Source organism: Gossypium hirsutum, chromosome D04 (assembly GCF_007990345.1).
Source record: "Gossypium hirsutum isolate 1008001.06 chromosome D04, Gossypium_hirsutum_v2.1, whole genome shotgun sequence".
Taxonomy (NCBI): Eukaryota; Viridiplantae; Streptophyta; class Magnoliopsida; order Malvales; family Malvaceae; genus Gossypium; species Gossypium hirsutum.
The window spans coordinates 672,376-816,554 of NC_053440.1; the positions used below are offsets into that span (position 1 = coordinate 672,376).

The 144,179-nt window shown below is 32.6% G+C and overlaps 9 protein-coding genes, 2 long non-coding RNA genes and 3 pseudogenes across 16 annotated transcripts; 10 read left to right on the forward strand and 4 right to left on the reverse strand.

The window, feature by feature from the left end:
* Positions 1-4,355, forward strand: part of LOC107937617 (probable protein phosphatase 2C 76) — a 5,544-nt pseudogene extending 1,189 nt beyond the window's left edge.
* LOC107937626 (uncharacterized) lies at positions 2,167-10,021 on the forward strand. Of its 2 annotated transcripts, none has more exons than XM_041091564.1 (3): positions 2,167-2,311; positions 3,033-4,828; positions 7,461-10,021. In XM_041091564.1, exon 3 carries the CDS (start codon positions 7,595-7,597, stop codon positions 9,722-9,724), a length of 2,130 nt encoding a protein of 709 aa, XP_040947498.1. In that variant the 5' UTR covers positions 2,167-2,311; positions 3,033-4,828; positions 7,461-7,594; the 3' UTR covers positions 9,725-10,021. The 2 variants fall into 2 exon arrangements, with proteins under 2 accessions (XP_040947498.1, XP_016726035.1); XM_016870546.2 differs by lacking the exon at positions 2,167-2,311 and adding an exon at positions 4,933-5,158 and having other exon boundaries at positions 4,643-4,828.
* Positions 10,022-13,638: 3,617 nt separating this feature from the next.
* Positions 13,639-14,685, reverse strand: LOC121216202 (uncharacterized). The gene is made up of 2 exons (XR_005912302.1): positions 14,396-14,685; positions 13,639-14,322 (listed from the first exon to the last, which is right to left on the reverse strand). It is a non-coding gene; the product is annotated as an uncharacterized lncRNA (long non-coding RNA).
* An 8,237-nt stretch (positions 14,686-22,922) lies between these two features.
* On the forward strand, positions 22,923-25,743 carry LOC107937632 (abscisic acid receptor PYL8). Of its 2 annotated transcripts, XM_016870555.2 has the most exons (4): positions 22,923-23,117; positions 23,293-23,481; positions 24,631-24,846; positions 25,197-25,743. In XM_016870555.2, the coding sequence occupies exons 2-4, from the start codon at positions 23,341-23,343 to the stop codon at positions 25,410-25,412; spliced, it is 573 nt and encodes a 190-aa protein (XP_016726044.1). In that variant the 5' UTR covers positions 22,923-23,117; positions 23,293-23,340; the 3' UTR covers positions 25,413-25,743. The 2 variants fall into 2 exon arrangements, with proteins under 2 accessions (XP_016726044.1, XP_016726043.1); XM_016870554.2 differs by having other exon boundaries at positions 23,030-23,481.
* A 5,392-nt stretch (positions 25,744-31,135) lies between these two features.
* LOC107937625 (ATP-dependent zinc metalloprotease FTSH 11, chloroplastic/mitochondrial) lies at positions 31,136-42,889 on the forward strand. Its single transcript, XM_016870544.2, has 17 exons — positions 31,136-34,471; positions 34,562-34,715; positions 34,953-35,045; positions 35,235-35,320; positions 35,429-35,552; positions 35,885-36,004; positions 36,455-36,505; positions 36,675-36,736; positions 36,853-36,910; positions 37,011-37,136; positions 37,212-37,292; positions 40,660-40,789; positions 40,882-41,030; positions 41,389-41,670; positions 41,889-41,978; positions 42,055-42,108; positions 42,399-42,889. Exons 1-17 carry the CDS (start codon positions 33,870-33,872, stop codon positions 42,546-42,548), a joined length of 2,412 nt encoding a protein of 803 aa, XP_016726033.2. The 5' UTR covers positions 31,136-33,869; the 3' UTR covers positions 42,549-42,889.
* Positions 42,664-45,387, forward strand: LOC121203239 (uncharacterized; annotated as a pseudogene).
* LOC107937610 (uncharacterized AAA domain-containing protein C24B10.10c-like) lies at positions 45,327-48,795 on the forward strand (annotated as a pseudogene).
* An 8,392-nt stretch (positions 48,796-57,187) lies between these two features.
* LOC107937606 (tetraspanin-6) lies at positions 57,188-58,582 on the forward strand. Its single transcript, XM_016870523.2, has 3 exons — positions 57,188-57,849; positions 58,036-58,352; positions 58,433-58,582. The coding sequence occupies exons 1-3, from the start codon at positions 57,358-57,360 to the stop codon at positions 58,470-58,472; spliced, it is 849 nt and encodes a 282-aa protein (XP_016726012.1). The 5' UTR covers positions 57,188-57,357; the 3' UTR covers positions 58,473-58,582.
* Positions 58,583-68,126: 9,544 nt separating this feature from the next.
* Positions 68,127-72,265, forward strand: LOC107937608 (MLO-like protein 12). The gene is made up of 15 exons (XM_016870525.2): positions 68,127-68,348; positions 68,486-68,543; positions 68,633-68,880; positions 68,957-69,073; positions 69,140-69,200; positions 69,423-69,511; positions 69,612-69,686; positions 69,779-69,873; positions 70,741-70,790; positions 70,918-70,958; positions 71,035-71,208; positions 71,292-71,327; positions 71,414-71,481; positions 71,573-71,633; positions 71,715-72,265. Exons 1-15 carry the CDS (start codon positions 68,223-68,225, stop codon positions 72,114-72,116), a joined length of 1,701 nt encoding a protein of 566 aa, XP_016726014.1. The 5' UTR covers positions 68,127-68,222; the 3' UTR covers positions 72,117-72,265.
* A 2,732-nt stretch (positions 72,266-74,997) lies between these two features.
* On the forward strand, positions 74,998-79,585 carry LOC107937604 (probable ubiquitin-conjugating enzyme E2 C). The gene is made up of 6 exons (XM_016870521.2): positions 74,998-75,645; positions 76,164-76,191; positions 77,386-77,616; positions 78,309-78,372; positions 78,459-78,518; positions 79,270-79,585. The coding sequence occupies exons 1-6, from the start codon at positions 75,509-75,511 to the stop codon at positions 79,323-79,325; spliced, it is 576 nt and encodes a 191-aa protein (XP_016726010.1). The 5' UTR covers positions 74,998-75,508; the 3' UTR covers positions 79,326-79,585.
* A 2,878-nt stretch (positions 79,586-82,463) lies between these two features.
* LOC107937603 (rhomboid-like protein 19) lies at positions 82,464-86,435 on the reverse strand. Of its 2 annotated transcripts, XM_016870520.2 has the most exons (9): positions 86,222-86,421; positions 86,005-86,129; positions 85,404-85,464; positions 85,142-85,308; positions 84,639-84,744; positions 84,330-84,532; positions 84,101-84,238; positions 83,131-83,274; positions 82,464-82,780 (listed from the first exon to the last, which is right to left on the reverse strand). In XM_016870520.2, the coding sequence occupies exons 1-8, from the start codon at positions 86,231-86,233 to the stop codon at positions 83,172-83,174; spliced, it is 915 nt and encodes a 304-aa protein (XP_016726009.1). In that variant the 5' UTR covers positions 86,234-86,421; the 3' UTR covers positions 82,464-82,780; positions 83,131-83,171. The 2 variants fall into 2 exon arrangements, with proteins under 2 accessions (XP_016726009.1, XP_016726008.1); XM_016870519.2 differs by lacking the exon at positions 82,464-82,780 and having other exon boundaries at positions 82,989-83,274; positions 86,222-86,435.
* A 4,718-nt stretch (positions 86,436-91,153) lies between these two features.
* Positions 91,154-93,240, reverse strand: LOC121216204 (myotonin-protein kinase-like). The gene is made up of 2 exons (XM_041091566.1): positions 92,648-93,240; positions 91,154-91,279 (listed from the first exon to the last, which is right to left on the reverse strand). The coding sequence occupies exon 1, from the start codon at positions 93,028-93,030 to the stop codon at positions 92,656-92,658; it is 375 nt and encodes a 124-aa protein (XP_040947500.1). The 5' UTR covers positions 93,031-93,240; the 3' UTR covers positions 91,154-91,279; positions 92,648-92,655.
* A 189-nt stretch (positions 93,241-93,429) lies between these two features.
* On the reverse strand, positions 93,430-100,931 carry LOC121216205 (uncharacterized). Of its 3 annotated transcripts, none has more exons than XM_041091568.1 (4): positions 100,674-100,931; positions 94,391-94,534; positions 94,061-94,305; positions 93,430-93,979 (listed from the first exon to the last, which is right to left on the reverse strand). In XM_041091568.1, the coding sequence occupies exons 2-4, from the start codon at positions 94,527-94,529 to the stop codon at positions 93,752-93,754; spliced, it is 612 nt and encodes a 203-aa protein (XP_040947502.1). In that variant the 5' UTR covers positions 94,530-94,534; positions 100,674-100,931; the 3' UTR covers positions 93,430-93,751. The 3 variants fall into 3 exon arrangements, with proteins under 3 accessions (XP_040947502.1, XP_040947503.1, XP_040947501.1); XM_041091569.1 differs by lacking the exon at positions 100,674-100,931 and adding an exon at positions 94,652-95,309 and having other exon boundaries at positions 93,737-93,979; XM_041091567.1 differs by lacking the exon at positions 100,674-100,931 and adding an exon at positions 94,655-94,905 and having other exon boundaries at positions 93,737-93,979.
* A 28,884-nt stretch (positions 100,932-129,815) lies between these two features.
* On the forward strand, positions 129,816-130,513 carry LOC121216207 (uncharacterized). Its single transcript, XR_005912303.1, has 2 exons — positions 129,816-130,388; positions 130,466-130,513. It is a non-coding gene; the product is annotated as an uncharacterized lncRNA (long non-coding RNA).
* The last annotated feature ends 13,666 nt before the right edge of the window (positions 130,514-144,179 follow it).

Genomic DNA, 144,179 nt, shown 5'->3' on the forward strand with positions numbered 1-144,179 from the left:
CCAAACATTTATCATTTTGGTTTCATTGGGTAGGTGAAACATTTCAACAGAATGATGTAGATTTTAGGATTTGGAACGACTTACTTATCGAGATGATGGTTCAGCTGCTATTACAGCAGTGGTGGTTGGTAACCATCTATATGTTGCCCATGCTGGGGACTCAAGGGTATAGCGTCCAAGGCTGGAAATAGTAACATCTTACTTTCAACTGCATTATTACATGGTTAAGCATATTTTCTCTTTAAATACTATTATTTCAATCTAATCCACATGCTTCTGCCAAATTGCTAAAAGTAGGAAGAAGGCTATCTTTTTTATGGAGTAGAAATTTTCACATAAAATTTTTATATATAATTTAAACAAAATTAAAAGTGAAAACATGAGGGAAAGTTAGACCTATTCATAGGTCGAGCTATCCGCTCAAGCTTGAAGGTTTATCTAAAATTTTGGAAGGTTTGGATAAAAATATTAGGCCCATTTATAATATGGGTCGGGCTTGAACTCAAACATTTAAAGCCCAAGTCCAGCTCAACCCGACCCAATTTTAAGTTTATAATACTTGATATTATATAATTTAGAACACATTAAAGAAAAAAGCCTATACTAAATATATAATACTACTCTAATGTAAAAATTAAAATAATGTGAAAATTACTATATAAACATTTTCAATAAATAAAAAATGTATAAAATTATTAAATATTAAAATAAAATAAATATTTTTTTAAAAATAAAATTAAAAAATAATATTGACGTGCCTAAAATGGGCTTGAGTTAATCTTTTGCAAATATGAATAAATTTGGACAAAATTTTAAGACTATATTTTGAGTTAAGCCGAGCTTGAATATATATAAAATATATTAATATCATGACTTCAAAAGTACAAAATGTGAACTACCTATATACTTTATAAATATTTAAAATTAACAAATTTATTCTCTTTAAAATTTAATTTTATTTTTTCTTTAAACTAAATTTAATAAATATTTAAAAATAGATGTTACATGATATTAATCTACATTGAAATTAATAAAATTTAAATATGTTTTTATAAATTTATTTAAATATGAATGAACTAAATATATAAAAATAAAATTTTATATATTTATAAAATAGGTGTTTTCTTAATTCAGCTCACCATCAATGTATTTAAATAATTAATTTTATATATTTATAAAATTTTAATTTTAATTTTCAATTAAATTATGGATTATATATATTTACTATTATTTAATAAAGTAATTAATAAATTAGGATTCATATTTTAAATAATTCACATATAAATGGAAATAAAAAATTTAAACTAGAGAAATATTATATACTTATTTTTATCGATATTACACTAATTTTTTGTTACTTATATCTTAAAATTCAAATTTAAAATTTTATATTGATATAATATAATGTAGATTATTTTAATTATAATTTCATAAAAATTAAATTATTATATTATGATATGATAATACGTCATAATGCTTATAGGTTTTTTTTTATAATTAAAGTATTCTTCGTGTCCGTTTTGCAGTTCATAGAGATTAATTCTTTCGAGATTCGTAGTTACTCTTCAAAACAATGTTGTCACCAATATTCTGTTAAGAAAATCATATATTTTTGTGTTTTGTAAAACCTTGTTGAAGAATTTACTTACATTAAATTAACTTTATTAAAATAAAATAAACTTGTTAATAACACACTTGTTGAGAATAATATATATATGTGGAGATTTGAGATTATAACGTTGTTGTCCGGGGTTAGCCCTTTAAAAATTTTGAATTCTCTGAATCGTGTGTTGGCCTAATGGTTAAGGTATTCACCGCCCTAGGTGTGACCCGGGTTTAAGTCACGCAAGTCGCGTTGCTGTTAGGGCTTTATCCTTCTCTTGTAATTCACCAAAAGAAAACTTGAATTCTCTTATGTAATATGTTTTATCATTGCGCTCAACACTTGTTGGAGAGTTATATTTTATTAAAATAAGTGACATGATAATGAAAGTTGAGATTTCATGGCAACGAAGATTCCTAAAATTGAAAATACCTTGTTTTTTCTTGTAAAGCAATCCTTCTTTCTGAAGAACATAATACAGATAGACTTGATGAACAGAAGAGAATAGAAGATGTTGGATGGTTTATTAATGATAGTACGAGAACAGGTAAGTAAAATTGTAGCTTACCTGTCACACTAAAGATATATTACTTGATATATACTACTCCATCATTTTTTTGTGGATCAGTTTGTAGCATGATAAGTATAACTCGCGCTTTCGGTAATCGCATAGTGAAGAAATATGTTATTGCAAAACCAGAGATCCAGGTGATCCTCAAGCTCCAAGCATTTCATAGTATTAATTGCTACATCTCATTAATGAATTAGTTCTCGCAAGATATAGTGATAGATGAAGAGTTGGAGTTGCTTGTGCTTGTTTGTAAAGGATATTAGGATTATGTATCTAATGAGGTAAAGCTTGTTTCACATAATGTCCATCCACATATTAGGTTACGTTCTAAGTTAGATTCTTCCTCTTCTGCTACATGCATGATTACTTGTGTGGAGTGTGCCTCATATTATTTTCCCAGTTAAACTTTGATTACTCTAGGAATATTTTTAGTATGATTATAACTTTAATCTAAGTCTATTTAAAGAGGTCATTGTATCTATGTTTGGTTATGCTAATCAACAAGGGTTTTTTTTAGGGTGGCAAGATGTAGTCGCATATGAGTTTTGGTGAAAGTTTCGTGGTAATTATAGAGAGTATTTTATACCCTTTTTGTAAGTGTCTTATGAGATTTAAGGTTTTGCTTACTGGTTTGCTCTTTGCTCAGGATTTTGGGTAATGTACGTTTAGTAGATTTAGGTTATTTTCTCCATATTGTACTAATGTGTTTATTCATTTAATGAAAAGTCAAAGCTTGCTTTGCCCATGGTTTTCCTCTTTGAGGGTTTTCCGTGTAAAATATTTGTATTCGTTCTTCTCCACTTTTACTACTTCGTTGTTTATACAGATCGATCCTCAACAACTTGTTTATGTTTTTAGGAGGCAGTTGCACTTGCTTGGGCAGAAGAAGCTGAGACAAAGGCTAAAAGGTTAACGTATATTGCTTTCACCGGAATGGAACAAAAGATAACCTTCGGTTGGAATTTTCAATGCATTGTGATTAAATTCCACCATCCGGAATCAGCATAATTAGAAATCACTTTATACTATTACATCCAATTTCTGCCTGCCTTTATCTACTACTTAATGGCCAATGATTGCATACATCAAGGGCACATATTATTATTTTGTAAATAAAGGAGCATACATTAGACTAAGAAATTGCACAACACATACATGAACAAAACTAAATGTAAAACTAGAAAGTTCATAAAAAATGGAAAAGTGTTTCAAAATATATCTAGATTGGTAAGGTGTTTTGGGTTGCTGCCTGAACGAGCAAGTGCATCAGCGTAGCAGTTCCCTTCATGAAATACATGTCTCATTTGCTACAAGGGAAGGTCACCAATATAGTCTTGCAATCGATGACCAAAGTAACCAAAGATGAATCTGAGGAAAAAGTAGTAGAAATAATAGAAATAACAGAAGTTATATCGGCCATCCAATTATCTAAGGTAATCAAACAATTTCTTCGTAATTTTTATAGATTTATGTTTCAAAATATAGGCATTGTCGATGTTAGTTAGAGATTCTTCTAAGTATTAGAGCAACTTCAATGTCGTGACTTGCTGGGCAGTCTACTAACTCATTGGCTGGTTTGATTCAAGTCGTTTCCTGCACACTACATCAACTTATTAAACTTCATTAGGCTTAAATTGGCCTAATTGGTCAAGAAACATCATAAAAAGACTCATTTTATTCAATCAAAGATGACTAATATATAATTAATAAAACGACTAAACTGACATAAAAATGATTGCTTACAAGCTCCTTAAATACATAAAAGAACCTAATTTGCCATATTAAATTATAACAGATCAAGAACCTATTGTCCCCTCAACTTTCACAACCACGTTTAGAGTGGCCAATGGAGGGCAAGCCAGAGCCTCATTTGGTCTTGTTATCTTAGTGTTTGTTCCGGGTGGTCAGTTTGGGACCACATCACAGACCCCCTTCGTGGGTAATATATTTTCTAGGGGTAGTTCAACCCAAATGAGTTGTCAAATACTTGCAGCCATCGTCTCTTCAGATTAACGTTTGTCTTTACTCAAAAAACTTTGAAATGGTGTTTATTGTATTAATGAAATCAACTGGTTGCTTGTAGGTCCTTCAAGCATAACAACTCCTATTGCTCTCGGCTTGTCTGTCGAAGGCGACATCTTAGTGCGCACCACTCAAGACATTGTGCTTATTACCAATTGAGGTAAGAAGGTTTTGCAACTTTACATGATGAGAGTAATAAAATAAAATATTAGGTTTTTCACAATTTTTTTTTAATAATTTTTAAAAATAATCAATTGCTGCCGTAATATACATATGAATCGTCACATTAACATCAACTAGCTACATCAAGGAAGTTAAAAAACTTTGAAGTCCAAAGATATCATTATGCCATTTAAGAACAAGAGTTAAAAACTAACCCTGGTTAAGTCATTATATAGCAAAATTCATTATAAAAAGGTTGAATCCGGGTTGGCAGAACTAATAAGTAGTGCCATATAAAACCAATCCCTTAACTTTCCCAATATTTATTTTATCTCATTTCCATTTCTTTTGGTGTCCTAAAAAGAAAGAAAATTCCTTTAGGTCCTCAAGGGGCTTTGACTGTACCCTTCCGATTCTTGCTTGCTTCAGGCTCAAAATTGCTTCGCCTCAAAGATATTTTCCTTAGAAAGGTATATTTTTCTACAATTTTTTGTTTCCATAATTACAAAAGAACATTTTTTAAAATAATTTTTGTAGACTGTTCGTTGGAACTTATAAAATCTAGGGTTTTCAGTTTCTACCAGGTCGAATTCGAAAGGATAAATTTTGACTGTTAGGCAGCTTGTCGAAATCTCGTTTAACTGTAGATCCATGGAGTCATGGAAAACTCAATTTTAGTCTTCATTGTCCTTCCGTGTAGTTGGAATTTCAGCAGTGTTTCTGTTTTTGGTTATTCACTATGACTTAAAGTTCATCTCGTTGTTTTGTTTATAAGTAATGAAATGCTGATGACAGCGTGTGTAAGCGTTCCTTTTCTTTTTTCCCTTTTAAATTAATTCATGGAGCTGTTACTCGTAAGTTTGACTATTTAGCGTTATTTGGGTAGTATTGGTAGTTTTCAAACTTGAGAAATTTGCATTTTAGGTTTTAGGCTGTTTAAAAGAAAAAAATACTGATGGAATTATGCGGCAGCCTTGTTTCATGGTGATTATGTGTTTGATGCTCTTAAGATTGAGAGATTGTGTTTGCCCTCGGTATCCTCTAGATGAAATAGTATTGTTAATTTAGACTCTGAGTAAGTGAGGTGCAAAGGTCAAGAATCTGTAATATGATGGTATTGTAATTGTTCTTCGTAACTAGTCGGTGAAGTTGCAATCTGTCTCAAAGATATTGAAGTGTTAGTTCTCATATATGTTGTGCACACTACAATTATGATGGAAAATTATTAATGCCGCTTGCTTCTTGATTTTTGTGCCCATTTATTTCTAGTCAGAACTAGGCGAGGGACACTAGAGGAGGGGAAAAACATACAATTATTTTATATTATATATTTTTGTATCAAATGGTAACTGATGTTATCAAGTTCATGAGATGGATGGTTCACTGAGTATTTCGTTTTTTCCAATATTTTGTAAGCCTTGTTTGCTCTATTGTTTCGTAGTTATTGATAAAAACGATGCATGATGCAAACATTTGGTCAGGTATGCAAAATAAAATTTCTCTCATAGATGGTATGTGTTGTCTGGATAGCAAAATCTAAGCTTGTCTGGTTGATGTATATGGGTGGGGTCACCATAAAACTTGGTATGTGGTATGTGCCTACATGGTCAATGTCTTTTGGGTGGCTTAAAACTGCTTGTCCATGGATGGTTAAGCGTTTACTGATGGTTCGTTTTTCCAATATTCTGTAAGCTTTCTTATGGAGCTCAGTATTGTTGCGTAATTATCAATGAAAACAATGTGTGATGCAAACCTTTGGTCTGGTTTGCAAAGTGCAAAGCTCTCTCATAGATGGTAAGAGTTGTCTGGATAGCAAAACCTAAGCTTGTCTGGTTGATGCATATAGGTTGTCACGCTAAAATTTGTAAAACTTGGTATGTGCCTACCATGGTCAATGTCATTTGGGTGGCTTAAAACTGCTTGTCCATGTTTCAACTGATGTCTGGTGCTGGGTGAAGTCTTTGATCAATATTTCTGGTTCTTTTCTTGTTGCATAACCGGTTTCTTAGATGCCGCCCCCCCCCCCAAAAAAAAAAAGAACAAAACTTTTATACGTTCCACATACCTGGAATTACATATTGGTCAGTGTTCATGTGTTAAACAAGTAGATGGTAGTTGCATCTTTTCTTATGTATAAAAATAACTATGGAGCTTTGGCTTTGTTGACAGTTAATCATATTCATATGACATCCATCTACCCCTCCTTATTTATGGTACCTAATTTTGTCAAGTTGGTTGAGTTCCTGTTTGTGAGTGTAAGATGAATTGTTCACTAATGTTATCCTTGCCTTGTAGGACTTTCTGTATAAAAAGACACTCTTGTGGTTGAGTTTGATTCACTTAAAACTTCTTTGTGCTCTAGGGATGGAGAGGGAACACATACTAAATGCACCATGACGTAATTTCTTGGAAGGATATCTTATATTACTAATTATTATAGGTCAAGTTGTGTCGGATTGAAACCACTTGAGATGAAAATGGAATGTGCTTGTGCTTTTTGTATAAAAGGACATTCTTGTGGTTGTGTTTAATTCACTTTAAGCTTACTTGTGCTCAAGGGATGGAGAGATAACACATACTAAATGTACCTTGACATGATTTCTTGGAAGGATATCTTATATTACTAATTATTATAGGTCAAATTGCGTTGGATTGAAACCACTTGAAATGAAAATGGAATGTGCTTGCACTTTTTAAGGAATACCAGATATGGTATTACTTTTATAATTTTAGAAAGTAATATGAAAAATTTGTATTGCAGTTATTTTCTACATACACATTGCTGCATTAGATATTCATTTGGAGTGATATTAGAATTTTGTAAGAATTTGCAATCATGCTTCTGTTGAAATAATGGTGAAAACTGTTTCTTGTTTAGATAAGATTGTGTGTCAGATAAAGAAATATATAATCTCTGTTTAGTAATATGGACTTCTCTATAAAGAAACCAAAACTCGAAGTTTCAAAAAAAAAGATGTCTTGTTCGTTTTTAGCAAAGCATATGCTAATAGAATATTATCCAATTAATGCATTTATTTCTCAGTTAGTTTTCTAAATCAGATGTGTATTTTTATTAAGAGAGTTTTTCTTCCTTTGGATCAGGCTTCAGAAGCTTGGATTTGTTACCTCTGTCTTAAGGCATGAAAGAGCCTTAAGATACAGGTCGTGGGTTTTGAAGCTTTTTCATATTCATAATATCTAGGTGAGGAAGAAACACATTAAAGTACATCAGAATTATGGAGTGTAACAAAGATGAGGCACTCAGGGCAAAGGAAATTGCCGAAAGGAAGGTTACGGAGAAGGATTACAATGGAGCTAAAAAGTTCGCTTTGAAGGCTCAAAATTTGTATCCTGGGCTTGATGGTGTTGCTCAGATGTTGACAACACTAGATGTGTATATTTCTGCAGAGAATAAAGTAAGTGGAGAGGCAGATTGGTATGGTGTGCTAGGGTTGAACCCATCTGCAGATGATGAGCTTGTGAGAAAACAATACAGAAAGCTGGCTCTTATACTTCACCCAGATAAAAACAAGTCGGTAGGTGCAGATGGTGCTTTTAAGCTTGTTTCTGAGGCCTGGGGCTTATTATCAGATAGGTCTAAGAGGTTGGCATATAACCAGAAGATAAATTTTAGGGGAACTCAACAGAAATTTCCTGTACAGAGTGGGCTTTCATCAGTGCCACCTAGGGCAAATGGCTCTCACAGTTCTAGTTCTAACCTTGCGTCAAATGTTAGGACTCGGAACAGTCATAGCCAAGTTGGTCAAACCTCATTTGCTTCTAATAAAAAGCCTGCTACCTTTTGGACTGTTTGCAATAGATGCAAGACACAGTATGAATACCTCAGGATTTACCTGAATCAAACACTTCTATGCCCTAATTGTCATGAGGCCTTTTTGGCTTTAGAAAAGGCACCTCCCCCAAATGTTTACAGGTCATCAAATTGGTCCGCACAACAGCAGTCTTCAGGGAATCATGCTGCAAATAATAATCTATTTAACCATGGAACAAATTCTTCCAGTTCTCAGAATTCAGTACATGATGGAAGTTTCTGGAAGAGTCAAGAGAGAGTGAAAAGGGAGCATGAAGAAGCTCTTAAAGCGGAGAAACTCCTGAAGAAGAGAAAAGATGATATTCACGGTAATGGTTATGTAGGTAACATGGCAAGTCAAACAGCCATGGGAAATGTACCTGGCTCGGGTAACACATTTGAATCTAGGAGTGTTTTCGAAAAAGGAAGTATCTATGGGTACTCTGGAAATTATAACAAGCCCATCACTGAGAGAGAATTGTCATTGTTTGAAATTCGAAACATGCTGATTCACAAGGCACAGAATGTTATTCGTAATAAGCTTAAGGAGTGGAGATCAGCAACTGAAGTCAGAACTGCTGACAAAGTTAAAGTGAAGGTCAGAGGGAAAGAAAATAGGAAACAGAGGAGCATGGCAAATGGAGATGGACATGATACCAATAACGAATATCATGGCAAGCAGTCTCTTCCTGCCTCTTCTCCTGACGTATCAGATGCGGGGACTGCATCATTAACAATAAATGTTCCAGATCCTGATTTCCACAATTTTGACTTGGGTCGAAGTGAAAATTCTTTTGAAGAAGACCAGGTCTGGGCTGCGTATGACAATGATGATGGAATGCCCCGATTCTATGCTCGAATTCACAAGGTGATCTCGTTAAAGCCTTTTAAGATGAAAATTAGTTGGCTAAATTCAAGAAGCAACAGTGAATTTGGTTTTCTAGACTGGATAGGCTCTGGTTTCACCAAAACTTGTGGGGAGTTCAGAAGTGGCAGACATGAAATAAGTGAAACATTGAATTATTTCTCCCACAAGGTTCAGTGGACAAAAGGTACGCGTGGAGTAATTAGAATATTTCCTAGGAAGGGGGATGTCTGGGCTCTTTACAGGAACTGGTCTCCGGATTGGAATGAACATACCCCGAATGAAGTGATACACAAATATGACATGGTGGAAGTGCTTGATGATTATAACGGGGAACAAGGAGTCTCTGTGGTCCCTCTAGTCAAGGTTACTGGTTTTACTACAGTTTTTCATAAGCATATGGACCCCAAGGAAGTCAGGAGGATTCCTAGAGGGGAGATGTTTCGCTTTTCACATCAGGTTCCTAATTACTTGCTTACAGGCCGAGAAGCTCATAATGCTCCAATGGGATGCCGTGAGTTAGACCCAGCAGCCACCCCCTTAGAGCTACTTGAGGTAATTAATGAAGCCAATGAGACATCTGTGGAGGATAATTCTCTGAAATCTGATAAAGAGTCCTTAAAGAGTGCAAGAGAACTTGCGGCAGATGGACAGGGGGAGATGGTTGATGAAAATGCCCGGGAAGGGTAGTTTGTAGAGAAATAGCGAACAAGCCAAGGATGATTAACTAATGGTGCTTGCCCAGAGGACCATGGGATGTTGATGTGCAGATGATGCTGAAAAAGCTTAAAAGTATCGGAATATGAAGATGCTGACTGCACCAACCTGGTGAGTTTTTGATATTTTTGTAAGCTTGTGGAACTGTAGAAATTGCTTCTTTTTGTTGTGCCATAGTTGGATCCAAGTGAGGTCCATGCTTTTGTTTTTACTTACTATGGTAAAAGCTTAATATAGAACACTCGAAATTAATAGGATTTGCTTCTTGAACTGTGCTTATTGTTTACATTAACATTATGTTTGGAAAGGAAAAGAAAGTAAAAAGAGAGCAAAGCTATGAAAAATAAATTATTAGTTACATATTATTTCTCAAATAATTTTAATAATTTTTCTCTAAAAGTGAAGAGGAAAGGAAAGCATTAATTATAATTAAATTTTACTACTATAATTTTTTATAGAAACTATTTATAAAAAAGTGGGTAAAAAAGATATTTTATTGTTTAAAATTTTGTTTTTTTTATCAAAGGATAATTTTTTTTCACTTCCTTTTCTCTCTCTTCTTTTACTCCAATCCGGGACAATTTTTTTCGCTTCGTAAGTGGTTTTCATATACATGTTCTTGTATCATGGGCTGCGGATTAAAGTTTATGACCAATGTGCATAGAATCACTCAACGAGGTCAACTGGTTGAGGTCAACTGGTTAAATTTGACTCATTTAACTGGATTGATTCGATTCATGGAACAAAAAGAGGTAGTCTATTTAGTTGAAGCATTAATGGTTCACTGAAAGCATTTTAATAATTTAGAATTAGCATGATGAATATTGTAATCTTAAAAAGATAAGAATGTATAGTATTTAAATCTTTTAGGACTCTTATTTTGTAAATAGATATTAATTTTAATTGTTGATGTAATTTAAACTGTATCATTGTTGGATTTAGGAGAGTTCAACTATAAATATAGGTTTTTTTCCTCATTTGTAATCACTTAGTTGTATTCCATTCAAAGTAATTAAATACTTTTTAGAGTATTTATTCAAACACTTGGTGTTTTTGCTTTTTTGTGTTATTCTTTGTTTGTTCATTGTTTTTTTTTTGTTTGAAAGTTAGCTTCTGCCAAGTTTTGGTGCTTTGGAGAATTTTTTTGTGAATTCTCACTTTTTTGAGCGTTTAGCTGATTTAGACGAATTTGATATAAAATTATCACCTAAGGTCGCATAGTTTGCCAAACTAAAATTCTAACTTCGTAACACTTGCGTGTGGTAATCTTTTATGTTGATACTTGATAAGTTTAAAAGGTACGAAAATAAACACATAAATATATCTAACATATCCTTTAAAAATATATATCAAAATATATAACAAATTAGTAATGTATCAAAAGTTATACATGTACAAAGTATAATATAAATGCATATTTTATTAGATGTAGTCACCGGTTACCACTTTCGACCATCATCAGGCCCTATTAATTAAGAAAGCTGCTTTGGTTACTTTGCCTGCTTAAGACGGGGCAATTTGTTTATTTATTTATGTTTCCATGCTTATTTTATTATTAATATTTAGAGTTCGTGGTTTCTTTCTAATATTCTTAAAAGTTTTAATTCATGTATTTTTTTAAAGTGAAAAAGTGTTTTATCATTATATCCAATACTTAGTGTAAAACGAGTATAAAATTTTTAACTTAAATTAGTATTTTGTTGAACCATTATTTTGTCAAATTTTATTAACTTGTTATGACATCGTTCAATGAGACTAGTTATTCTAGTTAGTGTACTTTATGAATGATAATATAAAATTTTTAAATAATAATATTTGAAAAAATATAGTAAATTTTAAGTAAATAATTGTTTCTTTGAAGTGTGAAATTGAAATTATGTACTTGGAATCATAGCTTGCATATCATTTATTTTACTTTCAAGTTCATGCTTGTCTTTGGAGAGTCACTTATTTTCATCTTTTAATTTTGAAACAATTTTCCTATATTTTGAAATCATTAATTCAAACTTCAAGCCTAATTCATCATCGGCATTTTGCAACTCATCAAAAGAATAAGAATTTGAAATAGATGAGTTAGACGTTACCTTAAAACCATTGATGGTCTTAAGACATAGGTTGGCTACTTCTTGATCTTCTTTATCAAATGAATCTTCATCACTCTAAGCAGCAACATAGGCCTTGTGTTTTTATTTGCTAGACCTCTTCTTCTTCCATTGAGGATAACCAAACTTGATGTGTTCTGGTTTCTTGCACTCATAGCAAATAATGTGATCTTTTTCCTTGGTAAATTCAAGTTTCAATTCCTCCATCTTTTGGAATCTTCTTCCTTTATTGGAGTTCATGAACATCTTGAATATCTTTTTGCCTTCATGAACATCTTCACATGATTCACTATCTTTATTTGTGGTGGATTTTAGAGTAACACCAACCTTCTTCTTCATAGTTTCATCTTATGTGTAAGCGAAAAACCAATGAACTCATCCAATGTCAATGTTTCTAAATTTTTTGCTTCTTCAATTGCGGTCACCTTAGCTTCCCATGATTTAGATAAGATTCGAAGCATATTCCTTACCACATCTTCATTTGGATAAGTCTTCCTATAAGACTTCAATCCATTTATGATGATTGTAAATCAATCAGACATCTTCTTAATCTCCTCTTCGGACTTCATCTTGAAAGTTTCGTAGTTGAGTGTAAGGATTCTAACTTTCGACTTCTTCACTTGGCTAGTGCCTTCATGGGTGACTTCAAGCTTGTCCCATATCTCCTTAGCGTTTGAACAAGACAAAATTCTACTATACTTATTTGAACCAAGTGCACAAAATAGAATGTGCATGCCTTAACATTGAGTTGAATGTTTCTCTTATCTTCCTCATCACATTTCTTATTGCTTTTTGGAACTAAAATCTCTCTTTCTTGTTTGGATGGAATTGAAGGATCATCCATAATAATGTCTCATATAACAAGATTATTTGCTTGGATGAACAACATCATCATTGTCTTCCAATAGGAATGGTTAGTGCCATTAAAATAAGGAGGTTTAGAAACAGATTAAGACTCACCAAAGAAAATTGACCCGAAAGTAGATTTCATTGATGTAGAATGAGTTAATTATCATTTCAACTTTTCTGAGGATCTTCTCTTAATTGTTAAATCATCTTTAGAGACTAACTCTGATACCAATTGTTAGCTCGAAAGATCAACTCGAAATCACCAATAGAGGGTGAATTGGTTTCTTAAAGATTTTGTGGTTGCTGAGAAAAAAAATAAAGTCAATGAACACTTCGATTTATAGTGGTTTGGCCCCAATTGCCTACTCAATTACCTTAGCTTTCCACAACTAAGAATTTTCTCAAATTCACTAATTTGATAACTTTAAGGACAAGATTTAACCTTACAATCTCCCTTAAGATTTCTACCCAAAATCTTAATATTTCAACTCCTTTAAGGTTTCTACTCAAACCTTAATACTCAACCCTCTCAAAGAGTAAGTACAAATAGCAAACTAAGAAGTAATCCTTATAAGATCAGAATGTTTGCCAATTAAGCACAAATAAACAAGAATACACTTGAGCTAAAGAATAAGAATGAAGGCTCACAAGTGTGTATAAAAATAGTATGAAAGAATTAAGCACTGAGGTTGTATTGATTGAACTTTTGACTTGATGATTTTTCTTTTTTGTAAGACCTTTGGAAGATGGTATTTATACTCTCAAATTCATTTCCAATCGTTGTGGTTGTTGGAAACATAAATAGAGCTGTTGGGATGAAAATGCCAGATCACTAAATTCACCTACAACAAAAGGTATCGATATTTTTTCTACGAGTATCGATACTATTAGCATTTAATGTTTAATTTAGTGACCATTAAAGTTAGTTTACAAAGATACTGTAATAGGCCCAATTTGCCCGGCCCGTTAATAAAATAAACCAAGCCAAAGTTTAAAAGTCCATAGTCCAAATACATGGGCCCAACGTGGCCCAAATCATTTTTACCTAATTACATACCAGAAATTAAACCCAAAACCTACTAAAGTCCAAACCAGCTAACCCTAGCCCAATATTGGAGGCCCAACAACTTAGCCTAGCTGAGAAATAAACCTTAGACAGTAAACTCCAGCGCCGCAGCAGAGCCAGGCCTCCTCTCGCGCGTGCGCCACCACACCTTCAAACTGCTCCTCGCACGAGTCACTGTACGGCCTCCGTACACCTGCAACGACCTGCAGCAAACGAAACCAAGCAGCAAGCAGAGGCGTAATAGTACAACAAAATTGACAGAGAATGAAAAATTGTAACAAGAAAGAAAAACAGAAAATGAGGGATTTTTGTATTTCTTTTTGGGCTATATAAGGCCAACCACAAAATTTGTATAAGGGGCACGAACATTGTAAAAAAAAAAAAAGAGAATCAGAAAGCAATAAAAAAATCAAAAGTTCAAAGAGGTGATTTTTTTCGTTTTTTTATTATTTTTTTGATTCTTTGTTTTCTTCTTTGGCACCAAACGGAAATAAAAGAGGAGGAGAAGGGAGGTTTTTACCTTCGCTGGTGCGCCACCAAAATCCTCGTCCATTCTGTTTAAATCAGAGCCGGATGGGGATTTTAGGGTTTGAAATATAAAATAAAGGAGAAAAGGGGGAGACTTACCTGGTGATCGCGCCTTCGCTAACTCCGCCGTAATCGGAGTCTGGCGAAAGGTGAGAGGTCTCCTCTTTGAACCTTGCGGCTATGGCATCCAAAGTGGCTGAAAACTGTTTAGTTTAGGGTTTTTTTGCTTTATATTGAATCAGAAACGACGCCGTTTGAGGTCTTGCTTAGTGGCCCCAAAATGGTGTCGTATTGGCCCTTAAACCCGATGACCCGATCCAACCGCGGCTAGATCTGCGTGTTTTGGCAGGGGAGGGATAATTGCACTCCTGGTCCTCTCTCTTTTGTTCTGGGTTCAAATCAGTTCTTTTCTTTTTTAAATTTCACCCTTTAATTTACTTTTTATTTTATTTTTGACCAGCGCAAAAGCGCCGCGTTTTGAGGGTTGGGAATATTTCCCTTTTGATCCCCCTTAGTTATTCGCGCGTTCAATGTGGTTTGCACCTCTTGTATTTATTTTCGAATTTGCTCTTAAATTTTAGTCTTGATTGCAAATTAGTCCTTCTGATTGTTTTGTTACTGTTATTATTATCATTATAATTAAATTTCATTATTATTATTATTATTATTACTATTGTTACTATTATTACTATTACCGCTTTGTGTTATTAATATTATTATATTTGATTATATTTCTACTTACTTTTTCTATATAAAATTATTACCTTATTATTTATCATTGTTTCAAACTATTTTTTTTATATCTCATATCTTCATTTAGCTTTACAATGAATATTGTTTCATTTTCTTCATACCAATCAATATAGTATATATCTTTAGCAACTTTTATTTTATAATATTCTTTTAAAATCCACTTTTTATATATTCTACATGTAAATATCACGTACTAATATTCTTATACAACGTTATTTTTATACATATTCAATGTTTATATTAAATTATTTCATTATACATACATACCTATATAATATTCTATAGACTACAAGTTTTATATTTTTCTTATTTTTCTATATATATATACATTATTTCTTTCAAATTCTTTATTTTTTTATTTCTACTTATCTCAACATTTTACACCTACTATATCATATATATAATGTTATTTATTTTGGTTATTTCAATTTCTAGTATATTATTTATTTTAAATTTTTGTACGTATACTTTATTGATTTACAATTCCCATTTCTTTCATGTCATTTGTTTTTAGCTATTTCAAAACTCGTACATTTGGTTCGTATTTGCATTAATTGGCTCGTTTTTTTTATTAGTTTTTTGAATGTAGATAGTGATATTAGCATGATGTACAATAGAGATTATTGTTGTTATGTTTGTTTGCTTGTATTTATTGATTATTCATTATTCCTTAGTGTATGCTTTAATTTACGATTTATCATTGCGCATTGTACATTATTATACAATCGTTTTTTTATTCATTCAAAAGATTTAAATATCAAAATTATTTTATACATGTCTTTCAAAATAACGCAACACTTGGAATTTGGAATATCCTCGAAAAGATTGTGTCCTAACTTACTGGATTCCAATCTTTCTCGAGATTTAAGAAACCGAATATCCCTTTTAATTAAAACATAAATAAAAAGCTCATTCTCGAGAATTCAATATGTGGTGTCCTAACGCATTGGATATGACATATTGTTCTCTCGAGACGAGGATCTTTTCTAATAAATGAAAATAAAGGCAATATTCGATATTTAGGAATTTTGTGAAACCGAGTCCTAACTTACTGGGTTTTGATTTTCTCATTTGACCCAAATAGTCGGATATCCTTCTCAAATGCATAGATTTTAAAAGTCAAAAGATAAATTTAATTTCAAGGATTTAAAATATTGCACTCTAACTTACTGAGTGTGACGATTTATTCCTTTGAAATAAATAAATCTCATCGTCCAATTCATTTTACTCAAAAGGATCGTATTTTAAAATCTTTTCAAAGTTTCGACATTAAGACATTAATTAATCAATTCGGTAACAATTTTGGACGTCACGAGGGTGCTAACCCTTCCTCGTGCGTAATCGACTCCCGAACCTGTTTTCTCAAAATTCGCAGACCTAAAATTATGTTTAAGGTGATCCGATCACACCTCAATAAAAGATCGGTGGCGACTCCATTTTTAAAAGTCGATCCCGTTTTTTCAAATTTAAAAATTGTTTCGACAGATACCAAAGACAATTTATCGATATATGGTAAAACGTATCGATACTTTTTCTAATTGACTGAAAACATAACGTCAAATTGGTATCGATTTTAGAATGGGTATCGATATTTTGAAAACTATCGATACTTACTTTTTGGCCTGAAGTAATACTGACTTGTTTAAAAACAATTTTAACATGATTGAAAATGTTTTAACTCAATTGAAACAGTTTTAACTTGATTTTATCATTTTTCCAATTTTGTTCAACTTTAATTTTTATTCAAAAACACTTTAATTTGTTATATCAAAACATATTATCAAATAAAACTTGGTTTAACAAAGAGAATGACTCCCAAAAGATAGAGACATAGATGTGACTTGTATTATTCACTTGTGATGTTCACAATGTGACATACCTTGATCTTTAGTGGATGATGGACTATGTATGTGTGACTCGTATACTTTGATGTAAGTAAAAGCCCGAGTTTAAATAGATAAGGAATTGAAAGTTGGTGCAATTGTTGTACAACTTCTACAGTATGTAGCATTATTCACAATAGTAGAATTCATATCCCAACTAATGGATAAATGATATCCTCTCATCGATATTACATGATAGATGAAAAGTAAACATGGTCACGGATTTTTTGTCATTGTGATAAATGACTTAATTATTATTTGATAGTAATTGACTTTTTATGAAGGAAGATGTAATCATTACCATGAGATAAAATAGAATAACATTGGAAGAACAAATTTATCAATGATATCTCATTAGGGTAACACGCTGATGAGAAGTTCTATGGACGAGCACTGATTAAGTAGCTTTCTTAATGGTATGTAACAGGGGAGAGCTCAATCACGATTCTATTGTGGAATGACTTCATGATTATATAAGTTTATAATTAATAGGTGAAAAGTTGGAACTCAATTATAAATTATTTGAACCCTAATTACATATCTCTAATCAGTCCCTCTGCTAGCTCATTGAAACCATAAATAAATTGAATGTAGAACCAAGTGAACATAATTAAAATGATGAAGTTAGAGAAATGGGCCACATTCACAGATGAGTGTGTTTTCTCATTGAGTATAAAAATGACTTGAGAATTAATTTAAGTTTTAGAATTATTATTTAATTTATTAAATAATTGAAGTTCAAAAATGGAATTAAAGTAATCAGTCATTATGAATTTATTGAATATGAAGATTAAATGTATTTCCTCATTGATTTTTTACGGTAAAGTTGTAATGACTTTAACAGAATTAGAATTGGGTTAGATTAAATTATAAATTGTTGAATTAAAAGTTCAAAAAGCATATAAAATTGGACAAAATACAAGAGAGACCCAAATCCCCTAATCATAATAAGGGGACAACATCCCTAGTATTATTTACTAGAGTGTGCCGTTCTCCCACTCTACATAGAGTAAAATATTATTTTCTGTTAAATAAATATTATTTGTGTTTACTAATTCAACTAGGATTCTCCTATCCTACATGTAAATAGATAACACTAGTAGAGATATTTATAAGAGTTTTAACAGAAGTTTCAAATATTGCTATTTTGTCAAAAAGTAGTGATAATTTATTTTCTAAGAATAAATTCTATTTTCTTGAATTATAATTTAATCGTTTCTATTGAGAGAGAATTACTTTCCTACCGAAAGTAATAAATTGTTACTGGTTCTGTGTTTGGTTTATGATTATTTGAGCCCGCATTTGAAGCAATTTGTGGTACAAGAATAGCAGAGAAGGTCGTTCGGTTGAAAGCCAAGAACGTCTAGGATCCGTCTCGCTCAAAGCATAGGTACTTTTTAGGAAAAGTTTATTACCATAAATATCGCAAACCGACTTGGTTTTTAAAATTTTAATTTTCAACTATGACCGAAAATTATTATTTTTTAAATCAAAATTTTCCAACAATGTAAACATCAAAACAAAATTTCTAAAATTATAATATAGATCGCCTCATGACATATAGGCCCCTGTCTCGAGACATCATGATGAAAATTTATAAGAGTTTTGAATTGAGTTCTAAGCTCGTATCTAACCTCATTTAAGCATTAAATGATTATCTTGTGATTGAAATATGTTTATATGATCTAAATATATGGAATGTTATGTATGTTTAATATAAGTTGCACCGGCAACGAATATAACATTTCATATTCAAATCTAACGATCAAGTCAGGTGTGGAGTGTCATAAACCCATCACGACTCAACTAGTTGTTTCTCCCCATCAAGACAGATGTTTAATGGTACCTACACAAAGGCATATAGATCTTCATGGTTGACTGAAAGAAGAAAATAAATCTTTTCATACTAAAAAACCTTACTAAGATTAGGGGTGAGTTCATTTTGATTCAATTGAGTTTTCTAGATTTTTCAAAATATTTTGGTTCAGTTCTTTTTATAAATATTCCTAAAAAAAGTATTTTTCATGTAAATAAAGAAAATCAATAACTCTTATACAATATCTTTTTGAAAAATATTTTATACAAAAATTTGAAGTTATTTTCACTATTTTAATATTGAAATTATTATAAATGACATAAAATTAGAATTCAGTTTGGTTCGATTTGCTTCGGTTCGGATAATCACGATTGCTTAATTTATATTTCAAAAAGTGTCAAAACACCTCGATTCAGATTGGTTTCTGATTTTTTTTACTCAACCTTGACCAAGATCTCTTCAAAACCTGTTATCATTCTTTAAAGCCTTTTGAACGACCTTGTACAACTCTCAATACCATCATGTGAACCATCAATAATTTTTATAACCTCGTTGTGTATCAACAAATACTTATAATTTAAGAACTCAATTAAAACATTATTTATAGTTCAAAAACTCAATTAAAAAATTTTAAAATTTAAAAACTAAGTTAAAATTTTTTAGAGATAAAACATCATTTAATCCTTAAATTTGGCAATTTTTCACAACTCAATCACTGAACTTTTTTTTGGGTCCCAATTTTGATCATTGTCATAAATACACTAAAAATATGCCACGTCATCTTTAAAAATTTAGAATTTTTTATAAAATTTATAAAAAAAGATGTGAAAAAATTATAAAGTGTCGAGATCAAAATTAAAAAAACTTACTAAATTTAGGTATTAATATGAAAAAAAATTACCAAAGAGTAAATGTTGCATTATTTTTTTATGGTAGTCGGCAACCATAAATCTTTCAAAAACAAATAAAAAAATATACCAAAAAATGTGAGACCAATAAATATAACAAAAAGTTCAAAACTGACATCTCCTAATACAACTTCGTGCTACCCAACCATAATGAGGTTGGCCTCCTAGTAGATGGACTCATAAAGGAGCCTGCATTTTCCTCCCTACCAAGCAAGGGGTATTTAAAATATTTTTTTAATAATTTTAGGGTAAACTATAAAAATAGTCACTTTTGTTTGTCTCAGATTATATTTTAGTCATTTATGTTTGAAATTTTACGTTTTAGTCACTTACGTTTTCTTTTTGTTACGAAGTGGTCACTCTACCATTAAGCTCTATTACCTCCCTAAAAGCGGTCCTACATGGTAGTCCAAATGAGTTTTAAATTCCAACTTAGATGTCCTACGTGGTTGTCCAAATTAAATTTAATTAATTAAAAAATTATTTTCATCCCAGCAACTGGACATCCAAATTGACATTTAAAACCCATTTGGACTGCGCCGTATGATTGCTATTAGGGAGGTAACAGAGCTTAACGGTAGAGTGACCACTTCGTAACAGAACGATAACGTAAGTACTAAAACGTAACATTTCAAACATAAGTGACTAAAATGTAATCTCAGACAAACAAAAGTGACTATTTTTATTGTTTACCCATAATTTCATTATAAGTTCCGATCATTTTTTTTTCTGATGCAATGCTTGGAACTATCTATAGTCCATTCCCAACCTATAAATAGAAAGATGATGTGCTTCAGCGTACTTAAATCTACGTCATCCTGCATTGATAACAATGTTTATGCCAATTAAGCTAAAACGCAATCTACTTTTTAAAGTAGTTATATGTCGGTATAAATTTATTGCAAAGTTGTAAATAAAACTATCTACCTTTATATTTAATTTAATTTTTTATGAATATAATAACTTAATTAATTTAAAAATGTACCTTTAGAATGTTGTTTTAATAAAATCTCTTTAATTCCATCAAAGTACTTGAAATCTAAAATAAATGAAGTTTTTAATGATCTCATTAATCCATGATCGGTACAAAATGGGTTAATTGTTTTTTAGCACCATAAAATCGATTTGTAACTCAATTAATTCAACTCCTATCTTCGAATTGGTATCTCGATGGCTCTAATTTTATTATAAAAATATCAATTTTGATTAATGAAAGAATTTTTTAGAGCCCATCAAATTAAGCAAGCAAGTAATGAAATTTAAAAATAGAATTAATTTTTAGTACCTCAACTTTAGAAATATGAATTTCGAGCACAATTGATATTGCCAAATATTATAAAAAAATTAAAAACAGAAAGGAAAAAATAAAAATAAAATAAAGAGAAATAAATAATGTACAAGATAAAAATGAAATAAAAAAAGTTAAAATTTTTTTTTAAAGTTTATATGACACGACAGTTTATTATTGGTAGAATTTTTTTAAGGGATATAATTTTTTGTAGAATAAGTTCAACTTGAAAAAAAATTATTTAGACAAATCTTCGGAGGAAAAAAAAAAGGCAAGATGGGATGAGTTAAGCCTTAAAAAATTAGCAATAATTAAAAATAAGGGAAACTATATCGCATGCTACTTTAAAATAGCATCGTTATTATTTTGGTCATTTCAAAAAAAAAAAATAGTCACTCTAATAATTAAGATAATTGCTCAATTTGGTCATTATCGTTAAAAATTCCATTAATCTACTAATGGATTGCTGATGTTCCATTTTTGTTTACTTTTGACTTGTTGAGTATAACTCTTATTTCAGTCAAATTTGAGAAATAATTTTTCAGTTAAACTCTATTTATTTGTTTCAATCAAATTCTGATTAATTTAGATTATTTTATTATTATTTGACCTATGAATTTAGCCTATAAATACACCCATTAGAGATTAGAACTCATAACACATTTAGAGAATTTTGTGTTTACCTTTTGAGGGTTCTTTGTTTTCAAGTTTCAGGGTTTAGTTTTCATCTCTATCTTTTGTATTCTTCGTTCTTTTGCCATTATAGTAAAATTATCTTTTCATGTGATTTTTTATCCTATTTAGATGGATTTTTTCACGTTAAATTTGTGTATTCAATTTTTCAATTTATTTCGCTATTTTTACGTGTTCATTGCTTAATTGGGTTGATTCCCAACATGACTAAAGTTAGGGACCTTTTTGTAATTAGTCCAATTTTTTTTTTTGTGTATTTGCAACGTAAGACTAAAGCTTGTAAATTTTCTTTTGTTTGTTGTTTTCTAGGAAAAGTAGCAAATGAAAACGAGGATAATTTTGATTTATTTGTTTGACTTATAGTTTTACAATGAGTATTATGTTCATAGTGTTTATTTGTACATAATGATTTGTGGTTGGATTTGGCTATATGCTCCTCAAATATCCTTAACAATTTCTTCAAGATCTGATCTTACCATGATACGTTTTTCCTCTCCTTTTCTTTACGAAAATTTTATTTTTCCTTTAATTCTGAAATTTTCTTTATGTGTTTTGGGTGTTCAACTTTACTGATAAAAACAATGATTCTCCTAGTTTATTTTTTAATTCTGATATAAATAATTCTTATATTTTACATTAATAACGAATGAATGATCTTGAGGGTACTCAAGACAAAATTTTAAGATTTTCTTTAAAGGGATTTTTGAGTGTTTTCTTTTGCATGTTTTCTTTAAAAAATGTTAAAAGAGAAAACAAATTAGTGATAAGGTTATACAAGTAAGAAACTAGAAGAAGTATTTTGAAGAAGTCAAACAATCAAGCTAAAACTATCATCATTTTCTTGTATGACTTTTCCAAAAATACAAACAAGAAGATGGAAAATAGAAAACTATTAATCTTTAGTCTTATATAGCAAATAAATCCAAAAAATATTTTGAACTAATTATAGAAAAATGTGTAATTTTAGTCAAAAATAAAATAAAATAAAGTCAACAACCCATTAACGGATTAACTGAATTTTTAATGATAGGCACCAATTCAAATAATTAGTTATAATGGATTAACTGAATTGTTGTTATGTAGGAAGATAAGAATTTGAGTACGTTAAAACGCATTATCTTTTATTTAAGCGAATAGTTCTAGAAATTATATAAAAAATAAATATAAATAAAAATATTAAAAAATAATAATCTTAATAAAAACAACAAACTAACAATTAAAATTCCAACCGCCACTTTAGATTTCCCTCATTTAACACAACTAACGCGGGCAGTTTGGTCAAGCAGGAAAAGACAAAAGAAGAAGCAGACAAAATCCGTGGCAATTCTCGTAATAACATACCTAATCCAATGTCAAGTTATAAGAGGTGATCCAGTAATAAATCGAAACGCGTTGTCTTTTTTATTAATAATTTTATGATTTCAGGTGATGAGGTAGAAGCTAGGGATTAGGGAGGGGGCTTAGAGGTGGAAGAACTCAGGTACCTTCTCTTTCTTTTTATGCTGCTGATTCATACGCTGCTGCTTCTTTTCTCTCTCTTGAGATAAACCAGATTTAATAGGCTTTAGAAGATTCGTCGGTGACTCTTCCCGGTCGGTCACCGAATCGTGATCGCTGGAGACGAGTTTGAGTGTTTCTTTATCTTTGTTTGTTAGCGTAAGAGGAAAGTGTGCGTGTTTGGATTGATAAGAGGAAAAGAGAAAATGAATGGGAATAGCAATGGATTTGGGAGTGCCGGTGCGGTGGCGGCGACTGAGTTTGTAAGGAGACATCATCGACATGAGACTGGAGAGAATCAGTGTAGTTCTGCCGTCGTCAAGCGGATCAAAGCTCCTGTTCCTCTCGTAACTCTCTTTCCCGTTGATTACGTTTTTTTTTTGTGGTTTTTCCTTTCAACTCATCTTTCTCAAGAAAATTCTCTTCTGACTTCTCACTCATAGGCATCGCTATTTCGTTCTCTTTTCTTTCCGACTGTCTTTGCGATTTTGATTTATTACGAAGATATGTTCTTCTTGTATGGCCTTCTTGATTAGTGATTTCTTTTTAATCTTTATTTTTGCATGTTTTCCGAGTGATATGTATACGTATTTCAATGTTCGATTTTTGTTCTCTTGAAGAAGTTAATCTTGATCTGTGATGATTTTCTGTTAGTTCTTTGAATCTTGATTGGTTTGACTGAATTTATTTATTCATGGAAACAGAAGAAAGAAGATTGAATCTAATTTTCTACATTTGCTGTACTGGTTTACATAAGCTTCCTTAACTCTTACTCACTGCATTGATGTTGAGATGAAGAATCTCTTGTATGGGTTGATTTGTTGAGTTAAATAAGATTATTTTTAAATACGACAATCAAAGGTTTATCTCTCGCGATCGAAACAGATATCATGTTGCTTAGTTTAAATGCTAAGGAGCTACTCAAATATTAGATTAAGTCGTTTTTTTCTTTGATATTTTGAGTATCAATAAATCCTAAATTTGAGATTTATATTATTAGTTCCTTTTATTTGTTAACAAAATCAGTCTCTTCACTATTCTCTGAAACTGTTTGAACAAATTTGTTGTGTTTCTTTGATTGGGTTGTTTAAAGGTATTTGTAGGATAAATACGTTTCCACTGTATAGTTGCTTTGTTTAGGAACCATGAGGTTAAGATTTAATTGAATGAAATTCAATTTATATTCCAGATTGTTGCATTTCTTACCAATGGGAATGCCGCAAGGCATATGCTGGAACCTTTTCTTTTATCTTTATCTTTTCACCCATTTCTTTCTCCATTTTGCACATATCAAATGAATGGTTAGTAATTTAGAGTTGTTCTGTACTGGAGGAAGAATATGACAGAAGGGGGGAAGATAGATAGCTTATAGTAGTTATATTCAGATCATGTAGAAACAATGGGTTCCTCACTAGCTTGATTCTTATATTTTTGTGAATTTGTAATCTTCTACCTGATTGAATCTGAATTTTGTATTGCTTTTTTTCCTTTTATAGGTTTGGTCTCTGGTGAGGCGATTTGACCAACCTCAAAAGTATAAACCCTTTGTCAGCCGGTGTGTTGCACAAGGAAACCTTGAAATTGGGAGTCTTAGAGAAGTTGATGTCAAGTCAGGGCTACCAGCTACTACAAGCACTGAAAGACTCGAACTCCTTGATGATGATGAGCATATCCTCAGCATCCGGATTATTGGTGGGGATCATAGACTTAAGGTAGGGATTTCTTTTCTTTTTCCTGATTTAACCTTTTTATCCTGTTTTTATTTTTATTTTTTACGATTCATCCTCCATGATGATTGTAAGATTCATCAAGGTTCATAAAAATATGCATGTTCAAATATTCAACAAGGAAGCTTTTTATTGTGAAAATCTGGTAAAAGAACAATGTGAACGTCTGATCAACGGGTTAGTTGCAGCAAAAACTGGTGGTGAATTATCTTTTGAAGAGCTTTAGTTCATTAGTGGCTAGTCAAGGTTGAAGTTTCAATTTTAAGCTTACCATGGTGAAATGAAGATTTGGGGTGTGTCTTATTCTTTGAACGTTTTCTTCTTTTTAAATCCAGAACTACTCGTCAATCATCTCACTCCATCCAGAGATCATAGATGGCAGACCTGGGACTCTAGTCATTGAATCCTTTGTGGTGGATGTGCCCGAGGGAAACACAAAGGATGAGACATGCTACTTTGTTGAAGCTTTGATCAAGTGCAATCTCAAATCTCTTGCAGATGTTTCAGAAGGGCTAGCAGTGCAGGACCGGACAGAACCCATTGATCTTTGAAAGTCAGGGAGCTGACAGTTGTAAGGTGGTGGCCATAGTTGCCATGGATGAAGCTTCGGGGCTTTCGTATCTTCGGAGGCTTGAGAGATGGACTGGCAATTGTTGGTCTTCCATCTTCTAGATGCATTCACACTGCATTCCATCCATTTGTTATTGTTCTCTCCTTTGATTTTAACATTATGTGCTGGATTCCCTGTCTCTACTTGATCAAAAACCACAAATATTATAAAAGTTTCTTCAGTCGAACAAAAAGGGGAGTGGTTGCTGTTCAGCAGAACCAAAATTTTGTTAATTTGGGTATATAATGGATCGTCTTTATTGGAGTTCAAAAGAGTTGGCTTTGGGGGTTTTGTCATGAGGGTTATAGCTTTTAGTTGCAGATTTGGTCGAAGTTTAGTGGAAAATGCTATCGATACAGGCTAGTTTATTTGCTTCCTGCAGGCATTCCCGTTGAAAGCAGAAAAAGGTTAAGTCATAAATGGCGTAAGATCACTCTCTTTAATGCTGTCCCTGCATCTCGGCTTTAGGGTGAAGAGAGGCGATCAACTAGACATACGGAGCTCGTAAGTCATTTGGATTCGGTTTTACAAGAATTGAATTGGCTGCGTCCATTTTTATTTTTGATAGGGCCAAGGAATGAAAGCCCCAAGGTACAATCGAAAAGGTGACTATGATATAAATTATTGTATCTCACCACAACAACCAAACACATAGACTTAGTAGCAATACTGACCAAAATAAGCGCCCGTTTTGCTAGCAGGTTTGCATCTTTATTATTGTTGACTTTGGAAACATCCTCCAGTCGCATTCATCTTTCTTGAATGGCGTTGTTGCTGTTGCACTGTACAATTAAATTGCAAGTCGATCTCGGGAGAATGCTTGAAAAAGAACACAACACAAATCCATTTCCATCGCATTGAACTTTATGGATCCTTTGGGAGGGGCAGATTCTCTTTACGTGCCCAAGGAGCCTTTTTGAACCAAAATAGGCTTAGGTTTTCATAAATGTATCAACCGTTCCATCACCAAGCGAGCCTTAAATGTTGCCCCTGATCCACCACCTTACGGTTAAAAATACATTCATTTCTTTGTGACCAGACTCTCATAAAATATCATTCACCACACCTCAAACTAAGCATTGACAACAACATTGGGTAAGTTAACCTACCATGCGAAACGCCATTACTGCCACACGGGCACAATCACATCACAAGCAAAAAGTAAATGAAAAAATAGACTCATCTGATTTATTGCAAAACGGACAGGAAGTGTTGTTGTCAATATTGATGCCTCACTTGACTAGCTTCATCTTAATAGGGATGCGCTCTTCGAGGAGTTGCCAAGTAAAAACAATGAATTTGGGAGGTGGAAGACCACGCCACACCTTCCGTATACTCTGTGCATAGTTAATGCAGGAACATATATTGAGTTTGCTAACTACTATGGCCCAAGCTGAAGGGTTGAATCTAGAGCTTTGAAAGCCTAATGACCGCAAGATGAGAAGACTTTTGAAGAAGAAACAAAAGATGGCCAAAATTCAAAGTTGTTAAAAGCCCAAGATTCATTCATCAAATTCAAATTAAAGTTTGTACAGACTCACAAGTCGGACAAGTGCGAAAGATTTGGAAGTCTAGTTTTCATCAAAACAAATAATGTGACTTCAAGAATTTTCTACAAAGAGTTATATTGAAAACTATTTAAGAGGATTGAATCTGAACAAGTTAATTGTTCAATGCTTTGTGTTAATTTGTCATGTAATTTGTGAACCTATGCTTGGGGGATGTCTCAAGTGGCCTATATAAGATTAACGGTGTAAATGAAAAGGTGATATGAGAATTTGAGTAAAAATTTGTTCTTTTTTGTAAATTTCCTTTATTTTCTTGTTCTTGGTGGATCAACAACAATTAAACAACCTTATATAGTTTCTATTAGTATGAGGTATTTAAAAGTGGTGATATTTTGTATCTTTTAATTTTTAAATCACGGTGGTGAGTGAGACCTTGTCACTTTAAGTTAAGGTTTCTAGAACGTGACCGTTTGTAAAATAAATCTTCCCTAATCAAATCATGCTAATTGAGTCTATTATTAGATTCTTTAGTATCCAGATTTGATTCCCTATAAATTGATACCAAAGCCTCGTTTAAAGACGTAGTGGAACCTAATAATGAAAGATTGACTCATGATCTTGATATGGATGAACTATTGTATGAGGAGGTTGAGACCAATTCCGTTGAAATGGTTAAGATGAATTCAATGATTCTACTTCAACTACCAACAGCTGAAGGGGAAGACAATATCGATGAAGCAACTTGAAGAGTTCCTATTACACTACAAAATCTGACTCGACAATTCATTCGAATCTGGAGTATCACATTGATCATCGTAGCAATCTGTTCAATCTTTCTTCCAATTATTACACATAAAAACATAAATTTTAAACAACTATATGACATTATAAATGTACTTGTAAAAATAAAATCATTTCAAAAAATTCAATTGAATAATCAATTAGTTTCAAAATAGAACCAAAGTAACTGAATCAACCAATTAACATATCCTAAGTACATGTCAAACTATATTGTTTCAAGGGTCCTTACAAATTTAAGGAAATATGCAAAGACTTTTAGATTACGCTGCAACTGATCACAAACTCTTTGGTCCAATTATGACTTGCACACGGAATTAAAAACCTAAACGCTAAGCTTTTCACATCTCAGTGCTGATCTCCTTATTCTAACTTTACCAAATATTAAAGTTAATTAAAAGCATTAAAAATCTCATTTAATGTAATGACCCATTTCTCGCTGGTGTTGAAAAAGTTAATTTTGGGTCATATTTCTTAAACCGAGTCATTCTAGAAAGTTTAACCAAAAGGGGTTCTGAGAGTGAGTACGGTGATGGTTAGAGATTATTAGGGGGTAATTAGTCTCTAATTAGAATTTAGGTGAGATTAATTTAACAGAATTATTAATTGAGGTTTAAGGACTAAATTGTATAGTTAGTAAAATTAAAGGGGTCAAATTGGAATTATTAGAAAATATGATTTTAAGCTAAATAAGTCCTTATGTGGTAATTTTTCCAAGGATGTTATAAAAACTTCCACCTTTTATTAATATTGCAAATTCTATAATCAATAAATCCCAGACATGTTTTGGAATTTTAAATTATCCTAATAATTTTTTTAATTCTTAAACAATGATTGTTTCATGTCTTAATCCTATTTTTGAAGGATTAAGCTAAATGATGCAGTTCTAAATACTGAAAAACATTCAGCGGGCACTTTTAAAAAAGCAATGAACTTGGAAATGGTGAAATTCATAATTGGAGCTGTGAGACGTCTTCTGCTGTTAAAGGACAGGGCTTCAGGTTCAAAAGCGGCCAAATTCGTAGCGGGAAGAGACTGAATCGAAATTAAAGATCGTGGGGAACGTTTTAAAGTTTCTGAAAATTCAAAGGTTCCTCTAACGGATTCGATGAATATAATAGCTGAACTAATTAGAGCTCGATTGAGCACGAAAGTCCGACCAGTGATTGGGAGCACAAAATGAGAGCTTATGGATAAAACCATGAGCCTAAGCAGTAAGGCATGGTTTTATCTCTCATACTTTCCTTATAAATTTAAAATTTTTTCTTGAAATTGTCAAGGTTGTGCGAGTGTTAAATTCTCATGGATTCTTCGAGAATATAACAAGGAACATAATCCATATATTATAATTCTACTTGAGACAAGGGTCAGTGGTGATAAGGCAGATAGAATTATTGCGAAACTAGGATTTTAACATTCCCATCGAATGGAGGCAATTTGTTTTTCTGGTGGTATTTGGGTTGGTTGAAAGGATTCAGTCCAAGTAGAAACAATGTGTAATCATCCTCAATTTATCTTGGCACAAGTCTTCGAGGGTACTAGTTGATAGTCCTTTCTCATTGCTTTCGTTTATTGGAGTCCTGATAGACGAAAAAGGAAGAGCCTCTGGGAAGATCTCAAAAAAGTCATTCCAAATACTTCTATTCCATGGCTCGTGATTGGTGATTTTAATGCCACGGTCTCCTAATAAAAAGAGATGAGGTCAACAGAGATGCTTGTTGTTTGGTAATTTCCTTGAAGAAGTTGATTTACATTATTTGGGGTTTAAGTGTCTTAACTTTACATGGCATAGGGGCCATTTTCAAGTGTCTGGATAAAGCTATTGGGAATTATGCTTGGAGTAATGTTTTTCCTTATAATTCAATCACACATCTCCCCAAATTGAAATATGATCATAGACATTTATTACTGTCTCTTAAATCGAGAGTTCTTATGCCTAAAGGCGTCATTTTAGGTTTCTGGCTAGGTGGGCGGAGCATCCCTGTTTTAATAATTTTGTTTGAGATAATTGAGACTTTAACGGAAATATGGTAGAATCTATGTCACGGTTTACCATGTCCATTAGGAATTGGAATAGGACGGTGTATGGACACTTAGATGTTCATAAAAGACAGTTGATACAGAAACTGGCTTGAACTCAGAAAGCTCTAGAAAATTTGAATTCAAATTATTTGATTCAATTGGAATTTCAGATTCGAGAGGAGATTGAAAATGTTTTACACAATAAAGAGCTATTGTGGAAATAGAAAGCAAGATGCGATTGGTTTCATTTAGGAGATCGCAATACCAAGTTTTTTCATGCCTATGCATTGCAAAGAAGGAAGCATAATCGAATCACGTGTCTAAAAAAATGCGAACGGAGATTGGCTATATGATGAAGAGGATCTTCAGAATGAGGCGACTAAGTATTTTCAGAATATGTACGGGGAAAGACCAAATCAAATGCCAACGTTACCTATAAATTCTTTTCCGATGTTGGACCATAGTGATATTATGTTCTTAGGAAGAGAGGTTTCAAAGGAATAAATCAAGACAACAATGTTTGACATGTCTCCTTTTAAGGCACCGGGAAGTGATGGTTTTCATGCACTTTTCTTCCAAAATCAGTGGGACTTGGTTGGTGGGGCAATTTGTGAATGGGTTTAGAAGGTCTTCGCTGGTCAAATCATTGACCTATAGTTCGATAATTTGCTTATTCTTCTTATACAGAAGGTTGCTAATCTAGAGAATTATGCACAATTTAGACCAATAAGCTTATGTTTGGTCCTCTATAAGCTGGTAATTAAGGTTATCGCTTATCGATTCAAAGTGGTATTTTCTAAGATCATCGTTCCGGAGTAAGCAAGTTTCATTACAGGTAATGAAGGGCGCCACCACATTAGTATGTCAGAGTGTTTTAAATAAATTCAATCCAAAATATTTGATGTTATAATCTATTATGATTTGTGCTTTCAGTTAGATATTTCCATATAAAACTACATATTTTGTTATGGATTAAAAAAAACATATTATTTTCTATTTAATTTATTTAAAACCTATATAAAATATTTAAATCCCAATTTTAAAATTTGTTTAAAATAAATTTAATTTTCTATTTATTTGTCAATTTTTAGAATTATATATAAAATTTTATATTTTTAATATATTTTTACAATTATATTTGAATGTACCAAATAAATTTTAAATACGAAATTATTTAAAATGTTTTCAAATTGTAATTTTTTTTGAATCAAAGATGACCGATGCATTAAAGAATGAAGGATTAAAGTCTTGGTTACAAAATCTAAAACCCTACACTGTTTCAGCCCACCAACTAGCTGACACTATCCTATTGCTACCTTTGGGCGGTGCCTCGGATACCCCTAATAAACTGACAAGAAAACACTTAACAACTAAGAAAAAGAAACAACTCAATCAGCTAAACATTTCCTAATTTCTAATCGCAAACCCAAAACCTAAACCCTCAAATCTTTCCCTGAAAGGACGCTTCTACTTTCGTTGCATCAGAAAACCTATTCTATAGGAGCTAGTTGCCTTCACCTGATTCATCAAATTAAATCCTTTTGTCCCAACTCCTCAGATTTTCCTGACTTCCTTGGAGTTTTCAAAAACATAAACTAACTCACTCTGGACTCAGTTTGAGAAAAAGCCTTTTCTCACCACCGTTGCTCCTTTGTGATGATGGACTCAACATCTAGCGGAACTTCTTCCATCCAATAGATCGAGGTTTCGCACCGTCGTCCCCATGTTGCTAGTTCGTGTACTGTTTCATTTGCTGTTTGTGGTAAATATTGAGAGGTAAAGTTTTTAAACCTGGTTGCTCTACTATTTATCTCACTAATGGTATTACCTATGACTGATCTATCATTCCTTAGTGTTCTTAGTTTCTTTAGGACGTTGAGTGCATCTCCTTCTAAGCATACCTCGCTGAAACCCATTTCATATGCAAAAATAACCGCTTGTAAACATGCGTGTGCTTCTGCCATTGTTGGATCTCAAATATTTTCTTTTGGGTAAACACATGACCCATCACAAACCCTCAATTGTTTCTTATGCATCAAAATTTACTTTAACTTGTTCACCCTCTGGAGGTTCCCACTAGGCTCCTTGATGGGCATTAAAATCACCAAATACAAATTTCTACGACAAAATAATAGTAAATTAAAATATAGAGCAATAGGGTCAAATCCACAAAAATTGGTTATCCAATTTCACCTTTTCTCATGACCAGAATTACTGTCGTGGTAATAGTCGTGCCCATGACCTGTGCGTTGCAATGCTGGAAACAAAAAAGGGGTTTTATTTGATAAAGATAATAATATTAAGAGAAAAGAAAAATATATGTATATAAAATAAAGCAAAAAAATGTGATTGCAAAATAAAATAAATTGGTAAATAAAATATTTTTAAAGCTTAGCCTTAGCCTCAGTATGCTCTAAACTTGAACTAATTTTTCATTCCAACCGATAAATTGGTTATAGCAATTGAGGACGCCTCAAACCACCAACTTTTCCTCTCGTATTCGATTCCGGTACGACCTGCAAATCGACCATTGTTGAATTTCTAACCATGCGACACGTACTCTTAATTTAAGACTTCGACAGTCTTACGATCTGGAAAAGCCCAACTCGAATTATGGCCTCAATCGTGTAGGTCGTTTAAATCCGATCACTATCTTCCATGATGGAATCCAACTAGCTTTTTCCAATTATACACGCCAATTTATTCGTGGGATTTTGAATACAGCACGAGCGATTCAACTTCCCAACTGTACACTAAATGATTCCAACCTAACTGTGCTTTTTGAATTGAAATCGAATCAACTTTAAGGGACGAATTTGTACTATCTCATATATCGGAGAGATAGCGAATATCGAGTCACAAAGTATTTAGTGTGCGTTCATATCTCACGATTATTTTATCGGAGTGGCAACTAGACTAAGGCTAAAAAGGGGATTTAGTTAAGCATGAAATAAATCATGTTAGATAGAGTATGTAAGTGATTTAAATGGATTTATGGAAAGTGGAAAGGGGAGGGGGCTTGAAAGGAAAATAAGCCAAAATTATTGAAAGTAAAATAAAAAAATTGAAACTGCATAATAGAACAAACGCAAGAAGGAAAAAAGAAAGAATTTTATTTAATTGCCGGGAACTAACTGTGTTCAATTGACTATGAATTTGGATGGGCGATTGAGTGCGGTACGGTGCGGTACGTTTAGTTTACTTTTTGTCTCACATTACAGTATCGTTACAGTATCTAATCTCACCGCCACCATTGTTTTTACACTAACCGCAGGTAAACGCACCGCCCGTCCAAACTCACCCTGAAACTGTTAGATTTTTCCTAAATATTATCATTAAATAAATTAAAATTTTAGAAATCAGATTTAAATTAGAGATTAAATTTTGATATTGATTTTTCAATCAAGCCCTTCTCTTTACTTTTTATTTCAATTTAGCTCCTTTTTGTAAGAATTTGAATTCAGTCTACCAACTTCATTCCTTATAAGAAAAACCCAAATTTAATAGCATGTAATTCGATAATTAACTAAAATTTACGAATTTACCTTACTACCACTCATATTTAAAAATTGTAATTTTAAAAAATGTTTTAAAAATATTTCTCAAATAATATATCATATCCAAATATATAATATTATTTTAATGTAAATATACAATTCTATTTATCTTGAAAAATAAAATTTTTCAAAATATCCAGCTTTTTTATGAAAATAACTTAAAATTTTTGATTAATTATAAAAATGAACCATTTTTTTATTATGAAATGGGTCATTATTATAGTTAATAAAAATTTTCGGGTTATTTTTATAAAAAAAGCCAAAATATCCACTTGGTCGTGTAAAAGGGGGAAAATTGAAAAAAAAAATTTACGGGCAGAAGCAGGTGAAGTGACAAGCCGGCGCCAATTCGAATGGAGATAAGATTTTTCATTTGTTCGTTGGTTGGCTCCTGTAATCTCATCTGCTAATCTCGTGGCTCTTAACTCCCTCCTTCCATCTCTCTTTTTTCTTCCTTCCCTTCCCCAACTTCAAACTCAATCAGCTTTCTCTTCTTCCGTTAAACCCTAAGCAATGACCCTTTCTCTCCAAGCCTCCCTTATCTGCAATCCTTGGCCTTCTCTTCCTAAACCACGCTTTCGCCGTTCTTCTTCCCCTCATTCCAATCTTTCTTCTGTTCCCAAACACTCTTTCCCTTCTACTTTTCTGAATTCCCGATTTTATGCACGTCCTTTCTCAATCGCTTGCACATTGCTTCCCGAAAACGTTAACTCCGGCTCCAAATTCGATACCCATGTTGAAGATTCCAAACCCGAAGCTTTAATTTCGGATTCTGAAAACCCCACCGCCATCGATGAGTTCGTGAATGTTAGCGAGGGAGCTGAAGTCAATAACATCGACGGGGAAACTGAGAATGTGGTGGAGACTGATAGGCTGAATGATAATTTGGTGGAAAAAGAAGGGCTCAAAAGCAAAATCCCTGCCGTGGTGTTTTTAATGGGAGTTTGGGCAATGGTTAAAAGGGGAATGGACAAAGCGGTGGCTTCGGGTTGGTTCAATTGGTGGCCCTTTTGGCGTCAGGAAAAACGGCTTGATCGCCTCATTGCAGAAGCCGACGCCAATCCCAAAGACGCCGCTAAACAAAGCGCTTTGTTGGCTGAGCTTAATAAGCACAGGTTTTCTTTCACTTTTTCTATTGTTGATTCATTTCAACGCAATTTTCTTTTCTAGCTCTTTGGTGTTTGATTTTTAATGTTTCTAAACAGTCCTGAGTCTGTGATTAAGCGATTTGAAGGAAGGGATCATGCGGTAGACAGTAGAGGAGTTGCTGAATATCTTCGAGCTCTGGTAGTCACTAATGCCATTGCTGAATACCTTCCGGATGAACAGTCTGGAAAGCCTTCTAATCTTCCTACTTTGGTAACAAGGCCCTGCCTCACCGCTTTGGTTTTCTATATGGATTTCATTCAATTATTTTTCATTACGTTAAAAATTGCAATACTTGGTTGAACCGATGTTATCTCTTTCCACATGCGAGGTATGCTGGACCTCTGAATCGGTGGATAAGTAGGCTTGAGAATAATTCAATATGAATCTATGCTTTAATATCACCAAAAAAGACTTAAGGATATCTGATCCGTTAAATTTTAAATTTAGTTGCAAGAATTGAAGCAGCGAGCATCAGGAAACATTGATGAGTCCTTTTTAAACCCTGGAATTTCGGAAAAGCAGCCATTGCATGTGGTGATGGTAAGCCTTTATATTTCATTGTTCTGTGTGGGTGCCAATATGGCTTATACATAGAACATTCTTCTTGCGTAGTCTATACTTGTGCTCTGATACATGGACTATCATGACCATACACATCTTGGTTATTCTTCTCTTCATATTGGAATGCTTTGTCAACTATTTTGATAGTGATGTTGTTTTCTTTATTAGGTTGATCCTAAAGTTTCAAATAAATCACGATTTACGCAAGAGCTTATTTCAACTATCTTGTTCACTGTTGCTGTTGGATTGGTTTGGTATGAATTCCACAAATCGCAAACATACACCTTTTCATTGTCAAATTCAAGCAATCTTTGCTATAAACCCATTGTTATAATATTTTAAACCATGAAAACTGTGTGCAGGATAATGGGTGCTGCTGCACTTCAGAAGTATGTAGGAAGCTTGGGTGGAATAGGAACTTCAGGTGTTGGATCAAGTTCCTCTTATGCCCCCAAAGATTTGAACAAAGAAGTGATGCCAGAGAAGGCAAGTACTCGAATCCTCTTCTTGCAGTCTAGTGATGACTATGGCTTCTTGTTTCATTTGACAACTGCATTTCTATTTGACAACCTCTTTGGTAAGATGAAAAATTTGGGCAATGACAAAATTGAAAATTATTCATAACTAAAGGGAAACTATTATAATTTGGTAAAATTTCATGGTTCATCAGAAAAATGCTGATCAAGAACCTGTTTTGCAGACATGCAAGTGAAAATGCAACTTTGGTTTTGGTATGATGGGCCAGGGCTATTTATTGGAAACAAAATAGATATTCCTGAACCCTGTTTTTTTCCCCTCATTAATTACTTCATGTGCAGAATATTAAGACATTTAAAGATGTCAAAGGCTGTGATGATGCAAAACAAGAGCTTGAAGAAGTAGTGGAGTATCTCAAAAACCCATCAAAGTTCACCCGCCTAGGGGGGAAGTTGCCAAAGGTTTGTGCATGGTGTATGAAATTGGTTTCGTTTTTGTCTGTTTTACTGAATACTCCTTATGATGGAATATTTTGGATCTCTAAGTTGTATATTTCTCAAGGGTATGCTAGAAAATAGAAATAGAATAAAAAAATATCAATGGTTTCTGTGTGAGGAGAACCAAATATACCAAAAACCGACCTGAAGTCCTGTTATCTAAGCATTAGCTCAGTGGTAAGGTGGGGAAGGGGATTTACTAATGATTCTAGGTTCAGTTCAACATACTTCCTTACAGAGGAGGGAGAAAATAAGTTTCGATGTTTTTGTCCATTGTGAAGTCTATAGTGAGTAATTCTGCATTTTACGTGAATAATGATTGTTGAAATTGGTATGCCATGGTTCATTTTGGAGTACAAGGGTTTTTTGTGATATTCTTCTAGTTTTATTATCTTATGCACAACCAAATTGCAGGGAATCCTTTTGACTGGAGCACCTGGAACTGGAAAAACCTTGCTAGCCAAGGTTAGTTGTTCCTTCTAATTCTCATTATGACTGCTTACATATGTCTAGGAGTTTTTGCAAGTTACATCTTAACCACCATACAAGTTCTCTAGCTGTTAGTGGCTTCCTTTGAAACATGGCATGTGCATATATCCATATTAAGATAGGTTTGATTTGTTCAACCTTGAAGGCTATTGCGGGGGAAGCTGGGGTACCTTTCTTCTATAGAGCAGGATCTGAATTTGAGGAAATGTAAGCCATCATCTGATTTCATCTTTGCTTGGCAACACTTGGTATAGACATTCATTTGCTTAAATGTGAGTTCTAAGATTATGTTCTGAGTCTGAAATTCTCTCTCTGTGTGGCAGGTTTGTTGGTGTTGGTGCTCGGCGTGTGAGATCCCTTTTTCAAGCTGCTAAGAAAAAGGTTGGTATTCAAACTACTGAGTTCTGTGGATTACTTTGATTGCTTAATTGATGTCTCGTATTGTCAAACTATGCCATTAACAATATTTCATATTTTATAGGCCCCATGCATCATTTTTATTGACGAAATAGATGCTGTTGGATCCACACGAAAACAATGGGAAGGCCATACAAAAAAAACACTACATCAGCTTCTTGTTGAAATGGATGGTTTTGAACAGAATGAGGTATATTTAAATAAGTTTGCAATATAATAATTGCTTTGCATGTTTTAATTTGTCCAACCTCTGTCTATCTCATAGGGAATAATTCTAATGGCAGCAACAAATCTGCCGGACATTCTTGATCCAGCTTTGACCAGACCTGGCAGATTTGATAGGCATGTAAGTGCTCCAATCATTCGTTCTTTCTTAAATCTTTGTGTTTACAGATTTCATGTTGAAAATTACTCTCAAGGAACCGAAGATGAAAATTTATAGTTGGTTCCTTAATCAGATTCATCCCCCAACCAATCTTCCCTGCAGGGTTTTGCCCTTTATCAAAAATCGTGCTCCAGATTGTTGTTTACTTGAGTCCTCGAAGTGTGACAGAAAACAATTTTTAATTTCTCAAGGTGTCACTATTGACTTAAATAATCACTTCATAGTTCTTGTGTGAATCCTTCAACCTTTTGTTCTAATACTAGTGAAGTCTTTGTTGAGAACATGAGAATAGGATCAAGTATCTGGGCGATTAACAGGAATGTTGGAAGCTATTGCCTTCTCTTTATTGCTATTCCTAGAACGACCTCTGGTGACTGATGACCAGCTTATTGAAGGGAGACTAAAACCTTTAGGACTCGTTTAGTGAGAGATTTAGATCTCTTGAAAAATAGATAAAAATTCTAGGGACTAGTTACATTAAAAGATGTTTCTAAAAGGAAATAAAACAATTTAACCTTAATTAAAAATAGTTTAAAATTGAACCTAAAGTAGAAGTACTGTAAAATAATAAAGTAAATAATTACTTTAAAGACTTAAACTAACGCCTTTTTCCTCTCATATGTGTGACCTTTAAAAGCGTCCACAACATTACCCCCCTCCTGTAGAAAGAGATTGTCCTTAAGCTCAAAGTCATGATATGCCCCATGGAACTAATCCAAATCATCGTAGGTAGCATCAAAATTAGGCAAACCAATCTAGTGAACTAAGAGCTCTTAGTGATCACGATTGAGACGAGTTTGACAGAAGCAGGAGTATGAACACCACGACCTTCTTCTATTGGTGGAAGTGTAGCCAATGTAGGAGAGTTATCACCTTTAAAAGCCTTCATTAAAGAAACATGGAAAACATTATGAATTTTGATGTCCGAAGGTAATTGCAATTCATATACCACAAGATCAATCTTGTGAATAATTGGAAAAGGACAATAGAAACGGGAGACAACTTATGAAAATTCGAGGTCCCAAGAGAACACTGACGGGGATTGTAACTGAAGCCAAACCAAGTCACCAACAGAAAACAACACATTTCCATGACCCTTTTCATAATAAGTCTTCATGCGTTGTTGCGCCTGAAACAGTCTATCTCTAATTTCGTGCAATGCCTCATCCCTATCCATAAATGTAGTGTCAACAACCTCGACATTGGAAGAACCAACCTCATAAGACAATAAACGAGGTGGATCCTAACCATAGACAACCGGAAAGGGAGTAGTTTATAGTACTGATTGGAAAGAAGTATTATAACAATATTCAGCCCACAGTACCTATGCCACCCATCTCTTTGGAAAATCTCCCACAAAACATTGAAGATACATTTCCACTGGATGGTTGACTACCTCTGTTTATCCATCTATCTGACCACTATAGTTTCCTATCAATTGTAATCATTTCCTAGAGTGCATTTGTATTCCCTGAAGCATAACTTATCTCCCTTTCACTGCACATTTCATTGTTAGTGCACCAAAGTCCCAGATAATAGGTCCCAATGTTTGAGGCCATTTAATACCCTACTCGATATCGGACCCAACCAAAGGAATACCATAAAAGTCTGCAAAAAATTTATGGGCAGCAATAGAAAAAAGTAACTGAGAACAAATCCCTCTACTTTTTACCTTTTCACCATTGGAAATAGAGCTAGCATTGGATAAGAGTGTTACCCGAAGTGCAAGGCACTGAGCAGCTGTAGCACTAATGAAGTTGTGTGTACTCCCCGAATCTATCAGGGCTCAACAAGGGTTGTCCGTTTGTTACGACTTGTAACTGCATAGTCTTAGCATGCAAGGAGATTTCAGGTTTAACTTCTCCTAATTCTTCGATATTCTTTGCCACTGTATCACCCAATTCTAACCAAAATAACTTTTTGCACTAATGAGTGGCTGAATAAGGCTCATCACAATTATAGCATAACCCTTCTACGTTTTGCCATCTTTTTTCTGCTTAAGTGCTTTATGAATGGAGTTGATGTTGTAGATCTTGAAGAACGTGCAACTATAGTATTCATGGTACCCTTCTGAACTAACGTGTTTGAAATCAATGACCCAGAATTTGTTTGAGCAGTCGGTCATGCCCCTCGTTGATTATTTCTGACACGTAATAATTGTTTTTTTTTTTGATTCAAAATTTCTGACGAGACTCATAGCCATGGCTAAATTTGAGGGCTTTTGCATCTGAACATTAAGTTGAATTGAATCGTCTAACTCAGCTAAAAATAATCCAACATGTTGATCTGGTCAAACATATTGACTAGCTCTTGCCAATTTTTCCTGAAATTGTCATTGATAGATCTCTACAGTTCCTGTCTGCTTCAAATTAACAAAATCTTTGGGTTGCTGCCTACTGAAGGACCAAAATGAAGGGAGTAATAATTACGTAACTTCATTCATTGACCCCTCCAACTTCATTTGATAATACCAAAGTTGCACCTTGCCCAACATGTGAAAGGCTGCCAACCCTACTTTGTTTGCCTCATGGGTGTGGTAGTTTTTGGAAAATTGTTTGCATTGATGCAACCAAATCAAGGGGTCTTTGATCCATCGAAAGTAGGGAAATCCCTTTTTGCATACTGAGGAATAGATCCTCTAGTTGTCAAAGCCGCCCCACTCGGTGGTGGTGGCATTGCACCTCCCGCAGCGATTGGTGGCAATCAGAAAATAGGGCTTTTATCCAATCTTGTATATGTTGAAATTGCTTGTTTATTTAACTTTTGCAAATCAATAATTTTGCTGTCACCACAAAATCTGCATATGTTTGTATTTCATTGCCCATTCTGAGATGCCTTTATGCCAAATTATTGAGAACGTGGGAATAGGATCTAGTCACTGGGAGATTAATGGAAACGTTGGAAATGATTGCCTTCCCTTTATCACTATTCCCAGAATGACCTATGGTGATTGATGATTAGCTTTAGGACTCATTTAGATAGAGACCTAGATCTCTTGAAAAATAGATAGCAATTTTACTTATGTTTTTATTCTCCAGTAGGTCCTTAAATAGGGACTAGTTACATAAAAAGATGTTTCTAGAAGGAAATAAAACAACTTTAATTAAAAATAGCTTAAAATAAACTGAACTTAAAGTAAAAGTAACGTAAAATAAAAAGTAAATAATTTTACTTTAAAGACTTAAACTAATGCCTTTTTCCTCTCATATGTGCGACCTATATAAGTATCAACAGTTTTGCAGTGGACTACGGTTCTTCTAGGACAGGGCATTTACTATTTTCTTCTTCTATTCTCTTTTATATAAGGACTTATAAATCCCATTTGTAGATTGTTGTCCCAAATCCAGATGTTAGAGGTCGTCAAGAGATTTTGGAGCTCTATCTACAAGATAAACCAATGTCTGATGATATAGATGTTAAAGCAATTGCCCGTGGTACTCCTGGATTCAATGGTGCAGGTAAGTTTTTACGAATAAAGTGAAACAAGTCTACTTCCTGGCAACAAACATTCTTATTGTGTTTAACTTTTTCCTGCTGTTCTGCCAATCAGATCTAGCAAACTTGGTGAATATTGCTGCAATTAAAGCTGCAGTTGAAGGTGCGGATAAGTTGACTGCTGCACAGTTGGAATATGCTAAAGACAGGATACTCATGGGTACTGAGCGTAAAACAATGTTTTTAACAGAAGAGTCAAAGAAGGTATTGGCATTTTTTTATTTGTCACTTTAAGATAGAATTGAAGTTGGGGTTTGCTTGGAATGTGTTGAATCATTTTCTGTAATCAGTGCAAACAAAGATATAAAAGGGCCAACTATGATAACAAAGATTGCCAGAAAATCTTTTACAATTTGGGATGTCCAAATAAATGGCCACAGTTAAGGATTGCTCTTCATGTTTAAAGTTTCTTGATGCAACTATGATAACAAGGATTGCTCTTCTAGTTCTCTATTAGCTTACGGTGTGTAACATTAGGTCCTATATTTTCAAGATAAACTTATATCATTATCCAAAATGTATAATAATCCTTGTTTTCTGACATTATCAAACATAACTTCAGCTCACAGCTTATCATGAAAGTGGCCATGCAATTGTTGCTTTCAACACTGAGGGTGCACATCCAATCCACAAGGCAACAATCATGCCCCGTGGATCTGCTTTAGGAATGGTTACGCAGCTGCCTTCAAGTGATGAAACTTCAACTAGTAAGAAGCAATTATTAGCTCGTCTTGATGTTTGTATGGGAGGAAGAGTTGCAGAAGAGCTCATCTTTGGCCAAGACCATATCACAACTGGGGCAAGTAGTGATCTGCACACAGCTACAGAGCTTGCTCAATATATGGTACATTTCAAAATGTTTCAGTTTTTTCTGAATCTTTAATTCTGCATTGCTATATTTGCGTTACCAGTTTGTCATTATTTATATATGGTATATCAGGAAATAAAACTGTGAATTTCATACCTATGGGCAAGATGTGCTCTTCAATTCTTCATTACTCTAAAAAGTGCTGCTCCTTTTATTTAATTTTTCATTGCCAATAGCTTTAACGTCTATTCCAGGTATCAAATTGTGGGATGAGTGATACAATTGGACCAGTTCATATTAAAGAGCGACCAAGTTCAGAAATGCAATCTCGCATTGATGCTGAAGTATGTTCCTCTAAGCTGGAGTTCTGGTTTGCACTAGTGTCTTTTCAATCTTAATTTGTTTTATGTTGTTACCCAGGTGGTGAAGCTTCTAAGAGAAGCATATGATCGCGTGAAAGCCCTGTTAAAGAAGGTATGTTCATTAAACCCCTCTGTTTTGTAGTTTTCTTTACTGATAAGGAATAAGCAACCATACTATATAACAATGAATAAAATGAAATCTGAATGGTAGGATCCTAGTTTCTAAGATTTCAGAGTATGTATGAAGAATATTTGATTCTGTAAGTTCATCCATTGATGAATTTTCAGATAAAAGTTATACCTTAGGTAGTAGTTCCAACTGCGAGTGGAAAACTCAAATAACTTTTGAGTAATCTATTTTGTACTGCAAATTGTAAACACTTTATTTGACATTATTTTCAGCAAGAGAAGGCATTGCATGCATTAGCAAATGCACTTTTGGAGTATGAAACACTTAGTGCGGAAGAAATAAAGCGCATTCTTCTTCCTTATCGGGAAGGAAGGTTGCCTGAGCAACAAGAACAGGGAGAGGGGGAGCTCGCGTTGGCTTAAGCTTTAACTCACATCTGTAGGGAGCACTGTACAGTGTATTTTAAGCACTAGAGAATTATTTATATTATTTGTTGCAAATCTGCAATTGCCCCCTACCATTGTCGCAAGACATGTTATGGGAACTGTGCTTAATCTCCAGGGGGGACTGGGCATCGATCAGAATGAGATCCCCCCGTCCTATGCAGCCTTAAGTTCAGAAACAGCCAGCTTAGATCGTGTACTATTTGTGAAATCATATATTGTTTGAACTTTTTACCCCATCTGCGGGGGAAAATTTTGAACTGTGTAACGTAAAAGTGACATTTATAAAAATCATTACTATCCTCTTGAGTTCATATTTAGTACTGATGACCCCATCTTCTGCATTTCTAATATGGATGAGGATCATAACTCTATTGCAGCATTGATTCTTCAATCATTCCTCTGAGTTCATATTTAGTACTTTATTTGATGTTGTTTGACACCGAATGTCCTAGGCCCGCCCTTTTAGTGGTGTGCCCTTTCAAGATGATTGTAGTATGTTTACAAAGATGAAAAAGTATAGTTTTGATAAAAGTTTATACTTAATTTTTATTGATTTATTTGCATCATGAATAAGTGGTTCGTTGGCTCAAACAAAAAAAAGCAAGGCCACTCCATTATACAACTGATCTGTGAGGATTCCTTCCAAATTCTTTTGCTTCTAATAGGTCACGAAGTAGATTTGAATTACTATGCAGTGTTCATTTTTAAAGCTTAATATTTTTTTGAGGTCATTTTATTTTCTAACTTTAATTTTGAATTTAATTATTTTCACTATAGATTAAATTGAATTGAGATTTGATAAAGTTAATCTGATTTTATAACATTCTAAAATCTCAATCCCCTAAATTTTAAACCCTAAAACACTAGGTTGTTAGGCTCTAAATTTTAAATCTTAAATTTTATTCAACTTTTAGCCTTCAACTCTAAACCTTAAAATTAAACCATATTTAATTAAACACTAATTGATATTAAAATATAATGAATTAACTAACGTAAGTATATCTATCAATTAATAGTATAATTACGGTGAGTACAGATATTGTTCTCTCAAGGACTATAATTACTAGTATTTATCTTCTTTCTATTATTTAACTTAATAATTCAAAATATTAATTAAAATTAAAATTAACTACGAATGCTCAAAGAAATAATCATGAAAATAATTAAATATCAACGGATTGACTAGACAATACCATGTAAGAGTCCGCCTAGAATTCATCTAAAATTCTCAATCCAATTTATGCAACTTATTTCCTTACTTTCTTTGATCCGCAGAAATTCTTAATCTATGTTAATATCTCTTTCGAGCATAAAAGAAACTAATTTTAGGTTGATTAATTGAAAATTTTTTCTAATTAAAACTTCTATTATCAATTAATTCGTTTTATGGATCCCCTATTAGATTTGATTCTAATCCAATAAATTTATATCATTCTATTTCTAGGATTAATGCATGAAACACCATTCGATTACGCATAATTTAATCACAAACAGGGTCTATTTAATCTCAAACTTATGCATATCAAACATGAATTAAAACCCTAGAAATAATAACCCAAGAACAATTCAAAGTTCATAGTCGAAAACAAAGAAACTAGGATTTTATTGTATAAAACTGTAAATCAAATAATAAAATTCATCCTAGAATTTATCTCCTTAATTATTTAAAAAATTAGTTCATACTCACAAAAAGAAATACAAAATACAGTATAACCAATAAAATAAAAAAATCCATGATAATTTCTTCAAAAATCAATTGGAACCTTTTAGAGATTTTGGATTTGCATTTGATTATCAATTTCCCGACATATAAGCAAATGTGTAAAAACAAATATTCTTTGATGGTTTGTTTTAGCATCGCACAAGCGTGCTAGCAATTGGTGTTTCGATCAGAAACTTTTTCTACACTCACTTTAGAAGGTACGCTATAAATACTAAGTAGTCTGTTTGGAGATCACTCATGAATGGTCGTTCTAGATGATTCATTCTTCTAACAATCCATTTGCATATGCTTGTGTGTGTACAGGCACACATGCCTTTATAAGTTTACCTAAACTTTGTGCCAACCCTAAGATCCATATGCTAATATGCTCCAATAAATTCTTTACTTGTGCCTAACAGTTGATTTAAGTAAAAAGTTACTGATAATGTCTCTTTGAACTTCAATGTGAGTGAAGGTCATTTTCATTCTCTTGCAGGTGCTGGTTTCAGTATCTAAAACTGGTTCCATCATCTTATACCTCAGGGATGTTGAGAAGCTTACCCTCCAATCTCAGCACTTATATAATCTGTTTCAAAAAATGTTAAACAAACTTTCGGGTCCAGTATTGATACTTGGTTCCAGGATGCTGGACCCTGGAGATGATTACAAGGAGATGGATGAGAAGCTATTGGTGTTATTTCCATAAATAAAGCCACCTGAAGATGAAACCCGTCTGGATAGATGGAAAGCAAAACTGGAAGAGGACATAAAGATGCTCCAAATTCAAGAAACAGAAACCACATGGCCGAGGTACTTGCAGCAAATGACCTTGAATGCGATGATATGGGATCAATCTGTCAAGCAGACACTATGGTCATAAGTAATTATATTGAAGAAATTGTGGTATCCGCAATATCTTACCATTTGATGAACAATAAGGATCCTGAATACCGAAATGGCAAGCTTGTTATATCATCCAAAAGGTAGACATGATTATTACTAACTATTGATACAAGCTTCTTTCACAGCATATTTTTCGAAAATCTCTAAATAGAGCTCACCATTTGGTGTTCTGGTTCTGGAGCAGCTTGTGCCATGGACCGAATAATTTCCAGGAAGGAAAAAGTTGTGGGAAAGATACCTTAAAATTAGGGACTAATGCTGAATCTGCCAAGGTTTTGCTCTAATGCTAGTTACAAGCACTGATGATCTGTGCCACTTATATTGATGGATTAACAATTTACCCTTTTTTGTTAACCTCAGGATGAAGAGGCTGTAGGCGCAACAACTGAATCAAAATCTGAAACCACTGCCCCTGAAAGCAAAAGTGAGAATGAGAAATCCAATCCGTGTGGGAAGAAGGATGGTGGGAACCCGCCAGCACCAAAAGCACCTGTAAGTTGTATGAAATTTTATGCATCTTACACACTTCAAGGATATAAACTACTATTTCATGTCCATTACTTTTCTCTGGATCTTTTTCCTTGTTTGCTTTCAGTTTTTTCTTACTACTGATATAACGTCCTTGCAGGAAGTTCCTCCTGATAATGAGTTTGAGAAAAGAATTAGGCCAGAGGTCATCCCTGCAAGTGAGATTTGCGTGACATTTGCAGATATCGGTGCTTTGGATGAGACCAAAGAATCACTTCAAGAGATGGACATGCTCCCTCTACGAAGGCCCGATCTCTTCAAAGGGGGACTTCTCAAGCCTTGTAGAGGTATATTACTCTTTGGGCCTCCTGGTACAGGGAAAACAATGCTAGCGAAGGCCATTGCAAATGAAGCTGGATCTAGTTTCATTAATGTCTCAATGTCCTCAGAAATATATGGGTATCAAAATCTGAAATTTAAGGCACCAAAAGTGGGATTGAGATTTGGCATAAGATAATTGCAATTTTGATCTCTGAACCTCAACTATAAATAGGCCTAATCATTTTTCTTCTTCGTCATCCTAAATTTGCCATTTTCTATTTAAGGCATTGTTTTCTCTCTCTCTTTGTAAATTCTCACTTATATTTTGGAGTGAAATATATTTGGTCTGAATCTCGTTAAATTATTGTGTTCTTTATTATATTATTCTGCATGAATTGTGAGTGTGATTGTAGTGATTTATTGTGCTATTAAATTACGATTGAGGGATATTCTGACTAATAAAGACCTGGTACTTAAGCGATCCTTGTGATCCAATCTTTTTTTTTTTGAGAATTGAACTTAGTGTGATTTTTTAGTACAATAATTTTATTCTTTTACACGCTTCCGCACAACATGCACCTACAATAATTTCAATAATTTTTATGGATGAGGTTGATAGCATGTTGGGACAGAGGACTAGGGTTGGAGAGCACGACGCTATGCGGAAAATTAAGAATGAGTTCATGGCACATTGGGATGGTCTATTGACCAAAGCTGGTGAGCGAATTCTTGTCCTTGCTGCAACCAACAGGCCATTCGACCTTGATGAAGCAATAATTAGGCGTTTTGAGCGTAGGTATATTTCCATAATCATCTCACTGTTGATATTATCCTTCTAATCTTCTGTCTAACTATGTGATTGGTTATAATTTTTTGCATTTGCCATCTACTAGCAGTGAGCTGCATCTTTACCCAAAGAATATTTACCTCATCTGCTTGGTTCCTCCTTGTCCTTCAACATTTTTACTTTCAGCATCTCTTTTTGAAGCACATAGTTTACCTTATCTTGACCTTTCTATCAACATTATTTGATCCCCTAAAGCATTCACTGATTAGCCTTTGAGTTCATAGTCATAGCTTTAAGTATATCTTTCATTCAATCATTCTTATTACTTTATTCTTTGAATTGACATTTATGTTTCTGTAACATTTTATAGGGCGTATTCTTGAGCTTCTGCATTTATTTCTTATCAAGGATTTCATGACACTTGATTGTCCAAGGAAGTCCAAATTTCAGTTATGCAAGCAATTCATGGAACGGTTTCTTGACAAGTCAATATGACTGAGCATCTTATCTTTTTTGTTTTGACCAGAATTATGGTTGGCCTTCCGTCTGTTGAGAGCAGGGAAAATATATTAAGAACTGGCAAAAGAAAAACTTGAAAATCTGGACTTCAAGGAGCTTACAGCCATGACAGAAGGATATAGTGGAAGTGACCTCAAGGTTTTTAACTCATAACATTCACCATTAATTTGTATTTAACTACATTCAACTGATGGCTTTAACTACTTGGAACAGAACTTGTGCGTGACAGCAGCTTATCGACCTGTTAGGGAGTTGATTCAGCAGGAGAGGTTGAAGGATATGGTGACTACTAATCTTTTTTTCTTTTCTAAAGCATTGCCAATCTGATGCCTTTATCTTCCTGTACTAGTAGGTGTGGAAAATGTACCTTATCGATTTCTGTTTTCAATAACTTTCATTAGGAAACGAGGAGGAGAGAAGAATCTGGCCAGAGTTCGGAAGATTCTTCAGAGAAAAAAGAAGAGAATGAGGAAAGAGTAATAATTACTTTGAGGCCTTTAAACATGGAAGATATGAGACAAGCGAAGAAGCAGGTAACTTCTAGTCTTAGTTTCTTTTTGCCTCAAATGCTGCAGTGTGTCCCCTTTGGCAAATTTGCTTGTCATTGCCATTAGTCAAAAGTTTTCCTTGGAAGCTTCTCCGAACTTTACTCAACCAAGGAGATTAGTCTGCTACTAAATTACAATCTATGTGTAACCTAAATTGAGAAGAGAGAACTTTTATGAACCTTAAGTCTATTTGTCAATGGACCATGCTATACAATCTAGCCGACTATTTTCTTCATACTGTAGTTCTCTCTTTATTTTCACCTATCCTTACAGCTCGATTTTCTGAACTCAGTGATAACGGAAAAATAATTGGTTGTCTAACAAAAATGTTGGTATATCTTCAGACTTGGAAAGTTTGGCATTTTATGCACAAAAGCTTATTTCATATGCCGCAATGTAGGTTGCCGCCAGCTTTGCTTCTGAAGGAACAGTAATGAGCGAGCTGAAGCAATGGAACGAGTTGTATGGAGAAGGAGGTTCAAGGAAGAAGCAACAGTTCACATACTTCTTTTAATTTTTAGAATGTGTGTATCTCATGTTTTCTATCAGCAGATTTCTCCTTGAATAGATATGAAAATTTGGTTATGCCAAAAGCTCCTTCAGCGAAAATACAAGAGTTCCACTACCAGTCGTACTTGTATATGGGGTAGGCTCAAGATGAAAAGCTCTGGCATGGGATCTTTGTACAAAGAAATGCTGACCATTACCCCAGAGCTCCTACAGAGTGTGCTGACATACATTTTAAAGTATATATCTGGCATTTGTATATCATGCCTTGAGGAAGGTTCTCTGGCTACATGTTAGTCCATTTCATGAACCATTTGCCATCAATCTTTGGGCATTTTTTGTTCTGTTCTGTGAATGGGTGGTAGTTGGAAATGCCTGAAGATTTTCCAAATTTGTATAACGATGGAGGAGTTGTATATTGGATTGTTTTGAGATTCTACAGTTAAGGTAATCATTAAATTCTTCACAGTAGCATGACTTAACTAGGAAATTGACAATCTAAAATTACATTGAAGATGATGTAATTTTCACTAATTTTCCCTTTTAGAGGTGCATTAATCTTTAATTAATCTAAATTAATTAATTTAATATGATTTATTAACATGATTTAACTATTAATTATACTTAATAGGTAGTGTCATCATCATCCACTAATTATATGGAATTCGGTCACTCTTTAATATATTTCTATATTAAATCTATAAATATTTCTATTTAATATTTACGGACTCAATTTACGAAAATAGAGTTTCGAAATGCATTTTTTAGTACTACTAAAAATTGGGCCGTTACAATTCTTCCAGCCTGAGAAATTTCATCCTCAAAAATTTACTTGAGAAAAGATGGGGATATTGAGATCTCATAGACTCTTTTAGTTCCCATGTAACTTCTTCTGCACCACGATGGTGCCACAATATTTTCACCAATGCCACGTGCTTTTTCTCAATTCTTTCACTTCTTGTGCTAAGATTTTAATGGGTTCTTTGCCATAGGTCAAGTTAGGCTGTAGCTCAATTTCATCGGGAGTTAAGATGTGGGAAGGATTGAACCTATATCTTTTCAGCGTCGACACATGAAAAGCATTGTGGATTTTATCTTATTTTGGAGGTAGAGCTAATCAGTATGCTACAAGTCGAACCCTTTCGAGAACTTTATAAGGTCCAATAAACCTCAAACCGAGTTTCACTTTTTTGTTGAATCGCAAGCCTTTCTTCCAAGGTGAGACTTTTAAAAAGACTTTATCGTCAACTTCAAACTCAATGTGTTTTATTTTCAAATTAGCATAAGACTTTTGCCTATCAGAAGCAACCTATGGGAAATCTCGAATAACCCCAACTTTATCTTTAGTTTCTCTTAGCAAATCATTTCATGTCAACTTTTTATCACTCAACTCCGTTCAACATAGAGGAGTTCGACATTTACAACCGTACAAGGCTTTCTAAGGTGTCATTTTGATGCTTGATTTATAACTTTTATTGTATGAAAATTCAACCAAAGATAGGAATTTTCCTGAGTTTCCTTCAAATTCAATCACACAGCATCGCAACATATCTAGGGGCGAAATGTTATACTAAAATTCAATCTAGTGCCTAGAACTTCGTGCAATTTAACCCAAAATCTGGAGGTAAATCTTGGATCCCAATGTAAAATGATGGACAATGGCACTCCATGCAATCTCACAATTTCGGAGATAATCAACTCTCACTGGAATAAAATGAGCGGACTTCATCAATTTGTCAACTATCACCCAAATTGAATCTCTCTTTTTTGGAAATAATTGAATTACTTATACAAAATCCATAATGACTCGCTCCCACTTCCATTCAGGAATCATTACAGGTTGCAACAATCCCGAAGGAACTTGATGTGTTGTCTTTACCTCGCTATGCAACCCTTAATATATCTAACTTATGCAAGCTTAAAATCATCACATCTAATGCAATCAAACATGACCCAAAACCATGCATCAAATAAGTTATATACCAAGCTTATCATGCAAGTTTAATATTAGCCACAAATTGTACCATGGCATCCACATCAAGCAAGTGACCATTTACATAACCAAGGACTTTATATACATGCTGCAATTTTAAGACTCAAAATGAGCATAGTTCTACTGTCTCGATGATCGTGTGTGCTTCACACTGAACCAACTCAGTGAGTTCTGCAAGTTGATAACAGGGGCAAAGTTAGAAAATTTTTAGGGGAAAAATTAAATTGTATATTTTTACAATAGTAAAAATACAATTTCACCATTTCAATAGCCTATATCTTTATAATTTTTAAAGGATTAAATAAAAATTTTATCATTTTTGGGGGGCCAAAGTAAAATTTTACAATTACTAATTTAAAATTTTATAAACTATAAAAGGGGCCTAAATGGAATATTTTCCATTTTAGGGGGGGTTAGAACCCTTGCCAGCACCTCTGGCGTCGCCACTAGTTAAAAGTCTATAAGTAGGAAAGACAACTAGAGTAAGCATATAAATGCTTAATAAGTTCAAATTAAAAATATAATGCTTACCTTGTTCATATGTAAGCATGTTAGCTATCATACTTTTGGCATAAATTTGGCTAGGACATGACACTTAAAATAACAACAAGGTGAGCATAAGTATTCATACACATTAAACATTATAAGCAAAACTCAAAACATAACCAATTTATACCACTTTCACAGAACTCATATCAATGTCATATTCTATCGTTAATCCATAAGATTATACCAATTTTGCATAATTCATTTCAATGTCATATCAAATTGGTTTATCGAATTCATTTCATTACATTTTCAAGTTTCCAATTTCAATTATAATGGTTCACCCCGATGGAACCCTATAGTAAAATGGACTTGGATACACGAGTGAACTACATTACACCAGATAGCTCGTAAGAGCTTAAACTACACCACACCAAGGCATTGAAGTGTAAAGCTCATAGGCATCAAATGTATAAACATATTCAAATACATTCTTCCACCACACCAAAGTCTCCATAGAGACATATAATACTCGATAATCCACAACAGATGTTGGGTCCCGATATAACCTGCAACAATCTCCATACAATCACATATCTCGTACAAGTGCGCATATGACCCTATTGGCATGTCAATCGTATCTTAATCTTTTACTTAGTTCACATGGGCATCAATTATACATATATGAATTACCACTCCCTATAAACAATCATTTTCACATGTTATACCCTGTAATTATCCATATTTACATATCTCACCCTATAATTGATCATATTTACATTTCCATACCCAATAATCATTCAAGTTTTCACATTTATAACATGTACTGACTCATAATAGTCAATTATCACAAATCATTTCATTTCAATCCATTACTAGTCATGTATGCCAAATTCATTAGTATTTCAAATTATACTCAAACATATATATAACACAAGATAAGATAGTAAGTTCCATATAATCTTACATATTCAAAACACAAAACGAGTGGATTCTTCAGGGACTAATCCACAAGTTTAGTTTTTCCCCTATTAGCTCCATTTTGATCCAATTCTTGATCTATAAAAATAGTATATATACCAATCAATACCGAATATCATCACAAATTGTCATGAGATGCATGATCCTAAATAAATCCATTTTTAATTTCTCACATATTTTACATTTTATTCAATTTAGTCATTAAACTCGGGATAAACATAACTTTCAATTCCTAGTTTCGAATTAAAATATGCTTTAACATATTCTTATTGGGGACCTTATACTTTCTATTTCTAACAAAATTTCATGATAGGTTTTATATTTATTCAATTTACTCCCTAATGTAACAAAGTTAACAAACAAGCTAGATTAACTTTACAATATAGTCCTTTTTCATAATCTAAGCTCAATATCTATCAATTTCATTCCTAATTCATCAAATTATCAACAATGAAAACTCCCTAAAATTTCAACAATTAATCAAATTGGTACATGTGCTAGCTAAATCCAGCTCCAATGATCACAAATTTATAAAAAAAAGTTGCAAGAAAAGGACTTGAATTTCACACCTAATTGATAGTCGAAAGTTAAATGAAGATTTTTGAAGTTTATCAAACCTTGGCTATGGTGGACGGTGAAGGGGGAAAGAAGATGATGTATTCTCCCCCAACTTCCCCTTTTATACATGCATTAATCCTTAATTAATCTAAAGTAATTAACTTAATCATGATTTATTAACATAATTTAACTATTAATTATACTTAATAAGTAGTGTCATCATCATCCACTAACTATATCAAATTCATGGTTTAATTATCATTTGGGACCTTTGGTTAATTTTCATTTAGGTCTCCAAGTCTTTTGTTAATTAAAATTTAATAGCAACTGGACTTTTACAATTTAGTCTCTGAGCTTTAGTTAACTATTTAATCGACAAAATTATTAGGTCTTTCTTTAATATATTTCTATATTAACTTCGTAAATATTCCTATTTAATATTTATGGACTCGATTTATAGAAATGAGGTTCAAAAATCTCATTTTTTGGTACCACTGAAAATCAGGCCATTACACCAACTACACTCGTGACTCTATTTGACAATGTTAATAGGGAAAGTATCATCATTATTAATCGTATAATATCATCAAGCATAAATATGCACATTCATTCAATCAATTGATCACAAATCACTCAATCAAGTGTATACATACTTGTCGAACACATTCTTATTGATACACTACACCAAAACATGCTTTTAGCGGCGTTTTTAGTGGCGTTTAGATGAAAAATGCCGCTACAGATCGATCATTAGCAGCGCTTTACTGAAAACGCCGCTGCAAATAAGTATTAGCGGATTTTTTGAGAAACCGCCGCAAAAAACCTAAGCCCAACGACGCCGTTTCCCGAGCTTTCGAGGATTTAGCGGCATTTCTGAGTACGAAATGATTGCTTCCAGTGATAGTTCTGTTCATATTGACGACATTGATAACCGGATTATCACTGAAGTTTTGGGTCCTAAAAGGTATGGCCGGGTTCGATTTCAAGGATCTTTTGTTAACCCATCCCAATATTTTGGATTCAGCTCGCAACAATACATGCCTTCGGGGAGTCGGGCTCAAGCTGAAGTTCAGAGGTTAAGAAACCAGATGGCTCAGATGCAAGCGACAACAGCTGAGCAAATTACACAACTTAAAGCGGAGGCAGCAACGAAAGAAGAAGAGCAGCGTAGAAAGTATGATGAGCTCCAGCAGCAGCTTCAGAATATGATGAAGATGTTTCTGCAGTCGCAACAGCCGTCGTCTTAGACTATCGTGTAAATATACTTCAATTTTGACTTTTAATTATCATTTTAAATTTTAACATTTTTGTAAGAATAATATGAATTTTATTTTATTTATTGATATTTATTATATATTATTCGTTTAATTTTAAATATTATATAAATTTATTGCTTTTGGCTGGTTTAGATCTGGTTGCTTTTGATTTGTTGCTACAGAAGGGCTGAAAAAATGAAAATTTTATTTTACAAAAATCCCAAATTAGTGGCGTTTTTCACAAAAGCGCCGCTAAAAATCATATTCTATAGCGGCGTTCTTTAGCGGCACTTGAAGAAAAATGCCGCTAAAGAACATGATCTTTAGCTGCGTTTTTTTTGTAAACGCTGCAAACGTTAGCAACGTTGTCGTTAGCGGCATTTTTTGCGGCACTTGAGGAAGCGCCGCAAAAACCTTTTGTGGCGCTAAAAAGCACAGCTAAAGGCCTAAAAAAGCGCCGCTAAAAACCTGTTTTAGTATAGTGATAGTTAACCATTCCCAAACACATATCGGATAAAAAATTTATATATTTAATTATTTAATGAGCTCGAGTTGTGAGAGGAAACACCAGAATATCTATTCATCGACAACTTTAGATTTCCTTTTGTCCTAGGATGATCCTCATCGTCTTTAGCTACGAAATTAAATTTGAATACGGAAAATTCATTAATCACACATTTTAAGCACAATTCAACATATAAATTATATGAATGCATTTTATTTGATTTAGTCCCTATATACCCTAATATATGAAACACCCGTTCCTCACAATTTACTCAATCGAATTTAAATCCGACTTAATAAATATAATACAAAGACCTTCTACAACCTTTATTCATTATCAACCCTCAAGATTTTCATCTTTTACAATCTAATCCTCATCAACCCTAAACTATTTTAATAAAATTTTTTAATTATTTTATGAGAAAAATTTTAACATTTAAACCTTTAAACAATTAAACAAATTTTGGTATCAAATTCATTTTTTATTTATTGGGTGCATAATAAAATGTAGCCATTTAAGCAATCAAATTATTGTATTTGAATCTCTAGGAAGCAGTCAATAAACATCAGCAGTTGTGAGCAATGAGAAAAAGAATAATGATTTAAGTAGTGATTAGTTTTTTGGTAATTATTGTTCTATCATTGTGATAAAAAAAAGTAGAAAATGGAATAATAGGAAACTTTGGTGGAATCTTTTCTTTCTTCTTTTTTTTTTCAATTTAAGAAATTAAATTATCTAGTGGAGCCGTAAGAGAATCAAAAGTAGGCACTAAATAAAAGAATATTGGAGAAGATAAAAGGAGAGGCATCCATTTTATATTCTTTACAGTATTCTGGGTTTTGATCTTTGCTTTGGAATGAAGAAACAATGGGTCTCTTCTGGAGTTCGTATTGTAATGTGATTCTTCAATAAATTTTATGTTTAGGTTTGAATCGGGTAAATTTCGAGTTATAAACCTATTCTATTATATAAAAGAAATAAATTGTAAATATGGTTAGGGATTATGTGACCCGGATTTCATCACTTGTTGAAAAAACAAATACAGTGGGTCGTACTCCGCCACAGACCCCATTAAGCACAAAATTGGTCTAGGGCTGCGACCGGGCGGTACAAACCATACAACACAAGTTGAATCAGAATAGAATTATTCTTCTTCTATTTGATTTTGATTAGAATAGGGTTTTTCAACCCTTAAATAGATGTAGTTAAAACTTTTCTTGTATTATTCGTTTTCCAACATTAGTAAATTTTTTCCAAAAAGATTTTCACGTCAAATCGATGTGTTCTTATTTTTCTTCTTTTCTTATTGCTTTGCCAATACAGGAGGACGTGGGTTTGAGGTGCTGAAGTGCATTACCCTCCTATTTATGGGTTGGGAGGGGCTATGGGTAGTTTTAAGCATAACGTATGATGAAATTGTTAAAAATAATAATAAAATATAAATATTTCTTTATTATTTAAAACTTATTCGAGGTGGGTAGGTCCAAAATTGAAAAATATACATGACCAAAAATACACTTTCGAGAAGAATACAAATTTTTAAACACTTTAAAGTTTAACCTAATTTTACATATAATTTTCATAAATTAACATTTTATTCTTTGCTTGGGTTGAGCATTGCATTGTGAATTGATGCTTTCGGCTTAGAGACCACTTCTGTTGTTATCTCCCAATTGGAATTTGGCGATGCCTTTGGAATCTCATACCCAACCCTATACATACATATATATATAATGAAAAGATGGGATTTTCAGAATCTATGCTTTAAATTTTCTGAAGATGAGACAAGGCGATCGAGTTGTTGATCAGATTCCAAAGGAAACAATGTATTGATTGATTGCAAGAATTGAAACTTTTTTGACTTATAAGACAATAAATATGAGCTTCTCATTTTTACCTTATCTTATTATGATTCCAACTTCAAGTCTATTCCAATATCTTGGCACTCCATCATGTTGGCATATTAAGTTGTTTTGTAGATTGAGTTTTAATTCGGTTCGCATCGGTATTATTATTAGCGTAAGAGGACGTGAATTTAATAAATAACTATAAATGTTACGTTTATATATATGTTTGATCATTTAATTTATGGAAGTACGGACCGAGTTCTGTTACTATTAAATGGATTGATTTGATTTTATGCTAGTAAAAAGAAGGACAAACTACATTAATAGTCACCTAACTGTGAAAAGTTACAAAATGGTCACTCAACTTTTATTTTTGTCTGTTTTGATCACCCAATTATCTTGGGTTTTTGGGTGTTTCCATTTTTATGTTAGCCAATTGGTGACCAAAAAGGACAAAATTAATTAGTTGGATGATCATCTTGTAACTTTTCATTGTTGGGTGACCTCTACAATAGTTTGCCCTAAAAAGAATAAAAAAAGATTAAGGGTGGGTTTGGATGGACGATTGGGTTTGGTGCGGTGCGTTTAGCTTACTTTTTGTCTCACGCTATAGTATCGCTACAGTATCTAATCTCACCGCCACCCCTGTTTTTACACTAACCGCAAGTAAACGCATCGCCCATCCAAACTCACCCTAAATTTTAACTGATTTAATATCTACCATTAAGAAAAACGATGTTGATTTTTTTCTTTTCATTTGCAAACTCATAAAATCTTTAAAATGATTAATTATGTTAAGTAGTAAACAATAATTTTTATAAAAAAATGCTAACTCTATTAAAATTCAATCTTATTTGATTATTTTTAATAGAACAAATATCGAATTATCCATTTAATAATGTAGGAACTAATTCGAACAAATCTCTAGAAAGAGGGACCTACTAGGTACTTTCTCCTTTTTAACTTACACCACTTTTAAATCCAAATTCATCTTCAAAAATTTTCCCAACCATTATGGTTTTGGGGACCCAAATATAGATACCGTTTTGAGTATAGTGAGAGAGCATTCCCTAGAAAAGTACTTTAAAGCTAAACTAAAGTTCCTTAGCCACTAAGAAGCATACATCAAATCAAAATAAATAAAGTTTGTGATCAAACCAACAAAGGGGATAAACATTTTGAATTCATGAAAGCTTTAATTTTAGCAACTTGAAAATATAAAAAGAAAAGAAGATAAAGGAAAAGCAATGGAACTCACCAATCAACACCAAAGAAAAGAAAAAGTAGAAGAAGACACCACGTAACAAGAAAAGATAAGGATTCATACCCAATAAGTAGAGCATTTCAAGTAGTGCAAAACCCTCCCCTCCCAGAACAAAAATCCAGTGGGATATTATAAAGAACATGTATAGGTTTAGCAACACAGTGATAGGGTTCTTGAACCTTTTCACACTGCTAGCATCGATACCGATCATCGGAGCAGGGCTATGGATGGCGAAGAGTAGCACCACTTGTGAAAGTTTCTTGCAAACGCCATTGCTGATATTAGGGTTTGTGATACTGATTATATCATTGGCAGGTTTCATTGGAGCTTGCTTCCATGTGGTTTGGGCACTTTGGGTTTACTTGCTTGTCATGATGCTTATTATTGCAGCTTTGATGGGGTTAACTATATTTGGATTTGCGGTGACAAGCCAAGGTGGTGGGCATGAAATCGCTGGTAGGGTTTATAGGGAATATAGATTGGAAGATTACTCACCATGGTTGAGGAATAGGGTTAAAGATCCTCAGTATTGGAATACTATTAGAAGTTGTTTGTTGAATTCCAAGACTTGTGGGAAAATTGCCCTTTGGACTCCTCTTGATTATCTTAACAATGATATGACTCCAATCCAGGTATGTCAATTCATATAATTAGTGTACCAAGTATTATCCCATGGATTTCTCTCTCTTTCTAGGGGGCTTGTTCTTTCCCCTCTCCTTGGGGTTTTACAAAGATTTTTTAACTCTTGAAACTCCATAGAAAAAGCTTTCATTTGTCATTAAGAACGATAGTATTTATTGATTATGATGGGCATGCAGTCGGGTTGCTGTAAACCACCAACATCATGCAATTACGAGATGATGACAATGGTAGCCCAAAATCCAGACTGCTATAGGTGGAACAATGCCCCAACAGTGCTATGTTATGAGTGTGATTCATGCAAAGCAGGAGTGCTTGAATCGGTGAGAAGGGATTGGCATAAACTCTCAGTGCTCAACATTGTCATGCTCTTGCTTTTGATTGGGATTTATTCAATTGGTTGCTGTGCTTTCCAAAACACTAAAAGGGCTGAAACTGATTACCCATATGGCCAAAACAGGATGTCCAAAGTTAGACCAAGATGGGATTACTATTGGTATGCCATTCACACACATATCTGTTTATTTCTATATAACCAGTGGTAAATTTTAATTACTCTACTTTATATTTTGGCAGGTGGAGATGGTGGCATGACAAAAAGGAGCAGCTTTATTAGCTTTTTTTTAAAACATCTTCCATAAAACTTTGTTGGACAATGTTCTAATTGTCATGTAAAGATGGGACAATGCACTCGTTTTTCTATGTATGAAATTGCAGCTTTTTTTCTTTCTTTCTTTGCTGAAAAAAAAGTTCTTCAATTTTACTTTTTTTCTTTTCTTTTCGGAAACGACAGTGTATTAACTATGCACTTGATTCTTCTTGAATATCACACAGCATCCTTCATGCAAAATATTTGCATTTATGATTAGAGTTGTTCATGGGCTGGGTCGGATTTAGGCCGATCCTAACAAAATTTTACGCCCGGTTGATAGGTTTGACTTAAAAAATAGACCTAAATTTTTGCTTAAGCTCGACTTGGATAAAAATGTTAAAATCTGAGCACGGCCCGATCCGGTCATTTTAATTATTAATTCTATTTTTATATAAAAAATTTTAAAACATAATACATCGAATACACTAAAAACATTAAAATAAATATTTTCCAACAAATTAAAAAAATATATTTGTACTTAACTAACACTAAGATAGGTGCAAAACAAATGCCTTTAAAATAGTAGCAAAATTAACGATAAAACAAGCATTATATAATATTCAAACAATAACAACAAAATAGTAGCATCATAATAGTGAAATAGTAGCAAAACAATGAGAAAACAACAGCAAAATATCAATTTTTTTTATAAATTCGGGCCAGGCTCAGGCCAAAAAAACTTTCTTCGAGGCTCAGCTCGTTTTCTAAATGGGTCTTTTTTCCCAAGCCCATTTCTTGAGCCTATATTTTTACCTAAACCCTTCCAGTTTTCGAGCGGGCCTTCAGGCCAAGTGACTCGGCCTATGGACAAGTCTAATCTGAATCTAGCCCGTAAAGTTTCCGAAAATTTGAAATATATTTAAAATTAAAATTAAATTAAATAATTTTATAAATCTTGTATACAACTTCACTTTAAAATCTTCATTTTCAACTCCTTGATAATGCTTCTATTTGTTTGGTAAACGTGTGAAGAATTTAGCAAAATTGCGTGGTAGGTGAGCATACAGAATGGCCACACACTTATATGTACATATATATATTGTTAATTTCACATTTAAAGGGAAATAGATTAGCAATATCAAATTGAAAAAAATAAGAAAATTAGGGAGGAAAAGAGAAATAAAAGAAGGGTGTGATCTGATAAAACAAACCTTGATAAATTAGAAATGGTCCTCGAAGGAACCACCCTATATATGACTCAACCATTATCAATTTGAAAAGTCGTTGTGGGCAACAATATTGTATATATATATTTAAGGGGTCTGAAATTAGATGGGAATTATTTGAATTTAACTAAAAGAAATATAAATTAATATATTTGAACTTAATTATATATATTCTGAGCTTAACCAACGAATTTGAGATGAAAGATCTTGAAAAAATAAAGTCTTTTCTTGAGTTGCAGATTGAGCATTTAAAATATGATATTCATATCCATCAGTCGTCTTATGTAGAAAAATATTAAAGAAATTCTACATGGATAAAGCATATTCATTAAGTGCTCCAATAGTTGTAAGATTACTAGATGTGAATAAAGACTCATTTCGTCTTTGTGAAAATGGTGAATAGTTTCTTGGTTCTAAAGTATCATATCTTAATGTCATAAGGGCAATAATGTATATTGCAAACAACATGCGACTTGATATAACATTTGTTGTAAGTTTGTTAGTAAGATTAAACTCTTCTCCGGCATGTAGATGTTGGAATAGAATTAGGCCTATTTTTATATATCTCAAAGGAACCATTGGTATACGGTTATTTTACTCAAATGGTTCACAATCTCCATTGGTTGGTATGGGAACAATTTAACATATTTGTTTACTTAGTATTACCAACTACAACATTTGAAAAGCTAGTACTAGATGTAATCATGGGTTGGGCTATCCGGCCCGGCCCAACGACTCGCCCTAAAAATAGAAAGGTTCGAGTAAAAATATAGGCTCGAAATATGGGTTTGGACAAAAAAAGAGGCCCGTTTAAAAAATGAGCCGGGACTCGGGTAAAGCTTTTTTGGCCTGAGCCTGGCCTGAATTATATATTAAATATATATATTTTATTTTTAATCAAATATATATTTTATATATATTAAATATATATATTTAATATGAGTCAGGTCGGGCCCCAGACTCGGGCCAGGTTCGGGCTTAGCAATTTTCTTTCGGGCAGGGCTTGGACAAAGTTTCAGGCCCATAATTCGGGTTAGGCCAGGCCCGAGCCTAGAAAACTGGCCTAAAACTTTGTTTGGGCCTAGCCTGAACCTAGCCCGACCCGACCCATGATCACCTCTAGCTAGTATACAAGATGAGAATGTGCCAATTAAAAAATGTTAAACAACATTGTCATTAGGGGGGTTGAGGCCCTTGCTAGCCCCCCCAAGCTTCACCCCTGAATTGAATTGAACCGAACAGATTTAATAACTGCTACTTTTTGGGTCAGGATTAAATTTTCAAAATTTGAAAAGTACAAAGCTAAAATTAGAGATGTCCATGGGTAGGAGCGAGCCGGGCCTAACCAAAATCTTAGGCCCGTTTGCTAGGCATGTGCCCGGCCCAGCCTGTCTATATAATTTTTTTATATAATTTATTTTAAAAAATATAATACATCAAAAATACTAAAAATATTAAAATAAATGTTTCCCAACAACTTGAGAATAAATTTTTTAAAAATATATGATACTTAAATAACACTAAGATAGGTGCAACTTAACAAGTAAATATCTCTAAAATAGTAACAAAATTAACAATAAAACTAGAGTTATACGATAACAACAAAATAGTAGCAAAATAATGAGAAAACAACAAGAAAATATATATAAAAAAACCAACAACTTTTTTTATTTTTGCGAATTCGATCCAAAAAAGCTTTACTCGATGCCCGAAGATGAGCCTTATTTTTTTTACGCAAACTCATTTTTCAGGCTTATAACTTTAATCCAAATCTTCCCACTTTTTGGACAAATACGACCCGACCATGGACAAGTGTAACTAAAATTGACCCATCCATTAAAACTAAAAACCTCACTTCTCTATGAAAAAATCTATTTTTTATTAATATTAATATTTTTATAATTAAATATAAATAAAAATATATTTATTAATTAACCAGTAATTCAAAATGGATGGGACAAATGACCCTACCTTCCCACAAGTCTACATTTGAGCATTTATATTCAAGAATGCGTAAAAGGGAAATACAATTTTCAATATGAGCTGCTTGGGCATAGTCTACATTTTTCTGGAAATTTTAAAGAAAAGTTGAAGTTAATTTGTAGGCTTAAGTCTTAACCACAATTTAATCCTCAATAGGTAGGAGTTTTCCATTGTGGGTACTTCTCATATTCACATAAAATTTAAGTCCCTCTCACACTTCTCAATTTCAATTTTTTAAACCAAAAAAAAAAAGAAAAACAAAATAGACTTTTAAATTCCTAAGAAGTTTTCTTTGACAGGGAATGGTCCAGGGACTAATGTCAACCAAGAAGATTTTATGTATTTGGCATAATAACATTTTTAGTCCTTCAACTTTGAAAAAAAATCATTTTAATTCCTCGGGATATAAGAAAAGTGATAGATTAATGAATGTATGAGGACCTTGTTTTATGATACTTTTTCAATGGCTTTAAGAACGATTCTTTAACTGCTCCACGTAACGAAGAAGTCTATCCACCAAAGAAAAAAGAGCCCCAAAACATCAATCGCTCTCAAAAACTTTTATTCAACTAATCAAAGGAATGCTGTAATCCTCCACCAATATTACTATAAAATTCAATTTTTTTATAATTAATATTTTACTTATTTAGCTCAATATTAAAAATGTTAAACCCGAATCCGACTCGACTTGAAAAACATTAAAATAAATATTTCTCATCAATATAGACATGTGATTCGGGTCGTGTCAGGTCCGACTTATTTAGAAATTGAATCTTACTTTTTCTGTCTAAACTCATTTTTAGAACCTATATTTTTACTTAAACTCTCTCGATTTTCAAATCTAAACAATGGAGAAAATTAGTGTAAACCGTTATAAGTGATTATTGTCAACCAAAAATAGAAATATTCCACCACGGCCAGTGGAATCACGCGTCCTTACGCGGCGGTCAAGCAAGAAGGACGACTTAGCAAAAACGGCATTCATTAAGCCACAATAAAAGACCCGCAAAGTAGAGAAAATGCAACGTGCTTTTGGCAATGTTCTTTGTGAAATTATGTTATTAGTCATTCTACTTTGTGAAAGTTGTAGATTTAGGTCCTGTATTTTAATTTGGTTATTTTTAATCTCTATATATTTTATATTTTAAAATTTTAATCCTCATCAAATGATAACTATTAAATTTATTAAACTCTGTTTTGTTATTTCCAAAAGCTGATGCGTCAAATATATTATCATATGCGTAATATTGACATGTCACCTTGTTATTTTCACATCTTACTTACTAAAAATTCATGTAATAGGTTAACAACTGTCATTTGTGTCAAGTCCGAAATTTTAAAATTCACGATTTAGAATGATCCAATTGAAAAATATAAACAAAATCTTCAATTGCACATATACTACATGGCTAATACTTGAATTTAAACAAACAAATTTAATAGCTATTGTTTGGGTCTGGACTAAAATTTCAAAATTTGAAAACTGTAAACACTAAATTTGACCAATTCAAAAAATACAAGGACTAAAACTGATCAAATTAAATTATAAGAACTAAATCCATAGCTTTTGCAAAGTACATGGACTAATAGCACAATTTAACCTTTTTAATCAAATCGATTAGATTATCGTTTTTTGATTCAATTTTTATTAAAAATTTATAAAAATAAAAAAGTCGATTTAATTTATTCAACAACTTGTACAAGCGCTTTTTTAGTCCGATTCAACTAATCCATACCAATTCGTGGGTCAATTGATTTACTCTCTTTTCTCTAAATTGATGCACCAATCAATTCTCAATCTAATCGGTCTATCTGATCCGATTCCAACCATTAGGGGTAAATTCGAAAAATAAAGTTAAACTTTATTCACTTGAGTGCTGACTTAAAATTCCCAAACTCTTTTAATAGATATATGTATAGTATAATCTATTTATTATTTACTGATACATATATAATATTTAGACAGTGATTCACTTACACTCATGTAAAATTAAAATAGTTTTACACACTTTTGTATTTTTTTGTATAATTAATATTTTAACGATCCAATCGATGAGTTTATCAATATAATTATACTCGTCATGTATATAAAATTTCGAACCAATACAATATTTCTATTATATTGATCTAACATACTATATATATTAATATTTATTGAATGGTTTAAAATTTTTTAGATAAAAGAAATAGTTAGAAAATTTTAGTTTACATCATATATAACATGTATGATATATAATAAAACATAAAATATAACGGTTAAATCGTTATATTAATCATATGTTTAGTTTTTTGTTTTTAATTTAATTTAATTTTTACTTTATTTATTTTTTCAGATAATGTTCTATTGTCCATGTGGACTTGATGATTTGGAAAAAAAATCATGTTGCTTTTTTAGCTGGTTTAACAATTTATTAACGGTGTTAACATTAGATACCATAATAAAGCACATATTAATAATTCAGGTACCGCATTAAACATTTTATAAAGGTACAAGTACCATAACAAAACACATATTAAGAGTTCAGGTGTCATATTGGACATTTTCAAAATACAAATACCACATTGAAAAATTTATGAAAGTTCAGGTACCAAATGTGACAATATCTATTTTTAAATAACTAGTTTCACATGCAGTATTAACACATTTATTTTTCAATTTACTATATTATATATTTTTACAAATTAAATGTGAAATGATTTAAATTATAATAAAGTTGATTAAGTAATGAAAATAACATAGCAATGAAAATAAAAAAAAGGAAATAACTAATAGTAAAATATTAATATATTTAATAAAATAAAAACATAAAATTAAAATTTTAAATTAAAATAGTTGGAAAATCTAAACATATAAAATAACATAGTTTATCCATCATTGAGAATAATAATTTATTTTCTCATATTATACTTTTATTTTTTAAAATTAAAAATATGTTTTTGTCATTAATAACCAAATCAATACTATCTAATAAAAGAAAAAATAATTAAAAATAGAAATTCTATCACATGTGTATACGTGTGGAAACCACGAATTTAGAATGTAAATATCTATTTAAAAATCACATGCAATAAATAATGAAACATATGGTTTGTGTTAAAACTAACGTCGATAATGAAAATATAGAACGATCGCAAAGCAATAAGAAAGAAAAATAAAACACACAGATTTTACGTGGAAACCCTTTTGGGCAAAAAACTATAGGCAGATGAGAAGAAAATTCACTAGTATTGAAAATCGAATGATATAAGAGGAGTTGCGACTATATCTATTTAAAAGTTAAAAAACCTTATTCTAATCAAAGTCAAATAGGAAAAGTGTAGTTCTATGTAGACCACCTAGTTTTACCACTGTATTATTTCTTTAACAGGAATTTGGGTTACACAACTCTATTAGTTTGGAACTAATTAATAATAACACATGAAATATGTATATTATTAAAATAAAAAAAATTAAATTAAATTGTTTATCATTGTGTTGTTTTCAATCTTGAGTCGGTGTCGAGTTAACTTGTGACGCCAACTCAATTAAATACATGACTAATATATACAACTGATAAATGTAATAAAATGTGCATAATAAAAATAAGATGTGTAATAGTATTTTTTAAAAAAGCTTTAGCTAAATGGTATATTAAGAGTTTTATTAATGCAATTGACGTGGGTTTAAATCCCATCATATGCATATTTTTATTGGATTTTTTAAAATGAAAAGACTAAAATACCCTCGATTAATGTTACTTATTTTAATTACGAAAATACATTTTTGTAACTCCCTAACTGAGTTGGTGACCTGGTTAAGGGTGACACCGACTCAATCAGGAACTTAAATAATATTATAGATGGTAAATTAAAAGTTTTACTAATGCAATTGGCATGGGTTCAAATCTCACCATATGCATATTTTTATTGGTTTTTTTAAAGTAAAAGACTAACATACCCTAAAATAATATTAATTGTTTTGATTATGGAAGGACATTCCCGTAACTTCCTAACCGAGTTGGTGACCTGGTTGAGGGTGACGCCGATTTAGTCAGGAACTTAAATAATAGTATAGATATACAATTGATGGTCATAAAGTGTATATAATAAAATTAAAATATATAAATATATTAAAAGAAAAAGCTTTAGTTGAAAGGTAAATTAGAGTTTTTATTAATGCACTTGGTGTGAGTTCAAATTCCACTTTATGCATATTATTATTATTATTCTAAAGTGAAAAGACTAAAATACTCCCAAATAATATTACTTATTTTAATTATGGAAGGACATTCCCTTAACTTCAGAACCGAGTTGGTGGCACAGTTGAGAGTGATATCAACTCAATCAAGAGCTTAAATAATAGTATAGATAGATGATGAAGGCACTAACGTGTGCATGATAAAATTAAAATGTATAAAAATATAAAAAAAGTTTAATGATAAACTAAAGATTTTATTAATGCACTTGGCATGGGCTCAAATCCTACTAAAATACCTTTGAATAATATTATTTATTTTTATTATGGAAGGACTTTCTCGTAGCTTCCCAATCGAGTTGGCAACCCAATTAATGTGGCATCAATTCAGTCAAGAACTTAAATAGTAATATGAATATACAACTGATGAAAGTAATATAGTGTGCATAATAAAATTAAAATGTATAAAAATATTTAAAAAAAAGCTATAGCTAAATGGTAAATTAAAAGTTTTATTAATATAATTGGCGTGGGTTCAAATTCTATAATATGCATATTTTATTAATTTTTAAAGTAAAAAAATTAAAATACCTTCGAATAATAATACTTATTTTAATTAATCATTGACTCTATTAACTCGAAAATTTTTCACTCAACTCGATCGAACACGGGCCAAAATTTGTATTTTTTGTTGGTTAATTAGTGGGTCTTTTACCAAAATATTACAAAAAATAAAATAATATCAAAATAATATAAACATTTTTTTATTTACCAAAATAATACAAAAAAAAAGTTCAAAAAAAACATACCTGAAGAAGGGCCTGCCACAGGCGGCACCTTTGGTGCCTGTGGTAGAGGCGGCACCAATTGTTCGTATTTTGACCATTTGTTCGTATTTTTTTCTTGAATTTTATTACTTTTAAAAATATACTATTTTATAATTTTATTATTTTACATTATTTTAGTACATTATATTTGAAATGTATTCATTTAGTGTGTTTTTAAATAAATTTTAAAAAAACTCTTATTTCGGCCATTTGTTCGTATTTTTTTCCCGAATTTTATTACTTTCAATAAAAATATATTATTTTCGTATTTTATCATTTTACATTATTTTAGTACATCATGTTTGAAATGTATTAATTTACACTTTTTTTAAATAAATTAAAAAAACCCTTATTTCGACCCTTTGTTCGTATTTTTTTCCCCAGAGTTAATTACTTTTAAAAAAATATACTATTTTCTAATTTTATTATTTTACATTATTTTAGTACATTATGTTTGAAATGTATTAATTTACTGTCTTTTTTAAATAAATTTAAAAAAAAACACCCTATGTTCGTATTTTTTTCCCATATTTTCTTACTTTTAAAAAAAATATTATTTTATAATTTTATTATTTTACATTATTTTAGTACATTATGTTTGAAATGTATTAATTTAGTGTTTTTTTATTGAAAGTAATAAAATTCGGGAAAAAAATACGAACAAAGGGCCGAAATAAGATTTTTTTAAATTTATTTAAAAGCACACTAAATGAATACATTTCAAACATAATGTACTAAAATAATGCGAAATAATAAAATTATAAAATAGTATATTTTTTTAAAGTAATAAAATCTAGGGAAAAAATACGAACAAAGGGCCGAAATAAGAGTTTTTTTTAAATTTATTTAAAAACACACTAAATGAATACATTTCAAATATAATGTACTAAAATAATGTAAAATAATAAAATTATAAAATAGTATATTTTTATTGAAAGTAATAAAATCAGGGAAAAAATACGAACAAAGGGCCGAAATAAGGATTTTTTTAATTTATTTAAAAAAGACACTAAATTAATACATTTCAAATATAATGTACGAAAATAATGTAAAATAAAAAATTAAAAAATAGTATATTTTTTAGAAGTAATAAACTTCGGAAAAAAATACGAACAAAATGCCAAAATACGAACAATTGGTGCTGGCGGCACCTGTGGCAGGCCCTTCTTCAGGTATGTTTTTTTTTAACTGTTTTTTTTGTATTATTTTAGTAAATAAAAAAATTTATATTATTTTAGTATTTTTTATTTTTTTTGTATTATTTTGGCAGAAGACCCTTAATTAGTGAAGGTGGCTATGATAAGTGGTGGTGATTGAGTCACCACAAGAACAAGACATCTCTCATTGGGAAAAGTCAAAGTCATAACTTTTGGTAAGGAGTTTATTGACTTTGTATTCCACTCACTCTCTATAAATAGTTCCTCCTTTTCTCCTACATTTCATTATTAATATTTTCCTTCAACTTTCTCTTATATTTTCTCTCAGTTTCGTCATCTTTTCTTTCTTACTTACAAACACTTTGCTTTTTACTCGAAAAAAACACACAGAATTGGATAACAAAAGCATGGCGGATGCGACATATAAAGCACGCTCATTGGAAGAGACACCGACATGGGCTGTTGCAGTGGTGTGTCTTGTCTTGCTTGTCATTTCTATCATCATTGAACATGCCATTCATATGCTTGGGAAGGTTGGTTAATGTTTTATATGTTTTTCTTTTACCACTCACACTCCATTCATAGAAGCTTGTGTCTGTCAACACACACCATACCCGATACTATTACCATTCCAACTTAGGTTCCATGAATCATATGTTTTTAACTACAGTGCTTCAAGAAAAGACACAAAACAGCTCTTTATGAAGCACTTGAGAAGGTTAAAGCAGGTAACTTCAATTTCTATATGGTTTTTTTTTTCAATTTTAAACTAAAAAAAAGCTGAAAAATATTAACTTTATTTTTTCTGTGTGTGTAGAGCTTATGCTTATGGGATTTATATCATTGCTGCTAACAGTAACTCAAAGTCTCATATCTGATATTTGCATACCAAGAAGCATAGCAAACACATGGCATCCATGTGATCAACAAGCTGAGGCTCAGAAATATGGTCAAATTTCTGGTAGAAAACTTGTTGAATTCTCTGATGATGATGACGACGATGACACCACTTATATTCCAAGACGCAGTCTTGCAACTTCTATATATGATAAATGTCAAGAAAAGGCAAGTTTATATTCTAGGAATCAGTTTTAGAAATTGGATGCACAAATCTTATTGGAAACTAAATATTTGGTTGCAGGGTAAAATAGCACTTGTATCAGCTTATGGTATCCATCAACTCCATATATTCATCTTTATGTTAGCAGTTTGTCATATTCTCTATTGCATCATCATCTATGCTTTGGGAAGAACTAAGGTAATATCTATCACGTGAAAATTTTCAATTTTTTACACATTTTTTTAATAATTAATTGGACTGCAGATGAGGAAATGGAAATCCTGGGAAAATGAAACAAAGACAATTGAATATCAATACTACAATGGTATTTTTTTTCTTCCTTACATTGAAATTTACATTTAAGTTGACTTGGAAAATTGTTAAGCTTTCCCAATATCTGCTCTTTCTCCAAACATGCGCGTCAGCACACTCAAACCCACATCCTCGTATACTAATAATAATACCGATGCTAATCGAGCTAAGACTCAATTGACAACTTTCCCATATTTTTTTATTAGTTGAATGAAGTTAGAATTTTGGAATGCAGATCCTGAGAGATTCAGATTTGCAAGGGATACTTCATTTGGACGAAGACATTTGAACTGTTGGAGTCGTTCAACCTTAACCCTTTGGATTGTAAGTAATCCTTTTATCAATCCAGTTTAATTTAATAGCAGAGTTTTTCAAGTTTGATCATGGTATCTGAATTCTAATTTAGCTGTTTATTCATTATCAGATGTGTTTCTTTAGACAATTTTTTGGATCAGTAACAAAAGTTGATTACTTGACATTGAGACATGGATTTATCATGGTAAGCTCAGCCATGGAATGTTGATACTATGCAAATGGTTTCCAAGTATATGGTGCTAATTCGAACTTCAATGTACAATAATACGAATGCAGGCACATTTGGCACCTGCAAATGAAACCAAATTTGATTTTCAAAAGTACATCAAGAGATCATTAGAACAGGATTTCAAAGTAGTGGTTGGGATAAGGTTTGTACACTTTTAGCCCGAAAAATTATTTTATAGACCTTTCCCATCACGTCATCTATGATCCATTTTTAATTATTTAATAATATTTTAGTAAATTTTTTCATGTCATTGACACAAAATTTTGATAATTTTTTTATCTGAAATCTTAAACTCCGAACTCTAAACCTTAAACTTCGACCTTAAACATTGACCTCTGAATCTTGAACCCTGAACTTTGAACATTGAATTCTAAATTGTAAATCTCAAACCTCAAATCATGAACCTCAAACATTGAACCCTCGAGTTCGAGGTTTAGATTTTTGGTTTGGGATTCGAGGTTTAGGGTTCAAGATTCAGAGTTTAAGGTTTGAGGTTTAAGATAACCTTGAACCCTAAATCCTAAATCTCAAACATTGAATCATGAACCTCAAATCCTGAACCCTCGAGTTTTGGATTTGGGTTTTTGGTTTGAGGTTCAATGTTCAGGTTCGGGGTTCGAGGTTCAAGATAACCTTGACCTCTGAATCTTGAACCTTAAATTTTAAACCCTAAATCCTAAATCTTGAACCTCGAATCATGAACACCGAATCCCAAATCCTCGAGTTTGGGGTTTGGGTTTCTTATTCGAAATTCGAGGTCTGCGGTTCAAGATTTAGGTTTAGAGTTCAGTGTTTTAGGTTCGAGGTTCACGTAAAAAAATTACAAGGCCATAGATGATATGGTGGAAAAGGTCTATAAAATAATTTCTCTTTTTACTACTAATTGCAAATATGAGTCTTTTTTTTTAAATATATATTATGTACTAAACAAATCTTAAAAATATCATATCTCCATATTTATATCCAAATATAACTCACTTCACTCTTTTCAATTTTATTGCGTTTGCAGCCCAATTATTTGGTTCATTGCTGTCCTCTTCTTACTTGCCTATACACATGGTAAGTCTTCCAATACACATGGTAAGTCTTCCAATAAAATTAAGATGGGAGATGAAGCCTGGGTTATTGGTTTAATTACTTCAAATGCATATTGATGACTAGAAAACAATTTTCTCTTAATCAACAGGATGGTACTCTTATTTGTGGCTGCCCTTTGTCCCTTTAATCGTAAGTACAATGCCATATATGTGATTGAGAAAGAACTAGGATGGAATTATATAGCTGAAATTGGGAGATTTTGCAGATAGTTCTAATGGTAGGAACCAAGCTACAAGTGATCATAACGGAACTTGCTGTAAGTATTCAAGATAGAGGAGGTGTAGTGAAGGGTGCACCATTGGTTCGACCCGGCGATGACCTCTTCTGGTTCGGTCGTCCCCGCTTCCTTCTTTTTCTCATTCACCTTGTTCTATTTACGGTAATAATTCTTCTTCTTCGTCGTCCTCGTCGTCGTCATCATCATTGTAACTATCATATGTTGATTTTTGATTTCCTCTGCAGAATGCATTTCAACTGGCCTTTTTCGTGTGGAGCACGGTAAGCAATCCCTACTCGTAAATTTTTTATTATATCCCAACTGCTTATTATATCCCAACTGCTTAATTAATTCATCTTTTTTCCAGTATGAATTCAGCATAAGATCTTGCTACCATGAGCATCTTGAAGATATCATCATTAGAATCTCAATGGGGTGAGTTTGAAACATTTCAAGTGATCTTTTTAGGTTAAGATTATTGATTTGAGAAAGTGATGAGGTTGCTGATAAATCTGCAAATTTTCAGGGTCATTACACAGTTCATTTGTAGCTACGTGACTCTTCCTCTCTATGCTTTGGTGACTCAGGTAATAACATCGCTCGAATCAAGCAGGAAAACTGAATGCAAATCAAAGAAAAATTAGATTTAACTTAAATTTTTTCTACAGATGGGATCCAACATGAGACCGACGATCTTTAACGAAAGGGTCGCCACTGCACTGAGAAACTGGCATAAAAAAGCGAAGAAACACACTAAACAAAACAAACAGTCACATTCTCAAAACACCACGCCGCTTTCAAGCAGGCCCGCTACTCCAACTCATGAGATGTCTCCAGTTCATCTTCTTCATAACTATCCACGAAGCGTTGAAAGTTATCCGCCATCTCCCAGACTTTCAATCACTGAGAACAATCGATTGGTACTCCACTCCCCGAGACAGCATGGAATCAAAGATGATGTTGATGATAGATCACCACATAAGAAAATTGCTCAAGCTGATACAACAGTTGAAGAATCCAACTCTTTGCAAAGAGTTGCGATGGCTCAGACGATACGAACACCAACATGAAATTGATATTGCTTCGTCGGTTTTCTCGCTCCAGAAGAAATGATCCGAACTGATTTGTCGAATCCACAATGTACTGTGAAATTTTATATATGAATTTAATATTGTGCAATTTTTTACATAAAATTTTAGTTTGATCCGATTCTCACAAATTATTAACATAATTTTTTATATAACATCGTTTTATATTTATACATTTTAATCACAATCAAAGTTTCATGCCTATAATTGCATCAAATCAAAGTTCATGTATCAAATTGCATATTAAATCGAAGTTCAAGTAAAATTTGAAGGATGTATCCTTTTATAAAATTAAAATTTATGAAAACAAAGATTTTTTAAAATTTTAAATTTAATTAATGAATCGACATTACTTCAAATGCATAGAGGAATGGCAATAGAGCAAGTGACGTGGATGTTGTCAGATCCATTTCGCTCCACATTTGGTATGTTATGCCTCATCACATACTCGATTTCAGTATGGAAGTATAATATTGAAAACCACTACTACTTCTATGGATGCTGGATGCATCCGTCCCTACCTTACATCGCACCGTTTGAATTTAATTTTTGCTAGTTATTTCTGTTGACAACAATGGGCATTGTTTTGCCTCTAACTTGTCATTTTTAGGAGAAATTATTATATAATTAAAATTAGAGATATGAATAAATTAAATAAAAATATATAAATAATAATTATTTTTATTTTTATTTAAAATTTGCTTAGTAAATAAATGTTAATAGGGTAAATGTTTTTTACATTTGACATGCATTTATTACTAAAAAAATTATTAGACAATAAAAATAATTGTGACCCTCGATCGTCTAAATAAACAATAACTAAACAACCTTTCTCCCCTCTCATAACCTACACCACATGCCATATATCGCTTTAGATATCCAAAACCGTCATTGAATCGCTCTGATCTGAAGTAATCTGACTCAGCTACTTATATTCGGATCTTTTAGCCTCTTCCGTCACCATATCGATGGACCTTAATTGACCTGAAGAGTGAACTGTTGAGTGAACTGTTGTTCCTCCACCAGTCCCTGAATCACCTTAGCATTATATATGAATTAGCCTAGGAATAGCTAGCCCCGTAGCATCGAGTGGAAAGCAGAAGATATGCATTCCAAAAGGTAACCTAGCAACATACTTCGCTAGATTATCTGCTGCTCTTTTACTTTCCCGGTACACATGGGTTATGGTCACATCCCAATCTCGCTGAAGCATCTGCCCAATAGCTCTAATGGTTGTATGTGGCTGATTTAAATGGCGAAGTTGCTGCCCAATCTCCACACAATCTAGTTCCCGCATCCATAATTCCAAGTCTGCGCCAGCCCATTAAGCACACCCGACAGCTCGCTTCATACTTATTGCAGCAACCAATGTTGTGTGCAAATCCCCACAGCCAAGTACCAGCAGCAGCAGTCCTCGAGATCCCTGCACTATAAGCACCATCTACATTAACCTTTGAAACACCCATTGGTGGCGCACTCCATGAGATGTCTCTCCACACCTGATTCCCTAAGTTGCTACTCTCCAATCGAGTTTCATCTTTGTACCAAATGCACCTAGCAAAGAAACTACTCGCATCAGTAAATTCTTCAGAGAAAACCATAGCATTCGTCCTGATCTTCCATGGCGTGACAGCAAAGAATATATCCCAATCATCAAGATTATCAAAGAAATATCCAGGTCTGGTCAAGTTAACATATAGCCACAGTTGCTTCCAACCAAGTCATCAACTACAACTATAGGCACAGTTGCTTCACATGCGGACTTTGACATCTCCAACCCAAACGATCCTTGCATGGAGAGATAATTGCAGCAATCTTAGTAAGACAATTGAACGGCAACCAAAACTCCAACTAAAAATTTTAATTAATTATAAATACCATCATTTCTTTAGATATAAAAGAAGCAAAACTAAAAGCCATATGTTGGTTGACATTAATTATTGATTAATCAATTTGTGGAAGAGGAATACATGCCACCAACCTTATCATTTCCATTATTTGAAAACCAATTATTGGTTCATCAGTTGGATGCTTATCTTTTTGTAAATATAAAATTATTAAGATGTATTTAAAACCTTACTTAGTAATTGGGTTTTAGGTTTGTAGTCTTCATTCAATGAGTTTTACTGAATTAAATGATATTAAAGTATCACAATTAGAAATATTTATGGATTGAGTCGAACCCATTTAAAGTATATATGTAGATTTTTTAAGCTCGAGCCCAACCCGACCCGAAAAATGAGCCTCTCTTTTTATTTAAGCCTGACCCAGTTTTAAAAAGATAAACTTAGGCCTAACCCAGCCAGTATATTTAATTTTTTTATTAGTTTTTATTTAAAAAATATTATGCACTAAAAACGTTAAAATAAAAGTTTTCTAACACATTAAAAATATATTAAAATATTTATTATATTAAAAGACACAAATAAATATAATTAATATTTTACTATATTAAATATAATTTTTATATTTTTGTACTTTGGGTTGGATTATTTAGTTTGGTAATTTTTTTCAGATTTTAGATAATGAATTTAATTGTTATTGAATTAATAATTTAATATAAATATAAATATAATTATATATAATTAATATAATATTTTTATAACATATATATATTCAGATCGGGCCAGACTTGAGCAAAAAGAATATTACCCAAAACTCATCCATATAGAAAACGAGCATTAAATTTGATAAAAATTACGTTTATGATTTTTTTTTAATTTTCAGTAAAAACATAATATTAAATTCAAGAATATTTTAAAATGATTAATAAATAGTTTTTAATCAGTGGTTATAAACACCTGTTAAATGGACCCACATATATAGTTGAGATAAGATTCCTTCCTTTATTTTATTTTGTTCAATGATAAAAAAGATATTTCAAATTTAAAACCAACTCTTTCATAATAATAATAACAATAATAATAATAATAATATATTTTACATAAAATAAATAGAAAAATTTTGGAGAGGATTTAAATTATATATTTTTGTGAAAATAAAAATATAATTTTATCATTTTAATAATTCATATCTTTATAGTTTTAAAAAATTAAATAAAATTTTTATTATTTTAAATAATTAAGTAGAATTTTATCATTACTAATTTAAAAATTTTATTAATTATACAAAGTCTAAATGAAAAAGGATTTTTGTTTTAGGATCTCAGGCAGTGCCAGTTTCCTTTTAACCGATTTTATTTATCAAATTGTAATTAAAAGAAACTTTGAAAATATATGCGGCTCCCAATTGAGCGATTAACAATTTCATTTCATTAAATAGAAAAAAGGAAGTGATTATTTAATTTTGATTTGAAATTGAACATTCAAGTCTGACCGTTGATTTCATCGGTTGTTTTCTCCGTGATCGTCGTGATGGAAGTCCGGCCAAATCAAGCGGTGGACAATTCATCAACCTCACCTCAACAGCATCGGCGCCGTGCAGCTGCCGCTGCATCTAAACAACCAGTTTCCGCTACCAACGCCGTTGATACCACTTCCGTTACTCAAAGGTAACGTAAAACACCAACTTTTTTTTCTTAATTCTCACTTTTTTCCCACTGTTTCCGCGGAAATTTGACGAAGAAAAAGAAAAAGAAATCTTTTTAATTCTCACTTTTTTTTTTGCCGTTGTTTCTTGGAAATGAAATCAAATCTTTTCCTTGTTGGTTCTTTTTTTCCTTTCTTTAATTTTTTTATCTGTTTCCGTTTTCTGGGGAAAATTTATTTCTCTTTGGATTTTGGCTCTAGCTTGACATTTAATTCAGTGAAGGAGTGCTTTAACTCCTTTTCCTTTTTTTTTTTAATTTAATTTAGTTTCATAGGGTTTATAAAACGTTCCGAGTTCTTCTTACCATGGTTTATTTTTTTCTTGGAATTTCTATATTATTTAATATTTTTCAGGTATTTTTTTGGCTCATAAAATTATGGACAGGATAAGAAAATGATTAAGAAATTTATTCTATCTGTTGTTGTGAAATTTAAGGATTGTTTTTATTAATATGGGTTTATTACAATGATATTTTTGCAGGCTCCAAAAGGAACTAATGGCTCTCATGGTATGTGAATCTTTTCCACTGTTTTGTTTCTGAAATTTCATTTATTTATTTGTTGTTTCAATTGAATTACATGTTGATTTGAATCGTCTTTTCTAGTTTCATTGAATGGTGTATTATGGTGGAAGCAAGGCTTGCTAGATTTTTATTTATGGTGATTGTTTGTTTATCAACATTGTTATTGAACCTTGGTTGAGTGTCTATAATGACCAGGTTTCAAGTGTCCCCGGGCGTCCCTGCATGTATCGGGTTTTGGTTGTCACCCTTATGTATGCTTATGTCAATAGTATTATCCTTTTTGGGAACCTATAGGTCTCTTAAAGTTTTGTCATCCAACGGTGCATCTTCCTTGGTTCGAATCAAGGACCTCTCCCTTAAGAGTCTTTTTACCTGCATGAGTATCAATCGAGCTAATGTCCAAAACCCAGTCTTTACAGTGTTGCTAATGGAAATAGTTTTTTATGGGTTTTATATACAAGGAACAAGGCTCCTAGTTTTAAAGAATAGCAGCTTCATTGTTATTTCGTGGCATTGGTTCTTTTTACTTTCTCCTGATTGGAGATTAGGGATAGGATGGAAAATTTTGTTAATCTAAGGGCTATGCAACAAAGTAGGAAAGTAGTTTTGAATCTTTGGTATTTGATTATCAAATCTTCCATCCTCGCTCCTTTCCATCCTTCATACCCAGCAAAGCTTAGGAGTTTCGTGTATGCTTAAGTGTAATGCACTTGTCTCGTAGATGTCTAGAAAATAAATTGGTCTAACTTGAAATATAGATTTTAATGTGACACTAGATAATTCCATCCTTCATACCCAGCAAAGCTTAGGAGTTTCGTGTATGCTTAAGTGTAATGCACTTGTCTCGTAGATGTCTAGAAAATAAATTGGTCTAACTTGAAATATAGATTTTAATGTGACACTAGATAAGGGTTAGACATTTAGGTTAAAAAAAGTTGATAGACTTGAATGCATGCCGATGTGCACCCTAGCACACACATCCACATTTATGTGAAGTTACATATATAACAAGCCTGCAACTGTGTTCAGTTTACTTTGAGAAAAGAAAAGAAATGCAGTCAAACGACTTAATTGAGTAACAGATCAAACTTCAAGTTGGTAGCATGGGAGAAACTCCTATGGAGGAAAAACTCTTTAGAACACTCTTCATTCAACATCCGATTTTGTCTTTTGCTGCAGATGAGCAGTGGAGATCTCGGAGTGTCCGCATTTCCTGAAGGTGAAAGCATTTTTACATGGATTGGGACGATCAAGGGTGGAGAGGGAACTATGTACGAGGGTTTATCGTACAAACTTTCCTTGCGTTTCCCGTTGGACTACCCTTTCAAGCCTCCTCAAGTAAAGTTTGAGACAATGTGCTTTCATCCTAATGTCGATCAGTTCGGCAATATTTGCCTTGACATTCTTCAGGTATCAATTCGCTTGGTATATAGCTTCTAATAGAACTATTTGCTTTTGAAGATTATAATGATGGGATTTAAAAAAAGGAGAATCTTCAATCCATTTTGTTCTAATTGTGGTTGCACCAAGTAGAATTCTCTGATGTTATAGATTGAATAGAGCTACCCTTACGCTTCTGACACAATTTTCTAAGTTTTTCAATGTACTTAGAAGAAACAAGCGAATAGCTATATCAGTATGTATGTTAGACATAGGGGTACCGGACACGGATACATCAAAAAAAGAAGAGTCGAAACAACTTAGCTTGAGGGTACTAAGATGGTTGATGTGAGAATTCTTCCTGTTAATTGTCAAGTGGATTCTATATTGGCTCAAGTTTTCAGTTTTATTCAAGTACCTGTATTTGACAACTGAAACCGACACCTACCTAAACATTGATATGAGGATATGATCTTCCAAAATCCTCCAAATACATGGAAAAACTTAAGAAAAATTAAACATGCTCTTGTTGGAACGCACCTGTACCGTTACTCACATTTGAGTTCAAGTGACATAGACCAAATTCGCTAGAAGTTTCCCTTTCGTGGATTGATACCTCTTCTAATTGCATTCGTGCATACCTGTGTAGTAGAATTATAGTTATAGTTTCGTATTACCTTTTTTTTCACAATACTCAAAACTCTTCACTTTTATCATTACAGGATAAATGGTCATCTGCTTATGATTGTAGAACCATTCTTTTGTCAGTTCAAAGTCTCCTAGGAGGTTTGCTTGTTTTTCCCTATGTATTTGATCTACGAAACAAATTACTCTTAGTCCAACCTAATTCTTAACAATTTTCTTACATGCAGAGCCGAATCCGGAGAGCCCTCTCAACACCTATGCTGCGGCACTGTGGAACAATAAGGAAGGTAAAGTTTCAAAACCATAATATGCTCTCTGATTTTTCTTTTTAAATGTTTAAGGCCAAAAAAAAGGAGGTTTACAGAAGTAAAACCCATTTCGATGTTTTTTCCCTGGTTTAAATGCTGCATCCGCACCTTTGTTTAGCGTTCTTTACTTTGTGGCCGAAGCATATACCTAAGTCAGACTTAGGTGTGACTGTTAAGTTTTTCCATGTGTTTGGAAGATCTTGGGAAGTCATATATCTATATTCATGTCAGAATAAGTTTTGGGCGCAGGTATTTTAAGAAAAATAAAAGTGAAAATAACGCAGTGAAGCATAATTAAGAACTGGGATAGAACCAGTCATAAGATTTTATTGCTTCTCAATTCCCTCAGTGACTGAACTTACGTCTTTCTAACATTTCTCCATCTAACATGCGCTAAGATATTTCTGAGGTAACCAACCAATGTTGTGGGAATCTCAAAGTGCCTTGTTTTTTTTCCTTTTAAAATGTCAGTGGAGGTAATTTATGTTATTCGAACTCAATTGTGACTATTGGAAATGGTATGTCTTTAACATGGATAGAATTTGATTTTATGTAGAGGCTTTTTGCTTGTATTTGAGAGTTATATCTTCATATTTCATATCCGCTGGATGTGTCGGATTTCAGTGTCCAACGAATGAGAAGTCTGAACAACATAGCGATGAACAACTTTTGCAATGCTGTGAAAGTAAACCGAATTGATAACAAATTCACCATGATATATTTTTTCCAGATTACAGAAAAATGGTCCAAGAACAGTATTTTGGTGGAAAAACATTAGAGAGCTGATTGGCAGAATGGGGGTTGGTGGGATGCCATTTTGTGAAAGAATTTCTTGATGGAACTTACGAAGAAATATCAAAGGTACATATATAATTTGATACGCAAGAAATACTGAGAATTTGTATGAATTTGTTTGTGATTACAAAATAAGTGTCTTCAAAATGTTGGTATTTTCTTTGGGGGGGGGACTCAATTGAAATTGGGAATTCATATTCTTGTTTTGATTCAAATTGTACATCAATAAAATCTTTGTGGAGTTTAATCAATCGAAATTTTGATGTGTTGAGTCACACCACGGTATGAGGCAATAATATACATTAAAAAAAATGTAAATGTAAATGTGAATATGAATATTATTATTTTTGTTATTGCTAAAATTAAATTTATGATAATTTATAAAAAGAATTATCTTGAATATATTATTTTAAATTTTAAAAAAAATTGATTGAGGAGTGGACAAATACTACTACCTCCATTAAATACATGATTTAAAATTTATTTTTTTAAGGATTCATTTCAATTTCTTTTTAAATTTTGTTAAAAAGTTTGTGGAAATTGATAGAATAATAATCCTATCGAATATGGTTTTTAATTTTTTGGTTTATTTATGTCACATATCTTTGTAGTGGATTAACGAAAATTTTAAGGTAATGATAAATTCGAGCAACTATTTTAGTTAAAGTGTCTAAATTGAATGATTATGTTTTGAATATGTATGCATTAAAAGAAAGAGGGAAAAATGAAGGAAAGATGATCAAAGTAAAGGAAAGCTTTGAATCGAAAAGAAAAAGGTTAAGTTCAAGTGAAGAGAATAGGTCAAGTTAGTTTATTTTAATTTGAACATTTGAGTATTTAAATTTTAATATGAAATAATTAAATAAGATATAGTTAAAATTATTGAACATGTATATTGAATTTAGTAGTGAATATATAATTAAAGGTATATAAAGTGATAATTTAGCGATCAGTGAATTTCTGTAAAACTAAGGATTAAATTATAAAGAGTGAAAAGTTATATATTTGTTATTCGTTGATAAGTGAATAGATGAAGCATAGTGAAATTACTATAGAGAGGACTAAATTGTAAAAAGTGTAAAATTTGATATGTGAAATAAATATTGTGATTAAAGGTTCAAATGTAGTTAAAAAGTGATATTAAAGTGTTATAAAAGTAAATATTGAATTTTCATGAATTTAGGAATTAAATTGTAAAATGTTGAAAAAATACTAAGTGTGACAAAATAGTGATGTAAATATTTAAGTGAAGTGTTTTATGAAAGCAAATTATTATATGAAAGCGAAGTAAAATCTAAAGTGTAAAATATTGTAAATATGCGTTATGTTAATGTTCATGTGAATTAATGTATGAAGTGAAGATGCAATGCCTGTGGTTATGTAATTCAAAGAGAATAAGTAATGTGATGCAAAGTGGCATATGTGATATGTCAAGTATGTTATATGAAAGTGAATGTGTGAAATGAAAATAATATGTATATACTTATGTAATTTAAAATGAACGAATAAAATGTTATGAGAATAAATGTCTTAATGAGCTCAGAGGATATACGATATGTGATAATGAAATGATTTTGGAGTTGAGAGGGGTTGGGGGTTCGAATGGGAATCGAGCTGGTGTTGTGGGGTTCAGAGGGGATTAAGAGAGGAGAAATGGGTTATGTGATGTGTTTACTGGAGTTCTCGTGTTCTTTTTCTAGAATTCCCATAATCAGAGTTCCATTATAGGTCGGGAGTTCGTGTTTGACCTGAATCTTTGCAATGTATTGAAATTATTGAACTCCTCTTAGATTCATTAAGAACTGCAAAAGTGATATGTGAAAGTAAAAGTGCATGTGTATGTGTAATAAATAATATGTGAAAGTAAAGATAAAAGTGAACATATGAATTAAGTGTTAGATGATATCTGTGAATTAAGAGAAATTTTTTATATGTGAATGTGAAAGTTAATCAATGATAATATACTTTAACGTGAAAACTATAAATTATGAAGTTAATTTAAATAGTTTTATGTTTTGAAAAATGAATTAAAAGTAGTATATAAGTGAAAGAAAGTGTATGAATAGATGTTATTAAAATTTATTTAAATTGTATATATATAAAAATGGTGAGATTAAATTCAGTTGAGTACTTACTCAGCTATTTACGTAGTTTAACGCGCTTATTTAAACGCATAAGTGAAAGAAAATAAATTGAAGGTATATGAACTACTTTATGAGAATCGTTACTTCAACTTGGATCATCTCATTAATCCAAGCTACAAGCCCAAGTTCTTTTTGGTATATATATAAATATAAATATATATATATATTGGATTTCATAGATGACATGTACTTAAGTTTGGTAGTGTAAATATGAACTATAAATGCTTAACAAAAATGTTATAAAGTAAATGAATGAATGTGATTTCAAAAGATGATTATGTGCTTAAATGTAATATCTCTCGCTCGGATCTATTATCAGATTGGGTGAGAAGTGTTGCATATCTTTCTTACCGTAAAACAAGCATCTATACTTGTATATTAAAGTAAGGTTCAAAGGATTTTCCCCAGCATATGGCACACACCCACCATGCTTTTTTATTTTTACATTTTATAAAAGTGATTACTTTTCAGTTTTAGTCCTTCTAATAAGCTTAAATTGAAGATTTAATCCTTATACTTTAATTTCTAACATAATTTGGTCTCTACATTTTTATAATGTAATTAATATGTTTAAATAGTTAACATCTTCAACTTTTCAATTAAAATGTTTTGTGGTTATATATAATTTGAAAGTAGATTTATAAATCCAAAAAGTAGAAAGTGGAAGAATTTGTTATAATTACGAAGAATGATTTAGGTTAATTTTTAACTTATAATTTAAAAGAGATGAACAATATGGAGAGTTAATTATTGGTGAGTTTGATATTTATTTGTAATAAATCTATTAATAACAAATATTTCCGAAGAGAAAATATATTTCTTTTGATTAACTTTATTTAGCATTGAAGTAATATTTTAAAGGACCAAAAATATGGATTTAGATTGAAGAAGACCTTAGCATTAGATCCATTGTCCAAATGTGTAAATATATATATTCAAGGAATAATAAAAATAAATAAATAAAATTCAAAACAATGATGCCATGTTGATGCAATACAAGTATTTGATTTATTTCTCTGAGGTTTTAAACATGATTAAATCAACCAACTTTGAAGCTGATATTGAGTTGTTCAAATAAACTCAACAGTTCATGAGATTCCAATATACAATTTTGAATGATTAAAGCCACGCTGACTATTGTTTTTTTCTTTTTTTCCAACTATCTGTATCCACAACATTCATATTTAAATATAATCTTCTAAATACATGAAGAAAAAACTTCAATATATATATATATAGGTCTAACCTGAACGTGGGATAGTAAGGACATTTAACAACATGACTTATCCAGGGAAAAATGACCTAATATGAAGAAAATGCAATCAAATTAGTCAAAATTTGAATTTTACAAGCAATCCCCAAGTAAGACAATTAAATTTGAGAATGAATTTTCCCTCTGTTTTAATGTAATGCTAGCATTTCTTCCCATTTTTACTCTATAATATACAAATATATATTTTATGTAATGCAGAAAACACAAGAAAAGGGGTCAAAAATGAAAAATGAAAAATGAAAAATGAAAAGCAATTTGTATACTATGAGAATCACAGTCCACAGAAGAACACACACACACACACACACACATATATATATAAAACAAAACTGTCAAGCAGAGTTCCAGAAGAAAGTTACTTCTCAAGAGATTGTATAACCTCTGTGGTCATCGACGATGAATGGTAGCATTTCTGAGAGATCAAACATTATCAGATTCATCTATCTGTGGTTCTTCTGAATTCTTTCCTGCAGCCAACCTCTCAGCTGCCAATCTCTCCTCCAGTGCTCTAGCCCCTCTTTCTCTGTAAGGTCACACGGGTAACAAACCGATTTGTCAATCATAAAAATGCCATTGTTTTATAGCAAAAAAGGATAATGATTACTATCTTAACCTGATATCTTATGCAATCGATATTTCATAAAAAAAAAAAAAAAACTCAACCAGATTGCTTTGTTGCTATCATAACTACAATAAAGGTCTGAGAGGAAACTGAGCAACTAGGTTACTTGGACTTGTTGGACATGGTATGTTTAGTTTCTTTCTAAATTGTTTCATGTATTTTGAAGGCTATATTCATGTCCAGGTAACGTATGAGTGCCAGACAGGGCACCTCAACAAAAATGCAGTGGTTTTGGCTTAATATCGTCATTACTGAGGTCAAGTGGGTTTAAAAAAAAAAACCCAGCTAATATGGTGCTTTTCTACAGGGTTGAATTTGAGCCTTTTGTCTTCAAGCTTGTCTTGACTTTTAACCTAGAATTGGCTTCCCTCATATTTGTTCCTAAATTATCCTACTTCAATTAGTAGAAGCCCGAGTTTAGTCTATGCAGTTGAAGGCTTAAAGTAATGCATTCTTTCGTATTTTAAGATTTCAGTAAACAATATCTTTTCGCTAATAACACTTCCAACTCTTGCATTAAATAGTTTTGCCACACTATAATGGACCAGGGTTCAACTACTTTTCAACATAACAAAAGAGCACACATTCATGATAAGAGTTTCTTTTCAAACACATGGTGTCTTGATTGCATACTAAAATTAATTAGATAGTCCATTACAATAGAGATAACAACCCTTCAATAATCCAATGAGTATGGCAGAATTAAAATGAAAAGAAAAAAAAGTACCTTCTCCGCGATGCCTCAATGGGGTCAGAACCAATTAATGGTGCACCTCCCACGGTATAACCCTGAGCATTGGTGGAAGCTTCAGATTTTCCACAAAGCATCCGATGAAACATTGATGCGATGGGATCAATGATTGGCCTATAACAAATCACAGGGCCACACTTGAGAGAGAGATATTAAATAAACTTCTCATTTTATTTCATAAGCTAAAAAGAAAGCCATATAATACCTGAGAAATTCAGGGAAGAATGTAGAGAATGCAAAATCTTCACTCGGATCTCCCCTATGCTTTGCTTCGGGTTTTCTCTGGAAGTATCTGAGGTAAATCCAGCCCATATAAGCTCCGAATATCAAGGTTGGAAGATATGTTGCCGAATCTGGAGTGAAAAAACTTATGGCAATCGAAATCAACAGCATAAGTGATGGCAGCCACTGCATGGCATAGGAAGCATCAAACAGAGGGCATGGGGTCAAATACCCAGTTAGAAAAGTTTATCACTGAACCCAATCAAATGGAACTTGCAATATAAAGTTTTACCTTTGCTTTTATTTTCAGCAAAGACAGTTCTTGGTCAGGTACAATTTGTTTGATGCCAACCAAGAAGCCCGCCAGCACCCCATGGAAGCCGGAAAGAGGCATGTAACTAGCAAAAAAAACAAAAGAGAATAAGCACTCCGATTCTTCATTTTCAAGGAGCCTCCAAATATAAGGAAAATTTGAAACTAAAAGTAAATATAACCATATTGAACACATACTCATGCCCGGCACTTGCAATAGTGTCTAAATAACAAGATGCATAGAAGTTGAGAATATGATGACAACGAAATTAGGCTTAGAGATAGATAAGCCAATTCCCACAAATCAGTCAAAGAAGACGGAAAAGTATGGTTCAATTTTGACATTTATTCTCTTTCACCTCTCAAACATTTGATTGAGAAGAATGGTGGAAAAAAGAATGAGCACAAGAGAAAAGGGCCTTAGGAGACATAGTAACTTAGAATAAATGCTTCTTAAACACATAGGGGGATCGTAGCACTCACAGGTAATTTTCTTCCCTCGTTATGTAGTACAAGGCGATAGCAGTAGTGAAAACACAGACAGAAGTTAGAAAGTTAACTATGAAGATGAACTTCAAGAACTCCTTAGAACCCCATATAGGCTCAAGCAACTTCCCCATGAAAAGAAGACCAATAACACTCACAACCACCTGCAGAAATCAGTGCTCAATAGTATAACTATATTGAAAACAAAAAAGAAATGGAAGATTGGGAAAATAAATAGTAGTATAAAAGATGGCCATACCCCATGTAATGATTGTTCAATATAACCAGCTGTTATGAGGTTCCAACCAAAAGGGATTGTCCTGTAAAATAAGTTAAAAGTAGAAGAAAAACAACTGAGTCATTGTTCGGACATGAGTTCGCACATAAGAGCATCCAAATATATGAAAAAACTACATGCATCAGACCCATATTGAGATCTAACATTGTCGCCCAAATCCGAATAACATAAGTAAAAAAGCATAGGCATTTCACTTAACTAGAAAAAGAAACCCATCAAAAGATGACTATCCAAGTTAAAGAAAAATGCTAACATTATCCCAAAATCGAGATCTAAACATTCAAACAGAAAAATCTGAAGTCAGTTCATCAAGTATGTCGAAACATTAGCCGTTAATCAAAGCTAGAATCAACCCTTCATTACATAAACACCCCCCAAAAATTCTACTGCTATGGTTTCTTCGATTTTGTTTAATTAGCAACGAATTCTACAGAATCCTATTTGGGTAATTCACTAAAACGGCAACCAAAACCAAAACTAATCACGACCCAAGTTTCTAAAACGAAATTGGATAAAATTAACATCAAAGAAATGAAAAATAAAGTGAAATGGGAAAAAGAACCTGGCCGGAATAAGAGCAAGGTAAATAACAGAAGAAGGGAGAAGCCGAACAACAATGTGGCCACCGATTAGTATCACCGTTAGTCCCTTGCATAGCTTTGTAAATCCACTGAATATTCCACTCCCCTGTAAATTCAACAAATTTAAAATAAAACAAAAACTAAGAATTTTGCAAAAAAATAATTTTTAAAATGGAAATTTATACAAGATAAGATTACCGGGGAGCTCATGGTGGAGCTACTGAATTGAGGCAGTTGATATTTTTCCCGGTGAACGGCGGGATCTTGTTTTTTCTTTTGTTCAATCAGTGAACGGCGGATGGATCAAGGTGAAAATGGAAGTAATTATTTTCTTCCGGGTTCTTTAATTGATATAATTTTTGAGTTTTTAACCCTTCAGAACCGAGTTGACTCGAGGCTTTAAGTTTTAACCATTGATAAATCCTAATCATATATAAAATAAAAATATATGTTAGGAAAAAGGTGAAAATAAACCCAAACATAATAATTTTTTTTAAAATTTTATAAAAATATTTGACATTCCAATACTTTTAGAATTGGTCCAACGGTCAAATCGGTTAAGTTATCAATTCGTCAGTTAAATTATTTCGATCAATTCGATTAAATAAATCATTAAAAAATTTAAAAAAAATCAGTAAATCAAATCGATATTTCAATTGGTTCCAGATTCAACTGGTCCAATCGACCGATCCAATTCAAACATCATTGGACTTTTTTGTTTTATTTAATGATTTTAGTTGTGTTTTTTTTTAATTATCATATACTAGATTATCTCAGACCCATGTTGTGGATGAAAAATAAAATTATATAATAAATATATTTATAAAAAACTGATATAAATAACATGTGAGGTTTTGATTGAATGGTATAGTACAAATGTTGAAAAAATATAAGCTTGAATGTTTTTTTTTCCCTTCGAATTGAAGGTAGGAATGAGATTACTTATTGGAGCTACACTCTCGTGCTTCACAACATAACGTACTTGACATTAGGTTAAGAGGTTGTTGGACAACTTAAGTTTATATTTTAGTTTGCCTTGATCACTCACCTTTTAAAACTTTTAAAATAATCATCTAACTAATTTAGTCCTCAACTTTTATATATTATGTCAATTTAGTCATAATTTTAAAAATTTAACCCTTAACATTCTAAGTTATCCCAATTTGGTCCTAATCCTAATATATATATAAATAAATTCTCTCAATTATAAATATTTACTGTTTGGTCAATTTAGTTACTTGAAATTTTAAATTGGAACTTATGGATTATTTAATTGAGATATGTTAAATTAATTTTATTTTATAATCAAGTTTATAATGACATATAGATACTTAAAATTTATATTTTAATGTGTAATAAATGAACGATGAATCGAGTAGGTTTATCAAGTGACTGTTGTGATGCTTCGGATTTGAACAAAGTTTGAAACCAGGTTTGCGGTATTACATTGTATCTTTGTACACTTCTGCAATACAATCGTTGGCCGTCAAAGGAAGATTAGGTGTCTTTGTCCTCTTTCTTGTAGTGAGGCAGAAAGGCCTCTTCTACAGCTTTGGTAGTTGTCGCTTTAGTTGCACATTGATTCAGACTCAAACAAATGTTCCTTCTTTGGTGCATTTGAGGCTAGTATGGAAGTAGAAGAGGAAGCTAATACAAGAGTCCATGCTGAGGCTAAAATTGAATTAGAGAAGAACTAGATGTTGCTCCTGAATCTGTGCCCACACCACCTACCACAAGTGAGGGCATTTGCTATTGTCCCTCACATTCTAAAATTAAAAAAGAGTCAGATGACAATGTGCCTCTTTTCAGTCTTATGATAAGAGCTGCCAAGAAGAAGGAAAGAGGCCTACAAGATCACCATCCCCTGCAAAGGGAAAGAAGTAGAAGATGGTTGTTGAGAAATGAGTGACACTTGGGAGAAGAAGAGATGCACACCATGCTCTTTATTGAACAAATTTTATGTGGCTTTGGATAAGTTTGCTATCTGAAACAAGATGCCATCATCTCATAATGCTACTATTGGGAAAGGATTGGGTGTATTCCTTTATAAAACTGGTGTAAGGCTTCTTTGATCTTTCATGAATTGATGAGACAAAAAGAAGGTGACCACTTGTGAAGATTATTTGGAGCCATTTCCTCGTGAGCTGAAGCACTCTTATCATGTTCTCTGTTGGAAGTCTTGTTGATTATTTGTGGACATGTTCTCTGCTGAGCCAAAAAACTTTTTAACTATTAAACTTTCAATGCCTATAAAAAACCTAAAGTTTCTTTTAATGTACTCAAAATAAATATAAAAATATGAAATTTGATTTTTGGATTATTAAAATATTGAGGTGTTTATGGGTTGGGTGACCTAATTCACTATAGGTAGGGCTTGAATTTACATTTTTCAACCATAGGTTGATCCGGCCTAACCCATTTTACTATTTATATTATTTTATAACTAAATTTAAATAAAATTATTTTTATTATTTTTGAGCAATAAAATTAGCCATTTGGGCATTGACTAAATTTGGGGTCAAGCTTGGAAATCTTTTTAAAATGGGTCTCGATCTGACTCAACTCAACTCATGAGCACATGTATATGTAAGTAAATCCATATATATTAAAGATAAAAGAAAAAAAAGAGAGTAAAAGTTACAAAGCGAGTAAGGTATGTAAAATAATAAGACTAATACCTCAACATTTATAATTCCATCAGTTAACCTAAATATTTTATTCTAGTTAAAAAAATGTTAACATCGTTAAAACTACCTATAATCCCTATCAAACCCATAAATAGATTCTAACTTCTGAGCATATCTGTTCTTTTTGAGACAATGTCTAGAACTACCCACAACCCCTCTCAAACCCATAAATATGATGATAATGTGCTTCAACATACTCGAACTCACATCCTCCTATATTAATAATAATATTTATGCCAATCGAGTTAAAACTCAATCGATGAAGTATAATACTATTTAACTCGAAAATTGTAAGAGAAGGAATAGAATAATAAAAAATAGGAGTGGAAGGAGAGAATAAAGAAAGGAAGAAAGTGTCCAAGAAGAAGAAAGTGAAGGTGTGATTAGAAATGTGAGAGCAGGATTCCCACACTTAATGCTTCCAACACTCTACCATTGGAAATAAAATTAAAATATTCTGATTTCCATTTTAGTTAATGAGGTTCCTTCCCCTTTCTTCATTTTCATCCTCTGCTACATTCAAGGGAAAAGCAAATTCCCTTCATTTGCAGCCTTTTCTAACTCTTCCCCTCTTTCCCACACCTTTGTTTTTTCTTCTTATTCCTTTTTTTGAATAGTTGTAAAGTTTTAGTGTCATGGTTGTTGCCTCCTTCCTTCAGTTTCACTTACAACTGCTTCAATCCCACTCTGATTTCTACTGTCAAGCTTGCAGCTATAATTACCATGCTTATATCTTTTGAGTTCTTAATGAAAAAAAATTAATTGATCGATTTAACTGTTAAACGCGTTGATGAGACTAACGATAGTCAACAGGAGATGACACGTGACTTGCTATATGAAAGGACTTAGCAAAAAAAATTTAATTTTTTTAAATTAAATTAATAAATATTTTTAAAAAGTTGTTGAAAAATAATTAATAAAAATTACATCTGGAATGAATATGGGCATGTGTTTGTCCAGGTTCATTTTAATCTACACAATATTTTGTTCAAATTCGTTCTAGATGGGTTCAAAAGTATAAAAAAATCAGAAATTATAAAAATTATTTAAAAATGAAAAAAATGAAAAAAAATTAATATTTTTAATTTTTATTAATAATTTTATATATATTCGAATTTTGTATATGTAAACTATCATTAAAAAGAATTAGAATCTAACCTTCCCAACGTGAATTACAAAATATTGAAAATTGTTAGTAATTATTATTGAAAAATTATATGCTTTGATTGAATCTATTTTTATGTTGATCCACCATTTTTAGCAAGTCTTTCTCTTTTTTACTACCTGCAGTATCCTTTTCTAGTGCCCAAGCTTCCGTATTGCTTTTTGTATGAAGATATCTGTAGTCGGCACAAATTAATTATACAAGAGTTATGGTTAAAAAAAGATTACTGTGCTGCTTGCTTCCATGGAAGAAAGATGGGTCTTAAAATTCAGAAACAAATGCTCACCTCATTCCCAGAAACGTGACATCTCTTGGTGGCCGTCGTCAATCACGTCAACACCTTTAACGATCAACTAAAGAGTTTCGTTAACAGGTGGGCCAAGTTGATTATCCTTTTGCTTTCAAGTAAATTCAAACCCAAACCTTATCCGAATAACATCACGTGTTAACCGCCAACACTATTTTTGAGGTGTCAGTTAAACGTTACGCAAATTAATATATAATAATATAGAACAATAGAATAAAGATTATTTTTAAAAATTATAGCATATAATATATCAATAATTATACGTATATATAATATATTTTACAATCTTATATTATATAACCTTATATTGTATATATTATAAACTTTTACATTGTATCATAAATGTCATTATAAAATGTGACTAAAGAAAATTATATTATATTATACAATTACCGAGATCATAAAAAATAAATTCTTAGTAAAAGATAAATTAGTAGATAGCAATGAGTAGGATCGGATTCTCAGAGGTCGACAATAATTTAATTTCTTTAATAAACAAGTAAAATAAAAATAAGGGGTTTAAAAATAAAGACTAGAAATTAAAGCAATATAAAAAGAGATTGTAAAATAAAATATAAGAAAATCAACGTGACGAAGCTCTAACTAAAGCTAAATTCTCTATTTGATTTAAAAGTTTGATCATTTATGCAAATATAATTTTCAATGTTCTTTAAGAAATTGGTTATAGCTGTTGTTGATGAACGCCTAACAACCAATATCTTTTTATCTTCTCGATAATTGCACCATTAATTATTTACGTTATCAATAAATAACCCTGTAACAAATCCTTTCTAGCTTGAAGGCAAATAAAGGTTAAAACTATTTGGTTATTTTCAGAAAAACACTTAAAAGGTCAATTTTTTAGCAGAAAATTTACAGAGTTTTTAATTTTGAAAATCGATTTTTTAGTTATTAACCCGTGTGGTTTTGCAGTGTCATGTTAAAACACCCGAAGACAGACAAACAAAACAAAAACCAAAAGCAAAAGTCTGAACAAGTTTACAAACCAAAATAATTAAAACGTAAACCTTCAAACAAATAAACTGAAAACAATTTGAGCTCTCGCATGCCGTCCGATGCTAAATTTTACTAATTACCTGAAATGTCAAAAATAAAACAAATGGGTGAGCTACAGAGCCTAGTGTATAACGAAACTCGAATATGAAACACGCAATCACAGTATACAAATCATAGTATCACAGAGAATTTTATATCGATTAATTAAACAAAACTAATGATGCATAAATATGCCAATGCGGTTAAAATTGTAGACAATTGTAGACAATGCAACTAGAAATTGCAGTTAAAATTGCCAACAGATAATCGTAGACAATGCAACTAGAAATTGCAGTTTAAATTGCCAAATCATATACGTGGTCAAGCCATTATGTTGCAGCCTAGCTGCCAGAACAGAAAATGTGGATAAAGCACTAGATAAAGTATATCATTAAACTGTTAAAACTTCCTCTATACCATAATATCCCAACCCCATGCAATGTGACATGGCATGCATAAACTGAATAGAATGATAAACATGTTGAACATGCTTTCATATTCGTAACAGAAACAAGTAAACATGTGATTTCATGCTTTATACACTACACCAAAACAGGCTTTTAGCGGCGCTTTTTAGCGCCGCAGATACTTTTAGCGGCGCTTTGAAAAGAGCCGCAACAGACGCCGCTAATGAATGCGCCGCTAACTTTAGCGGCGTTTTTAGAAATAAACGCCGCTAAAGGTGTTGGTCTATAGCGGCGCTTCTAGCACAAACGCCGCTGAAGACTAAGACCTTTAACGGCACTTTAGTGGAAACGTCGCTAAAGACCCTGATCTTTAGCGGCGTTTGTGCTAGAAGCGCCGCTATAGATCAGGGTCTTTAGCGGCGTTTTTTTCTCAAACGCCGCAATAGACCCTGATCTATAGCGGCGCTTTGACCACAAACGCCACTAAAGAACCTAATCTTTAGCGGCGCTTTCTCCTAAAACGCCGCAATAGACCCTGATCTATAGCGGCACTTCGACCACAAAACGCCACTAAAGAACCTAATCTTTAGCGGCGCTTCGACCACAAAACGCCACTAAAGAACCTAATCTTTAGCGGCGCTTTCCCCAAAAACGCCGCTAAAGACCATGATCTTTAGTGGCGCTTTTTCCACAAACGCCGCTAAAGACTCTTATCTTTAGCGGCGCTTTGACCAAAAATGCCACTAAAGGCCAACACCTTTAGTGACGTTTTTTTTTAAAAACGCCACTAAATTTGGCAGATTTGTAAAATAAAATTTTTTATATTTTCAGCCCTCCTGTAAAAACAAATCAGAAGAAATCATATCTAAACCAGCCAAAAGTAATAAATCTATATATTAAACAAATAATAAATATCAATAAATAAAATAAATTTCGTATTATTCTTACAAAAATGTTAAAAGTTAAAATGATAATTAAAAGTTAAAATCGAAGTATATTTACACGATAGTCTAAGACGGCGGCTGTTGCGACTGCTGAAACATCTTCATCATGCTCTGAAGCTGTTGTTGGAGTTCATCGAACTTTTGACGCTGCTCTACTTCCCTCGCTGCAGCCTCTGCTTCCCTCGCTTTAGCCTCTGCTTCCCTCACTACAGCCTGTACTTCTCTAGCTGCCGCCTCTGCTTCTCTTACTGCCGCATCTACTTTAAGCTGCTGCTGGAGTTCTTCATACTTTCGTTGAACCTCAGCTTCTCTCGCTGCTGCATCTGCTTTTAGTTGTAGCTGGAGTTCTTCATATCTTTTTTGAACCTCAACTTCTCTCGATGTTGCCTCCGCTTTAAGTTGTGTAATTTGCTCAATTGTTGTCGCTTGCATCTGAGCCATCTGGTCTCTTAACCTCTGAACTTCAGCTTCGGCTCGACTCCCCTAAGGCATATATTGTTGCGAGCTAGATCCAAAATATTGGGATGGGTTAACAAAAGATCCTTGAAATCGAACCCGACCATACCTTTCAGGACCCAAAACTTCAGTGATAATCCGGTTATCAATGTCGTCAATATGAACAGAACTATCACTGGAAGCAATCGCTTTGTACTCCGCCTTTTTATCCTTTAATTTTTCCTAAAAAATAAATCCTATAGTTAGGAACGCAATATATATTAAAAAAACCCAATGCAACATAACTTAACAATATTTGCATTACAATAAATGAAATAAATCATTAGAAAATAAACACTATAAATTATTAAAACAATTTAAATTGTATTAATTAAGCAAACGTACCATAATTTATGCAGCTTCAGGAGTCATAGGGTTTCCATCTTTCTTCCTATGTGTAATGTCAAAAAGTTGAAGGCGTCCAACTTTTTGACCGGACGACAGTTCCTACAATACAATAGTAAAAATATTAATGTAAGTAAGTAATAAATATCTGCCAATATTAAAAAATTGAAAATACCTCTGCATGAGCTACACACGCAAAACTTTTCGACCCAGCTGTGTGAGTGAATTTTTGTTGCTGCCTACTTTTTTTTCCAACTTCTTCACGATTCTACATTATGAAATTATTAGTACGTTAATTAGGAAATACTATACACCAAAGTAATTACAAAATTTTATAAGTTAAACATACCTCTCCTTTCTTCGAAGTCCAAAATCTAACGACCTCTTCCCACTGGTACCTCAGCATTCCCGACGGGACATTTTGTAATCTCTCCTCGAGTGTTGTTTTTGTCTTAAAATAGTCTTTCTTTAAAGTGCTCTTATGGTCTCTCCATCTTTTTCCCAATGCCTTCTTTACATAAGCATCGGAGACCTCTAGAGCAAATCTCGCCTACAAAAAACACAACTTAAGAAAGTAAATGTAAACGAAACTTAAACCCAAGTATTATAAATGACATACACGTTTTGTTACCTTAATGTTATCGAGAGCTTGGTTCTTGTTACTCTCGGGCACTTTATGCCATGACTCGAAGTTAATGGGTAACATATTTGCATTCCGTGCTAGAATGCCCATGTATCCTACTAAAAGGTGAGCTTCTGATCCAACAGGCTGACCGAAGCTATTACTGGATACTTGGACACGCTCGACTGGATCTAGGTCGTATAAATCGCTCAGTACCGTACGTCCGCGACCTCTCCGCGTCCGACCAGTTTCATCTGAAAAATAAAAGTATTGTAATATACGAAATTTAAAAAAAACAAACAAGAAGTCAACACACATGTAAATAAAATGTTAAATTACTTTGAACTTCTATAGGTTCCTCAGGTGTAACCGGAACATTCGAAGATCCAAAAGTAGTCTGTTGTTCAGTGCTGTTTGTTTCCGTCGAGTTTGGAGTACCTTGAACAATACGGTGCGATCGCACTTTTCTTCTAGGCATTTTATCTGCAATACAAATAAATTAGTTGAAAACTTAGTATACAATTACAACAATAATATCACATATAAAATAGTTGAAATGTCATCATTCGTAGATGTAATTAGATAATCGTAAAAGCTTACTACATTATAATTCGTAAATCTCTTCATCCGTATCCTGGCGGACCCATTGAAATTGTGTACTAGTACTAGGGATGTTTTCGTTTAAGTTCTGTTCTGGAAATGGCAAAGTTTGTGTTCTATCGTCAATGTCATCTCTACTTCCACTGCCCATGTCAAACAAGTCTCTAGGGATGTTACGGAGTACAACGTACCAACCCTCATCAGTTGGGTCTTTTGAGTAAAAAACTTGTTTGACTTGAGAAGAAAATACATACGGCTCATCAATCAATTGTTGTCCTGTGTGAATCAATCGAGCAAAGTTTACCATTGTGAAACCAAATTGATCTTGCTTGATTCCACGTGCAGTGTTAACATCGGCCCAATCACCTCGAAATAAGACAACTTTCCATTTGTCGTAGTAATCCAACTCAATTATGTCAGTAAGAAGTCCAAAATATTCCACATTTCCCTCCACAGGATTATTGTCCCTAGCACTAGCATAACTTGTAATTGAGGAATTAACCACTATTCCACAATTTTGCGTTCTCCTCAATCTCTCGCGATATTTTGTATGAAATCTGAATCCATTTATGAGGAACACACTATATCTTTTAACCACCCGATCTGGACCTTGGGAAAGCCATTTAACTTCGCCGGTGACGTTCTTCCCACTCCAAACCTATTAAATGGAAAGTAAACTGAGTAATTAAAAATGTTTTGAGTAAATGTTATTATTTGTCGGTGAAAGCTCCAATTACATACCGTTTGGCTTAATCATTCATGAAAAGATTCTGTAAACAACTTATTGATATCTCGATGTTGTGTTCTTCGGGAGCGCGAACGAGATCTCAATATTTGTTTGTACTCACTATGTTAAAAATATGTTCACTTTGTTAGACTATAAACAATTTTTAAATGATGAATATTTATCAAATTTCCAGAACTTACTTGCGTAAAGGTTCGATTGATTCGTGGTGAAACAGAACATATCGATGTGCTTGAACCCACGATAAATCATCTAATTCTGCAATTTCAACTTTACCGATTGGTTCTCCAAAACTTTGGAACAAATAAGTCTCGACAAAGTTATGATCCGCGAGTCCAGCATTTCTATTTGGTCTGTTCAACCTTGTTTCAACATCTTCCAAATATCTTGAACAGAAGGTCATACATTCCTCTGCCAAGTAGCCTTCAGCAATCGATCCTTTTGGATAACGCTTGTTGCGGCAATAAGACTTTAATTTGGATAGGAACCTAAACACGGTATACAACATTATCAAAAGTTGTAACTAAAGGCATATAGGTGAATGGAGGAAAATTTTAAAAATTGTAATTAACACCTTTCTATGTGATACATCCATCGATAGAAAACGGGTCCGCCAAGAATTGTTTCATGCGGGAGATAGATTATCAAGTGAACCATAATAGTGAAAAAGGAAGGTGGGAAGATTTTCTCCATGTTGCATAAAGTTAAAGCGGCTCGATCCTGTACCTTCTGAAGTTCTTGAACATCCAAAACTTTGCCACAAATAACTTTCATTATATTGGATAGTTCAATTATACAAGACATCACATTCTTCGAAATACAACATCGTAGATCAACTGCCAGTAAATCTTGCATTAAGATGTGATAGTTATGTGATTTTAGCGAATATAGTCTTCGATCTTTAACACTAACACATCGAGATATATTAGATGCATACGCATCTGGAACCTTTATATCCTTCAACACCATGCAGAACACTTCTTTCTCTGTCTTCGACATTGAGAAAATAGAAGACGGCAACCGATATTTACCATTCGGAAGTGGATTCGGATGAAGATCAGGTCAAATTCTCATCTGAACTAAATCAAGTCGACTCTGAAGATTGTCTTTTGATTTTCCGTCTACATTCAAAATTGTACAGACAATGTTCTCGCAAACATTTTTCTCAATGTGCATAACATCAAGATTGTGTCGTAAAATGTGGTGCTACCAATAAGGCAACTAAAAAAAATACTTCTTTTTTTCCACAAGTCCGCCTCATTAGGATCATCCTCTTCATCGGAGTTATCATCAGCTTCATCATTTGATCTTTTATTTCTTTGCGTGTTTGCCGGTTGATTCATCTTCCCATAACTAAAATTCATATCTTCCAACATTAACAAGATTTCAGATCCACTTGTCTGTGAAGGAGCTTCTCTGAACTCTTCAGTACCGTCAAATGTCGAACTCTGAGATCTAAATCTATGATTTTCTGGTAACTACCGACGATGCCCCATGTAAGAGAACTTCTTCCCATTGTATAACCATTGCGAACATGTTTGTGCAGCACAACAAGGGCACGCATAACGACCCTTGGTACTCCAACCGGATAAATTGGCATAAGCGGGGAAGTCATTAATGGTCCACATCAAAGCTACACATAAATTAAAGTTCTCCTTTCTCAGCACATCGTATGTCTCGACACCAGCCCATAATTGTTTTAACTCTTCAATAAGTGGCTGTAAATAAATGTCGATATCATTCCCGGGCCCTTTCTCTCCAGGGATAATCATAGATAAGATAAGGGAAGATTACTTCATGCAAATCCACGGAGGCAGATTGTAAGGAACAAGCACTACTGGCCAAGTACTGTATGCAGTACTCATGATCTTGTAAGGATTAAATCCATCAGATGCTAGGCCAAGCCTTACACTCCTAGGATCACTTGCAAAGCTTGGAAATTTATTGTCAAATGATTTCCAAGCTAAAGAATCTGCCGGATGCCTTAATAGTCCATCATCGGTTCGTCCTTCATGGTGCCACGTCATTGACTCCGCAGTCTTCGACGACATGAAAAGCCTTTGAAGCCTTGGTATCAGCGGAAAATACCGCAAAATCTTGACCGGCTTCTTTCTTGGCTGTGCATCATTTTCATCGTCGTTCCCATCTTCTGTGTTTCTATTTATCCAACGGGATTCGCCGCATACATGACAACACTGTTGGTTTCTCCGATCGCCCCAGTACAACATGCAATCATTCGGGCAACTATGGATTTTGTTGTACCCAAGACCTAAGTCTTTTATCATTTTCTTCATATCTTTGCATGACTGAGGGATTTTTGCAAACGGAAACATTTCTCTCAAAAACTCTAATAGCATTGTCAATGAGTTCCCGGTCCACCCTCCCAAACATTTTAACTGGAAAAGACGAATGCAGAAAGACATTTTTAAAAATTTCGATCCCTCATATAGTTCTGAGTTCATCTTATTAAGTAGCGCGTAGAACTTCGCCGCTTCTCCATTCGGCTCTTCATGAGGTACACTTCTTCCCTGTTCGGCAAAAGCATTTCCACTGAGATTACAATCATCAGATGCCACAAAGTCGGCTGGGAACGACTGCAAACCATGATTGTGCATATTAAATGCATCCCGCAACATCCCTTCCATGTCATCCCCTCTAACAGACTGATGGTAAGCATTACCATCATAAGATACATCCATCCTTGAGGAGGAAGTACTAGGCGGGCATTCTCCATGAAAAAACCATTGTTTATAACCCCGAACAAAACCATCAACAATTAGATGCTCGTATACAATTTCACGATAATGCCAGTTTATGTTCACACACTTCTTACACGGGCAAAGAATCATGTTCTCTTGGCTTGCATATTGAAATGCAAAATTTAGAAAAGTCTGTACTCCATTTCGATAACCGTCGCTTACCCTTAACAAATTCATCCAAGAGTGATCCATTTCTTAATTATGTATGTCTGACATTGACAATAAATTGTACAGGTTTAAGATTTAGGAATAAGTGTAATTAAGGTATGTAAGTTATTATTTAAGTTAAGGTATAGTAAATATCATGGTAACTTATAAGTGTATTTAACTTATTTGAGTTCCACCACATAAGGGATATTTATGTAAGTTATGTAAGTTATGTATTAAGTAAATTATGTAAGTTATGTATTAAGTAGGTTATGTAATTTATGTCTTATGTAAGTTATGTAAGTTTTTGTTTTTGTGTATTATGTAACTTATTTAATTTGATCTGGTTATGTATTATTATGTAAGTTATTATTTAGGTTATTATGTAAGTCATTATATATGTTGGTTATGTAAGTTGTGATATGATTAATATTTATGTATGTAAGTTATGATATGATTGATAAATTTAAGTTATATAAGTTATGTATTATTACGTAAGTTATTTAAGTTATATGATTGATAAATTTAAGTTATTTAAGTTACGTAAGTGGTGTATTATGTAAGTTAAGTAAGTTACGTAGGCTATGTATTATGCAAGTTATTTATGTAAGTGGTGTATTATGCAAGTTATTTATGTAAATGGTGTATTATGTAAGTTATGTACGCTATGTATTATCTAAGTTTTTATGTTATTATGTAAGTTATGCAAGTTTCTATATAAGTTTCTATGTAAGTTATGTAGGTTATTATTTAAGTTATGTATTATGTAAGATTAAATAAAAATTTTATTTAAGTTATGTATTATGTAACTGTATATATAAGTTATGATATGATTGATAAATTTGAGTTATCAAATTTTATTATGTAACTGTATATATAAGTTATGATATGATTGTTATTATGTAAGTGTATTATGTAACAGTTACATATATAAGTTAAGAATAAATAAAATTTAGCATTAATTTGTCCCTGTTTTTAGTAAAGGTTCAATACACAATAATTTTATGGAGAAAAATTAGTTCATATGCCCTTATTTTTTAAAGGTACAAATATAATTATATTAATATTTGTGATCACAAGTAATTTAACTTAACAAACTAACCAATCAACACGCATACAGTTACATTCGTTGTAGCACTCTAACCTAAAATCTTCAAGTTTTCAAAGCTTCAACCTTGTTTGGTTAACTAAAGTGGGAACCTTTTATTTTTAGGCCAACCATCTTCATAGAGATAATACGAAGAATCCGAAGGCATGGTGAAGGATGAAGAAGGAAAGCTCTTTTCTGAGCTTTTCAAATCCATTGAAGAATATGAGAAATCTCTTGAAGCCAAACAGTCCCAGAATCCATGACTTGATTGAAATAAAAAAAAAGGGGGGCTTCTTCTTGCTATATATGAAACTTTATGTTACCCATGTTATTCGAATTTTAAATATATATATAAATTTTAAATATATATATATTAAAAAATTATAAAAATATTATTTAATGTAAGTAATATATTACAAATTTAAAGAAAATTAATTACTTTTTAATTAATTATAAATTTTCATCAAATTAAACACTAAAAATTAAACAACCTACTTTCAAACATTAAAATGTTCATCAAATAAAAAATTATAAATATCACATTAAAAAAATGTTAAACTCGTTTTAAACCTTTCATAATTACGTACATATAATCATGTCGACATTAGTGTTGTGTTTTAATTACTCATAAAATGACACATATTTTGCAATGCTAGTGAGGAAAAAACACCTTAGTTACAAAACAAAATAATGAAAGAATAAATCAATGTCACCGATATGCCTTTACAGTTAAAAAAGAAAAAAAATTGAAAAACTCACTCATTTCTCTCGATATTATCTCTCTGTTTATATGCCTTTACAGTTAAAAAAGAAAAAAAAAATCAATGTCTCGATATTGCTTTCTGGGTTTTCAGGCTCACCAACTCTCTTCCCAAGCTCTCGTTTCAGCCAATTAAGAAGACATGGAAGTGGCTGTTGAGGTAGAAGATGATCTATTTTTTTGCAGATTTAAACAAGCAAATCTCTTTGCTTATCATGGATGATGAGCAAATAAATCCTCACCGACAAAAAATTATAAATTGAAACCTCACCGAAAAAACATTAAAAATTGAAACCTCTGTGAATAACATCATAAATTGTCGCTTCAGCAAAACATTAAAAATTGAAACCTCACCGACAAAACAAAAAAGAAAAAAGAAAAAAAAGACCATCTCAAATGAAACATTTTAGTCTGCATAAACCCAGTCTTATTTGTCTTGCAATTAAAAGAAACCAAAAAGAAACAAAAACTAAGGGCAGAGGGAAAAACATAAGAAAAATAGAAGAATAGAATAATCTTACCGATTTCTCTGACGGCTGAGGAGTGTGACGGTAGAGGCCTGCGACGGTCCACGAGTGCGACGATGCAGCAGATTTGGGGAAGTTCTGTCTCGTCGAGGGCAGCAGGCTAAGGTTCTTTATTTGGGGGAATTTTGGGGAAAATAGGGAGGGGAATAGAACCAAGGTTTTCGGGTATGGGGAAATTTGGAAGCAGAAATAATTGAAATTTGCGGCGTTTCTACAGTAGCGCCACTAATGCCCACAAAAACGGTGAAGTTTTGTTTAAACAACAGCCCAACCTTACGGCGTTTTTATAAACGCGCCGCTAATGCGCACATTTAGTGGCGTTTTTCCCTAGCGCCGCTAAAGCCATTAAAATCGCAGACTAAAGCTACGCCGTTTTGTCTATAAAATTAAGAATTTTTGTGGCGTTTTTATTCCAAACGCCGCTAATGTCTCGTTTATTGCGGCGTTTTTAGTAGAAACGCCACTACGAAATCAAATTTTATATTGAAACGGCGTCGTTTAGGTATTCCATAGTTTTGTTAAGTAATATTTATAATATATAGTAGTAAAATTATAAATTTTAGTGTTTTAACTAATATTTATAAATTTTAGATAAAATTATAAATTTTAGTGTTTTTATTTTTTTATTTTAATTTAATTCCATTTGTTAATTTGGTCCTCTCCTAAATTATCAAATGTTATATATTAATTTTTTTAACTTATTTATTAGTTTCCTTTAAGTAATATTTATAATAAATTAGATAAAATTAACATTTTTAGTGTTTAAATTTCATTTTTATTTTTCTATTTTAATTATCTTTTATTTTCTTCCACATTTGTGGTGTTTTAAAGAAAAAACGCCACTACCTAAACTGACCCTATTGAAAAATTGCAATACATATTTGCGGCGTTTTTACAAAAACGCCGGTAATGTCTACCTTTTGCGGCGTTTTTGCTGAAAACGCCACTAAAAAATTTAAATTTTTCTACCCAAACGGCACCGTTTTAGGAAATTTTAATACATAGTATTGGTGTTTTTTGCGGAAAACGCCGCTAAAGCTCGCATATTTTTTTATATTCAATTATTGTATCTTTCATATAAATTTTACATAAAGAATTATTAAAATTTTAAGTAATATTTAAAAGAATTAGAAAAAATTTTATTTCATTTTTTTGTATTTTATTTTTTCTTATAATTTGGTCCTATCCAAATTAAATAATTACATAAAGAATTATTTTTTATTCCATTTTTATTTTTGTATTTTATTTTTCTTATAATTTGGTCCTATCCAATTTAAATAATTACCTATCTATCCATATTAAATATATCAAATGGTTTAGATTAAATATTTTTAAATATAAAAGCATTAATTAATTGTATAAAATTGTATCATTTAACAAATCTAAAATAAACCTTAAATCTTAAATTAACCATTCAATATACATAAAGTCTATCTATTATATATCTCTTAAATAATATAAACTATACTCATAATTTCAATATATTAAACTTATTATTATATCTTTTACAATTATATAAGAACATATTTAATATATAAATAAAAAACTAATTAGTCTAAACCTTAAACCTTAACCCGACCCTTGAAACTCTAAATCCCTAGCTCTTAACCCCATAAACCCCCTAACTCCTAACCCCTAAACCTTAAACCATAATCCCTAAATCCATATATATCCCCAAACCTTAAAATAGTAACTCCTATCTTAAATTAACCATATACCTTAAGCCATATAAACCCTAAACTATAATGATAATTAATTAAATATTTTAAAATATTTGTTATCTTATCCTTTTCAATTATATATGAAATTTAAAAACATATTTAAAATATAAATAAAAAAAATTAATTTAAACCCAAAACCCTAACTCGACCCATGAAACCCTAAACTATAAATCCTTAGCTCTAAACCCCTAAACCTCTAGCCCTAACCCCTAAATCTTAAATCCTAACCCGACCCTAAATCCCTAATCCCTAAACCCCAACCCAATCCAGATTCCCTAACCCTAAACATTATTTAATATATAAATTAAAACACACTAATTAATCTAAACCTAACCCCTATACCTCTAACCCTTAAATCCATAAACCCTAAATCCATAAACACCATATTTGGTGTTTTATATTTACTTTATTTGATTTATTTAATCGAACTATCAATTTAAGTTTTATGATATTTTATTTTACTCATAATTTAATATATTTTTCTAGTAAAGTAGTTTAAATAAACTATATGATTGAAAAAAATAATAAATAGTTAGGAGGTAGGACTTCTCTTTAATAAAAACATTTTGTATTAAACAATATTATTTGTTATCATTTAAATGTAAATTTGACTATTATATAATGAATACAACGAAATATCAATTTTTCAAACTTATAAAAAAAAATATTAGCGGCGCTTTTTCAAAAACGCCGCTAAAGATCTTAGCATTAGCGGCGCTTCTTCAAAAATGCCGCTAAAGGCTAGAGCATTAGCGGCGCTTCTTAAAAAACGCCGCTAAGGGCCCCAAAAACTCAGAAAACGGTGTCGTATGGCTTAGGCTTTTTGCGGCGATTTTCAGAAAACGCCGCTAATGCTAATTTTTAGCGGCGTTTTCTGAAAAGCGCCGTTAATGCTCTACCTTTAGCGGTGTTTTTATAAAAGTGCCGCTAATGCTCGATTTTTAGTGGCGTTTTTTGTCCAAACGCCGCTAAAAATGCCGCTAAAAGCCTGTTTGGTGTAGTGATAGACAGATGTATCCAAAATACATATCACCACAACCAGAACCACCACAATGTCAAGTGCATGGTCATATAGCTGATTAAAAAATACGAGATAACACAATCGCATATCATACACTCATATATAGACATAGTGAATTAGAACATACCATTAGAACTAACAGTATTAAATCATGCAAATATATTTCACATATTTTAAACACATCATACATAGAACTAGATTAACAGATACCTTGTTTTCAAGCCCTAATTAAGCAATATGGGCCCTACAAAAAGTCTAATTACATATTTTAGAGTCAAACGGGCCTAGGTGAAATTTTGCAAAAAATGGACTTACACGCTCGTGTGGCCCACACGACCTAATTGGCTCAGATCGTGCGACCCACACAACCCAATTGGCTTAGATCGTGTGGCTCACACGGCCTGTCACACGGTCGTGTGGCGTTGATAGCCTCAATTTTTGGCTTTTGTTAATCGTTGTTTTCTCTGGTTTTCGTAACACACCTTACTGATTCTAAAACACTATTATACGGTACACCTCCAGACCCTAAAATAGCAATTAAAATGAACCAATTACCTTTAAAAATCAACAATCAATTTGTCAATTTGAACACAACCATCAAATAAGGGATCTTAACACCAGAACTCGGCCTCCTTCAAAACATTCAATTACTCACCCCAAACGGAACAACCGCTCCAAAAATCCCCGAACTTGCCAAAGAAACATTGAATGCCCCACAAACTTCTCCTATCGGAACAACAAAAGGAGCAATGCTCACATTAATCACCATACCAAAAAATCTACCCAACCAAGAGAAACATGAATAATTATACTACTAAAGCAAATTTACCACAACCACTTACCAACAGAAGAACAAAAAAACAGAGGAAGAGTTGGCAACAAATGGAATAAACGACTATAGTACCTTATAAAAGACGTCTTCAAAGAGAATGAAAATGGACTGTTTGAGAGAAGAATTAGGAAATAGATCAAACAAGAAAAGAGAATAATAAAGAAAAAAAAGTGGCAAAAAAATTCACAATTGGCACAACAAGAAAAATCAAAGTGAAAAGAAAGAAACAAAAAAATGGAAAAATGGGACAAAAGAAACAAAGGGACGACAAATAAGGGAGAGGGAGAGAGTGAGAGACGTGTGAAGAAAATGGGGAGGAAATCCCTCATCACTAATTTTTAAAACTACCCCACTAACTTCCACATATTAACCACATCAGCTTTTTCTTCCGAATTCAAAACAAAAACCACCTCCACTTTGCACACACAAGATTTGAACACAAAACTTTAGGGTAAGTTAACAAACACTTAATCATTAAACCAGCAAACTCATCCTTGTCATAAGTGCTTCATTGTTTGAATTCTTGTGAGTCTACATTGAAGATTGTGTTCAATGTTTTAGTTATAATTTTGTCCTCCTCTGTGGTCAATGTCTCCTTTGGTTTGATAGATTGAATGTCATTTGTATGGTTGTAATAGGTGGTGTACAACTAGTCAAAATTGCTTTAATGAAATTACAAGCATTTTCATCAATAGCTTTAATGAAAGCCTTTATATGTGTGTTCTAAAAATCATAATTTGAGCCATTTAGTAATGGAGGTCATGAGAATGAGCTTCCTTCTTTAATGGAGTCCATGTACAATCAAAAGCAAAACCAAACCAATTACGTCTATTGATAGTCTATGGTTCTAATTGAATCTTTCTGGTTGTGACATTTTTTACACTAAAATATGGCAATAAGGTGTGGAATAGTCTACTTCAAACAGGAACACTTGAACAAATAGCCTACACTTATAGGGTCTTGCTTATAAATGAAACCACTAAATGAATCTGAGTACAAGCAATAATATAATAATCTCAACCAATTCAAGAATTTTTGTAGCCTTAATCTCACAAATTCAAAGTGAACTCTTTCTCCTTGCAAACTCTTCCTACTAAAAAAAAGATTCATCACTCACCAAGAACAACTATAGATTCTCCCATGAGCACTAACAGCATTCCTCAAAAAATTGATTTGTGCTTTATGAATTCACACTAAAAATGAAAGATGCATGCCCTTTAGGCTCTTGATCCATCTTGTGTAATTGATAGAACTATCCTCCTTGATTTGGGGATAAGATTGATGACAATATTTATCAAAATACATTATCATAATCCTTTCAATATCTTAGTCAATCCCCTCAATTATTGAAACATATTAATCCCATAAATTCAAATTTTCCTATATCTAGTTTTTATTTATTTATTTAAAAATAAATCACAAAAATTTGCTTCCACTAATATATAAATATATAAATATTACGCAAAAATCAATTAGGCCCTTTCAATAATGAAAACCGTCATTGACTAATTTGATTGTTAATAGAGGTTTACACAATTGACAAAATCAATGATAAGCTAACACATGAAATGCCCAATTGAACAAGTATACTAATGTCCATGCCACGTTCCATATATTTAAAAAAATAAAATCCTAAAAATTATATAAAAGGAATATTAAAAATGCACATCTAGAATGAATCTGGACAAATAACCGTCCAAGTTTATTTGAATCTAGACACTTATTTGTCTAGTTCAGTCTAAATGTAGTTCAAAATATTATAAAAATTATAAAATTTTTAACATGTTGTAAAAATTATAAAATTATAAAAATTATCGATTATTAATAAAAAAATTCTAACAAAACATTAAAATATGAATAAAATATTATAAAATATAACAAAACATTTATCCACATTTTGTTCATATCATGTACCCTATATATCCCATTTTGTCTTGCTATAGAAATTTCGGAACATGCTAAAAATAACACGAAAGTCATATTATTTGATGAGTTTCGTAATTAGTATTTAGCAAAATTAATAGGGGAGTTCTTTGAGTACTTTTTCAAGTTTTAGATCATATCTATTTCGGGCTTGAGCTTAGACTGGTCTTGAGTTTGAATTATTTCGGGTTTGGGCTCAAATTTGCTCGAGCTCAAACTTTCTTGGGCTCCAATTTTCTCATACTCAAATTTTCTCGGATTCAAATCATTATGGGCTCGGATTGACACATGCAAGCTTTTGGCTTGGGCTCATTTTCTCAATTCTCCGTGGAAAGTTAAAATCTACTTTCGAGACAAAAGTATATTATTTCCTATTTATTTTTCACTATTTTTTATAAAATACTTTGTCTAATTAAAAATTCATAAAAATTATTTAATTTTAAATTTATTTTAATTATTGTTGAATTAGTTTTAAATTTAATTTATATTCTAATTTAATGGCATATTAAATATTTAAATCTTATTTTAAATTTAATCATATATTAAATTTTGAGATAAATACATTACTTTTAAAAATAAAAATATTGATATAATTTAAATTTAATCATATATTTAAATATATTACTTTTTTCTAATTCAAGAAAAAGGACAAATTCATGTTCAAAGGAAATTCATATAAGGTATTCTCAAAAAGGACGGTTCATGATAATAAAAAAAGAAAGTCCTAACTCGTTCCTTAAAAATTATATTTCAAATAAAATCATTCTCTTGAAAATTCTAAAATCGATTACAGAAGACACGTTGTTAGATAGAATAGTGTAATTTCAAAAATATTTAGCATTAAAATTCATGTGAAGAATCTATTGTTCTAACAAACATCTTAATGGCATAAATTAAAGCTACATAGTACACACTCTACATCAAGTCAACATACAAGTTTCGCTACAAGCATATAAAAATATTTCAACATCTTATTTCATGCAAATTACGATGCAAAACTAGAAGAAAACAAAGCAACGAAAACATGAAAAAATTGGAAATTTTCACTAACAAAAATACACAGACTAGACTTACTCCTCCACACTTGAATCAAACATTGTCCTCAATGTTCCAAAAGTAATTAAAGAATTAGAAAACTTCCCTTTTTAAGTGCTCAAAATGTAGATTGAAGTAGACATATCTTTCATTCCTTTTGAAACGTCGAAAACTCATTCTATTCAAGTGTGCTGGTACCTACGACACAAAAACATAATAAAATTTTTTTCTTAAACACCCTAAAACCTCCTTTAGTTATAAATAGTGCAATTTCAGAAAATATGGGTTAGATTTTCCGTGGTAAATAAGATAGAAATATTTAGTATCACTGTTGAAGATAGTTGGAAACCGAAGAACATCGAAAGGACTCGTGTGTTGAGGGAAATAAATCTAAGGTATATTGACTAAATTGTAAGAAAGTGAAAAGTGTTAGGGCAAAAGTGAGTAAAAGAATGGAAAAAGAGGAAGGACTAGGAATGTAATTATATCAAGAAAATGTCATGAATTATGGATGGAATTGTAGAAAAAAATAAAAGGGTAAAATGGTTATTTTTTTAAATGAGATAATTATTAGAAAATATCATGATTGTTAGTAAATAATAAATTAGAACTGTGTCACCCAACTTCCGAAGTTGCTCCATTGATTTCTAGTTGAAACTTTTCCTTCCTTGCACTTGATTTCAAAGAAAATAATAGAAATACGACTATAGAAAATAAAACAGCTTTTATTAGAAGTAAAAGGTCAAATTTAGGGTTACAGAATTCATATATAAATATTTAAAATACTAAAATACCCTTAAACCTTCACTTCGAGTTGTCTACTCGTGAAAACGTGGAGAAAATTTGAACAGGAAGTTTCAGGAGTGTCGCGGCTTGCAAGCGTGGCAGTACGGTGCGTAAGAAACCAAGAGCAGGGTGCTAAGGACGTGCCGGCAGAAGCACGCTAAGGAGAAGCTGCAGCGTGCGAGCTGCTTAGCATGCTTGACGGAGGCTGCAGCACTCGGATGGGGAGTTGTGGCATGCATTATGCAGAGGGAAGGACGTGCGGGGCCGCAATGCACATGGAGAACTATAGTACTCTCACCTGTTAAGTGTGTAGATTATTTTTTTCAACTCCAGTTTTCTCCTTTTTTTTAAAAAAAAGAAGAAGAATAAAAACATATTATAAAATCTACTTTTAACCCAGTTCAACCTCAAGACTTTGTTTAATGATCGTTTTGCTCCCCTTGCTTGGTTTTACACAAACAAAACACACAAAGTTGACTCTCTGTAAGTGTCCTTATTTAACGTCTTTGGCTAGACATTGCTCTTCAAACTTTTTTGAGCAATTGTATCGAGTGGAAGAAGGCCTCTATCTCTCAAAATATTTTTGTTTCGACTTATTAAGTGATTTCAATCTCTTTTGTAGTGCCGAAAATTTCTTTGATCTTTCAAGAATGAGATTTCTACAAGGTAGCTCTTTTGAACCAACTTCAGTACTAGAATCAAATGGGTTAAAAACATCTACAATAAAAACTCAAGATATTCAATTTAGTTAAATGGCCATCAAATTCCATGGTCATTCTACCATCATACATGTTGATTTTAGTTATAAATGTTCACAGAAAAGGTCTCCCTAACAAAACTTGTGCCGAATTAAGAGAAAAAAAGAATTTCATATCATGCACATTAAAATTGGAAGGAAAGGCCAACTCCTTAACTTGCACCAAAACATTCTCTATGACCCGGCATTTTTAATTTTAACTTTACATGTCATGCAAGGGATAGAGAACATACCTAGGTATTCACACTTAAGAGGTAATTTCTTTTGTAGAACAGCAAAAAGTTCTCTCCCACACTTATTTTCTCATTACCTCCAAGCTTTTTCTTATTCTGCAAAAATCTTTAATAAATTTAGTATATCGAAGTATTTGTTTAATTGCACAAGTAAATTAGGAATATGTCACATCTTAAAAAGCGAGTTAGAAGAAATTGGATTAGTGGATCAAGAGTTGTCATGCAATGACTTTTAGTTAAAAGTTTGTAAAATTATGCCATTGATGAGTACTGGATTGATGGTTAAGAGAAAATAAAAAGAGAGTCTAATTGGCTAATTGGCTTAGAGACTCAGGTTTGAATCCCTTCCCTTGTAAATTGGTGAAATTGTATTTTTTTTCATGCAATGTAATACGGCATGCTTTATAATATAATAATGCAAAAATCCATAGGCATGTTTAACACTTATTCCATTCAACACTAGCAATAGACTTGTTCATCATCTATTTAGTGGGGCGATAACGGTGTTAACACTCAAAATTTATCAATAACACTTATCAGTAGGCATGATTAATAACACATAATGAGAATCGAATATCCTAGTGTTTCAAGCGAACATGGTCGTGTGAAGGGCCGTGTGGTCCACACGTGTGGCCTACATGCCCATGTGCCCCTATTTTGAGATACGGTTTGTCTCGATTCACTTGTAAAAGAACACACACCTTTCACCAGAATCCCGAACAAGGGCCTTCACGTTCCAATATGATCTGATATACCTAAAACGGGTCCTTCAAATGAAAATTTCACACGGGTTAACATTTGTTTTCCAAGATTTATCGAGATTTAACGATATTAACAAAAGATTCGTCAAGAACTGTGAAAGATTGACAAATTAATTTGAAAGGTTAATATCGGATATAAATTCTATGAAATTTGACGTCTAAACTTTAGAATAAGATGTACTTACTGAACTTGATGGAATTACGGAGGCTATCAATGATGAATTCAACAATTGCTAGAGAATCGATTTATCGTGGATTGATTTGATATCAAAAGCAAAAATAATTTCAGCAGGGGAGAGAGAAATTGATGTAAAGAAGAGGCTGAAAAAGAAATATGAGAAGAAATAAGGAGAGAGAAGAGAAATTCTAATTGGAATGGAAAAAGAAACATTATTCTAGTGTAATTATGGAAAAAGAGACTAAATAGCTAGGACTTTCAAACTTTGTGGGGTTGCATGGTAATTTCCCTTATTCTATTGAAATAAAGTTGAAAGAGCCTTTGGAATGGGGTGGCTTGAACCTGGTATACAAGGGGGAAAATCAAGCTTAACCACTAGGATTCTGCCCATACTTGTTAAGTTTTCACCTCTAATAATATATATTCTAATGTGGGTTTTATCCTAGGTTGCTTTAAATGAAAAGAAAAGAAATGGGAGAGGAGTGTTTTGAATCTAAGACTTTAAGAGAGTGCATTATCTACTTAACCATCAAGCCTAATTCATTACTTGGTTAATTATTTCAATTAACCCATTATATTTTGGGGCGTGATAGAGATTAACAAGTGGATGTGGGAGTAGTTAACGAAGAATGCGAGTTTCCCATAGAAATTAGTTGGTTTTAAATTATGTGTGCTTAAACCCTAGGAGTGACGAACCTAGGAAGTAATCTAGGTTAAACAAGGTTAGGAGATAAGTTTGCCGAGAAAACCATAGTTTATCCTGGTAGGGAAAGTGAGATCGAGAGGTAAGCAAGTCCCATCGATTTGTTAATTAGTAGAGGCCGAGAGGTAATACTAGTTAATTAATAGTTAATTCCATTTAAACCCGAATTATGAAGTTAATTACAACCATTGAAACAAGTTAATCTTCAGCCTGTTATTCAGATTTAGTTGTTTGTTTACTTTCTATTTATTTAATTCAGTTAATTTGGTTTATTTTTGTTACCTATTTCATTGTTTGTCGTAATATAATTTTTAATTATTACTATTAAGACTTGTTATTGTAGAAATAGATTTTTGATTTAATTCGTCCTCCTTTGAGTACAATCCTCGTACTACTTCCCTGTGTTCCATTGTATACATCTATATTACAATTTGACTCATATACTTGCGGACACCGCTGATTTAATTTATTATATTTTTGGTGTGGTATTTTCTAGTCAAACGTCCACACGTTTGGCGGCGATCACTAACTCTCTCATAGTTGGTTCTAGGCGGGCCATTGGTTCTTCTCCTTCTGATTTGCTAATGAAGCAAATGAATTGTTTTCTATATCTAACTCGATAGATGATGATGTCTGGTTGGTTCTAGATTCAGCCTTCTTCCATAGTCTTCGAGTAGTTTTGTCCATCTTAGGATCGTACTAGAGTTCACCTACACAAGAAGATTGAGGTATAAAAAGAAACAAAATTATTGACACTAGTCCCCCACAATGGTGCTAAATTTTGATCAATGTCAAAACCAACAAACAAATTTCCTACTCAAATAATATATACTTTTTTAGATAGTAGTAAGGTTAAATCCATAGAGATGGGTGATAATCTTATTTCTTTAATAAAAACAAGTAAAATAAAGGTTTGGAGTTAAAAAACGAAAATTAAAACTAAAATCGTGTAAAAAAAGATTGCAATTAAAATTTAAGAAAAGCTAATATGATGAAAATATAATGAAATGCAAAATCTTAGTTTTGATTAATGGGTTTAATCACTGATGCAAAGATAAATTTCAATATTATTCTATGATAAATTGGTTATAGTTACCGAAAAACGCCTGACAATCAATCTCTTCTTACATTCTCGATAACTAAGGCAAACACCATTAATTATTTTCCTTTATAGATAAACTATAATCCTATAACAAATGCATGTCATTTTACCAATAGCATTAAGAATGAAAGAGGCTCAATCCTAGCCTAGCATTAAGAATCGTGTATTCTTATTTTTCTTTCTTATTACTTTGCGATCATTTCTACTATCATCGTGAACGTATGTTATAACATATTTATTTGTTAGAAAGTTTGAGAAAGAAATCTAAATCCAACAATTTTCCAGTATCATCAATTTTTTTTCCATGTAGGTGTAATTAATTATCAAGATAATAAATCAAAAAATATAAGAGAAAAAAAGCTCCCTAAGTACACCCAAATTCCATCCCAACAAAAATTGAACATCTCAAAAGGATTGGTCCCCTAAATAAATGATTGTGTCAATTCTATGAAATTCTTTAATTTTATCTCTTATTTCATGTTGACAGTCAAAGGAACAATCTTATTCTGTAAGCATCATAATAAGCATTACTTAAAGAAAGAACAAGAATGATGAAAAGAAAAGCTCCAAAGGAAAACAGCAGACAGAAAAATGCCATTTTCCCATCAATGTTTATTATAATAATGATTTTCACAACTTTATGTCAATTGAGTTTTCACTTAAAACAACTTGGATTGACATCTTCATCAAAATATAAGACTGAATTATTCTTATCAGGAACATGTTTTAAAAATCACGATTCTTCATGCAACAAAATTGTTGGATCTGCCCGAGCAAAACAGACCTCAAATCCACCCACGTATTATCTTGGATAGCTATGGCCACTTGTAAACTGTTAGATCGAATCACTACCCTACTGTACCCTTATCTTTATACAAGAATTAGTCCATCCAAAATAACTCATAATTCAACACGAGAATCATAGCTTGTAAATTATTTTAATGATTACTAACAAAGTAGCATGTGCTGAAGAAAGGGTGGGTTCAATAGGTTATATCGTTAGCTTATACCTATACCAAGATGTCTTGGGTGTGAATATAGGTAGTCCTTTGCTGGTGCTATCATAGATTGTAGGTGTGGAAAATACAAACACGTGTTCAATAATATTAAAATGTAAATTTATTATTACTCTATCTAATCGATTATTAAAAATAAATTTTTCCCGAGTACGACAAAATTTAATATAATTTTTTTTCATATATATTTCATAAAATTTTATACAAATTATATTGGACATGGATAGATAATATATGGAATAAAACAAAATTTATAACTATTTGTGAGATTGATGCAAAAGATTTTTAATCAATGTTGTTTTTGTTAATACGATAAAAATAGTAAATCAATTTGAAACTTTACTTGGAGTACACTTCCAAAAATAGATTTTTTTTGAAGCAATAATATATAAAAAGGAGTGTATATATCTAAAAAAAAATACTATTGGTGGCCTTATTATGACAGCAAAGATTCTCACGAAGAAATTGACTATTCGTAGAAGGATCACATAAGGTTAGAAATATTATTGGAAAACTTTGGCTAGTCGGTCATATACAAATGTGGATATTCACAATGTAGGGTAAATAAGTTAGACCTTGAAAAGTTACTGCGATAATGGCATCGGTATTATTGTTAATGTAGGATGACGTGAGTTTCAGTGCATTGGAGCGCATTATCGTCTTATTTAAGGGTTTTAGGGGGGCTATGGGTGATTCTAGGAATTGTATCGAAAAACAAAGACTAAAAATCGTTATGCTACACTCATATGAAATGAATTATACTATTTTATTATTTTTTAATAAGTATTACACTATTTTTTGTTTTACTCATTGATGATCTCATACACTGATAATGCATCAAATATTATCTATAATATATATAGAAGCACGGGTTTGGAAAAGCTTTTGAACTGACGAGAATATCCTTTATTTTCTATTATATTACTAAATTAACTTTAAAAATAATTATAAATTAATTTATAATTATTAGTTAAAATTTTGTGTCAATTTTAAAAATAAAGTTATTATTTGAATACAAACTATAAGCCTAATATATAAGGAAAATTGTGATAATTATAATTTGTTAAAAAATTGAAGTAAAAAAAGTTACGTTAATTTTATAGATGTAAAATAAAGTTATTATTTAATAGATCTCTAAGCATTTTAATTATCACATAATTAATTTTAGACTTATAAAGTTATTACTTGAATAAAATTCTAAGTATAAAATATAAAAAAATTGCCGATTGAGTCTTAACTCGATTGGCATGGGTGTTGTTGCTAATGCAGGAAGATGTGGGTTCGAGTGCGTTGAACCGTATTATCCTCCTATTTATGGGTTGAGGAAGGGTTATGGGTAGTTCTAGGCACTGTGTCTAAAAGAGCATATATGATCAGAACTTATAATAAGATTTTCAAAAAATATAAAAAAATTTGTAATAATTATAATTATTAGTTAAAAAAGTTGCGTTAAATTTATTTTTTTTAAAGTGCGCTAATTTTATTGATGTAAAATAGAGTTATTGTTTGAATAGAACTATAAGTATCTTACTTATCACTTAATTAATATTAGAGTTATATACCAATTAAAAATTAAGTTTAGCTTTATAAATAACTTTCCTTGGTTAGACATATTCAACTAAGTATCATTTAAGAAAAAGTAGCGATAAAAAATAGAGATTGTTAGCATTAATAAGATAGAATTATATGCAAAAGAATGAAGCATTAAAGCAATGATTCTTCGAAGAACGAAACCATTTTTCTACTGTGTTATTTATTTGATGCAAGTGAAAGCTATTTTGTGGGTTTGTTTTAAAATGAAAGTCAAATTTCAACTGTTATTTTTTTAATCACCATTATTAAATGTGTTTATTAGTTTAGTATAAATATATTTCCTATTTATCATGAACTACCATTATTAATTAAGGCATGTTTTTTTACTTAATTTTTTTATTTTGTATATTATTTAAAAATCAAGAGAAATTATCGTTACCAGTGAGAAATTACACGCAATGCATGTGACATCAAAAAATAACCTTTTTATATATATGTTTTTGTTGTAGGCCAATTTTAGCCCATTTACATCAAAACCCAATTTAGCCTTACCTAACCCACCAAAATTAAACCCAAAACCCAAAATCTTAACTACCCAAAGCCCAATTTACATCAAAACCCCAATGGCCCAAACCCTAAGCCTAAATCAAAATAAAAAAAACCTAGCCCACAACTTAAACTTTTCTCAACTAGCCACACCTTTTCCACCACCAACTCCACTAGCCACACCTTTTCCACCACTAACTCCACTAGCCACTCCTTTTCCACCACCAACTCCACTAGCCACACCTTCTCCACCACCAAATCCACTAGCCACACTTGCTCCATTACCTACACCACTAACCACACTTGCTCCACCACCACTTGTACCTACAAATGAAGATATAAACAATAAAAAAATATTTTATAAATAGCTATATAAGCCTTCTCATATTTTGTGCCTGGGGATTTTTTTTTGAGAGTTTTTGGGAGAGAAAGTTACTGTAAAGGATTTTTGGAGAGGTTTCTTTTTAAAGTAATCAAGGAGAAGAGTTATTGTGAAGGCTAGTTTTTGGAGAAGCTAGGTTTTTTGGAGATTAATCAAAGATCAAAGTAAAAGAGGTTTCTTTGTCTATTCTCATTTTAAGTTATTTGTTTACTTATTGTTTTCCTTTCAATCTTATTTTGTTTCTTTTATACGAAAGTAAAAAATAAAAGGAAGAAGCTTATCCATTTTTACCGAAAAAGTTTTTTGAGGTCCGGCTGCCGTGTACGGTGGCGCCGGCGGCGGTCCGGCGACCGGACGATGGCCGGCCTTGTGGCCGAAAATCACCCACCCTCTCCCTCTCTCTTTTTTTATTATTATTATATTTATTAATATTATATTATATATATTCTTTTAATATATTAGGTATATTTTAAATTCTATATTACGTATATATATATTTTATACTATTTTATTTATATATCTTTAATATTATATTATTTATATATATATATTTTTCTACATGTTATCTTATGTATATATCTTAACTATATTATGTATATATTTTTAACACTATATTATGTACATATTTTTAATATTATCACGTATTTATTTTTTATATATGTACATATTGATGTAGTATTATTAATAGTATTTTTTTTAAACATCGTTATTATTTCTAATATATATTATGTACATCTTTTTTATTTCTATTTTATTTTTTATTTTTCAATATTAATTATTATTCTAATATTTTGATATTTTAATATTTTATATTTTATATATTTTATTATTCACATCATTGTTCGCATTTTTTTACAATAATATTCTTGGATTACTATCATTTTAAAAACTTTTTACATTTTAATTTTAAGAATAAGGCAATGTATCAATTTTAACATTAAGTCATCGATTTCATCGCTATGTTGGGTGAAATTAATCGGCTCGTGTTAAAAACGGGACGTCCTTCTAAAAAACAAAAAAAAACTTGCAACTTCTCATTTCCTTCAATCGGATCACACTTAAATGTCAAATTGAATTCGTATTTTTGAAAATCAAGACAACATGTGTTTAATAAGATACCAATTTTGGGCGTCGCGAGGGTGCTAATACCTTCCTCGCGCGTAACTGACTCCCGAACCCTAAATTTTCTCTGGATTTTAACGTAGACCTAAACTCAACCTTTTATTTGTTTTAATAAGAGATCTAATAGGTGTCCGATCACACCTAGGAAAAAGGATCGGTGGCGACTCCCTGTTTATTTCAAAAATCAAACGTCAAATTTCAAACTTTTTTTCAATAAATCGCCACAATTAGTGACCAAGCTAAGCTAAAATTTTTACGTCGCTACAGCTGGCAACTCCGCTGGGGACAGCCTTTTTGAGAGTCGTGTCTGGAATTAAACACGTTTTGTCAAAATTTTCAAATTTCCTTGTTCAAAGTAAATATTTGGTCGTGATCCGAAAATCTCGTTTTCAAAATTCATGCATTTGTATCGTGCTGTAAATATTTCTTCTAACTTGCTTATTTGGTTGTTTTTCAGTTTTTAATTTTTATGGTTTTAATTTTGGTTTAGTTTCTTTAAGTGAAACGTAAAGGTTTATGAGTTGTTCCCCACACACCGTGCACTTGCATTTTCGCATAACATGAGCTCTCTACCCGGGCTCCGTCCGTTTAAGTGAAAGTAAACGCTACGCCTTCGTGAGTTAACTCGTCCCTCCGCACAGGCTAGTGAATACTTTCGGGTTACATATGATTTATGCTTTCGTGAGTTAACTTGTCCCTCCGCATAGGCATAAGTAAATGTAACCCCTCGAATTGAACTCGTGAGCCTGTGATAGGCTATGACCGAGGCTCCGTGTTAATCTTAGTAGATGATAGTACGGGCAATTCGAGTACCTATCTAGAACCAAAACCGCATATAATGAACCATACGAGCCACCTAACTAGAGCCATGCTGAACCTCCGTCCGTTTAGTAGTCACCAAAATAAGTGCACGGGAGGAACGCCTCTTACCTTTTGCACTTTCGCTTTCTATGCAAGGGAATCGAGTCCATTGCACCAAGTAGCTTAATTTGTTAGATTTTCCACAATTTTTCTCTGATCATATGTGTTTTGCTAACCAATGTTGTTTGTCTGTATTTCTATTTTTCATCATGCATCATATACATCTTGTTAGGAAAAGGTTGATTAGAGATTGGTTGCCAAAAAGGGGTTTCTGATAGAGGAGTCAATTACACGAGTGACCGAAACGTTGTGTAATAGACTCTTTTGATTAAGGAAATGCCTAAATAGGGGCTATCTTGAAATTAACACCAATTTCTTGCATTTCTTTCATGACTAACAGTCATTTGACATTCATGCATTCATTCATTCATTGCATATTCCATACTCGTTCGCTGAGGTTAAAACATACAATTCGCTAGTTGTGCATACCATACGGGAAACCAGGGACATTCCACGAAAAACTGCCTAGCCTTTAAGAGAAGAGTTCAAGGACTCATTGATGTAGGTATCCTACGATTCGATAGTGCCAGTAATGCAACTGGGAACCCATTCCCTAACCATATCGAAAGGGATGTGAGCATAGTGGGGAAAGTGGACGAATGGAAAGTTAGAAGATGTGTTTCGGAAATAAGGACGCCTCTGCAAAAAATCTGGGAGGTACTGGTTAAGAAAGGATTGCTTTGTCACCCCGATAGAATTCTCGGAGAAGAAGGTCAAAGTTTTTGCAATTTCCATGGAATTGTGGGACACGACATTCAGTCGTGTGAGGAATTTAAAAGGATGCTTCAAGACCGGATGGATAATAAGGAGATTAAGATCCTTAACAAATGGGAAGAGACCAATGAAAGAGAAGTATGCACCTCTGATAGCCAGTCATCAGGTCCCCCTTATAGCGCTGATCAACCGTTAGTAATTTATTACGATGCGACGAAAGAGCCGGTGAAACCAAAAATGATAATCGAAGTACCATATTCTTTCCCTTACAAGGACAATAAAGCAGTACCATGGAAATATGACGTTAATATCGTCACACCTGAAGATGAAAAACCCAAAGCCATGACTGGAAGCGTCGGGGAATTAGGTCAATTCACTCATAGTGGAAGATGTTATTCGAAGGAGATAAAGAAGAACAGTGACTTGAAACAGAAAGGAAAAGTACCGATGCATGTGACCGATGATGAGCATGAAACTGCGCCTGAACAAGAAGCTAAAAATCCTGTGGACGAGGAGGAAGCACAGGAATTCTTAAAATTTATCAAGCATAGTGAGTACAACGTGGTAGAACAATTGAGTAAGCAGCCAGCGCGAATCTCGGTATTATCTCTGCTGTTGAATTCAGAACCACACCGAAACGCTCTGCTGAAAGTGTTAAATCAAGCTTATGTGGCAAACAATGTATCCGTTGAAAAATTGGATAGGTGGATGAACAACTTGAATGTGGATAATTTCATTTCTTTTAGTGATGATGAAATACCGCCCAATGGTAGAGGCTCAGTGAAAGCATTGCATATCACAACCCGTTGCAAGGGCTACATAATACCGAACGTGCTCATCGATAATGGTTCGGCACTCAACGTTATGCCTTTGGCCACGCTTTCCAAAATTTCGATGGATCTGTCCCATTTAAGGCCCTGTCATTCTACGGTAAGGGCATTCGACAGGACAAGGCGTGAAGTCATGGAAAAAATTGAGATCCCTCTGGAAGTGGGTCCCTACATATATGATGTCGAGTTCCAAGTCATGGACATTACATCCTCATATAACTACCTTTTGGGAAGACCCTGGATCCATTCTGCTGGAGCGGTCCCATCATCCCTCTATCAAAAGGTGAAATTTATCATGGATGGCTGTTTGGTCACTGTCGAGGGAGAAGAAGACATTGTCGCATCTATCTCTGCTGATGCGCCATACCTTGAAGTGAGCAAGGACGTAGTGGAATGCTCCTTCCGATCCCTTGAATTCGTCAATGCACATTCTTCACTGAGGGCAACAAAATTCCCGTGCCTAAATTGTCGAGAAATACTAGAATGGGTGTCAAGTTGACTGTAGGAAGGGGAGCTCGAGTGAGAAGAGGTTTAGGGAGATATCTGCAAGGAATAGTCAGGGCTCTAAAACCAGTACATCATAAGGCCCGATACGGTTTGGGGTTCCAGCCGGACATGCGTCAAAGAAGAAGACAGTGGAAGAAAGATCAAGAAAGAAGGATTGCGAGAACCTTAGGCCGAGAACCAGAATGGGAGCCTATGGAATTCCCTCCTTTGTCAAGAACATTTACGTCTGCGGGAATGATATACCCGAGGCAGGACAATGCACAAGGCACAATGTTAATGATCGAAAAGGGTTTTCAGAACATCAGTATAAATGTCATTGACAAAGGAGCTGACACAAGTAAAGATGTCTCAAGGATACGCCTTTGTCCCCCTGGTTTCATGTTGAACAATTGGACTGCCGAGGACCTTTTTGTAGTTTATAAGTCTTCAGAGTAATGGTCAAACATTAACATTCTATTGTGTCCTTAGATATAATAAAATTCTTTTGTAGGAGCTTGCTTTCGCTCTTTATCATTTAAGTGAATATCAATGAAGATACATTTTGTCACGATTTTTCGCATTATCACTAATTTCATAATCATTTTCTCATTTTATAGCCTATCCTTACATTTGCCTCATTGCCATGACATAACATTTTGTTTGTTGTTTTCAATACTTGGATGTCCCCCGATAGCTTCCTTTTCCATTCAACTTTCAGGTGCTTAGATATTGACGACATGAATAAGCCCGTTACGAATCTTGAAATTGATTTTGAGAAGGCTGTTTGCTTAAGAGAATTTGAAGCCGAAGAAAATGCTGAAGATTATGTCTCGTCTCCTGAATTGTTAAGAATGGTGGAACAAGAGGATAAACAGGTTCTGCCTCATGAAGAATCTGTGGAAACAATAAATTTGGGCACTGAAGAGAGGAAACAAGAAGTGAAGATTGGGACTTCTATTTCAGAAAGTACCAGGCATAGTTTGATCACTTTACTCCGCGAATACAAAGATGTTTTCGCGTGGTCATACCAGGACATGCCAGGGCTAGATGAAGATTTAGTGGTCCATAAGCTCCCATTAAAGCCAGAATGCAAGCCCATCCAGCAAAAATTAAGACGGATGAGGCCCGAAATACTGTTGAAAATAAAAGAGGAAGTCAAGAAGCAATTTGACGCTGGCTTCCTACAAGCCTCCAAATATCCAGAATGGGTGGCTAACATAGTCCCGGTACCAAAGAAAGATGGAAAAGTACGAATGTGCGTGGATTACCGTGACCTGAATCGAGCAAGCCCAAAAGATAATTTTCCCTTGCCACATATTGACACGTTGGTGGACAACACAGCAAAACATTCATTGTTTTCTTTCATGGATGGATTCTCGGGGTATAATCAGATCAAGATGGCCCTTGAGGATATGGAGAAAACTACCTTCATAACAATGTGGGGAACGTTCTGCTACAAGGTGATGCCATTCGGGTTAAAGAATGCTGGGACAACATATCATAGGGCTATGGTGACGTTATTCCATGACATGATGCATAAAGAACTAGAGGTCTACGTCGATGATATGATTGCTAAATCTCGAGGAGAAGAAGAGCATGTAATGAACCTCAAGAAGTTGTTCGAAAGGCTGAGAAAGTTTCAGCTAAAGCTTAATCCAGCCAAATGTACATTCGGGGCTACCTTGGGAAAGTTGCTAGGCTTCATTGTCAGTGAAAGAGGTATCGAAGTTGATCCAGATAAAATAAAAGTCATCCAAGAATTACCACCTCCGCGCACGCAAAAGGAAGTTAGAGGATTTTTAGAGAGATTAAATTACATCGCCCGATTTATCGCTCAACTTACCAACCAATGCGACCCAATCTTTCGGCTTCTTCGAAAACATAACCCGGGAGAATGGAATGAGGAATGCCAAGTGACCTTTGATAAGATAAAACAATATTTGTCCAGTCCTCCAGTGCTAGTACCGCCAACTCCGGGAAGACCATTAATTCTGTATCTGACAGTGTTCAAAAGTTCAATGGGTGGCGTACTGGGACAACATGACGAGTCAGGAAAGAAAGAAAAGGCGATCTACTACCTCAGCAAAAAGTTCATTGAATATGAGGCAAAATATTCGTCCATTGAGAAATATTGTTGCGCTCTAGTTTGGGTAGCTCGGAGACTCAGACAATATATGTTGTATCACACGACATGGCTAATTTCAAAGCTGGACCCAATAAAATACATGATGGAATCGCCGGCACTATCAGGAAGAATGGCACGATGGCAGATCCTCCTTTCGGAATATGACATTGCCTATGTAAGTCAGAAGTCGATAAAAGGGAGCGCAATAGCTGACTTCTTAGCAACTCGAACGACAGAGGAATATGAGCCTTTAAGATTCGATTTCCCAGACGAAGACTTAATGTGCATCACAGAAATAGAATCCGAGTCATCAAAAGAGAAGTTATGGAAGATGTGCTTTGATGGTGCGTCAAATGCTTTAGGGCATGTAATTGGAGCAATCCTGGTATCACCAGATGGGAATCATTATCCGTTCACTGCAAGACTGAACTTCTTCTGTACCAATAATATCGCAGAATATGAGGCCTGTATCATGGGGCTTCGTGCAACTATCGAACGAAACATCGAGATCTTGGAGGTGTACGGGGACTCAGCCCTAGTGATTTACCAAATCCGCGGAGAATGGGAAGTGAGGGACTCAAAATTGATTAAGTACAACGATTTAGTGGCTGGATTGATCAAGGAATTCAAAGAAATAACTTTTCATTACTTCCCACGAGAAGAGAACCAACTGGCTGATGCCCTAGCCACTTTGGCTTCAATGTTCAAAGCAAGTAGAGAAGCTGAAATAATGCCCCTCAAAATGAGCATATACGAGGTCCCTGCACACTATTGTAGCATTGAGAAAGAAGTAGACGGACGGCCTTGGTTCCATGATATCTTAGAATATACCAAGAATCAAAGGTATCCCAAACAAGCGAATGAGAACGATAAAAGAACAATTAGAAGAATGGCAACAGGATTTGTTCTTGATGGGGATATCCTGTATAAAAGAGGAAAGGATTAGATGCTTTTGAGATGTGTGGATGATGTTGAAGCCAGAAAAATACTTGAATAGGTCCATGAGGGAATTTGCGGAACGCATGCCAATGGTTTCAATATGGCCAGAAAGATCATGAGACTCGGTTATTATCGGCTGACAATGGAAAGTGACTGCATCAATTTTGCCAGAGAATGCCACAAATGTCAAATCTACGGCGATAAAATTCATGTAGCCCTTTCACCCCTTCATGTCATGACTTCTCCGTGGCCTTTTTCTATGTGGGGCATGGATGTCATAGGGCCAATTTCTCCAAAAGCTTCAAATGGACATCGATTCATTTTTGTGGTTATCGATTACTTCACAAAATGGATTGAAGCCGCTTCGTTTGCCAATGTGACGAAGACTGCAGTGTGCAAGTTTTTGAAAAAGGAAATCATTTGCCGATATGGTTTGCCTGAAAGAATCATCTTAGATAATGCCACGAATCTGAACAATAAGATGATGAAAGAAGTGTGCGAGCAGTTCCAAATAAAGCATCATAATTCCTCGCCCTATCGCCCAAAGATGAACGGGGCTGTTGAAGCAGCTAACAAGAACATTAAGAGGATCATTGGGAAAATGACTGAGACATATAAAGATTGGTACGAGAAACTTCCATTTGCTTTGTTTGCATATCGCACATCTGTGCGAACATCTACGGGAGCAACTCCTTTCTCTCTAGTCTATGGAATGGAAGCTGTGCTACCTATCGAGGTTGAGATCCCCTCTCTGCGAGTATTGATGGAATCAAAGTTAGAAGAAGCAGAATGGGTTCGAGCTCGATATGATCAGTTGAACCTCATTGAAGAAAAACGTCTAAGGGCAATTTGTCATGGACAAATGTACCAAAAGAGAATGATCGCAGCCCATGACAAGAAGGTACGACCAAGAGAGTTCCATGAAGGAGAACTCGTTCTGAGAAAGATTCTCCCAATACAAAAAGACCTGCGAGGAAAATGGGCACCAAATTGGGAAGGACCATACGTTGTAAAAAAGGCATTCTCAGGAGGAGCTTTAATCCTTACCGAGATGGATGGGAAGGAGTTACCGAATCCGGTGAATTCAGATGCGGTGAAGAAATATTATGCTTAAGATGAAAACCCGAAAAGGGCATCTTAAAAAAAAGGATCAGGGCGAAAACCCGAAAAGGGCGTCTTGATTAGTACAAAAAGATTAGGATGAAAACCCGAGAGGGCGTCCTAATGAAACAAACCTGGCGGTCGAACGATAGGTCAAGTAGTGAGACTACAGTATTTGAAGCACTTCTGAAAGCTCGAAATTTTCTACGCAAGAAGCCATGCTCGAAAAGATTATTGATTGAGGAACGTGGAAGAATTCATGTGTTGAATATCTAGAGCATTTGTATCCGTTGAATACGACCTTTTCTTTCTTTTTGACATTTTTACTCTCATTGGTTAACTTTCTTTGTTTGCCACATTTAAAATAAAGGAATATGAGATATCCTTTTTATCCCTACCTGACCATTTTCATGCATCTCATTATGTGTTTATTTAATGATAAATAGTGAAATGACATACTCTAAACAAAAGAAATGTCAAGCATTACCCGGATAAGAATTTGATAAGTGCAAGATCTTCAAAGCAAGAACAAAGTTTAACCAAGGGCAAAAGGGTGATATCTGAGAAACGTCGATTACTCGTAAAGCTCGAAGACAAGTATGAGGCCTGAAGAGAAGGTCGAGAATCAAAGCAATGAACGCAGATCTTCAACAATCATGGCGAAAATGACATACGACCAATATGCTTAAAGAGCACTGCATAATCATGTAGGCATAAAGGCATTTAAGACAAACATGTGCATATCATGATGACATCATGCATGACATATACAGGTAATCCAGTAAAGTAAGAAATCTTGAATGAGAGTCGCACTGAATCAAAGGAAAAGATACCCGAGTTCTACCAAAGGACTGGTTTTGGTATTTTGATGTTTAATATTCATGCTTCCAAGGAAAATCAACTCATATTGCGAGAGATGAGTTGAGCCTCAAGACACGTAGAGGTATTTTTAAATTTTTTTTCAAAATCAACTCATATTGCGAGAAGTGAGTTGAGCTTCGGGGCACGCCGAGGTATTTTTAGTTTATGTTTTAAATTGACTCATATTGCGAGAGGTAAGTTAAGCCTTTTAATTTTTGTTTTTCAAAATCAACTCATATTGCTAGAGGTGAGTTGAGCCTCAGGACACGCTGAGGTAATTTCAATTTCTGTTTTCAAAATTCAACTTATATTGCGAAAAATGAGTTGAGCCTCAAGACACGTTGAGGTATTTTCAATTTCTGTTTTCAAAAAAAAAATCAACTTATATTGCGAGAGGTGAGTTGAGCCTCGGTTCACATGCTGAGGTATTTTCAATTTCTGTTTTTAAAAAAATATCAACTCATATTGCGAGAGGTGAGTTGAGCTTCAGATTACACACTGTGGTGTTTTTTTCAATTCATATTGCGAGAGGTGAGTTGAGCCTCAGGACACGATGAGGTAATTTCAATTTCTGTTTGTCAAGAATCAACTCATATTGCGAAAGGTGGGTTGAACCTTTTAATTTCTACTTTTTCAAAATCAGCTCATATTGCAAGAGGTGAGTTGAGCCTCGGGGCACGCTGAGGTATTTTCAATTTTTGTGTTTTAATTTCAACTCATATTGCGAGAGGTGAGTTGAGCCTCAGGACACGCTGAGGTATTTTCAATTTTCGTTTTTTTAATTTATGTTTCAAAAAAAATCAACTCATATTGCGAGAAGTGAGTTGAGCCTCAAGACGCTGAGGTAATTTCAATTTTTGTTTGTCAAAAATCAACTCATATTGCGAGAGGTGAGTTGAGCCTCAGGACACGCTGAGATATTTTCAAATTCTATTTTTATCGAAAAAATCAACTCATATTGTGAGAGGTGAGTTGAGCCTCGGGACATGCTGAGGTATTTTTAATTTTTTCTTTTTAAAAGAATCAACTCATATTGCGAGAGGTGAGTTGAGTCTCGGGCCACACGTCGAGGTCCTTTCAAATTCTATTTTTAATTTCTTTTTTTTTTAATTTATGTGTTTCAAAAAAATCAGCTCATATTGCGAGAGGTGAGTTGAACCTCAAGACGCTGAGGTGTTTTCCATTTTTATTTTCAATTTCTGTTTTAATTCAAAAAATCAACTCATATTGTGAGAGGTGAGTTGAACCTCAAGTCACATTGAGGTATTTTCAATTTATCATCAAAAAATCAACTCATATTGCGAGAGGTGAGTTGAACCTCAAGACCCGTTGAGATATTTTCAATTTCTGCTCAATTTATGTTTTTCAAAAATCAACTCATATTGCGAGAGGTGAGTTGAGCCTCACATGCTGAGGTGTTTTCAATTTCTATTTTTCAAAAAATCAACTCATATTGCGAGAGGTGAGTTGAGCCTTGGCTTACACGCTGAGGTATTTTTCAATTTCTGTTTGTCAAAAAAACCAACTCATATTGTGAGAGGTGAGTTGAGTCTCGGCTCACATGCTGAGGTCTTTTTAATTTCTTCTTTTCAATTTCTGTTTTTTCAATTTATATTTTTCAAAAATCAACTCATATTGCGAAAGGTGAGTTGAGCCTCGGGACACGCTGAGGTAATTTCAATTTCTGTTTGTCAAAAATTAACTCATATTGCGAGAGGTGAGTTGAGTCTCGGCTCACATGCTGAGGTCTTTTTAATTTCTGCTTTTCAATTTCTATTTTTTTCAATTTATATTTTTCAAAAATCAACTCATATTGCGAGATGTGAGTTGAGCCTTGGGTTCACATGTCGAGGTATTTTCAAAATCTACTTTTGCGAGAAGTGAGTTGAGCCTTTGCTCACGTGCTGAGCTATTTTCAATTTCTGCTTTTCAAAAGAATCAACTCATATTGTAAGAGGTGAGTTGAGCCTTTGCTCACGTGCTGAGCTATTTTCAATTTCTGCTTTTCAAAAAAATCAACTCATATTGCGAGAGGTGAGTTGAGCCTCGGGTCACACGCTGAGGCGTTTTCAATTTCTGCTTTTCAAAAATCAACTCATATTGCGAGATGTGAGTTGAGCCTTGGGTTTACATGTCGAGGTATTTTCAAAATCTACTTTTGCGAGAGGTGAGTTGAGCCTTGGCTCACGTGCTGAGCTATTTTCAATTTCTGTTTTTAATGTCTAGTTTTACAGAGTCAATTCATATTGCGAGAAATGAGTTGAGCTCAGGATCACATGCCGAGTAAAGAATCAATATTAGAGCTGATTGAAGACACCAGATTTTGTCTCCCTGAAGTTGCAGTGGAGTTAATCGAGGATATAAGATCTTGCCTTTCTAAAGTGGCAGAAGAGAAGACCCAAAACCTTATCTCACTGAAGCGATAGAAGAGCATATTGAATTACATTGGAACAGATTGAAGCTACAAGGCATATCTCCGAATTTGCAGTGGATTGAACCAAAGCTATAAGATGCGGTGGACTGGAAAGAGACTACCTGGATGAGAAGAGCACCAAAGAAGTCCATACTTAGCAAGACCGGGCAAAATTGGCATTTCTTTATATCTTTGCTCTATTCTCGTTACACGATAATAAGCAAAGAGGGGCAGCTGTTGTAGGCCAATTTTAGCCCATTTACATCAAAACCCAATTTAGCCTTACCTAACCCACCAAAATTAAACCCCAAACCCAAAATCTTAACTATCCGAAGCCCAATTTACATCAAAACCCCAATGGCCCAAACCCTAAGCCCAAATCAAAATAAAAAAAACCTAGCCCACAACTTAAACTTTTCTCAACTAGCCACACCTTTTCCACCACCAACTCCACTAGCCACACCTTTTCCACCACTAACTCCACTAGCCACTCCTTTTCCACCACCAACTCCACTAGCCACACCTTCTCCACCACCAAATCCACTAGCCACACTTGCTCCATTACCTACTCCACTAACCACACTTGCTCCACCACCACTTGTACCTACAAATGAAGATATAAACAATAAAAAAATATTTTGTAAATGGCTATATAAGCCTTCTCATATTTTGTGCCTGGGGATTTTTTTTGAGAGTTTTTGGGAGAGAAAGTTACTGTAAAGGATTTTTGGAGAGGTTTCTTTTTAAAGTAATCAAGGAGAAGAGTTATTGTGAAGGCTAGTTTTTGGAGAAGCTAGGTTTTTTGGAGATTAATCAAAGATCAAAGCAAAAGAGGTTTCTTTGTCTATTCTCATTTTAAGTTCTTTGTTTACTTGTTGTTTTCCTTTCAATCTTATTTTGTTTCTTTTATACGAAAGTAAAAAATAAAAGGAAGAAGCTTATCCATTTTTACCGAAAAAGTTTTTTGAGGTCCGGCTGCCGTGTACGGTGGCGCCGGCGGCGGTCCGGCGACCGGACGATGGCCGGCCTTGTGGCCGAAAATCACCCACCCTCTCCCTCTCTTTTTTTGTTATTATTATATTTCTTAATATTATATTATATATATTCTTTTAATATATTAGGTATATTTTAAATTCTATATTACGTATATATATATATTTTATACTATTTTATTTATATACCTTTAATAGTATATTATTTATATATATATTTTTCTACATGTTATCTTATATATATATCTTAACTATATTATGTATATATTTTTAACACTATATTATGTACATATTTTTAATATTATCACGTATTTATTTTTTATATATGTACATATTGATGTAGTATTATTAATAGTATTTTTTTTAAACATCATTATTATTTCTAATATATATTATGTACATCTTTTTTATTTCTATTTTATTATTTATTTTTCAATATTAATTATTATTATTCTAATATTTTGATATTTTAATATTTTATATTTTATATATTTTATTATTCACATCATTGTTCGCATTTTTTGACAATAATATTCTTGGATTTTTTTACTATCATTTTAAAAACTTTTTACATTTTAATTTTAAGAATAAGGCAATGTATCAATTTTAACATTAAGTCATCGATTTCATCGCTATGTTGGGTGAAATTAATCGGCTCGTGTTAAAAACGGGACGTCCTTCTAAAAAACAAAAAAAAAAACTTGCAACTTCTCATTTCCTTCAATCGGATCACACTTAAATGTCAAATTGAATTCGTATTTTTGAAAATCAAGACAACATGTGTTTAATAAGATACCAATTTTGGGCGTCGCGAGGGTGCTAATACCTTCCTCGCGTGTAACTGACTCCCGAACCCTAAATTTTCTCTGGATTTTAACGTAGACCTAAACTCAACCTTTTATTTGTTTTAATAAGAGATCTAATAGGTGTCCGATCACACCTAGGAAAAAGGATCGGTGGCGACTCCCTGTTTATTTCAAAAATCAAACGTCAAATTTCAAACTTTTTTTCAATAAATCGCCACAATTAGCGACCAAGCTAAGCTAAAATTTTTACGTCGCTACAGTTTTATACGAGTGCAGCACCACAATTCTTAGTCTTTGTTCTTTGATACAATGTCTAAAACTACTCATAACCCTAGCTCCCAACCCTTAAATAAGAGGATAATACACTTCAACGACATGAACCCACGTCCTCTTATACCGGCAACCATACATCTCAGTACTTATAATTTCTTTTTATCTAAATTATTAAGGCTATATAAGTGTGAGAACATAAGTCTCCTATATGAATTACTTGAATTAAACATTAAACTCATCAAAGTTTCTAATTTTGAGATAAAAAGAAGAGAAAAAAACAGGGGGTAACAATGCAATAATTGGATTCCAAACTTAGATATATGCTACCATTTTTTAAATATGATTGCAAAAAATCAATTGGGTTGAACCTTGGGTTTTATCAAAATTTCTACTCAAGGTTTATAAAGCTAGGTTAGTGACATATGTAATGATAGGGATATCCATGTAAAGCAAATGGGGAATAGTTGGGGAATAGACCTAAAAGAGTTGGAAATTAGGTAGCAAAGTAACATGGATTGTTCCACAAATCCAAATGGAAATTAAAATTGGTCAAGTGAGAATCTGAGTCAATTACTAATATAAAAGAAAATTATGGTATGCATTAAAAGCAAAAGTTAATTTTTAAAAGAATAAAGGGGAAAAATGATAAATTATGAAGAAAGAGAGAGAGAGAGAGAGAGAGAGAGAGGAATCCAAGTATTTCCAAGCACTCCCAGACAAAATGAGGTTCAGAATAGAAAAGCAACTTTTGCTTTAAGACCCAGAAAAGGAGATTTCAAACACCATAAAGGTTAGCTTAGGAAATTGCGTGGTTAGTAACCCAACCCACCATCCTTTTCTCTCCTGTATAACACGACACGATTATATGAACACGAACACGAACATAAATACAATAAAATAATACAAAAATATAAATATCATTATGGTATAATAAAACATATGAAAAGAATTTATGGGTAAGTTTTTATTTATAAAAATATATTTAAGAATATGAAAATCTTTTACCATTACACCACCGACTTAATTCACAATCCATCGATAAGTTTTATCTTTCTTTCTTTCTTTCTTTTTCTTTTGTCTATATTTAGTGCGCAAATTTGGGGAGGGGGCGGCCTCAACCTTGAATCCCCCCACCCCACAGGTTCTTTCTTTCCCTTTCCCAACAGGGTTTACTTTGAGCTCAAACCCTATAGTTCTTTGCTTGTCTTATGGCAATGGAAGAGGGTTTTGTTTGAGCTGAACATCCTCTCGTCTTTGCCCAAACTTTCTTCTTTGCTTGTTTTATGCCAAATCAAAGGAACCCAGTTTTTCTTTTGCCACTCAGATCTTCACAAGTATACGCTTTGCCTGTGCCTGTAAATATGAGCTTGGCCTGTGCAAAGGGATTGAAGAAGATGGTGATCATCGTCTAAAAGCATTGCACTTCCCATGCATTTCCTCATTCGCGGCATGATGCCATAACAATATGCGCACGCACACATCATCATCATGGCACACATATATGTATATGCCTGGCTCCCTGTATGCCATTTGCAGAACCCATCGAACATCGATGGCCTCCGTGGATGGCGTATGAGGAGCCAAGCATATATTCCATGTATGTATATACTATATCTTCCTTTGCAGGATTTTTCTTTCTCTTCCCGGCTCAACACCACCTATTTAATTTTCCAGGTTTTTTTTACCTCTACTATATATGAGAATCTCAAGGTATTTCATCTTCTTATTTAATCTTAATATCTCTTTCTATGCCCCCCCCCCAACCCACCCCAGCTCCCTTTGATTTGATGCTTATTCAGTCTATTGCCTTCCTACCAGAAATTTTTCAAAGAATTTGCCCTATCCATGTTGTAAATGGAAGTAAGAAATGAGATTGATAACCACTTGATCAAACTATATCTTTTGATGATTTAGGGTTTTACATTCTTTAATATAATTATAGTAGCTAGATATATTATACATATATATGTATGTATGTTAAACCTAATCCATGGGGTTAGTTCAAACCTTTTTACAACTGTTGAAGTCATAAATGTTTCAAACAAATAAAAGCAAAGTTTCTCTTTGGTATTTGCCCCCAAATGCCTACTTACTCCCTATTGTTTCATGAAGTTTATTTATTAATTGAGTTTTAAATTAAATAATAACTTTACCCTTAATTAATTAATTATTATTCTGTTTATTTCTATTATGTTCAATCTTTATATTTAATCTTTTTAATAAAAAATAGGGTAGATTATACAAATGATCACTCAACTTTAAATATTTTCAATTTCGTCAGTAACGTTTGAATTCGTTCATATTTTGGTCACTCGTCGCCTTTTTTTAACAAGTATAATAACACATTTAGTCATCGATACTTGCTTATTCTATCAATTTGATCCTCAAACTTCCTAACCAAAACTTTCAGCTTTTTAAAACAGGGGCATTCCACATCTATTAATTGTTTTATTTATGGTTGAAATTATCTCATTCAATAGATAACCCTTTTTGTTTATATTTTTAAGAATTTTAGGGTTAGAAATTAACTAATCACCATTAAAAATAATAGAAAACACAAACTTTAAATATATAATATATAATAAAATGTAACAAAAGGAAATTTAATTAACTTTCACATTTTTTTTCTTATGAAAATTTAAATGTTCATAATTTTTTCTTATATAATTATTGATTGAACAATTGAATTTTTCAAAGCCATATTTCTTAACCCTGGATTTAATTTCCAAGTTCAAGGACCAATTTCGAGGACTATTTTTATATACCTCGAAGGAAATATCATATTGTTAATTAACAAGAGTAAATCTAAAGTTTTTTTTAAGGTTTTTCCATTTTCTTTAGCAAAAAATTTATCAATCAAAGGCTTATAAAATATTATATTTAGAAGAAAACTGATGAAAACAAAACGAAAAGGAAATAAAGTTTCAAGATAAACTCATTGGTATTAGGAATTGACTCGGAAAACAGCTCATTAGTTGAGAGAAGTTTTTTTTTTTGGGTTTTACAAATTTATAAATGTGGAAAGCCTCTGTCTTAAAATTTGAAAGTTTTGATTAAGAAGTTTAAGGATCAAATTGATAGAATTTTTAAATAAAAAAGAGTTAAATTTATTGAATTATTTAGATTTAGGAACACATTTATAGAATATGTAAGTATTGATGACTAAATATGTTATTATACCAGTTAGAAAAAGTTTTCCGTTATCAATTTAATGGTGGGTTGGCCAAAGCAAGAACGAATTCAAACATAAGTGCTTAAATTGAAAATTTTTAAACTTGGATGACTAAAACAAGAACACAAGCATAGTTAGGTGACCATTTGTATAGTATAATATAATTAATTATAAGAATACTTTAACTATTAAATTATAAATTACATTATGTTATAATATAATCATATGTTAAAGATAAATTGTTTTTTCAATAAATCTATGTAAACATTTTTTTCTTTGAAATTATAAGTACAATCACGATTACAAATATAAGAAATATATCCAAATGATTATAATCATAATCAATCATTTATAAATCGATATAGGATCAAATATGATGGAACATAAAGCAATATATATATATGGATTGTTAATCCACATATAGTTTACATGGAATGAGACTTAAACCTAAGATGTTAAAATTCCTGGACATTAACCTCGCATTACGCTAGGGCTCATCCTCGGTAAGTTTATTTTTTAAAAATATTGTTATAAATTATCATTATATTATATTTTACTTTTTTTAATAATATTTTATGTAAATATATGTTGAATATTTAAATTTTACTTTAACTATATATATTAACTTTGAAATGATTTTTTTTTACCTTTTACCTTTTAATTTTATATTCATCAGTTTATTTTCCATTAAAACCTTTTAAATTTAGGTTTAGATAAAAATAATTTAATGAATACATCTCCAATTAGCATATAACCGAATTAAATATAAATATAAAATACTTAATTTTAATAGAAGTGAAATATAACTTTTTCTTATAAAAAAAAGTCAAATAAGCTTAATTTTTTAGCACTTAAATAAGTAATTAAATTTGCATTGTTTTGTAATAAAAATTAGAGAAATGAATGAAGGAAATAAAAAAAATACTTAAATAAATAAGGTATAATGATCATTTTATTTAAAATTTGCTTAATAAAAATGTAATTTCTCCAACTCGGCCTAGACATTGACCCAAATTCGAAATATTAGATTAGCCACTAAAGTGACCCAGAAAGCTATCAAAGTTTTTGAAAACATTCATTTTAAAACATTTGTTTAATTTAGTAGAAAACTTAGTTAATTGTTGATTAATTATTCCTCAAATTTTTTTAATTATAATTTAGCAAAGGAAAAAGTGATATTTACTTGTGTTTTTAATAAAAATCAGGGTTCATGCTCAATGAATTAATATTCATATTTCGGTAACTTAAAATCAAATCAAATGTCATGCAAGCTGTAAATTAAAATCCAAATCCTAAGTCTCATGCCACAGTACGAAATAAAATAATACAGTCTTGAATAATAATAATCAAATAATGAGCTTAAAATAACTTGATAAAGTAAAAACCGAGTCGAGACCCTTCGAATGCAGTGTCTACATCCTAACCTAGTAGGTAATCTGTAAGGATGAAAATTAAAGGGAGAGTGAGCTATGACGCTCAATGTGAGTTCCATCACAAGAAAATTAGTGCCAAACAGTAATCCAATGTTGCAGGTTAATACGCTGTCAGTAGTTTTGAATACACAACAGTTTCGCAGATGAAGCTGCCAGTAATTTGTGGATAAGCCACCAGTATTTGTAGTTAAAACTGTTAGTACTTCCTCCTTTCAAAGCATCCAGCCCCATGTAATGCAATATGTCATGCAAGTATCAATACAATACAGAAACAGTAAACATGTTTAACAAGCGTTTATATCAATAGTAGCAGTAGACAAGTTTGTTATGTATTCAATTTATCAATACAGTAAGCATGCGGTTCATGCAATCGATAATTCAGTTATACGAGTAACAGTAACAATTTATCGGTAATTCAAATGTATTAGTCAGAAAGCATGCACATATAGTAATAACCTAATCAATTAAATCATGCATTCTACATTATTCATAATAGTAGGGACTTAATTGAATGAGATAATATACTAAAAACAATTCAGGAATTAATCAAGGACTAAATTGAACAAAACATAAAATTCTAGGCAAAACTATAAATTTTGATATATAGGGGACACACGACCGTGTGATCAGACTGTGTGGAAAGCCTTGGACCGTGTGGAGGGGGTACACGGCTATGTGGTTAGGCCATGTAACAAACTGTGGCTGTGTGGCATTCGTAAAATCAACCTACAAGGGAGACACGACCATGTAGTAGGTCGGGTCGAGGGTCCTAAGCCGTGTGAGAATCGAGTTTCCTAAGGTTTCAAGGGGAACATGGTCGTACGAAGGGGCCATGTGGTCCACACGGGTAGCCTACACGTCTATGTTGTTGGCCATGTTACTGTATCCCTAAGCACGTTTTGCCTCGATTCGCTTGTAAAGAAACACACACCTATCTTCGAGATCTCGAACGCCGTTCATTACGCTTAGATTTGATCCAAGGTACCTAGAATGGATCCTTCAAATGAGATTTACACATGAATCAATAACATATTTCAAGATTAACCAAGATTATCAAAATTTTCGGCAAAATTCGTAATCGAATTGGAAAATTAACGAGAAAGGATGTTGTGTCAAATTTTATGGGTTCTAGTATTTGAAACTAGAGTACTTACCAAAATTTTGATGAGAATTTGGATATTATCGACGATAAATTCAACAATCAGTGGAAAACGATTCATGCGTGGGATTGATTTTGATTCGAGTAACGAAAGCAATTTCAGCAATTGAAGAGAAAAAAATTATTTGCAAAGAAAAGATGAAAAGGAAAAGGAGAAAGAAATAGGGATTATTTCTTGATTATTTATTTCCTCTAACCCTATATATTTTGGGGTGTGACAAAAAACGAGTGAGTTTATGAGATTTTTTTCAAACTTGAGGAGAATATTTGGTACACTGACAATACAATTTTTTAACTCCACAATATATATTTGCCACATATGCCATTTATTTTATATATTCCTTTTTTTTACTATACCCTATATATATTTGTCATCAACCCAATCATGCTTATGCAATTTTTAAATTTCACTCGTAGTGTACTAAATATTTTTCCATATATTATATATATGGGTTAGTATTCTGTCCACTGCCCGTGAAGGTTTTCAACTCCATAAATAAGGTTTAGTACATGACACGTGTCTATTTTAATTTTTTTTATTTTTGTATTATTCCCTTAAGACAGATGACAACATTTCATATATCTTCAGTGTTGCTAAAAAATGGAGATTTGAAGTACGGTTTTTTAACTCCACTGACAATCTTTCTCTATATATTTGATAGTAAAATTAATATTATTTTCTAAATACAGTTAAAATATTATCAAGAATCGAGAGTTTATCAATAAGGATTAAAATGATTCATTTAATAGAAGTAAGACTAATTCGAATGAATCCTAACCTTAGAGTGCTTTCGCCATTTAAAAGTGTCATTGAACAAAACTTTAATTGTTCGAAAAAAAACAATATTGTATGTAACTGTATTTTTTTATAATAATATTTTATTATAAGTTTTGAGCATATTTGTTTTATTTTTATATTATGTTTACTATCTATAGCTTTTTCCCAACCTATAAATAAGAGCATAATGCGCTTCAATGTACTCGAACCCACGCTCTCTTGCATTGACAACATGCAATTGTGATTTTTTTAACAAAATAGCTAAAGCTAATCAGGTGTAAAAATGAACAGTGAATAGCAAGCCTTGCATTTTGTATGCAAAAGCTGAGGTTTTAGGGATAGGATTCTCAGCTTTATATATATACACACATTATTCCCTTTCTTTATCAGTCATGGAAGAAAGAAAAACCCTTAATGTCTGGCCAGGGATTGAAGAAAGAGATAAAAAGAGAGCAGGCTCCGGGGCTGCCATTGGCCAAAGTTAAAAGCTTTGGGAAAAGCAGGCGAATAATTTGGGTACGTTCAATCTATACTTTCTATTATTTAAATGTTTAGATGAATTAGTGATGGAATTGACATTACAAGTCAAATTGATGCTTATTTAATCAAAGTACTAAAAATAGTCAAATTTTAAATAATTAATAAATATTATTAACTTTGCATAAAATTTATAAAAAAAAACAATTTCAACCAACCTATATATAAATAAAAGGATTTATCGTAGGCTATCAAGCAGGTCGCAGATCAAGAAATACGACTTAGGGGTAAATTTATATTAGCATTGTTGATTACATATATTTTTACTATTAATTTTTATGTATAATTATTCAATAATTAAATTATACATATTTTTTGAGGGTTTGGGGTAGAATTTCAATTTTTAGAGGTTTAATGTAATAAAATTTATTTTAAAGGGATGCTATGTAAGTTTCCGAAAAACTAGCCCCCACTTGCCCCATTGTATCCGCCAATGATCAAGCATGTTTAAGTCTTTAAGATTATATCTTTAAATTCATCATTTCTATCAAAGATTCATTGTTGTCTCGTGCGAATTCCTTTTTGCAGAAAATTTGTTTTTCGCCCGCATCGTGTTTTTATATCTGTTCACGACGAACTCGGTTAAATATTATTATAGGGTTGAAAAACATGCAAATGTTGAGATTTGAACTTTAAGTCATCAAACATTTTAAATATTTAATTGTTATCGTTTCAACCAAAACCTTGGTAATATCTTTTTTGAATTTCTCGATACAACATTTGTTTTTCACCCATATGATAACATTCTGATAACATGTTAAATAAACCTTTCTGATATGAAAGCATCCCAACGCGCGATAGTAGAGTACAGTTAATGTCCTTATCCATATTATTATCATTAGTTTCGAATAATATGTTTCATTATTTATTGGAGGTTATTTTCAGACGCATATCTATATAATATTTCATCAATTCGTATCTCTCGTATTTGTAAATTTTATTGTGTTAATTACAATTATATTTAAAATTATTTTAATTTTTAAATATTTAATATGTATCAAATTTTATTGTGTTAATTATAATTACATGTTTTATATTTTATATTATATTTGTGCATTATACTTAAAAAGAAAATTTGGACCACCCTCCTTATTTCCCTTTATTTATTTTTGATATCTTAAGCCTTTGATTTCTGCGCTGGGAATAATGGCATACGGTCAAAGCAGGTCAAAAAGAGAAAGAGGACAATTTGGACTACATTTTCTTTACTTTTCTTTTATTTTTTTTAATTTAAAATTTTACACCTAATTATTAATAACGTAATTTCTTGAAATAAAAATAATTTTACTTAGTATTCATATAACAAAAAAAAACGTAACGAACGTAAATTTAACAGAAAAATTTTAATGTGTTAAAAATTGGGTTTGTATTTTTAAATCCAACAAAAAGAGGGATTAAATTTCTAGAAATAAAAATGGAAGATTAAATTTTAAATATAAAAAGAATATAGGGACTTAAAAACATTTCTTGAAAAAAAAATTGCTAGATTTTTTAGGATTTCATTTTTGTTTTCATTTTCTTGAAAATTATTTTTTGGAAAATGAAAATGAAAATATGTGAAAATTAGATAAAAAAATTTTTCATTATTTTCAATAAAAATGTTATGGAAAATTGGAAAAAATTGAAAACAAGTGAATTTTTTAAGTCCCATTTTGTGCATTAAATTTATAATCTCTTATAAATGCAATTCATTTTACTATTATAATACATTTTTAATAAATTATAATTTCATTTAATTATTTTTTATTTCTATTTTGAAAAATAAATACTAAATACATTTTCGCTATTTTCATTATTTTCATTTACTAAACATATTTTCTAATTTTCAAAAAAATATCTTCTGAAAATGAAAATGAAAATAAAGAATATACTCTGAAACTAAATGCATTTTGTTAGATTGCCAGAAATATTTATTTATTTTCTAAAAGTAATTTTAATTAAGTTTAATAGTAAGTTCTAATATTAAGTTTAATTAAAATTTAATTAATCAACAATTTTTCATTTTCTAATTGTACTAAAATTAAAATATTATATTTCATAATTATGAAACCTAGTTTTATTATATATTAATTTTAAATGAACATTTTTTATTGTGTTGCTAGTTGAATGTGGGTACAAAAGTTAACTCTTGAAATCATTAATATAAAAATAAAACTATTTTAAAGAAAAGGTTGGATCAGTATTTGGTACATTAGTAGTGTGCTTCTTTTTATTACACAAACAATTTTTGAAAATCGACATGTTTCTTTTTTTAAATGTTTTACTATATCTTTATAGGACACTTATCAATTCTTAATCCTATTTATGAAGTCTGAAAACTCCACTGGCAGTGTATTAAACTTCACTGGCAATGTGTAACCTCCCCAACCCGGCCTAGATGTTAGACCTGAATTTGGAAGATTACATCGGCCACTGAGATGACCTAGTAGCGATCTAGGTTTATAAAACAATTAATTTTAAAACATTGGTTTACTTTAGAAGAAAGCTTAGACTATTTTTTTTAAAAAACATATGGGTTAACAAAACCCAATTTAATTTAACTTTCCTATGTAACGGTGACTACTTTTAAGAAAACTTAGTTAACTTTCCATTTCTTTAATACTTGAAATTTATCTACAATCTAGCAATGGAAATGTGATATTTACTTAGTCTTAATTTAAAATAAGCAACCTTAATGTTATGCATGCTAGTTAAAACCAACCTAAAGTCTCATACCACAGTTCAAAATAAAATAATACAGTCTCTGAATAATAAACTATCAAATAATAAATAATTTAAAATATTTTTATAAAAATAGATCGGAGCCGAGCCCCTCCGAATGCCGTGTCCGCGTCCTAACCTGGTGGGTTATCTGAAAATATGAAAATTTAAAAAGAAAGTGAGTTATGAAGCTCAGTTTAAGTTCCATCACAAGAAAAAATGAAACAAAACAACAAACAAATAAAGCACATGGATTAGCAATTCTGAGATTAAACGCAATCATAAAGCACCTTAGATTAACAATTTTTCACATAAAACACTTCACTTCACTATTTCGGTATTCATAGTTTTATATGCACATGCTTATGAATGTAGTGCAATTTCAAGTTAACATAAAAGTCCTACCCAACTCTAGTGGTGAGTATTCGATCGAGTCAATTCGAGTCTAATTGAGTAAAAAAGTTTCGAGTTAGTCAAGTTGACGAATGTTATTTTAACAACTGAACTCAGTTTGATTTTTTTTTTCAAATTGAATCGAATCAAGTGAAAAAATTTCAAGTCAAGTCGAGTCAAGTTAACGAATCCTATTATTTATACTCAATGTTGCGTTTGCATGAACCAATTATTTAACTACATGAACAAGATAATAGTTTTTCCTTTTAACTTAATGCGTAAACATTTATCAAAACAACGTAGTTTTACTTTTTAATTTAATGGTTTTGACTTTTAACTTTTAAAAAAACAAACATTTATCAAAACGACGTGGTTTTGCCTTTTCTTATTCGTATTTTTGGATAACTCGAATTGTATAATTCATATTCGAGTTAAACCAAAAAACTTAATTTTTTATTCGAGTTGATCCGAATAACTTGATTAACTTAAATAACTCGAACTATTTAATTCAAAATTTGAATTTTTTATCGAGTTTTTCGAATCAAATTGGATTTTTCTCATCCCTACCCAACTCCACTACACACCTCACTTATGAGTTCCCCAGAACTCATCTATCATATCACTTTGTATTGTGGACGAGCCACTACTGGTTTGCAATTAAACTGCCACTTTGTAAAGAAAAATGTGGGTAAACCACTAGTATTTTAGATAAAAACATTTGTAATTACTGCCACTTGTTGTGAGTGCACAACATGGTTGCAGATTAAACAAACTGCCACTGATTTTTGTGGACAAGCCACGTATTTGCAATTACTATCACTTGTTGTAAGTTCACAACATATTTTCAAATTAAACAAATTGTCACTGGGTTTTGTGGGCAAGCCACGTATTTACAGTTAATGCCACTTGTGGTGAGTGCACAACATATTTGCAGATTAAACAATCTGCCACTAGATTTTATGGACAAGCCACCACTTGTATGCAGATTTAATAAACTCCCACTCTTCTCGTACAATGTCCTACCCCATGCAATGCACTATGTCATGCTTTGTATTATAACCAATCAACACTAGCAGTAGACATGTAACATGTATTCAATTTATCATTAACACTTAACATATTTATCATGTTCTTCACAAGGTGGTAACAGTATTATCATTTTCAATTTAACGGTTTCTCTTAAACTTATAACTTTCACATATCATACGATGTAATAATAACACTTAAGGCATTAAACACAATTTTCAGAATTCACACAATATCAGGGACCTAATTGAGCGAGGAAAAACTCTAAAAATAATTCAGTGAGTGTACAAGGATTAAATTGAACGTACCATACTTTTACGTAACATTAATAATTTAAATAAACCAATCATGGTTTCTATCTTAAATCATTTTATTAGGGGCATAATTGAACAAAATTAAACATTAAAAATAGTTTGGGAATTAATTAGGAACTAAACTAAACAAGATATAACATTTTTGGTCAAAACTATAATTTTTTAGTTATATGGGGCAGATGGTCATGTGACCGGACCATTGAGAAGCCCTGGATCATATGGAGGGGGTTACACAGTCATGTGGTGTATGAAAAATCAACCTACAGAGGAGGCACGGCCGTGTGGCAGGCCATGTGAGAAGCGAAAACCTAGGATTTTAGGGGAACATGGCCGTATGAGGGGGCCATATGGTCCACACGGGCGACCCACATGCCCATGTGGCACTATTCTGGGTCTGTTTTTCCCTAATTTTCTAGTAAAAGAACACACACCTATCTCTGGGAACTCGAACGTCATTCCTTGTGCCTAGATCTAATCTTGGGTGCTTGGAATGGGTCCTTCAAGCGTGATTTACACAAGAATCAATAATAGTTTCCAAGATTTATCAAAATTATCAAGATTTTCAGGAAAACTCGTAAAAGATTCGTATTCGAGTTGAAAGATTAACAAGAACGATGTTATTCCAGAATTTATGGGTTCTACTAATTGGAAACGAGAATACCTACCGATCTTTGATGAGATTTTGAAGGTTATCAATGATAAATTCAACAATCGGTAGGAAAATGTTTTAGTGGAGATTGATTCTGATTTGGGCTGAACAAAGAAATAACTTTCAACAACAAAATAATGTGAAAGAAAAGGGGGAGAAAAGAAAAGATGAAGATATATAGAGAATAGAGGGAGAAATTCTAATTGGAATGAAAGAAGTAAATCAAAATCCTAAAGTAATTAGGAAAGATATTAAATAGCTAGGTTTTCAAATTTTTAAGGGGTTGTAGAGTAATCTACCCTTGCTATCGAAACTAAAAGGAAAAATAGGGAAGTTTGGCATGACTTGAACCTAAGATGTAAAGGAAGAGTAACTTTTAACCATTTGGACTTATGTCCATTCTTATTATGCTTTTACCCCATTTAATATTTATTTTAGGAGTGTTTACAACCTAGTTTGCTAAAATGTAATTGAAAGGAAATGAGGGTGGAATGAATAGAACCTAAAATCACGAGGGAGTACACTAACTGCACATCCATCAAGACTAAGTCACTTCTTGGTTATTTTTTACAATTAACCCCTATATTTTGGGGTGTTACACAGTGTACCAAATAATTATTTTAAAGGGAAATGATTTGGTACACTGTCAATGGAGTTTTTAGACTTCAAAAGTGGGTCAAAGAGTTGACAAGTGACCTACAAGGTATAGTAAAATATTTAAAAAAAGAGACACATGTCAAATTTTCAATGCTGCTTGTGGAGTAAAAAAATACACTGCCAATGTACCAAACACTAAACCTCTTTTAAGTATGAGATAAATTGATAGGAATACAACACAAAATACAAACTTATTAAGATCTATGTAAACTTATAATAGTTTAGATTTAAAAAAACAACATAACATTTAAATTGAATCATAATGATAAACTATATAAAAAAAAAGATAATTACTTAGTACACTGACGGTGGAAAGTTTTAATTTCACTAGCGGGTTTGAGATTTTGTCATGTGTACTTAAGTTATATTTTTTAAAAAAATTCAAAAAAAAAAAGATGTGTCAAAATCTCAACTCTACTTGTTAAATAAATATTTTTTACCACATGTGTACCAAATAATTTCTAAAAAAGTATGAATGAAATAATACATAACACAAATTTAATATGTAAAATAATTAAATATAAAAATATAAACTTGATAAAAAAATGCATATTCAAAATGAGTCTAAAACAAGTAATTCCAAGGCTATTAACACATTAGATAGAAAATTCACTAGGCAAGTAAAATATAAAATGTAACAACATGCATACAATATGAGAAATCACATTAAAAATCCAATATAAAGATGGTCGAAAGTCCCAAAACATTATTGAAACATGGCAAATGTACCAACCATCTCAAAACAACATAGGAATTGATTTAAAGACATAAAAATCCACCTAATGACCTAGGTACATGCTACAATCTAAAAGTTTGAAAAGGAAATTTACAGAACTCAAGGGATAAACTGAAACTTATTTCTTGGATACCAATTAACGTCCAAATCAATTATGATATACCGACTACTTGTGTCATGCGGCTAGATTTTTCTCTTGCGATCCGTGCGGCCTTAAGCGATCCATTCGTCCAAACTTGCCTAAGTCAGCCTTAACTCAAGTGAGGATTCCTTAAGAACTCCTCCAAGGCACCAAATTGAAGAGATGAAGCGATTTATGCGAAAAGAAGAACAAAAAAGAACAACAGAAAGAACGCTCGCAAAGTGTTTGAGTAAATGCTCTCTATTCTCTTATTCACAAAGAATAATGAAACAATGAATGGAGTGAGTACAACTGAGGGGGAGGCTCTCTATTTATAGTTGAGCTCCCCCAAAACCGACGATCAAGATACATTTACATCGACGGACGAGATTAACCATATCCCTTTATTTTAGGGATTTACAAGATATGTCATATCAAATCTAATCTAATCTTTTACAAGATATGATTCCCTCTATCTTCTAAAATTAGTTACCATATTAGCCTAAGTTGTCATTTCTTCCTTATCAGGCCAACCAGGCTTCAATCTGACAAGCTTCTCCAATAGCTCTTTGAATCGGGCCAGTTCTCGTAGGCCAAAAGATCCCCATCTGAGCAATAGACGACCATTGGATGCATTTGGTGCGATGGTCACGGGCTTTAAACTGCGGCCCGTGACACTTGCACATGGGACAAACATTTGCACGCTAAGAATAAGCTCTTGATGCAAAAGCTGGACATCATTGAAACTGATAAGGTCTATGAGCCAATGTTACCTAAGTGAAATATTCCTCCAAGTGGAAGAAGAAGAAGAAGCATGTTGTAGCTTATACTGAAGTGAATCCTCCTACTAATGATATTGAAGATGATAATGATGAGCCAACGCCAACCACAACCCCAATCGTAATTCGCTCAACATCTACTAGAGTTTTGAGCGTTGTATAGGCTAGAATGATAGAATATTTGGATGAAAAATAGCATGCCTTTATAAGAATATTCAATATCATGAGCTCAATTGAAACCTCACCAATGATGGAGGGCTTGTGCTCCATGTTACAAGGTGGAGCTACTTGCTCAAGGACTTTGAGCCCTTTGTATTTTTTTAGCAAAAAAAAATGTGAAAGTGTGCTCAAGAGGAGATAAGGGGATTATTATTGTTCTACTTCTAATGTTGAAGTTGTTTTTGAAGTATTTTATAATACTTTAGTGATATTTGAGAATGTTACCATTTGGGGGCATGTAATTGTTGATATGTGAGAGAGATAACACTTTATTTATTCATCGAGAAGTTGTTCTTTGAGTGCAATTTTGTAAGTAAACTGATTTGTTTATCGGTTTCTACCTAAGCTTTCAGAGAGAAAGATTTAGTGGGAGAGTGATCTAAACTGAAGTATAGGAGAGAGGTTGCAACTTAATGAGTGAGTTGAACTTAGATCACAACTAGCAGTAATTTTGGTTTTATAGTGGATTACTCTCCAAGTAAGGCCTCCTAGATGTTGGAAGTTTACGAATTGCTTAAACAATTTCTGTGTTGCCCATGTCTATTTCATAACTAGCAGTAATTTTGTCCAGTTGGAACTGAACAAATATCTGATTGTCAAAATCAACGAGTTTTCGCAGTGGCAAAGATAGAAGTTTTTCTGGAGGATCGAGATTAAGTTACTTATTTTTATAAGAGCTAAAATGTAATTTTATCATTGTTTTAGCTTATATTTT

Excerpts from the sequence above, each read along its gene's own strand:
- LOC107937626 (XM_041091564.1), top strand. The coding sequence starts at position 7,595 with ATGGAGTGTAACAAAGATGAGGCACTCAGGGCAAAGGAAATTGCCGAA.
- LOC107937632 (XM_016870555.2), top strand. The coding sequence starts at position 23,341 with ATGAATGGGAATAGCAATGGATTTGGGAGTGCCGGTGCGGTGGCGGCG. Across the intron at positions 23,482-24,630 it reads TCAAAGCTCCTGTTCCTCTC|GTTTGGTCTCTGGTGAGGCG; the intron begins GTAACTCTCTTT and ends TTCCTTTTATAG. Across the intron at positions 24,847-25,196 it reads GTGGGGATCATAGACTTAAG|AACTACTCGTCAATCATCTC; the intron begins GTAGGGATTTCT and ends TTTTAAATCCAG.
- LOC107937625 (XM_016870544.2), top strand. The coding sequence starts at position 33,870 with ATGACCCTTTCTCTCCAAGCCTCCCTTATCTGCAATCCTTGGCCTTCT. Across the intron at positions 34,716-34,952 it reads CTTCTAATCTTCCTACTTTG|TTGCAAGAATTGAAGCAGCG; the intron begins GTAACAAGGCCC and ends TTTTAAATTTAG. Across the intron at positions 41,979-42,054 it reads AATCTCGCATTGATGCTGAA|GTGGTGAAGCTTCTAAGAGA; the intron begins GTATGTTCCTCT and ends GTTGTTACCCAG.
- LOC107937606 (XM_016870523.2), top strand. The coding sequence starts at position 57,358 with ATGTATAGGTTTAGCAACACAGTGATAGGGTTCTTGAACCTTTTCACA. Across the intron at positions 57,850-58,035 it reads ATGATATGACTCCAATCCAG|TCGGGTTGCTGTAAACCACC; the intron begins GTATGTCAATTC and ends ATGGGCATGCAG. Across the intron at positions 58,353-58,432 it reads CCAAGATGGGATTACTATTG|GTGGAGATGGTGGCATGACA; the intron begins GTATGCCATTCA and ends ATATTTTGGCAG.
- LOC107937608 (XM_016870525.2), top strand. The coding sequence starts at position 68,223 with ATGGCGGATGCGACATATAAAGCACGCTCATTGGAAGAGACACCGACA. Across the intron at positions 69,074-69,139 it reads ATGCTTTGGGAAGAACTAAG|ATGAGGAAATGGAAATCCTG; the intron begins GTAATATCTATC and ends ATTGGACTGCAG. Across the intron at positions 69,512-69,611 it reads CAACCTTAACCCTTTGGATT|ATGTGTTTCTTTAGACAATT; the intron begins GTAAGTAATCCT and ends ATTCATTATCAG.
- LOC107937604 (XM_016870521.2), top strand. The coding sequence starts at position 75,509 with ATGGAAGTCCGGCCAAATCAAGCGGTGGACAATTCATCAACCTCACCT. Across the intron at positions 75,646-76,163 it reads ACCACTTCCGTTACTCAAAG|GCTCCAAAAGGAACTAATGG; the intron begins GTAACGTAAAAC and ends ATATTTTTGCAG. Across the intron at positions 78,519-79,269 it reads ACTGTGGAACAATAAGGAAG|ATTACAGAAAAATGGTCCAA; the intron begins GTAAAGTTTCAA and ends TATTTTTTCCAG.
- LOC107937603 (XM_016870520.2), bottom strand. Across the intron at positions 85,465-86,004 it reads CTTGCTCTTATTCCGGCCAG|GACAATCCCTTTTGGTTGGA; the intron begins GTTCTTTTTCCC and ends CTTATTTTACAG. Across the intron at positions 84,239-84,329 it reads TTCTTCCCTGAATTTCTCAG|GCCAATCATTGATCCCATCG; the intron begins GTATTATATGGC and ends GATTTGTTATAG.
- LOC121216204 (XM_041091566.1), bottom strand. The coding sequence starts at position 93,030 with ATGGCTCAGATGCAAGCGACAACAATTGAGCAAATTACACAACTTAAA.
- LOC121216205 (XM_041091568.1), bottom strand. The coding sequence starts at position 94,529 with ATGCCTAGAAGAAAAGTGCGATCGCACCGTATTGTTCAAGGTACTCCA. Across the intron at positions 94,306-94,390 it reads GGAACCTATAGAAGTTCAAA|ATGAAACTGGTCGGACGCGG; the intron begins GTAATTTAACAT and ends TTTATTTTTCAG. Across the intron at positions 93,980-94,060 it reads AAGCTCTCGATAACATTAAG|GCGAGATTTGCTCTAGAGGT; the intron begins GTAACAAAACGT and ends TGTTTTTTGTAG.